The 141,975-nt window shown below is 49.2% G+C and overlaps 1 protein-coding gene and 7 long non-coding RNA genes across 10 annotated transcripts in view; 6 read left to right on the top strand and 2 right to left on the bottom strand.

Annotated features, from left to right (window-relative positions):
• The window catches only part of LOC123619044 (uncharacterized), a 12,260-nt gene extending 5,490 nt beyond the window's left edge, over positions 1 to 6,770 (bottom strand). The window contains exons 1-3 of the long non-coding RNA XR_006727568.2: positions 5,686 to 6,770; positions 3,337 to 3,839; positions 2,286 to 2,377 (exon numbers count right to left, since the gene is read on the bottom strand). This is a non-coding gene — a long non-coding RNA (uncharacterized LOC123619044). The remainder of the gene's footprint in view (positions 1 to 2,285; positions 2,378 to 3,336; positions 3,840 to 5,685) is intronic.
• LOC141579032 (uncharacterized) lies at positions 442 to 3,314 on the top strand. Its single transcript, XR_012509930.1, has 3 exons — positions 442 to 908; positions 1,584 to 2,149; positions 2,323 to 3,314. It is a non-coding gene; the product is annotated as an uncharacterized LOC141579032 (long non-coding RNA).
• A 27,918-nt stretch (positions 6,771 to 34,688) lies between the features above and the next one.
• Positions 34,689 to 60,812, top strand: LOC123619040 (uncharacterized). The gene is made up of 3 exons (XR_006727560.2): positions 34,689 to 35,811; positions 39,711 to 39,910; positions 59,065 to 60,812. It is a non-coding gene; the product is annotated as an uncharacterized LOC123619040 (long non-coding RNA).
• Positions 48,023 to 54,855, top strand: LOC141579031 (uncharacterized). Its single transcript, XR_012509928.1, has 3 exons — positions 48,023 to 48,257; positions 48,523 to 48,600; positions 51,589 to 54,855. It is a non-coding gene; the product is annotated as an uncharacterized LOC141579031 (long non-coding RNA).
• A 26,047-nt stretch (positions 60,813 to 86,859) lies between the features above and the next one.
• On the top strand, positions 86,860 to 91,023 carry LOC141579245 (uncharacterized). Its single transcript, XR_012510398.1, has 4 exons — positions 86,860 to 87,110; positions 87,720 to 87,869; positions 89,588 to 89,666; positions 90,687 to 91,023. It is a non-coding gene; the product is annotated as an uncharacterized LOC141579245 (long non-coding RNA).
• A 995-nt stretch (positions 91,024 to 92,018) lies between these two features.
• LOC105075100 (uncharacterized) lies at positions 92,019 to 100,216 on the top strand. Its single transcript, XR_835854.3, has 3 exons — positions 92,019 to 92,328; positions 92,762 to 92,836; positions 93,358 to 100,216. It is a non-coding gene; the product is annotated as an uncharacterized LOC105075100 (long non-coding RNA).
• Positions 100,217 to 101,654: 1,438 nt separating this feature from the next.
• On the bottom strand, positions 101,655 to 127,466 carry LOC141579030 (uncharacterized). 2 transcript variants are annotated; one of them, XR_012509927.1, is made up of 4 exons: positions 126,971 to 127,466; positions 122,728 to 122,784; positions 113,558 to 113,665; positions 101,655 to 113,095 (listed from the first exon to the last, which is right to left on the bottom strand). It is a non-coding gene; the product is annotated as an uncharacterized LOC141579030 (long non-coding RNA). The 2 variants fall into 2 exon arrangements; XR_012509926.1 differs by lacking the exons at positions 122,728 to 122,784; positions 126,971 to 127,466 and having other exon boundaries at positions 113,558 to 115,185.
• Positions 127,467 to 127,804: 338 nt separating this feature from the next.
• Positions 127,805 to 133,309, top strand: IRF2BP2 (interferon regulatory factor 2 binding protein 2). Of its 2 annotated transcripts, none has more exons than XM_074373224.1 (2): positions 127,805 to 129,089; positions 129,717 to 133,309. In XM_074373224.1, exons 1-2 carry the CDS (start codon positions 128,084 to 128,086, stop codon positions 130,430 to 130,432), a joined length of 1,722 nt encoding a protein of 573 aa, XP_074229325.1. In that variant the 5' UTR covers positions 127,805 to 128,083; the 3' UTR covers positions 130,433 to 133,309. The 2 variants fall into 2 exon arrangements, with proteins under 2 accessions (XP_074229325.1, XP_010961148.2); XM_010962846.3 differs by having other exon boundaries at positions 127,806 to 129,137.
• Positions 133,310 to 141,975: the final 8,666 nt, after the last annotated feature.

Below are 141,975 nucleotides of genomic sequence, written 5' to 3'. Positions count from 1 at the left end.
GATGAGCCACTCTGGCCTGTCGCAGCCTAACCCTCTGGGGGATGGGCGTGATCATCCTCTGTTTTCCAAAGAGGATGGCCCTCTCCTGGTCTTACGGCCTGCAGGTTGCAGGCCTGGGGACCACATTCAGACTTCTCAACAACAAGGTCCTACTACAGAGCACAAGGAACTCTATTCAGTATCTTGTAATAACCTATAATTAAAAAAAATCTGGAAAAAAATATATACGTATACCTGAGTCACTGTGCTGCACACCAGAAACCAACACAACACACAGCACTGTAAATTGACTGTACTTCAATTAAAATAAAAGACCAAATAAAACCCCAAAACCCTAAGACTTCTGCTTTCTGCACCTCCAGGATGCCCCCCACCCCAGGTATCAGCTCAAAGTATTGCCGGGTCCACAAGGAGCCAGCTCCTTCCCGGTGCACTTGTCTGTGCCCGATGTGTCCAGGGCCTCAGATGAACACACAGCCAATCAGAGCAGCTGGTGAAGCAGCCCCGGGAAATGCTGAGACTCGCAGGGATGTGGCTCCTGGGGTGTTGTGTGTGGTGCAGGCTGGCTTGCCTCGTCAGGGCTGGGACAGCCGCCTGTGGAAGAGGTGACTGGCTGCGACACTGGCCACGGGCTGGAGGAGGCCCGCAGAGAGGGAAGGGCCCGCTCTTCAGTGTGGCTTCAGGTTCTGGAGCCACGTGGCTCCTGGGCAGCACCCCCACGTCCTCTCAGAGCCAGCTCAGCCTCTGCGGAGGGAGTCCCTCCCACCCCGGCCTTCCAGTCCTCCCGAGACTCCGTCTGCATCGATCGGGGTGCCTTTCACACTTGAACGTGGGGTTGGGAAAGTGTGGTTTCCTCTTCTGTTTGCAGTTGGAAACTACGACCACAAAATTGATGGCCACAGCCCACGGTAAGAGAGACTTGCACAACGGGGTTGGGGACAGTGTGTGGGAGTGGCTGTGTTTTTCCAACACTTTTTGAGATTCATTTTGCTGGAGGAAGAAAGTCTTACCAGGTCCCCTCTGACTTGGAGAGAAGCGACCTTCTGGGAGGGAAGCCGGCTCCAAAACCCGCGTCCTCAGTCCCCTGTGCTGCCGCTGGCCTCTCTGCCCTCTGCCCAGGGGAGGCTTCTGACAGCTTTAGACTCCTCTTTCTCTGTGAGCTGTCTTGCATTCACTCAACTTGGTGTCCAGGTCAAGCACACGGTCCCCAGACTCAGAAGGGTTCCTACCACGTTCAGACTAAGCACTCAAAGCCCAGTGGCATCACCTAGTGCTCTGCGACCTTGGGCTGTTCCTACCCTGCCTCGGTTTCCCCGCTGTAAGCCGGGGGCAAGCACAGCCCTCACCTCGCAGGGTTGTTATGAGGATTAAGTGAGATAATGCACAGGAAGCTCTTAAACTGGCGCCCGGCACCACGCTGGCCCCTGCCGCCGTCCGCCTGGCTTCCACTGGGCATGACCGGCTGACATTTGAGGTCGTCAGATTCTCAGTAGCCCGTCAGGCTGATTTACTGGCAGGGTCTGCGTATAGTTGGTGCTGTTTCCTCTGTCTGGAACTGATGTCCCCCAGTGTGTCCACTCCAGGGTGAACATAGCATCTTAACCACCGCGCCCCACCATCTTCACCCCGGGAGAGAGGCGTCGGGCAAACGGAAACAGATCACTGAGATCCTCGCAGCCACACGTGGTTTGCAGGTGCTCACAGGGGTGGGTGTTGTCACTTGCTATTTGTCGCATTGTCATATTCACTCAACTTGGTGTCATTTGTCACACTGTTGTATTCATTCAACGTTGAATCAGGGGCCCCAAACAGGGGGTCCCACAGCCATCCTGCCTGCTGCCTGGCTCAAAGGTTGGCGTGACCAGTGCCCTGGCATGGGAGGTGACTTGGGTTCCCACAGAGACCCGGGGCCCCCTGGCTTCCCCACCCTTTAGGTGCCACGTGTGGCCACTGCTGTAGAGTCATCCCGGGGCCCGCTGCCCCCAGCCACCCCTGCAGGCCAGGTGGACTGTCCTTCTGGAAACAACCAAACCTGCCTGTGTGCTGGGCCGGCGCACGGAAACCCAGGTGATGTGAGCGACATCAGGGAGCAGGACAACTGAAAAGTGGCAAAAGCGACCCTGTCAGCACAGCCAGCCGGCACTCAGCGGTAAGCCGTGGGGTCGGGTTATGTGCTGTTGGCGTTGCATTCAAGACAGTTGGGTGGACAGGAGGGTCTCTGACTCATGCCCCGCCCTGGGCACCCGTGCAGCAGTGGCGGCTTCTCCCGGGGCACCAGCACTGACCTTCTGAGCAGGCGCCTCCCCTCTCACCACCTCCCAGGTACTGAAAGAAGCCTCTCTTGGTGAAGAAGACCATCTTGATGATGATACGGATGCTGGCAGTAATGACACAAAAGGTGACATCAACAGTAGCAAGCACTACCGATGCCCTACAGAGCGTCAGCTGCATCTCAGCCCAGCATCCCCGTGATGCCAGGTCCCAGCTGCTCACTGTGCCTTTGCACTCGGGGGAACTGAGGCTCAGCTAAGCTAAGCACCTTGTCAGAGCTGCAAAGCAAGTGAGCGACTGACTCTGATTCAAACCCAGTCCTGTCTGAGGCAGGAGCTCGCCCCTTTCTCCGCCACGACAGGGCGCCTCCTCTTCTCCCGTGGTGCTCAAGGTTCTGCTGCCAGTCAGATTTCCAGGTGCGTCACAAGAAGGTGGCTATTTAATGGGGGCACTGGCACCATCACCTGGGCATCCCGGGGCTCAGGAATCAGAACTGTCTCCTTCTCTTTGACCCCAGGGTGCTCCCCACTCCTGCCTGTTCCCCTGCTTGCCTCAGAACCATTTTTCATCCCCCATGGCTGCTAGTTTTCAAACATCACTTTTAATTTGGGGCATCCTCTCTCTAGGTGATTGCAAAAATTAAGTCGTTTTTAAGCAACCAAACGACGCTTATGGGGTTTGTAATAAACTTGTGAAATTTGCGGAACCTGGCATTGGCAGGTTCTCTCGGGCCGACTTCCCCGGGGCCCTGAAGACCTTCATGTTGGCTCTTAATTCTCACCAGTTTAGGGTCGATCTTGCCAACAGGGGCCTAGAAGTTGCATCTTGGACCGAGCTCTGAAAAGATGGAGGGGATGGGGGGCAGTCCCCAGGCATGGTGTCTGGCCTCTGTCATTGTGGGCAAGTCAGGCAGACATTGGTGTGTGGGGGGAGCATCCTTTTTCATTTCTGCAGGGTCAGGCTGCGGAGGGGGACATCGTGAGTAGGTATCGCCCTGTGTGTGCTGTCCCCCCTCCACTCAGATGGCTGCAGGGTCCCGAGGGGTGGGGCCACACTCCTACTTACGACAGTTTCCTCTCCTCTGCGTGAGGTCCTCTCCACTCTTGGAAAACGGCAGCACAAGTATTTCCAGGCATCAGCTCTCGCCGGCTCGCGTGGTCACGGCCTAAGCCGAGCATGCAGGCTTGTATGTGTTTCTGGCTCTTCCAAATTCTTAGCTCAAAACTTGACTTCACGTGGTCAGGACTCAGATGGTGCGAGGCCAGCAGGATGAACAGAACTTTCTAATTCACCTTCCCCTGCTGTGCACCACCGCTGACACTGCAAGGACCCCCTGCCCCGGGAGGACTGCCGGCACGGGCGGCCTGTCCTGGGGATCTGGAAGGCACCGCCCCGTACTTAGAAGCCGAGCACCTGGAGTCTGGGCGAAAGGCTGGGTGCTCAGCCCGTCTCCGCGCTTTGCCGGCTGCGCATCTTCTGCGCAGTCTCCTCCGGGCGCAGCGGAGTGAGCGACTGCATCTGCTCCCGGAATGGCCGTGGGGATTAAGTACACATGCTTAGAGCCATGCCTGGTGGAGAGTAAACGTGGGTTATATCAGTTACATGATTATGGATGAGGAAATCCCGCATGCTCGGCGAGACTCGAAGACGAAGGATTTCAGAGACCCTCACAGAGCAACAGCCCCCAAAGACCCCCACCCTCACCCCCAGAACCCAGGAGTGTGCTAGGCCACAAAGGAGAATGAAGTTCGCAGAGGGAATTAGGCCTGCTGATCGGCTGACTGGAAGACAGGGAGCTTATCCCGGACTCTCCAAGTGGACCCGGTGTGATCACAGGGGTCCTCAAAAGTGGGAGATGGCACAGACGAGGAGGGTCAGAGGGGACGTGAAAGATCAGGAGGAGGTACCGAGAGAGACAACCCGGGTGGGGTACGGAGGCCGCGAGGCAGGAACGTAGGTGGCCTCTAAAGGCTGGAAAGGCGGGGACACAGACTCCCCTCTAGAGTTTCCGGAACGACCCCAGTCGCTCAATTTTAGCCCAATGAGACCCGTGTCGGGCTTCCATCTTCCAGAACTGGAAGGTGATAGATGCGTGTTGTTGAACCACCAAGTTTGTGGTCATTTGTTATAGCAGTGGTAGGAGACGTGCACACACCGTTGTCCCTTGTGTGTCCCCTGCGCTGCTCAGTGGCTGACCCCAGAGGCTTAGAACTACCAGAATGCGCACGATGCCGCTCCGGGGAGTGTGCATCTCAGGATAAACCCCTCCAGGAGCACCTGATGCTCCCAGCCATCTGATCTCCTTGGGAGCTGCTTGTTCAAACCTGGGGTTTTCTTCTCTCAACAAAATCCTCGGGTCCCATTAGGATCGGGAGGCGGCTGGCCTTAGTGAGGACAGGAGTGCCATGCAGTAGCCAGGGTGCTCCTGTGGCGGCCACAAGCCCCCGGGCAGCTCAGGGCGTGGCCGCGCCGTGTTATTGGACTAATAGTGCAGAGAGCTGGGCTTTGTTTCCCCAACAACCCCACGTCCGTAGGAAAACGGTCAATAACATCAGAAACGCTAGAGCAAAACGGCTTCTTGCATGAATCCACTGCTTACTCACATCTCCTGCTGGGCAAATCAGAGGCCAATGTTCTGGAAAGACGACCCTCCCCGTGGAGAAGGCTGAGGTCTCCCACTGGCGCTGGGTAACGAGGCCAGCATGGGCACCTTTTTCCCCTTCCCCCACCGAGGGATCCCGTTTTCAGAAGCTCCAAGCACCCCTCCCTGGGCCTCCTTTACCAAACAAGGTTAGGGTTTCTAACTTCTTTCATGGCAACATCTGGCTGGTTTCCACCAAGTCCTTCTTTTTAAACAAATGTTTCCTCTAATGTCATTTCAGTTCAAGTCTGTGTCTTTTCCTTTCCCCTCCTTGTTCTTCTGGTCTTCGGAGACAGCGGAGTAGAGGAGTCAGGACTCACTCCCCACCGCTAACGACTCGGGGTGGAGGTCGGGCTGGCTCGGACGGACCTGGCTTCCTTCTTCCCTTTTGGCCGCAGGGCCGGGCCGCAGCTGCCGCCCCGGGACATCTTGCTGCGCCATCTGCCCGCCCCCGCCCAGCCCCCGTCACCCCTACCAACCGCCGGTTCCCATTGCTGTTGCTGATTTTTGTTTTAAGTTTTTGTTTGTTTTGTAAATTTGCTAGCTCTGTGCTTTTAAGACTCTCGGCTTGCTAGCATAAAAGCAAAACCAGGGCAAAGAGGGGCTGGCAGAAAGCTGGGCCGCACTTAGCAAGGTCACTGTGAGCTCCTCGCCGGGAGGGGTGCCCGCCAAGCGCTGTAAGAAGCATCTGAAAACTTCTCCTGGCCTCAGGGTTTAAAATACCCACACTTCCTGCTCCTCGGGGAGAGCATGCACAGAATGCGGTGACTCACCGGCGGTGGTTTTCAGATGTGTCTGTCAGAAGGAGGGATCATCAAAAGCCCATCCTGTTTCACATGTTATTTTTTCCACTCTCAGCTCTGCAAGTGTTCGAAAAGCTGAATGCCTGAAACCAGTGTTTGTTTTGAGTGCAGAAAGTGAAGGAGGAATTCATTGTGCTGCAGCAAGTGAAAACCCGAACCCTTGAGGAGGGGAAAAAAAAAAAAACCCAACCAACGTGTAAACAGTGTGGAGATTGAGTTTCAAAGCCCTTGTTTTCGTAAAGTTTAATTATATTTCAACTAGAGCCAAACTGTCAAAACGGGTGGTGGTGGTGGGGGGGTCTGCCTGCTTTGAAAACGCATCAGCTGTCTTCTGTAAAAGCCCATAATTGATACCTGAGGTGAAGCTGGAGCTGGGTGGGGGGACGGCCCCTCAGATCGTGCCAAAGGCACTTCCCCACGGACCACGTGCGAGGCTTCTGAACTGGCTTCCTAAGTGGGAACCTGGAGGGGAGAACAAAGAGGAAGCACAAAACCCTCTGTAAACGGCGGTGAGGGTTTACGATATCAGCCTGGCTTACGAAACGTGTGGGCCCAGGACATCGTTAACGACCCTTGACGGGAGGGTGAGTGGAGATGCTTGCAGTGTCCAGCGCAGGTTATAAAGAACAGAGGCCCCACGTTCTTCCTCCTGAGAGACGCGGACATGTCTATGCTGCCTTCGGGGCTGAGGGTGGGCGGGGGCCTCTCCGTACAGACCACGCCTGTCTGCCCGGTTATCAGGTCACTGCTCTCCTTGCAGACTCTGCTCAGCCGCGTCCTCTGTAAGCCGACCCTGCGCGTCAAGACGTTGCCCCATGCCTTCCGCTTCTCCTTCGCTGACCTTCTGAACTTTCTAGAAACAGTTCCAGTGCAAAGATTCTTAATCTTCTTTTGACATCTGAGGGTCCTCTCCAATCATAAACCATCCTCAAATACAATTAAACTTGAGCTAAAGAAGATGAAGGCTGAAAGCCATCTCATGCATATTTTGGGGTAGGGCCAGAGAAGGCATCAAAGCAGACCAGGGCAGGAACAGAGGCCTCAACAGGGCTGGGAATTACTGGCCTGAGACTTGGGGTCCCAGCGTTGGCCCCCATCCTTCCTCCTCCTTTGGTCAAGCTGCTGGTCTCGCTAACCCTAACCCTGAGGGCTGGGACCCTCTCTGCCATTCCTCCCTCAGATCCTGCTATGTTGAAGCAAGCCTAGGTACTTACAGGGTAGATGTCTGCAGGGTTTAGAGTGCTCCTTTCTTCTCTCCTGGCGACACAGCACACCACCCCCTCTCTTTCTCCTGGTTTTGCTGGTCTCTCCACATGGGATACATTCCACACAGCCCACTGCTGGGGAGAGTGGACTGTGGGGGTTTGTGGTCTGGGACTCTCTGTTGACCTCAGAAAAGAGCTGCCAGATAAAATACCGGACATTGAGTTGAATGTGAATTTCAGATCAACACAGAATCATTTTTTCATGCAAATATGTCTGCAAGTTCTATTTTTTTAAGTCTGTCCCGTGCAATATTTAGGACCTACTTACACTAAAAAGTTATGCGCTGTTTATTTGAAGTTCACATGGAACAGAGTGGCCTGTATTCTTGTTTGCTAAACCTGGTGGCCCTCCCAAAGCCCCTTGTGTTCTAAGCAGACATGGGCCCCACAACCAGGTTCTAAGCAGGGTCAGAGCCTGGCGGGGCTGGGTTCTCCCTGCAAAGCCCTGGTGAGGGCAAAGCCGAGGCCAGATCGTCCCTGGCTGCTTTCTCCTGAGTCCTGCTCTTTGTCCACTCTTCTGCCAAGGTACTCATGTTATCAGTCATGGTTCGAGACCACAGAGCTGTGTTTGCTCTTCTGTGGGCCTGGCGCACAGCAGGGGCCCACTACACACCAGCGGAGCTGATGGCGTGGGGAGGAGACTCACACCAGGCCTGGAGGCCACGCCTGGGCAGCGGAGTCACCCCTTTGACAACCATCAAATGACTGAGAAGCCAGCGGAAGCCACCAGGCAGCTCACATAATGATAGCTCTCTCCTTTTCTTATTCCAGACGGTTCGGATTCTTTAAAAAAATTGCTGTTGGGAAGCAGCAGAGGGTGCGGGAAACTCAGAAAGGGGCCGCAGATGGAAAACAGGAAAGGAGCGCCTCTAATTAAAAGCAGCCAGCTCCCAGATCCATCTGCAGTGCTGGGAATCCAGCTGAGAGGGGAGGCTGTTCCCTCGCCGGCTGGTGCTGCGGGCAGGCGGCCTGGACAGACCTACTCGGGGGCACGCGGGGCCGGCAAGAGGAGGGTCAGGGTTTTGTCAAGACCTCTGCACCCTCAGACCCCTACCAGTTCCCTCCTCCGGGCTCCAGGCTGGGTGTCAGACCACAGAGTACACACGAGCTTAGAGCCGCTCAGAGCCGTCTTCCGTTTCTTTCATCACAGACAAGAAAAGTCCCCTTTCAAGTTCTCCAAGAAATGCTCTCTGCTCCGGGAGTCTCCTGCAGACATCATCGCTGGAGTCTGCACTGCCAAGATCTTCATGCAATTTTATGTACACTAGAGCACAGCCGTGCTGTGCACCGGTCGGCAGCACGGTCTTTAAATCCCAGAGAAGGTTCAGCGAAGGTGGACAGTTGGCCCATGTTCACACAGCAAGCCCCACAGTCATGTCTTATGAGAGTGAAGTGCAATCGAGGCATTAGGGGAACAAAGGTGAAAAAGATCTCTTCCCTGGTAAAATCCGAAGGAAGGCAGAGACATCTGGATCCAACAGGAGTCCAGTGGGGAGGAACTGGAGAGCAGCGTGGGAGACTGGGAGAGGAGTAAGTCACACCAGGAGACAGGAGAGGGTCACTTTGCTGGGCGGGGGGGGGGGGGGGGCACGAAGTGTGGTGAGACATCACACTAGGGTTCCGGGCGAAAATGGGATTTCTGGAGCTGAGGTTGCGGGTCCAGGTCATGGTTCTGAGATGTCGGGCAAATCGTGGTGGTCAGAGGACCAGCTGGCCTGTGGCACGCGGTATAGACGGAGAAACATGGGGTGCTTTAGCAGTCAGGAGAGCCCAGCCTAGTGTGGCCCCTGACTTTAACAACTTTTAGGCAGGTTATTTCTTATCTGAAACTGGGGGTGGGGGTGGGGCAGCTGGATTTGATGATTCCTAAGGTCTCTTTTAGCACTAACGTTCCAGGACTCGCTGCGAAGCCCTCGTCCCTGGCCCGCTGCTCCGGCTCCAGCTCTGCAGGCTCAGCGCCGTCCACGGAGACGATCATTCCGTGACTCAGCTGATGTCTACTGAGCACCTACTGTGTGCTGGGCTGCAGGGGTGTCCAAGCACTGTTGACAGAGCTGTCGAGCTGCAGAGAGCTGCTGGTCTCGGCGCCCTCGCCCCCCGCCCTGCTCCTGTCGCTTCTGCGCACCGGGCGAGCACAAAGGGAAGTCTAGGTCGTTTGCAGATGCGGAGCCTCGGCGAACTCTCGCTTTGATGTCAGCAAAGTTGCGTTCTGCAGCTCTGGTGCGCTCTGCCTCTCCTCTGGGCGTGGGAACGGACTTCTAACTCCACCAGCAGGACCCTACTGAAAAGATGCTTCCAGAGCATGTGGTCAGGGACCCAGGGCAACACCAGGAGGGCCCGGCTCCCCCATCAGACACTCACTGCTGGTGGGCGAGTGGAAGGACCTGGAGCCACTTCAAGGGGAGGGCTCGGGAAAACCTGTGGGCGTCAGGAGAGAGTAGGTGACACCAGCACCCCGATGCTGAAATTGCATGCAAGAGCCTCAAAGGGAAACGCAGAGCTTTAGGGAAAGGCATCAGTTAGACTGAGGGCACAGGACGGAGGAGGGGGAGGCAGGGACACCCGTGGCAAAGAGAGGCTGTGCCCTCCAGGGGGCCTGAATCTCACCTCCTTATCTGGTGCATTGAAATGCTAGATCATAACTCAGCTCCTCATGGTTAGAAGAGACAGCTAGGGGACTGTGTCCCGCCAGCCTGGGCAGTTCGTCCCCACTGCTGTCCTAGCGTACCTGAGACTCACACCGCCTTTTATTCTCAGAAGCACACTTATTTGAACAATATATTGTCTGGTCATTCCTGAAGAGCTGAACTGAATGACGGTTTTGAAAGCTCAAGTGACTAGAACAGGGGAGACGAGGTTCTGAAAGAATCATGCCCCTTTTCTGGCCGCACTCAGTGCTGCAGTTTCTTTCCAAGAAGTGCAAAGTGCTTCTCTGTGAGGACAGTTTGTCGCCAGGATTTACCACTTCCCGATGCCAGGTTTACACTAAAGTTCTGGACCTGAGAGCAAAGATTTTTCAGACCCAAAGTAACCAAGGAGCACTTTTGGAAGTTTTTTAAATGTTCCTTCTCCAGCCATGGCCCCCTCCGCCCCTCCTTAAGCACCTATCCACTCCACTCCATATCTGGTGGTCTTAGTGCTCTGCAGACCACAGTGTATTAGGGAGCGGCTGCACAGAGCTATCCCAGAATAACTGCATTCAAAGGGAGGTCAGGGGGCCCTCGGGAGGTGGCCTGATCTGGTGGAGAGGACATGGACCCTAGAGCTCCAGTCCTGCTATGTTGGCTGGATGACTGAAAGCCTAGGTTTCTCATCAGTCAAACGAGCATAAGGTTGGTGAGAGGACTAAACAAAGAAAAGAATGACTAATGGTAAAACTTAAGATATGGCGATAGGTTAGTTAGTGGTTGGAGCTCTCGGTGCGCCTGAGGCCTTCCTATGGCGCTGAAAGTCGCCTCTCTGTGCACGTCCCACCCTGCTGACAGGGCTGCCTCTGACTCTGTAAGTTAAGGGTGACTGAGCACAGACCCCGGGAACCCTGAAGTGCTGAGTCTGCCCATGTGCCATGGGAGTGGATTTCGGTCCTTTCTGCTTTCCCGTGTCCACAGAACGGAACCGGCCTGCAGACAGACATGCTGACATGCCTCTTGAGTGGAAGCACTTTGGGGGGTGCCCTCCCATGCCCTAGGGACACAGCAAGCGTCAAAACCTCCCCCTGCTCACCTGGAACTTACACTCTAGGAGAGACGGACAGTCAGGTCATGCAAGGTCAGCTTGTGACCCAGCAGGACCCTGGGGGGCCTTCCAGGGTCAGACCCCTCCCCCATGGCCTCTGCCGCAGCCCCTCTCTGAAGGGCCCAGATAATAGTATCTCGTGTATTTCCTAAGTTTTTCAGATGCTGAAAACCACTGCCAAAAGGAAGAAATTAACTACTTGATGATGGAGAGAATGTGGCCTCAGACCTTTGGGCACCCAGGGGGTGATAGGGTTGACCGTCCTGTTACCTCCACGTCAACCAATCAGGACTGTGCACGAGCTGATCACGCACCCCTAGACCCCCTCCCTCACCTGCCTTTAAATATCCTTTGCTGACACACTTTGGGGAGTTCGGGGTTTTCTCGGGTATGAGCCACCCGTCCTCCTTGCTCAGCCCTACAGCAAACCTTTCTCTGCTCCAAACTCCAATGTTTCAGTTTGTTTGGCCTCACAGTGCGGTGGGCACACGAACTCGCCTTTGGTAACCAGGTGGCGCTGAGTGTGCGCAGAGGAGTGAAGCTGGGTTACAAGACTGGGAGACAGGGCTGCTATCTTAAATGGGATCTCTGGGGGAACCCCTCATAGCCGGTGACGTTCGGAACAGGCCGCGTGACCAGTTGTGGGAAGTACCTTCTCAGATGAAGGCTCCGAGGCACAAGCTTAGCAACGTGTGAGGAGTTGAGGTCAGATGTGCAGTGGGCGTGAGTGGTGGGGCCGGAGGCCAGGCAGCGGGGTGTCTCCTATGCTAGGGTGACGACTCTGGGGGATTTGGGGGGGTTTCTAGTTATGATGAGTAGCTTTCGGAAGTTTTGATCAGAGGAGTGATGTAATCCGACTGACATTTGCAATGGACCTCTCTACTGGTCAGAATGGCCACCATCAAAAAGTCCATGAACGATAACCGCTGGAGAGGGTGTGCAGGAAAGGGAACCCTCTTACGCTGCTGGTGGGAATGCAGTTTGGTGCAGCCACTGTGGAGAACAGTACAGAGATTCCTTAGAAACTGAAATCAGACTCACCCTAAGATCCTGCAGTTCCACTCCTGGGCATGTATCTGGAGAAATCTCTAATTCGAAAAGACACATGCACCCCAATGTTCACAGCAGCACTACTGACAATAGCCAAGACACAGAAGCGACCTAAATGTCCATCGACAGATGACTGGATAAAGAAGCTGTGATGTGTACATGCTAAGTTGGCTGTCTCTCCACTTGGTCCCCTCCACGCTGGTCCCAAGAAGCTCTCTACTTCCTCCTGGAACGGAGCCCTCATGTCCTCCTGCCTCCTGGCCGCAGGGGACTGGCAGAAAGGGCGCTGGCCTGCAGAGGTGAGGCCAGTCAGGACCGTGCTTCTGAGAGTCGGTACCCGGGAGGACCGTGTGGGCTGCGGAGCACAGCTCCGGAGATCTCAACCCTGCGTCGAGGCCAGACCAGAGCAGAGCAAAGGGCTCGTGTCCCCTCCGAGGGTTTCCAGGGTCAGGACAAGAGGTGGCATCCGCACAGCCCAGGCCCAGTGAGTCAGGGAGTGTGTGTTTCTGTCAAATGTCTGTCCCAAAGAATTCTAAATGCAGGATGCGGCAGCTGATGCCTCTGAGCTGGTCTCCCTGACCCGTCCATCCTTCCCAAATCCGTTTCTTGGCTTTAAGCCTTGGGCGTGCAAAGCTTCCAGGCGTCTTGCTGCACGGGTGACATCGGGATGTCTTACCCCAACCCTCTGGGGTTTGCACTCGACCTGCCTTTCAGATCTGCACTCTCTCTGCTTCTGGTCCACAACTTTCTCCCTCAGAAGGACTTCTGCTTGCCGCCCGGTCCTGAGCGCTCCACATCTTTCCCGACGCTTTACCTCTCAGCCAGGATACTTGATTTCCTTTATCCCTGTTATCGACAGTTGCCAAATCCTATTCTCAGAGGTGGATTTAGTGTGAGGCTAATAAAGTTTAACCTCAGGGCTCCTCATTGCACTGTCCGTCCCACGGACCATAAGGAGCATTTCACGTGGGCACACGTTTTGTAAAATTTGCAGAAGCAAGAGGAATCAGTTAAGACTTTAGTCTCTTTCCAAGTCAGCTTTGCCTCCACATGTTTCATGAGTTTCTTGTGGTGTTGAAGTGGCTTTGAGCCTTTCGGGGGCTCTGGCTAGAGGAAAATGATGTTCGGGAGATCCTGAATTTGGCCCGAGTCGGGCATGATGCAGTCTGCGGCCTCTCCAGGGTATACTAGATGATGCCTGCGCATTCTGGTGTGGAAGTGGCTTCCAGGAATACCCCTTCCGGCCCCTGGGCTGGCTCACGCAGCGTCGTCACGGGAGGGTACAGTGCCTGGGGTCACACTGCACTGTGAAGAGATCCTGCGGCATCCGTGTCCAGCAGCAGGTCGGCTGGGAAGCAGGGGCAGAATTTGCCCTACGCGGAGCCGGAATCTGTCCTGTGGAGAGTTCTCTCAGTTATCAGATGTGCAGAAGCACAAGGTGAAAATTCTGGGGTTTTTGTTTGTTTGTGTCTTTGTTTCGGAGGATGGGGTAATATGTTTATTTACTTGTTTATTTACTTTAAAGATAAAGAAGGAAAGAGATGGGGGGAAAGTCATTAGGCTTATTTATGTAATAATGGAGGGACTGGGGATTGAACCCAGGCCCTCGTGCATGCTGAGCATGTGCTCTACCCCTGAGCTAGACCCTCCTCCCTCCCCAAGGTGAGAATTCTGTTTTTGTTGACACCTAAGCGCAATGGACTATACCAAGTAATGCAGCAAATATAATTATAAATTCACAGAGCTGAGTTAGGGAGGCCGGGAGGACCTCAGGGAGCCTGTGGCTGATTGAGACACTCGTGGCTGGGAAGCCCTGCAAGGACTGCGGTTGTGTGGTGGGTGTGGGTGTGCGGCCCTCTGGCTTGGAATGCACCATCTGTTTTTTATATACATGTGTGTGTGTGCACACTAGTCTATATATATGCATAGGTTCGCCGTGTGTATCAATTAGGATGTGAGTACTTAACGCGTAGACAGTGAATTATGTTCCACTGCAGTGAAGGGATGCATTGGAGGAACAGGGGAACCGAGGGAAGCCTGATGGCGTGGTTGTCACAGAAGAGGCAGCATCTGGGATCCTCGGCTCAGTCCATTGCTGGGCAGGGTTTCCCTTCAGGTGCCATTTTCTCTTCCCCAGGTGTCAGGCTGAGGCTTACAAATGAGGGCAAGGGGGAATCACTCTTGTCGTCGGCCGCACATGGCAGCCCTCCATCTGCCCCAGGAAGTTGTGGGGAGCAGCAGGGGTGGCATAACGGTGTGGGTTTGCTCTGTGAACGGGTCATGGCCCGGGGCACCCTGAAAGGAGCAAGGAGCACTCGATGGCAGGTCTGCTGACATGTTCTAGAGCAGCCCACCCACCTGGTGGGCTCACGTGGGTCAGGAAGCCACGGAAATGGGCGGGGCCATGGGGGCAGGGACACCGTCACCCCTGGGCTCCAGAATCCCCAGATCTCTCCTCGTAGGTAGGGGAAGACTGGAACAATTTTAGCTTTTGAAAACCGTAAATTTGCCCAAGTGGTGGTTTGGCCGACAGGCTGGAAAATTCTTAGGGTTAAATTCAAATAAGAATAATAGCACTGGAACCATGAGCATAGTTTTCAGTTAAATTATGCTCCAAGGTCTCTGTGAAGTCAATCCAAAGCATAATTAATAGTTTTTATTTTTTTTACCTTGGAGGATAAGTTTTCATTGTAAGGAAGGACACACACACACACACACGAGTGCACACACAACAGTGTGTATACACACATACATTTTCCATGAAGAGGGGAGGAGGATGATGAAAGACATCCCCAAGCTGGTGGTGAATGTTGAGTGACGGGAGCTAGTGTCTGAACTGCAGGTGTGGGGAGCCTCTGAGCCGCCCGCACTGCTGTGCCCTGAGCCGGAGAACAGGCAGAGACCCCCAGCCCCACATGCCCGCTGCCCTCACCTTATAAGCCCAGCACATCTCCCTCCCCCGCCCTTGGAGCTGGAACATCGAGTTCCAGCCCAATAATGCACCACCCCCTTCTCTCTCACTGGTCCTCCCAGGCCCGCACCCTGGCTTCCTGCTGGTTTTAAAAAATAAGTCCTCAGCATTTACATGTGCTTCTCATTTGGAAGGAAGGAAGGGAAATGGGAGAGAAGCTGAGCAAGATCTGGGATGCTCACAGAAAAGGAACAGAGCTTCAAAAGAATGACATGGAGGAGGCAGGAAGAGAGAGGGCATTTGGGGGCGCTGAGCGGCTGGGACGTTGTAATCTCTGGGTGTCCTGGAGAGCTGCAGGTCCTGGAGAGTTTGCTTTTGGGGGTGACTGCCTTTCACAGGCAGCGGCCTCTCTCTATATTTCTCCGTCCAGCCCTGGGCACAGAATTGGCCACGGTTGTGTTTCTTTTTTAATAACCATTTTTTAAACATTGAAGTATAGTTAATCTGTGATGTTGTGTTAGTTTCAGGTGTACAGCAAAGTGATTCAGTCATATGTATGTGCATATACATGTAATTTTTCAGATGCTTTTCCATTATAAGTTATTGCAAGATATTGAATATGTTCCCTGTGCTGTACAGTAGGTCCTTCGTGGCTGTGTTTCCGATGACACTAGTGCATGCAGCTCTGGACAGGACTCAGGGAGCAGGACACGGGGGCCGAGTGACCGGGAGCAGGCTCTCCCTGGGCCTGGGATCCCTAACCTGAGCCTGGACAGCCTTCTTCTCTTAGCTCTAGCTCTGTCCTTCCTGAGCTTCTGTTCCTCAGCCTCGGGAGGTGAGAACCCAGGTGTGTGGGTCACCCCTGCCCCCCCACCTGCCTGACTCCCCAGCCACACAAGCAGGAGCGGGAACCTGGTGATGGGGAGAGCCCCGCAGGGGAACGTGGAATCGCGTTTCCATGTGCTCTTGGGAACATGGTTTACAAAATGCTTATGTCCCTGCTGTTGGGGTGTTCCCAGATCAGCTGGAAAGGTCTGGAAGCTCCATCCTTGGTCAGAAAGAGCCATCTTATGAGTCCAGAGGATGATCCAAAGACACAAACAAAACCACCACCGTCCCTCCTTCCAGAGTTCTTCCCCTCAAGTCACCTGGGGTCTGCCCGGACCCTCCCCAGCTGGGCGCCTGGAGCCCCTCACCTGTCTACCTCCCAGGGTCTCAGCCTCTTTCTGCTCCTTCTCCTGGGTCATCCCAGTCTCCAGAGACTGGCCAAGCCCCAGGGTGGTCGTCTTTGTGACACGGAACTCCTGCCACCAATGATGAGGCTGACAAGTTGTGGGGACAGGGGCTGAGGGTCCGCCTGTCTCCCCAGGATGCAGCCAGGATGAGCGAGAGTTTTACCATCCAGCCCAGAAGGACTCTTTTCAGGGATGCCGACGGCGACTTCAGCGGCAGCTCCCTGCGGGGTTAAACTGCCTCATCGCCCTGCCCAGCAGCACTGGAGGAAGATGGAGCCTCGGGGGTGACCCTCCAATTCAAAATCTAAAATTATTTTAGAAGCTAGGTCAAATGTGCTACCTGTTTACTGCATGTGTGTTCCGTCAGCAGCCACACCACGTTTAGCGCCCAGATTCGTTAGTTACAAAAGGAAGGTGGTTACGGTTAATCTCCCCATCGGTGGTCACACACTGCAGAGGTGACTGGAAGACTCTGGGGAGCAAAACATTGCCATTATGGTCCACCGCCAAGAGAAGGGAAGGAAAATGTAAAGGGAGGAGAGAAGGACAAAGTCACCCACATTTTCTGGTCACCTGCTGTGTGCTAGTGGGTCTCACCTTCGTACCCTATTTAATTCATGCAGCCACTCTGGGGCTTGGTGGGGGGCACTCTGCTCATTTCACAAACCAAACGAGGAAATAGTTGCAGAAGGGCACGTGTCTCAAGGTGACCCGGTAGAGCCATGTCCTTCAGGACTAACAAAGGAGAGGAGGGAAGGAGACGCGCAGGAAAGATGGGAGGGGGCGGAAGCGCTGGCTGGAAGCCTTTCAGGGCGGCAGTCCCGCTCCAACCTGAGGGCCGCCAGGCGTCAGCCCCACCGGGAGGGTGCGGGCGGCCGGGGATGCGGGGTGCTCTGAGGTTCCGAGCCCGCACCACGGCAGCAGCTTCCGCTTGCGGCGCGCTCCCGGCGCTCTCTGTGCTCCCGATGCTTCCGGCGCCCTCAGAGCTCTCGGTGCTCCCGGCACTCTCTGTGCTCCCGGTGGTCGCTGCGCCGTCCGGGCGCCCTCCGCCACGGCAGCGCTGCTCGGCCACTTGGGTCTAGGACTGAACGCAGGAAAGACTTAGAACCTTCCAGAAAACGATACTTTCGTGACAAAATACAAAGGAGAGCGTAAGAAGAAAAGCTCTGGAATCAGACCCACTCGGGCCTGGCCCCGCTGCTGACCGCGCGACCCCGCGCGGGCGGCTCGGCCCCCCCCCCACCCCCCAAGCTCCCGTCTCCTAGGTGGTCCGACCGTATCCCCGGGGGGGGGGGGGCTGCGTGAGGGGCGGGGCGGCGGTGCCGCCGAACGCCCGGCCGCCAGCCTGCCGGCTGGGAAGGGCTCCATGTCCGTGGGGTTTTCTTATTTTTAGTATGTCCCAGTTAAACGGCCTTCATGTAAGAAGCGTCACATCGATAAAAATTGCTAGAGATGCAGCCCTGGTGGGGGATTATTTGGTCAAACGTGCCAAGATCTGCGGAGGTGGGTGTGAGGCCGGTCTCCATATAAAACATGCGGGGGGTGGGGGGTGGGTAAGAGCCAGTTTGGGGGAACCAGCGGGTCTGGCCCCAAAACGAAGCCGTACTTAAGTGGCACCGTCGGCGAATGCGGGGGCACGAATAGACGTGAGGCCGCCGCGCTTGGAGCCTGCTCTGCCTGCAAACGAGCGCTTTGCTCCCTGCCCAGGAGGAGCATTTGCTTTGGCTCTCAAAGTCTTCAGGGGCTTCACAAAGGTCTAGAAAGAGTAATGCCTTACACAGACACTCATGGAGATCTCCGTACTAAATGAGGTTAGCCAGGAAGAGAAAGATAAATGCCACACGGTATCACTCATATGTGGAATCTAAAAAAGAAAAGAAAAGAAGGACAAAAATGAACTTATTTACAAAACAGAGAGAGACTCACAGACCTAGAAAACAAACTGAAGGTTATCACGGGGTGGGGGGTAAGGGGAGGAGGGAGAGATAAATTGGGAGTTCAGGATTTGTAGAAACTGACTACTATATATAAAATAGATGAACACAAGATCCTACTGTACAGCACAGGGAACTATATTCAATACCTTGTAATGACCTATAATAGAAAAGAATATGAAAAGGAATGTAGGGACGTGTACGTATAACTGAATGTATACATGTATGCTGTACACCAGAAATTAACACAACATTGTAAATCAATTATACTTCAACAAAAAGAAAAAAAAAGAAAAAGGGGGGCAGCATAACTCAGTGGTAGAGCGTGTGCTTAGCACGCAGTACTTCTGTTGAAAAAACAAAAATCTAACTATCTCCCTTCCAAAACAAACAAACAAAAGAAAAAAAGAAAAAAAAAAGAGTAATGCCTTAAGCCTTGTCCCCTCCATCAGAGAGCTGACATGTAGCTGTCCCCCCGCCCCCACACCGTCCTGCGCAGCACTTCACACAGCAGTTTGGGGGCAGCAAGGGCTGCAGAGAGGGTCAGCTCAATGTGAGCCAACAGGGTCATGGATCCTGCCCATCTGATATCTCTTCCCTGAGTTAGACCAGGCGTGAGGGTCTCTCCAGCCACCCGCACCCCCAGCCCTCACCGTGTTCCTGCTGTTGGTTCCTGTTCCGACACAGAGACATCATTTTCTGCTCAGTGGCTTTCAGGTGGAGAGAGCAAGGGTGTGTGGTGTGAAGGATGTGCAAACGGAGGGCCCGAAGTTGTGGGTCACGTTTTGTGGTTCATTCGTCCCACATATATAAACAGCGAGCCAATGTTTATAAACAGGAACTCATGGCCTCGGTGATGAAAGCCTCGGCCCCTCGCCCACTCTGATCGCCTGCACACACTCACACTGCTGTTCTGCTCTCTCACACGCAGCTGCACGGGGCGCAGGGCTGGGAAGGGCATTGAGCATCATGGATCAGGCTTGTCTTCCCATCCCCACCAGGCTTTCTCTTACTCAGACTCGTCTACCTGGATAACATGCTCGAGAACTAAGCCAATGGTGCAGCCCAACGTTTAGGCAGAAAATCCCGTGGGAAGCGTGGGAAAAGGATGGTGTCTGGAAGAAAGGGATGGATGGCCCCGGAGGTGGGGCCGGGGCAGTCCTTCCTGATTGCAGACGCCCTTCTGCACCCTGGGCATGAGTCCCCACAGGGGAGAGCGGTGGTGTCTGGGCTGTTCCCCATGGACCGTGTCAACATTGAGTTGCGGGAAGCCAAGTGGGTTTTATTTAGGACTTTTATTTCTGCTCTACAGAGAGAGACACTATGCTGTGTCTTTCCTGCCTTCTCCTCCTGGTGCCCTTAGCTTTCCTTCCTTTCCCTTGTCTTTCCCCCCCTTTCTTTGCAGAAAGACAATCTTCTGGGCCAAAAAATTCATGGTATTGACACCCCCGCTCCAGCAGGCTCCTTTCCAGAGCAGGACCCCTGACCTAGAGCCAGCGACTCTGAAGCTGTGTCCGCGTTCCTGAGTGGGCTGTGTGCATTTTGTGGGGGAAAGGTTCACTGCTTTCTTTTTTCTTCCATAGGGAAACGCTTTCTTTCACAAGGTAGCACATTTTTGTAAAATAGATAAAATATGATACCTTCCAAATTATTTTTTGGAAGTATATGTGAATTTTTGCATCTGTGTTCATCAGGGATATTGGCCTATAATTTTCTTTTTTGTAACGTCCTTGGTTTTAGAATGAGAGTAATTCTGGCCTCACAGAACGAGTCTGAAAGCATCAAGCCTCTTCTATATTTTGGAATAGTTTGAGAAGGACAGGTATTAACTCTTCGTTAAATGTTTGGTAGAACTCTCCTGTGAAGACTTCTGGTCCTGGACTTTTGTTTTTTGGGAGATTTTTTTAAGTTACTGATTTCATTTTATTGCTAGTAATGAGTCTTTCAGATTTTTTATTTTTTCCTGATTCAGTCTTAAAAGATTGTGTTTCTAGGCATAAATCCATTTTTCCCCTAGATTTCCCAATCTGTTGACACATAATTGTTCGTAGTAGACTTTTATGACTGTTTGTATTTCTGCGGTATTGGCTGTAACTTCTTTTTCATTTCTGATTGTATTATTTGGGCCCTCTCTCTTTTTTTCTCGATGAGACTAGGGAAAGGTTTATCAATTTTGTTTATATTTTCAAAGGAAAAGCACTTCATTTCATTGATCTCTTCTATTTCTCTAGTCTCTATTTTATTGGTTTCAGCTCTGATCTCTATTATCTCCCTGCATCTACTCCCTTTGGCCTTTGTTTCTTCTTTTTTCCTAGTTCCTTTAGGTGCAAACTTAGATTATTTGGTATTTTTCTTGTTTCTTGAGGTAGGCCTGGATCACTATGAATTTCCCTCATAGAACTGTTTTTGCTGTGTCCCATAAATTTTGGAAAATTAAGTTTCCATTTTCATTTGTCTCAGTGTACTTTTAAATGTCCACTTTGATTTCTTCATTGAACCATTGGTTGTTTAGTAGCATGTTGTTTCAATCTCCAAGTGTTTGTGTTTTTTTCCATTTTTTTTTCCTGTAGTTGATTTCTGGTTTCATACCATTTTGGTTGGAAAAGATGCTCAATATAATTTCCATCTTTTTAAACTCACTGAGATTGGTCTTATGGCTTATCATGTGGTCTGTCACTGAAAAATGTTACATCTGCATTTGAAAAGAATGCATATTCTACAGTTTGGGGATGGAGTGTTCTGTATATATTTATTAAGTGTACCCTGTCTGATGTGTCATTTAAGGCCGATGTTTCCTTATTGATTTTCTGTCTGGATGGTCTGTCCATGGATGTAAGTGGCATATTAAAGTCCCCTACTATAATTGCAGTCTCTCTCTCCCTGTATGGATGTTGAGATTGTCTTTATGTATTTAGGTGCTCCTATGTTGGATGCATAAGAATTTACAAATGTTGTATGTTCTTCTTGGATTGACCCCCTGACCACTATGTGATGCCTTTTTTTTTGCCTTTGTCGCGGTCTTTGCCTTGGAATCCATTTTGTCCGATATAAGTATTGCTCTGTTAGCTTTCACTTTGCTTTCATTAACATGGAATCTCTTCCTCCATTCCTTCACTTTCAGTCTGTGTGTGTCTTTAGATCTGAAGTGAGTCTCTTACAGGCAGCATGTAGGTGGGTCCTGTTTCTTTAATCCATTCATCCACCCTGTCTTTTTGACTGAGACGTTTTGTTCATTTACATCCAGAGGGATTATTGACAGTTATGTATAAGTTACTGCCATTTTGTTAATTGTGTTTTGGTTGTTTTTATAGTTTTCTGTTCCTTCCTTCTTTTTGTCTCTTTGCTTGTGGTTTGATGATTTTCTTTAGTGTTATGGTTGGGTTCCTTTCTCTTGATTTTTTTGTGTGTCTATTGAAAGTTTTTGGTCTGTGGTTACTGTGAGGTTTGTATCTATCTGTCTGTGTGTATGCTGATATATAGATCAGCATTTTGCTCTAAGCTGATTGTTGCTTAAGTTTGAACACATTGTAAAATGCCTTAATTTTTGCTCCCTCCACCCATGTTTTATGTTTTTGGTATATTTCACATCTTTTTACTTTGTGTACCCCTTAAATACTTATTGTAGTTATAGCTGACTTTATGACTTTGGTCTTCTAACCTTCATGCTAGCTTAAAAAGTGGCAGATCCACTGCTTTTACCATATATTTGCCTTTACCATTGAGATTTTAAATATATATATATATTTTTTTTCTTATTTCTATCTATGACTTTTCTTCCTACTTAAAAAAGATCCTTAATATTTCTAGTAAGGCTAGTTTAGTGGTGATGAACTATTTTAGCTTTTGCTTGCCTGGGAACCTTTCTATCCCTCTTTCAATTCTCAGTGATAATCTTGCTCAGTAGCGTATTCTTGGTTGTAAGGTTTTTCCTTTCAGTGTTTTAAATATATAATGTCACTCCTTTCTGGCCTTTCAGCAAAATTTCTGCTGAAAAATCAGCTGGCATGTGACTAGTTGTTTTTCTCTTTCTGTCTTTAAAATTCTCTAACTTTTGCCATTTTAATTACGATATGTCTTGCTGTGAATCTCTGTGTGTTCATGTTGTTTGGGATTCTTCATGCTTCCTGGAGCTGGGTAGACATTTCCTTCTTCCGGTTAGGGAAGTTTTCAGCCATTATTTCTTCAAATAAGTTTTCTGCTTCTTTTGCTCTCTCTCCCCCTTTGGGGACCCCGATAATGTGAATGTTAGTATGCTTCGTGTTGTTTCAGACAGCCCTTAAAAATTTCTTCATTAAACAAAAAAAAATCTCTCTTTTTAAAAAAAATTTTTTTGCTGCTCTGATTGGTTGATTTCCACTATTCTGTTTTCCAGATCGCTTATGCATTTTTCTGTATTATTGAATCTGCTGTTGACTCCCTCTAGTGTGTTTTTCATTTCAGTTGTCATATTCAGCTCTGGTTCTTTCTTATATTTTCTAACTCTTTGTGGAAGTTCTCACTGTGTTCCTCCATTCTTCTCCTGAGTTCAGTGAGCATTTTTATGACCATTATTTTGAAGTCTTTATTAGGTAAATTGTTTATCTCCATTTCATTAGGGTGCTTTTTTCCTGGGGTTTATCTTGTTTCTTTCATTTGAATGATTTTCCTCTGTCTCCCCATTTTGTGTGACTTTGTTTATTTCTATGAATTAGGTGAAACAGTTACCTCTCCTGGTCTTGAAAGCATGGCCTTTGTATAGGACTGTCCCCTGTGTAGACTGTGAGTACCAGTGGCTTTGGCAGGCCGGCTGGGGTTGGAGAAGGGACAGGTTGGGACCAGGGCTGCCTCGGCAGGAGCAGCTGGAGCTGGTGCGGGCATGGGCTGGGGGGCTCCGGGAGTTCACTGGGCCAGGCTGGCTGGGCTGGCATTGCTTTTATTTGAATGTCAAAGGGGTTCTGGACTCAACAGACATTAGGGGCCATTGCCCGGTGTCATCCTTGACACCCTCTCTCTTTTCCTCCCCCAGATAACCCATCCCAAAGTTCTTTCTCTGCAGGGCCCCTCAGCCCCGGCCTGCATCCTTCCTTGTCCAGGGGACGCTGCTTCCTCCTCTCTGACCTGGAGATGTCCTGCCATTTCCCCTTCCCTCCACCTCTCTTGCATCTGCAGTCCATTCTGCTCATTACTGCTGGGATGCTAGTCTTCAAATGCCCCAGGTTTGTGCCAGTTTCTCAGTCTCCATCTCCTGACCATGATCTTTCAAGGAACACCCTCTCTCACCAGTAATCCCAGCCTATTCTCTGCTCCTCTCCCAAACTTCTTATTGAAGAGGAAAGACCAAACTGCCCTGGATTTTAATCCTGGTTCTGCCGCTGAAGAGCTATGTGGCTTTTGAAAAATTATTTAACCTCTCTGAGCCTTGAGTTCATCATTGGAAAAAGGATAACATGTCTCCATCACTGGGTTTTTGTATGAAGATCAATTGAGTGGTCTGTGTAATTAACCCCACTGGTCACTACATGACTTCATCAGTGTTTTCCTCTTTCCCTCCCTTCCCCACCCTTGCTGCCCAGTGCTGTGCTTTGCAGAGTGGCCTCTCTGTAAATGATGATTTTCTCCAATCCAATCAGAGTCACCTCTGAGGTCTGAGGTCTGCAGCTCGTGGATTTTGGGTGAGTGTTGAGTGGTAAACTCAGAAGGCATAGGGAAATGAGGGGAGGGAAGTATTTAAGAAGCAGGGCGGGCCTGCAAGTCATTTAGGAGAGGTGCTCTGGGGACAGGTTCCCAGTTTCAGTGTCCTGAGCATCTGCTGAGGTGATCCAGCAGACTCCGTCTGGACCGCAGACAGAAGCCCCAAGGAAGGTCTAGAAAGCAGGAAGTTGTGCCTTCATGTGAACATCCAGGCCAGTGAGCAGCCTTTTGTCACCGGGTCGTGTAGGGGCAGAACCGTCCCAGACTGCGTCTAGACTGTGTGCAGGTAAATGACCAGAAGAGGCGCCCTCCTGATCTCCTCACTCACCCGATGTCTCCTTACTTTCCTCCCACGTGGCATTTTTATTCCTGGTTTGAGACCAGAAATAGATATTGTGTTTGCCAGTCAATTTGTGAAAATAACAGAACCGTTATCCCCCGCAGAGTAACTTCTTAAAACACAAGTCAATTTTTTTTCCCCCTGTAAATTGTCTGTTGACAACTTGTCTCGTGTCTGTAAAGGGCTTTGAGCTCCTCGGAAAAAAAGTGTTACCGAGACACAAGGGATTATCGTTTTTGTATCATTATTTCATAACACAGGACCCCTTTAAAAGGGCAGTTAAGTATAGAAAGCAGTTATTTTGTTTGGGTTACATCTGGGTCTTCTGATAGCAAGGTGTCACATCCAGAAGACCCAGTCACGGGGGGAAATGAAAAGGATTATGTATTTGTATGCCTCCTGTCAACTGCGGGCTTTACAGCCTTTGTGAACATTAATTCATCAATCCCCTGGGGTTATAAAGAGATGAACACTATGGTCCGCAGTGTTAAGGACAGGAAGACGTTGGCAGACCTCAAGTTACCAGGATAAAGGACCCGAACCTGTGAGACTCATTTGAAACGCCCTTTGGGATGTGCTGGAAGTTCCCTTTCTGGTCACACCACAGGACCAGTGGAAGCTGATGTATTTGCTGGCCAGTAGCTACTGAGGGGCAGGAGGGATGTTGTCCCTTCCGACCTCTTCTCTGAGAAGGGCTTCCTTCCACACCCTCCTCCAAACGCACTGACAGCCCTTGGTGCTGCTAGCCCCTGAGGAGGCACCAAATGGCCGGGTTAATTACATCACACGGCAACGTGCAGGAACTAAACGAGATAACAACTGGCCACCTAACCCAGCGGGTACCATCTTGCAGGTTGTGAGGAAGCTCATGTCTCTCAAGGTTGGGTCTGGAGTTATTGGGCAGTCTTGGGTTTTTGTCTGGACACAATCCTGCTCACGCAGTCCTGCTGGGATCTGTGACGAGTGGACCACCACGTTCATCCATTCATTTGCAGCAATATGGCGAGGAGATGTGGTGGCTGGGAAGGCTATGGGTTTGGGAGTGCTGTGGACCTTGGTTTAAACCCTAAGTCTCCTCTTACTAGCTCATGATTTGAGGCAAAGTGTTTTCCAAGCCTGTTTCCTCATCAGCAGGATGGGACCAGTAATATCTTCCCTGTAGGGTTGCTGTGAAAATTATCGCTAATACATGTATAGCACCGGCTGTAGCGGGGAAGCTGGCTGTCCAGTGATGTCATGTTGGGAGCTTGAAACTGGCTCTGGCGAGAGTGTTTCCTCCATGGAAATCAGCAAATGCGCCAAAGCAGGGCTTTTTTTCTTTCCTCCAGGAGCCTGTTTTTCAGCACACCGTCGCATATTAGGCATTCAATAAATGTAGCTATTATTAGAAAGCGGCGGTAAAACCCATGTGGATTTAAGATGCAGAAGGAGAATACATCCATTATAAGGAACACAGAACCACTGCTTGTTTTACAAGAAAAGTGATCTCGCATCTGCCCCTAATTGATCACGTGAAAGATGAATGTGTGGCCTCTTTGGGCACCTGGAGCTTGTCACTGAGATCTATTGCTTTTACTTACTGAACTTGGAAGCATATTTGGTGTGGCTTCTAGTACCTCTAGTAACTGTCTGGCTCATAAGGATGCACTAGCTAAAACCCAAACGGGCAGGAAAAAAGGAGTTTTGGAAAGAGTTTTCACTGTGTCCAAGCTGGAGAAACAGCTTGTCTATCTACAAACATCCAGCCTTGTGTTTGATTCTACAGTGGCCCCAAGAAACATGCAAAATGATTCTTGACTTCAGGAAGCCCCCCTTTTTTATACCTACTTCACCATATTTGAAGTAGCTATAAAAAAGGACTGAATTCTGCAGACACATTATGAACCGCAACATGCTTCCACACAGGAGAAATTCAGACAAAGAGAAATAAAGTCCTTTTTTTTTTCAGGTTATAGAAGGAGGTTTTAGGTTACTAGTAAGAAGCAAAGCTGGGATTCAAACTCACACTGTAGATCCCAGAGTCTTTCCAGAAATAATTAGGGAATAAGTGATGGCATTATATGCCGAGATAAAAATGGACCCAATTATATATAGATAATTAGAGAATGGACAGATTATAATAAGAAGCCAATTATGTGGTCACGGACAACAAACAAAAAAAGATCAGAACAAATTGAAAGGAGTCAGGGATCACAGGGGTTAACTGCTGATGGGAAAAGCCTATCGAAAAATGGGACTTTTATGAAAATGAATATATATATATATGTTTGTGCATGACTGGGACATTGTACTGTACACCAGAAATCGACACATTGTAGCTGACTATATGTCAATTAAAAAAAAGGAAAAGAAAAAATAAGGCTATTAATAAAGCTTTAAAAAATGGGATTTGAGGAAGTTGTCAGATGGTTACACATTTTTGTGATATTTTGCTAAACAATGAACACAACCATGTCTACGTATGTTTGCCCCAAAGGCAGTAAACCCTCTGATAGGACTGCCATGACCAAGATGGAAGGGGTGAGCCAGGCAGAAGAGGGTGCAGACCAGTGATGGAGAAGTCCTCTCCTCTGCTTGGACAACCCGAAAACACTGGGGAGAAGTCAGTCAAACCAGCATTTTGGTGTTACGAGTCCAGCTGTTTTTCTTGTCATACAAGCCTTTCTTTGGGAAAGGAGAAGGCTTTTCTCCTTCCTCACCTTCCTTCTTGGTCTTTTTATTTTTTATTTTTTTACCATTGGGGGGCTTTTCTGATAGTAGCCAGCCCAAACACAGCTCAGTAATACATACTGGAGCAAGGATGGCAAAGCCATGGGCTGGCTGCAGGGAACCACACTTCATTTCATACATCCTTTACTGCTGGGCTTGGTAGCAATCCCACAAAGCTAGGAAAGATTTAGAAAGTTCAGCAGGGAGGGGAAAACTCCAACAGCATCACCAGCTCCATCTCCACTACCCTGTAGGGTTTACTGATGCACAGCAAGAGGCAATTAATGATGGTACCCGCAACTATTCTGATTGATGCAAGTAAGGACAAAAGGATGCTAAATGGTGTGGCAATAGCATTTTGTATTTGTCACGGACTTTCTTAGAAATGGAGTGATCTCTCGCTGTGAGCCAGATCTGGGTTTTCTAGAGCCCAGATTGGAATGGAAAGCCAGGATCATGCACATGGGCTGTGGATGCCCAAGGTGGCCTTTGAGATGACTTGGGGTCCCCATGGCAGGAAAGCCGTGGAAACTTACCAGCCAGCTTTCACAGTCACTCTCCATCCCTGAGCTACGATCAGGCCGGCAAGGAGGAGATGAGGGACCCTGTCTGCAGCCAGAGGAAGAGGACACGGGAGACGCAGAGGCGGGGAGGGCAGCACCTGCTTCTCACTGGTCAGCAGAGCTGGAGAGTCCCTGGGCATCTCTGCCGTCCATTCCTGCCCTCAGAACACACAGGTCCTCTGAAGGTCCTTCATTTCCCCCAGCTCCACTCCCTGCCCTGCCTTCAGTGTCATGAGTCCACGAGGTTGACCCAGAAGTCACATCCGTGTTGTCTGCATCCCAGAGTCTTCTCTGCAGGCCTCTAATCCTTGGTAGGATGGTTTCCTGGCAACCTGGCTGCCTCAGCCCTGCCCCGGCCAGCGCAGAGGTCTGAGGTCTGCAAATCAGAGGTGGGGGGGGGGCACATGGAGGAGTTCCTCTCCACCCACCCACCTTAACCTCCTCACTTCGAGGCTGGAGGCCTCAGGGACAGGCCAACGCCCTCCGAGTGTTACTGGGATGGAATATGGGTTTCTTGTCCCAAAGAGGACGTGGTCCCAGGGCGGGTGGTGAGGGCCATGTGCTGGACCAGATCATGCACTTCTTCCGGCCCACAGCACAGCCTCTCGGTTCGGGGGTTGCTTTGGGGCAGATTCCAGTGGTCTGCCCCCCTGGAATCCACCGTGGGTTCCTGCCCTTGCCCCACCTCTCAGAAAAGGCCTCCAAGCAGCCACCAGGCCCGCTGGGAGCCCCCAGGACCCTCATTTCAGGAAGGCCTCCTTTGCCTCTTTCTCCCGGGGGCCTCCAAGGCTGCCAGGAAGTCTCTGAGCAAAATCCTGTCGTTTGCATCTTGCAGACGCGTGGCAGTTCCAGCGAAATCCAAGGAAACCACTTCCCCTACTCGTCCTGAGAATTCCGCTGCAAACGGCCCTTTCTCTCCCCGCCCACCCCGACCCGGCCTCTTCCAGCCATTCCCCGAGGAACCGAATGCACACCGCGGGAGGTCTCAGCCAAAGGTTTCCCTTTGGAAGATGTGAATTTGGAACCTATGTGATCCTCTAACAAGTTACTTCAGACCTCAGTTTCTCTGCCGTAAACTGGGGATATTCTGCCGTCTGTCTGGTGATGTGCTGGTCAACACTGAACGGCTCGCTATCCCCAAACCAACCAACCAAACGCAAAGAAACTTCCGTGAGGTTATCGGATGCTTTAACTGGGTAACGCCGAGATGGTGTTTCGTGGTGTTTGGTACGGTGCCTGGCACACAGTAGGTGCACTTACACGGAGTTGCGGCTCACACCAGCCAGGACTCTCAGCTTCCGGCCCCTTGCCCTGCAGAAGGCAGCCAGTGGATCCCTTCCTCTGCAGGAAGCAAGCTGCAAGTGATCTTTCAATAAAATGAGGCTCTCTTTCCCGGCTTCTGATCAATTGCTCTGAGCATCTTCTTGGAAGTAACCCAGGGCCATTGAGGATGCCTCAGGGTGGTGCTGGAAAAGGGACCGTTCTCGGCATCTCCCTCCCCGCCAACGGGACGACCGAGGACTCTCTGCCTTGATCACCACGCTAAGTTGCCTTGGCTCTCGCACCAGTGTGTATAACACCAACCACCACCCCTCCTTTACTTTCAGCAAGTTCCTGATTCTTTTTTTTTCCCTGAACAACAGCTACGCGGCTGGCCACATCCAACAAAGGAACAAAGAAAATCACATTGTTCAAAGCAAACAACTCCAGTATCAGTCAGAACAAATATACCATCACACTTCCAGACCTCAATCTCCAAACCTAGCCGGACAAAGCAGAGTGAAAAAGGCTCAAGGCTGCGAGGCAGCAAAACACACCTTTATCTGCTTCCAAAAGGCCTTTATCAACTGCAGTTTTATGTGGGTTTTCTTCCCCTCTGACTGTTACTGATATCCTTTTAGAAACGTGAAAATAGCATGTCTTTCCTTACTGATGGGTTCTGTTCCAGGTGACTTTGATTGATTTATTTTTTTCCTTGCCACCCCCTGCCTTTAGAGGAGGACAGGAAGATTTTCTTCTGTTTCTCTGTTGGCTTTTTAAGGTCCCTATCATGAGACTATTATTTTACCTTTTAAAACTCAGTCTCCCCATCTGTTGGACCAGATGACCATTTGAGATTCTTTGACCCTTAGGTGTCCCACGAGTCTGTGAGCCATCTCCCCTTTCCTAGCCTCCTGCCCCCAGGCGGCAGGGCTGCTTGGCAGGAGGGTCGACCATGTGGATATCCACACGCGCAGTTTGCTACCCGCGGACAAGCGCACCAACAGACAGTTCACAGCTCTCTTGGTGCTGGGCACTCAGGGAAACTTCCAGAGAACTGCTCCTGCAGGTCACTGGGCTGTCTGTGGGGTGAGGAACACATGGGACGCAGCCACCCTACAAAGGTGGACAGTTGGAGGGGATGCGCGTCCCAAGTCGCAGAGGTTGGAATGGAAAGTAAACCAGACCGACCCTCCGCCAGCCCTGAATACATGATGCCACCTCTTGTGTGCGTTAAAAAAAGAGAACCCCCCTTTAGAAGAGTAACTGGTGATGTGGCAGGCGCCTAGTGAGGAGCTGTTTGCAGATGCCCTGGAGGCTGCTAACCAGGTACCACGGGGGAGTATCACGGACACCCAAGGAAGGAGTCACTGTGGGAACCTGACACAGAGAGAGAACCCTGCCTGGAGGGACGGAGGGGGCGGGTCCTTAAAGCCCCCGGTGCAGAGGAGCTGAGTCTTGGGACAGGAACAGGATTCCCCCGAGTGCAGGATGGCGGCGGGGGGGGGGGGGGGGAAGGATCAGGGACACCCAGTGTCCCCAAAGCCGTGTGGACGTGGCTGTGGGCTGGCGTCTGCCCCCACTCCCTGGACAGAGGCTGAAAGAACTCATTCTTCTGAACTCATCTCTTTATCAAAAAATTATTTAAGTCCATGATGAGGGCTGTGGTCAACACAAAAGGAGCATGAGATGCCCCCTCCTGGTGCACCCTTCCTCCAGTTTAGCATCCTCAAAGGTCTTCCTGCATTCCTGCTTTAAAGACCACCATGCGTGATGGAGAGCGCCCCCTGCCCTAGAACCCTCAACACAATTACTGTTTGTAAAATTCGGCTTTACTCTTAATCCTTACTTGGTATATCTCTTCCACGGTTGTCTTGGACTGTTTTTTACATTTCAGAGTCGTATTTAGTTCTCAGTTCATTTGTTTATCTACCTATCGACCTATCTATCTATTTATTTAATTGAAGTCTAGTCGGTTTACAGTGTTGTGTTAATTTCTAGTGTACAGCATAGCAATTCAGTTATACATGTATATATTCTTTTGCATATTATTTTTCATTATAGGCTATTACAAGATACTGACTAGAGTTCCCTGTGCTGTACAGTAGGACCTTGTTGTTTATCTATTTTATATACAGTAGTGTGTATCTGCAAATCTTGAAATCCCATTTTATCTCTCCACTTACCCCTTCCCTCCCTGGGAACCATAAGTTTGTTTTCTATGTCAGTGAGTCTGTTTCTGTTTTGCAAATAAGTTCACTTATGTCATTTTTTAAAAGATTCCACATGTAAGTGATATCATATGATACTTGTCTTTCTCTGTCTGACTTACTTCATTCTGTATGATAATCTCCAGGTCCATCCACGTTGCTGCAAATGTCATTATTTTATTCTTTTTTAAAGGCTGCATAGTATTCCATTGTATATATGTACCACATCTTCTTTAGCCAATCTTTTTAAGTTGACTTAATTGGAGTATATTTTACATACACTAAGATGCACAAAATTGAAGTGTATGCAGTTTATGACAAATGTGCACGTGTCACCATCACCCTAGCAGGATGAAAGATCCCACTGCTACAGAAGGTTCCTGTGTGCCCCTGTTCCTTCTCCACCGCCCACCGGCCACCCTGACAGCCCAGGCAATCACTGACCTGATGTCTAGTATCATAGCTTGGTTGTTCCTCTTCTAGAACATCCTATGAATGGAATCAAATGGTAGATAGTCTTGGGTGTCTGCCTCCTTTGGCGCAACATAATTTTTTGGAGATTCACCAATGCTGAGTGTATCAGCAGTTGGTTAATTTTTATGGCCGAGGAGTAGCCTACCACATGAGTCCGATCATTGTTCCTTTTTGGCCCTTCCCCAGCTGACGGGCATTCGGATTGTTTTCTCTTTGCGTTTTCTGATCTTGCCTTTCCAACTAGATTGTGTGCTTCAGGGCAGGGATGTGTTTCACCTCCTCTGGCCCCATCCTGAAAGCACCCTCATCTGGGGCCATGTTGGACCAGCTCCTCCAACATGCTGGTTAATTGAATTATATTTGTGGGTAGGAGGCGGTGCCTGCCTGTTCAGACCTTGTAATCTAATTGTGGAGGCAAACATAAATCGATTGTTCCAAGGCAACACATTTAGCCATTCATTCAGCAAGTGTTTATTTTAGAGGCGACAGAAGACGTGCCCGTGAATACGTAAAACACGGGGCAGAAAGTGAGAGATGACATCACAGAAAGTCAGAGGAGGAGCCACGGACACTCTGATGGTGGTGCCCTTTGCTGAGAAGCTCGGGGAGACCCTCCCGGAGGAGAAACAAAGGCTCAGACCTCAGAAGCCTGGACACCAGGAGGCCACCACGGACCATCAGCAGAGGGTCCAACAGAGGCAGAGGTACTGGAGATGCAGGGGGAGAAGTGGGGGCCTTCCCAGCAGCAGAAGGACAGGTGCCTGGGAGCTGGGGAGGTGGGGCAGACCTCGGCCCCAGCGAGCCCCGAATGCTGAGTTTGGAAGCCCATGAGTGTGCCCCAACACCCACCACGCCCGTCAGACACGGCTGTGTGGATAGGGGTGCAGTACAGCTGTTCAGCACCCGTCCTCTGCCAGGCAAGCCCCCGCCATCTCCGAAGGATCACATCGGCATCACAGGGCAACAACGGGAACAAAAAGGGGGACATAACTTGACGAGGTCACACCAAAGGTGACCTCCAAGGTCAGGATCCAACCCCACACAGCAGGTGGTCCATGCCCAAAGGGTAAAGGTCAGAGAGAGCCTTTTGTGATGAAAGTCATAGAAATAGAGTTTGGTTATTTGTTCTTAAGGGATGAGAATGCAGTGAAATTATTATTATCGATGGCACGACATGATACTTTGAGAATTTTATACTTTTCAAATGATTCCATGTGCATTATTCATTAGACCCTCAGGATAGTCCTGACCGTTCAGCAAGTCAGATATAGTTACTATTGCTACTAATTATTACTATTCTCACTGTGATTCTAGATTTTTCAGGGGCCGACTCAAAGGAATTAAGGATGTCTCCAAAGGAGCAATAGCTAATTAGCCAGGACTCAGACTAGCATCTCTTGAATGAATTTCAAGATTTTGGGGAAATGGGGAGGAAGGATTCTATTGGATAGAAGTGTCTAGAAGACCAGTGTTTTCAAACCAAATGAGCTAGTCTAAAGTTCCCTCCCACTGCATCCCGAACACGCCGCTGGCCTCTGGGCCGTCTGAGGGTGTGCTCATTCTGTGTCCTGAACTTAGAGCAAGTCAGGACACGGGTCTGATTCAGACTTCTACTGTGAACCTGCTTGAGTCAGATTTTTCTTCTGTAACAAGAGGCGGTTGAAGATGTAAGCTTTCTGCCAGCGCAGACATTTCTCTGAGCCTTAGGGCCAGAGTCAGGAAGCGAGTTGTCTTCACTAAGAACCGGGACAACCTTGAAGTCATTTCCGCAAGGCGGTGGGACCCACCTGCCCGCTTGCTCCCCCAGGCCCGAAGCTCCTCTCTGCTGGGGGAGTGAGTTCACCACCTGGGCTGGTCCTGCGCAGACAGGCCTGGGCAGGCTGGGTGTTGTGCCCCGGGCCAGGCTGTGAACAAAGAGGAATTCAAGAAGGGATGGCCCACAGGAATTCGTATCTGTCGTCATTGTGCCTCAGTGAAATCCAGGTAACCAGGAACCCTAGAGAAGAGTCAGTGACCACGCAGAAGAAGTCGTCGCTGTAGAAACAGGGCTTCTGGAGGGGCCGGGGCCCTCACACTGGGGATCGCTCCCCGGACGATTTTGGAATCCCCCAAGTTTGTTTGCGTGCGTGTACACACGATGTCTAAGACCGTTCGCTAAGCTGTGTGGATGAATCATCCACTGCTCCTGCCCTCAGCAGCACCTGCTTCCGCCCTTACCCACGGCAACCTGGCTTCCGTGAGCCCGGTCAACGCCCCCACCAGCACTTGGTGCTCCCCGTGGGGACAGCTGCCTCCTCCCTTTGCCACTTGCCCTCCTCCTGCAATGTACACACGCTGTGAAGGGACTCTAGAAATAGGTCTTTCCTCAATAAAATTCTCCGCACGTGCGTTAATTTCTGTCCTTCGAAACAGCAGCCAGAGAGCCAGCAAATAGTGACTGCCCTTGGTCATTGCTGGGAAGATAAAGGATTATTAAACGAGGGACCAGCTGCTGGCCAATTACACCTTCCAGGCCAGGCGTGCAAGCAGGCTGGTCTGGCATTGCCCTCTGCCTTGTGGGAAGATGCTAACAGCAATCTTCGGCTGTAATTACTGTCTGGTCCCTTTTCCCCGGACCACGTTTGCATAAGTTCTCAGCCTGAAAGTCGAAGAAAAATGGAATCAGACACGTAAACACGACCTTTCAATCACTTGAAAAAGGTACCCTCTCTCTTGCCAAGACACAGCAGCCTCACTTGGAGCAATCTTGAGCTCTGAGCTGTGAAGAATTGCTGTCAGTAGGAAGAAGCGTCAGCTCTGGAATTCAATTAACTGTCAGCACTGCTGTTTTGAGTCCGGATGAGTCACTTCTCTTCAGCAAACGGGCGTGGGGGCTGTGAGCCTCCAAGATGAATGGTGATTGATAAGTGCTGGAGAACCAGGACTCGAAGGCTCCAGGAGCCCTTCCCTCACCCACACGTGTTTTTACATGAAAATGTAATACAGAGACATTGGGAGAGAACGTGTGAGTACACGGGAGATGCTGCCGCGAATCTGCTTCCAGCCTCTTCCTTTCTATGTGTAAGTTTCACTGAGTTCTAAGCTGGCAAAGAGCAGGCACTGTGTTTTATTTCTTCTCTCTCATGCCCAAATGAATGCTTAAGGGGAGAAGAAAGGATGTTAACTGGTACCCCATGCACATCCAATGAATGAAGGGAAGTACCTTGCTAAGGAGAGAGCAAGCCAGGACTCAGCCCTGGAAAGGTGGCCGAGAACGCCTGCCCTAGCCACTGCCCTTGAAGGGTAGGGCGCACCATTCTCTACTTGACATGTAAAGTACAACGTGGGTCTGGAAAAGATGAAGGCGTTTTTCCTGTTCTATCAATGGTGCATATGCAATCTACATACAATATACAACTCATGCAATATACAGTAGTTCATCCAACATCCAACAGGCAAAACCTGCCTGGCCCTTTCTCTCGGTCACTTGAGTGGTTCAGGCCACAGCGGGTGGGTCTGGTTGGTGGTGTCACCTGTCAGTTTCCCCCAGCTCCACCCTGCGTCTTCCAGAATCCCCTGTCCCTTGTTGCAGTTTTGTATTTGCAGATGCAATCTGCGAAAGCATTCAAAGGGAATAGGAACACTTTGGTGAAGAAGAATAGAAAAATGAACCCCAAACTGGGATCACTTAAAATTCCTTCAAGACTTGAGGATGAATGAAAACACAAGAACAGAAGTCCAAGGTGAATTTGTCCCCCATGCTTAGAAGGACCAGGTTGGGGATGTCATGTGCTGGGAGAAATCCGTCAGGGTGGCTGTGCAGGCAGACAGCATGCCAGGGGCAGAAAAGATGAAGTAAGATGCTCTGAACACAAGAGAAATGGCGGCTGTGAAAGCACTGGCCCCTTTGCACGCACTTGGTAAACCTCAGGTCCAGAAGAGACCGTGGTGAGGAGAATGACCCCAACGTGGTCCCTGCATGCAAATTAGAACTTGGTATCGCTGCTCTTAGCTGCAGCAATTTTCGGTTGGGCCCATTTTATGTTAGAACTCCCCGACGCACCACAGTATCGCAGCTTTTTGCTTCCTTCGCCTTTGTCTTGGCTTTCCCTCCTCGTCTCCCTGCAAAAACCAACCCTCCTTGCTCTCCCAGCTTCACAAAGAGAAAACACGATTCCAAGAGGAAGTCACTTCACAGCAAGGGAGCCCTGGGAAGAATTCAAGACTGAGGAGCTCTTGTAATGAGATTAAGGGGAAAATGCTTTTGTGCGTCCAACTCAGACCCATCCTGTCCTCGCTGTGGCGGATGGAGCCAAAACACACACGGGCGTTGTTTGGGAAGGAAGAGGTTAACAAGCTATGACAACAAAATTAGAGATATTTTCAAAGCCTGACCCTCGGAGGCGGAGGCAGCAGCGGCGGGATGGGCAGAACGCAGCCTGCCGGGGCGGCGGCCTCTCCCCTCCTCTCTGACGCGGACCCCGCAGCCTGCGGGGTGCGGGGAGCAGCCCGGGCTGTGATGTTCCTAACAGACAACAGGGATGCTGCTGTCTCCATGGCCGGCGGGCTGCATCCATCAGGCAGAGGCAGGAAAGCCTGGATCAGGGGGAAAGACGCCCGTCTCCTTGGCCCCTTCTCAGAAATGAACTTAGAAAAAATTCTTTGTGGATCCTGCAGAGCTTGGAGCCTGTGCTTCATCCAGCCTCTGGCAAAAGCACCAGTCTGCAAATAGAAATACTGAGCTTGTGTCCGGACTCAGAGGTAAAGCCCCCACGTGCCTCAGTTTCCTCATTCAGTCAATTAAAATGTATCGGGCATCTGCTGTGGACCAGGCAGAGGGCTTCCCGCTGTGGGTAGAAAGCTGAAAGGCCCCCAGCCTGGTCTTTAGGGGACTTTCAGCCCAGTGAGGAAACAGATACCCAAGTTGATAGTTATCATTGCAGATACGAAGCATCTTTAACTAACGTTTATCAAATGGAATGAGTATGATGGGTTTCCAAATACAGTTGCAATGGGGGTAATACCAGTGGACATTTGATACTCAAGTAGAATGTTGCGTGCGCGCGCGCACGTGTAGGCACGCATGTGTGTGCGTGCGTGTGTGCGTGCGTGTATGCGTGCGTGTGTGTGTGCGTGTGTAACGGGGGGGCTGGTGCCCATCACCCTCTGTAGGAGTGGAGCCTGCGAACTCACTTCCGTAGTCTAAGCCAGAATACGGTGATGGAGGCTGTCACCCCAAAGTACGGAGGCGCTGCTGTGATGTGCGTGGAGGGGCCAAAATGAAGTAATAGGGATGCGTCCTAACCCCTCTTCATCCCAGAAAGGTCGCCAGTCCCAACAGGGCCCAGACGGTCTTCGTTGAACTCAATACGCACAGACCCCAGCATGCATCATAAATGCTGTTGGTGATGCTGCCGAGAGGCTTTATAAACAGAACCGAGAGCCCAAGACAGACAAAGTGATAAAAGCATCCAGGTGTCGTCGGCAGTGGGTTCCATGGCAGAACGCAAGCTCCCCCTCCTCACATTAAAGCCGCAGCTCTGCCTCGCCGAGGACTGATCGTGCCGTTTCACAGGAGCGTTCAGACCTTTGCTCAGACTGAGAGGGTGTGGCTTATCCTCAACGTCTCCATGATTATTTTACACCCGAAACTTCCCCGCCCCGGCTGGTGATTTCCCCAGATCAGAATGGATGGGATTCCTCTTCATGCATTGGAAAGGGGAGATGTCACAGGGCACGCGGAGCAGCGGCCCTGCGGGCGAGGACTGGTCTACAGTGGGGCTCCCGTCATCGCCTGACGGCCCGTCCTTTTTCTCAGACGTGCAGTAACTGGCCAAGAAATTCGGTACCTCTTGAGAGTAAATTTGGTGTGGAGGCAAGAACAATTAGGCCCTCCTTCCTTCTGGCTGCAGGGGAAGGCTTACTGGTAATTCAGCTTTGGGCCCTCTGGTTAACTTCCGGTTAAGAATTAGTTCCCAAGACTTTTGTCAACAGAACGTGAAGTTTATCCGGCTTTTTATTTCCAGATCTGTACACAAGGTTTGAATTCTCCCTTCAGATAAAGTGCTTGTTTCAAACTTGCCGTATTCCTCCGACACACGGTCTGTCGGCCCGCGTCGGTCCTTCCGTGCTTCTGGGTTGCCTCCCTCCTCCGCCCCAGCCAGCCCGCTCGGGAGCGTCTGCAGCGGCGGCTGCTACGGCATTTACTCCACCAGGCGTCTTAACGGGAAGGAGGAACCTTGCTCTTTCCTTTCGTTCCCCTGATGTTTGAGGCTTACACCTGAAACCTTAACAGTCACACTTGTTTATACATGTCCTAAAACCTGTCCCACATTCAGAAGACATCCAGAGGCCCTCTTGGTGTCTCTGTGAGGCAAACGAAAGACCCCAACTCAGCATGTCTGAAACCCAGCCCCTCACCCTCCCAGGCCCCACCCACAGCCTCCCCATCTCAGGCGGGGTTGGGGGCGGGGGGACTCCTTTCTTCCAGCTGTCCAGGCCCCAAATCTTGGAGCCATCCTTGCTTTCTCTCTTCCCCTTAGACCCTGCCTTCCGACTGTCAGGAGTTCCCACTTGCTTCCTTGAAATACATCCAGGGCCTGGCTAGGCCTCATCTCCTCCACTGCTGTCACCCTACGTCACCACCATGTCACCAGGCTTACAGCAGGGGCCTCCAACAGGCGTCCGTGTGCCTCTCTTTGACCCTACACACTCCCCTCGCGCCAGCCAGAGGGACTCCCAGCCTGGAACATGTAAGGCAAGTGCTGGGACACCTGCTCGGAGCCCTGTAAGAAGCTCCCGGCTCCCGCAGGGCGCAGCCGAAACCATCACACCCGCCTTTATTCTCTCTCCAACTGCCTCTGGTCCCACTCCGCACGGCCTCCTCGCTGTCGCTCTGATAAGCCGGACACACTTCTGCCGTAGGGCCTTGTCTCACCTGCTCATACTGTAGGGGACTTTCTCCCCCCGTACGCTCTTGCTGAGTCCTTCACTGAGTGCCGGCTCTGTCCTCCTGGGGTCCACTCTGACCTCGGCTGAACTTGCCGGCATCACTGCCCCCCAACCCTTCCGCTTGCCCCAGCACCCTGCTCTCTCGTCTCCCACCCTGCCTTTTATTTTTGTTCCATAGCACTCCCCCTTGCCTCCCACGAGGTCTGGGATCTTGGTTTTATTTACTGATGTTCCCCTAGCTCGGGAGCTGTACCTGCCATAGTAGGTACTCAGTAAATATTTGTCAAATGAGTCAATGACTCAGGGACTTGGTGCACGATGTTGGAAAGAACAAGGGTTTGAAACCAGGTGGACAGGTTGAAGTCCGGCCACTTACTAGCTATGGGACCTTGGGCCAATCACTTTAACCTTTTGAGCCAGTTATATAAAATCATGACTATAAAGCACCGAAGATAAAGCCTGATGTATATAAACACTCCATACATGGCAGTTAGGGTGTTGTTATGATGGTTCTATCTGCTGACACCTGCTGTGACACGGCAGTAGCCTCCGAGAATAACCTGTTTCAGCCCCGGCTTCTCAACTAGGACCATAAACCAAGGACTGGGTGGCTGGTCTTTGGCACCTGCCCTGCTTCCTCCATGCTGATCCCTGTGGTCTTTCTGTTTAGTAAGAGGGAGGTGGTGAGAAGGAATGAGATTGCCGCAGCAATAAGTTGCTTGGTGACATTGAGCTCCAACCCAGGCCAGTGAAACTGCAGCTGTAAGTGCAGGTCAGTGGCAGGGAATTGCTAAGTAATGCAGAGGTCTTGTCCGGAAGTGGTGAGGTAACCATCCCTAGAGGTATTCAAGACAAAACTGGACCACCACTTATCGATTGGAGGACCAGGCTCTCATTAGGCCCCTTCTTAAGATCTGTGATGGCAGTGAGCTGCCCTCTTCAACCACCATCCCCATCATGAACTTGACCAGGTTCTTGGCTTGCAGAGACAGAGCCCTACCTTCTCACGGTTTCCAGCACTCGAGTAGTCACTGAAGGATAAAGACACAAAACAAAGACAAGTACCAAAGTATAAATCCAATGTAACCAGGAAATTTAGGAAAGCCAGATTATAGATGCAAGGCAAAACACGGCAATACTGATGATTCAAGGAAAATAAAGCATGCTTTGGGGGGGGGGGGGAATATCCAACCCTTTCTTGCTTTTGCTCAGGGAAGACCAGCCTAGACAGGCACTCTGAATGATGGGAAGGTGTGAGCAGGGAAAAAGAAGGCAGGGAAAATGCCTTCCATTTTGGAAAGTGTGGGAGTTTTGGACACGGTCTATGATTGCTGAATATGCAAGGATAAAAAAAAATGCGTCTGTACTAAGAAGGCTTCCAGAAATACAGAAAGCCCAGGCTCAAAATCACACTGCTGTTTCTGTGATGCTTCCCGGCAGTTCTTCGCACTGCCCCACCCCCCCAAAGTGGTCCATAACCAGAGTGTGTTGCCGTAGCAACAGGCTCAGCAGGGGAGCCGCTCAGTGGTACCCAGTAATTCACATCTGTGCTTGTGTCTCTCCCTCCCTCGCCTCCCTTTTTATCTGGAAATGGAAAGCAGCTCGTGAGTGATGCTACCTTGCAGCTGACAGTTCCTAGAAAAAGGGCAGAGGAGGCTTTCTTTGGGGGGATATTTCCCCTCCACAGAGTTCTTTTTCCCTCTCCACAGGCCACACGATCTCACCCAGGGTGGAAGGAGATGGCTCAGAGAGGCCCGCAGCTGGGGGTGTGTGGAGCCCCCCAGGAAGCCTGGGAACCGGCCCCAGCATCTAACACTTGCTGCAGGAGAGGCTCTTCTCCCGAGGCTGAGGAGTCGGCCTGCAGGTTGTTACAAGCTCCCTTTGACGTCAGGGGGTCCGACAGGTGGAGGTGAGAGCCCACACTCCCACCCTCACTGCTGTATCCACACCCTTCACTTGATGCCCTTGACTGCTTGCTCTTGCGTCGCATCTTGATCTTTTCCTTTCCTTCCTTGTTTTTAAATTCTCCGTATCACAGTCCAAAGCAATGGACCACCAAGCCGGCCGGGTCAAGGATGTGGCCATTCAAGTTTGACTCTGTGAGGTCCCAAGCAACGATTCAGGGGCATCCCACTCACCTCTTGCCCACTTGTCTTCCTGTGAGATTAACCATCCATTCATTCTGGATGACGATAAAAGTGCCCAGCCTCTGCTAAACAGTTGATCCCCACAGAAAAAGGTCTTTGAACCTTTGAACCACCCAAATCTGAGTGTGATGGGGTCATCACGGTGTGGCCTGTTTTTAGGATATCATTTGTTGCTGTGGTCTAGAGCTTGCATGATTTCTTGCCTCTATTATTCTTTGCTTTTTAAAAAATATTATATCTCTTCACTTATTAAATAAGCTATCTAGTCATGTTAGTAGGATTTAAAATACTCCAAAGACTGTTGTGAAATGTTTCCCTCCCATTCCTGTCCCTCAGACACTGGTTCCCCTTCCAAGAGCCCACCCGTATTACCAGTTGGTATCAGAGGTGCTTGACGTGCTCACAGGCAAACGCGTTTGTGCTTTTTCTTTTCTTTTTCCTTTTAATATTGATTCCTAAAAAGTGGGGTTTTGGGATCTGAAAGGTCCTACTCGGTGAACACACCTTGACCTGTACCGTGTCCGATTTGCTTTACCGATGAACTCTCTACTTTGTGCAAGTATCTGCATGCGGACTAAGTAAGTAAATTCTTGGGTAATCACAGACCTCCTCTTTTTTTTTTTTTTTTTAATTTTAAGAATCACCTCCCTCCCTATCATTTCCCAGGATGACAGAGAAGGGGCACAGAGAGACAGGTTGGGTTTGTTCCGTTCTGCCAGCAAGGTGCAGGTGTGCAGGACTCCTGGTCAGGTGGAGATGGTGGCGTGGTGGGGAAATGGCTGTCACAAGCCTGAAGCCGGCTCCCTTTGGAGAATCATGACCCATCCCACAAATTCCAAAGGCAGGGGAATGCTGGCTGCCTTTCTTGGAGGAGCTGGGTTTTTGTAGCCTTGTCCTCCTTCATGAAGGAGAGGACTGGTATGGGGAGCAGCATCTCCTGGCTGCACTTGGAATTGACCAGATTGCTGAGTCAACTACAACAGACTCCGTATTTGTGTCTAAGGTGCTCAGAATGGCTCGTGTGGGCAGACGGGGCCTGAGTCAGCCAGTCAGTAGCATCTACCACGTGCTCCCTGGGTACAGAGCACAGAGCCGTGAGCTGTGGGACCAGAGATGAGAAATCTGTGGGTCAGTCCCACCCCCGAGGAGCTGAGAATCTGAGGGAACCAGAAAAGACAGCTATGCCCGAGAAAAAGACTCAGAAGCCCATAAGTGAGCGCATCGGGGTTGATGCTGCCTGCGGTCCAGCCTGGGCCTGAGACAAGGTCCCTACCGTGGATCCTCTCTTTTGAGAAAAGGTGGCAAAGACCCTCTGACACACCCAAGCAGGAACACAGGCAGTTGTCAGTCGAGCTGTTACGAGGAAGAGGACCCAGGCTTTGCAGAAACAGGCCTGGGAGGGACCCTGCTACTTTGACAGGCTTCTAATGCGCTCTGAGGTTAGTCTCCTCATTTGTAATTCCGGGACAACTGCACACCCTACAGTTGTGGTAAGACTGCCGAGTGTCTGCCCAGTCCTAGCAGAGATGGGCACTCCGTGAGTGGCAGTGTTAGTCATTATTCCAGAGATCCTTCTGAAGTCACACCCTCTGGGTATATACAGGGAAAAAGCATCTCATTGCTTTTTAAGAAAGATGAGAAGCCAGGAGATGAAGCCACAGTTCAGAAGCCAGCAAGCAGCCAGGGTCTGCTGGATGGGCCTCCGGCGGGTGGGACTGGGGAGCGGGGAGGACTGAGGACCAGGAAGCCCAGAAATGGCCCTGTAGCACATTCTGAGTTAAGTGAGGGAAGCTTCTGTTTCTTTTCTGTGAGGCCATTTGAAGACTGTGGACTTCTCAATGACTGGGTGTATCTGTGAAGATGTGTTTGATAATTAGGATGAAGCTGTTTTGCAAATGTTGCTACCGCTGCCATGACTGTCACCTGGGCGTCACTATGGCTGCTCCCCTGAATTACTGAGCAGCCTCCCCACCAGCCTTTCACCCTCGCCCCTGCAGCCTGGTCTCAGCTCTGAGGCTGGAGGGACCCGCTTAGATATGAGTGGGACCTTGTCCCTCTTTATGGCCTCCCAGTGGTTCCCATCTCGCTCGGCGGGGAAGCCTGGGTCCTTACAGTGGCCTATGAGGCCCTTGTCCTTGACAAGCTAGACCTGGTCACTGCCCCCCGCACCGTCTGGGCTGGGGGGCTTCACATGCAGGTCAGGGGCCCTTCCTGTCCCACACCCTCAACACACATGTGCCCCCTGCTGTGCTCACAGGCACAGAGAGAATGCTTTTCCATTGAAAATTTGAAATTACTGCCTGCCGTGATGGTCTCCTAACTGTGTGTTTGCCGAGTCCAATCACCAGCTGTGTGATTCAGTGCTTGCGTGAGTTCTAGCGAAGCCCGCAGCTGCGAACATGTGCAAACAGGTCCGTGCTTGCGTCTGTTCGCAAGTGAGGATGCCCGAGGGGTTGGATTTTCACTCTTTGTCACCAGCTCAGGCCACGGGCCTGGGCCACAGTAAAAGCATAGCTCAGCACCAGGGAAACTGGGCCTGTCTTTCCGAGATGCTCTTTTTCTTTTTTTCCTTTCCCCCCCCCTCCTCCTGCTGGTTTTACCTCATTCCCCTTTGATGGTGAAAGAACCAGATCAATGCCGGGGTCGGAGGGTTTGTCTGGCGGGGCCTTTGTCGTGGCCGGTGTCAGAGCTGATGTGGGTCTGATGTGAAGAGCTGGAGGCTGGGCCTCCTTTGTTTCTGGTGGTTCCTTTGGTTTTCATCTTCACGTTTCTGGAGGATTGGTCTTGCCCGTCAGGAATGGCGTGCGGCGGGAAGGTGTCCTTCCTTCCACTGAGCTCGTAGCTCAGAGAGCGTTTTCTGGGGACACGGCGACGCGCGTGCATTGTAAGGCATCTTTGGTGGTGGTTCCTCCCTCCAGGCGGTTGCTTGGCCCTGCTCTGTCCATTCCTTCTCCGTGCTGTAAAGATCCCAGGCTTGGCTGACTGTCTGCTCCGGGGCCTGCATGTCTCCAGGAGAAGCGAATCTGGGGCTTGCTGTGAGGCCTCCGTGCGCCCGAGGCCGTGCACCGGGCTCCACGGGGCCTGTGGTTCGGTGAGCCTGCCCCGAAGGAAGCAGACACACCGAGTGACCAGTCTTTGGCTCAGAAGCCCACTCACTCTCTGGCCTGCAGAAGGCCGCCGTGCCCAGTGCTGGAAGGGCTTCCCTCCCTGCAAGGTGCACCCAGCTGGCCCACAGATGCCCCTAAGCAGCCTGCAGTGCATGCGGCCTGAACGTAGCCGTAGCATCTTCCCTGAGAGCTGGGCTGACTCTCTCTGGCTCTGGGTGCCATGGAGATACCCTTCTCCCCACCCACCGCGGCCTCGGGGGAGCGGTCTGCCCTGGGGCCAGGCTGGGCAGGGTTGCCGTGGACTGTTGTGCAGGGCGTGCCATCAACCGCTGGCCGGTCTGGGCAGGAGTCACCACCCGGAGACCTGGCATCCTTCTCCTCAATCACGGGTTGTACCAACGAATCAGAACTCTCCCCAAGAACCAGGACGTGCTGCCTCCAACGCTTTTCTTGACCCCCTTATTCCACGTGACTTCCCTCATATCTCACTCCCTTCCGTGTGACTTTGCACCCAGGTGACACGTAATAGATGCACACAAATTGGCAAAATCCAGGCAGCCGAAGCCAGCCCTCAACCTTTGCGGGAGCTGCTTCACTTGCCTGACATAAACAGCAGCAGATAAACACTTGCCAAGGTGATCTGTGGCTCGGGAAACAAGAGCCCGGCCCAGCATGACCGGGGCGGGGCCGGGTGCGCGTTTCCCAGCCTGCCTGCCTGCCCTTATCTGCTGAAGGGTGTTCCTGGACCAGGCAGGGGAGGGCAGGCCAGCGGTTGAATAGACTGCTTTTATTCTTTCTGCTTGATACTTCCTGCAGTTTTATGTTATCTCATACAGTTATAAGGGGATGTAGATAATATACATGTTTGCCTTTCCCTGATTATATACAGTATCGCTTGGCTAAAAATCTACATGGCTGCAAGGATACATTCTGGCTCAAACGTTAAGAGACTTTTCTCATTATCTTTAGAAACAAAAAATTAAAAAAAAAATCCCAGCCTCCCCCTGCAATTGCACATAAAGTGAGGTAAACATGCTCGCCACTGCAGTAAAAGCCACCGTTAGCAAAATTAGATGCTTCAGCTTTGGGCCAAGAAGAAACAGTATCCCAGAATGGGTCACTTTATGCGGTGCTCGCAGGCCTTTGCTTCACCGGGGTGGTGGATGGCTGCGTGAGCCGCTGGATCACAGCTGTTTGGTGGGTCCACGTGGCCCTGAGACCACTTGCGTTTTCAGCCATGTGTAAAGCTAAGCTTGATTTTTCTGAGGAGCTGGGATTTGGAGCCCGTTTCAGGGACTTCCTGAGTCGACTGTGCGGCTAAGCCCATGTGCCTCTCGGGGGGCTCATCCCTTCCCTCCAGGTTCAGTCCACCGAGAAGAGATTTCTGGTCCTTGTAGCCAGATCATGTGTCCTGCCAGGTTCTACGGAGGACCCAGGGGAAACGTGGGAGGCAGCTTCGACCCTCAAGAAGCTCACACATGGGGGTGGAAGGCAAGGTGCACGGTGGCCGCACACACACGAGGGAACTGGCGCTGATACAACTGATGGCATGTAACGATGCCCTGTGTAGACAGATCGTGCATCTGCATGTGTGCAGAGCGGATGGACACGGAGCCCTGGGTCCAGACCGCAGACTCAGAGCCCAGCCCTGCCATCCACAGAGTTAGTAAGTGCTTCCCTCCTTAGGATGCTGACGTAATCTGTTGTCCCCAGTATTTGTTCGGCTCTGCCATGCGTTGCCAGGGGCAATGAGTTATTTTTCAAATTTATCTGCCATGGCTCTCACTTGATGGCAGACTCATCAGATGCTTTGGAGATGTCATCTCCCAAAATGGGGAAATTAAGGCAGTTGGAGGAGTCTGTGACTCACCCAAGGCCACCAGGTTCCCTGTTCATCCAGGGGCTCAAAAGCCAGCCCTGGGCTTGAGGGAAGAGCAGTCAGCCCCTGGCGCCAAACCAGGGGCCCCGACACCATGGGAAGGGGACTGAGTAGCCCCTACATCTGGGCTTCTGGAGTCCCACGGCCTGTCTCGGCAGACAAGTGAGGGAAACACTCCCCTCTGCCTTCAGGTCCGGTCCCAGGTTTCTGACAAAGAGGCCAATGCAAGCGCTGAGGGTGACATCAGCACAGACTGATGTCCTGGGCTCACTCTGTGGAAAGCAAGAAGGTTCCTGGTTTGAGCAGACGCCTTCTTGTGTAACCAGTAAGGACAAGGAAGCAGCCTAAACTCAGTGCTGGGCTTGCTGTCACAAGGGCACGCCACCGGCCTTCCGGGCTGGCCTTCGGGTGGGGAAGGAGGCCTGGAAGGGTTTCGAGGGTTCCCTGGAGTGTCACGCAGGGCCACCTCAGAGGTGGCCCAGGGCCGGCAGAGGACACCAGAGACTTGGGCGGTAAGCCCACCAGTGCCATGCACTCGCTCTGTGGCCCTGGTGGTCAACCTGAATGGCCAGTCATCATCTGGGCGGTGGGGATGGCAGCAGCCGTCCCCGCGGCCCCCTGGAATGTAGCAAGCATCACACACAGATGAAGGTGACCTCACACAGGGCGGTGGGGCTCGTCCTCTCTGCGTCTTGCAGGGGGAGGCCTGGTTGCACACGCGGAGCAAGCTAGAGAGGGAAAAATGACCAGCCCGTTGCCGAATCCCAGAGGCGTTTAGGGGGCGCGGATTTAAACCAACGGCAGGTGTAGTCACCTGATCCACCTCGTGACGGCTGGTACCAGGAACACGCACGTCTCACAAACATCCACCTGTGAGGGCAACCTCTGAGTCTCTTTATAAATCCTCAGCACTGCTTTCCCAAATAGCAGGGTCTAGTTCCAGTCAGTCCTGCCAGAACGCCCAGAGAGGGCTTCTCGGGGCCCAGCTGGTCCTGTAAGTTCCGCAGATTTGGGGACTGATCATTGCACATGCCTCTTACCTCCTGGATCAGGCTTCAGATTCTCCGAAACCAGCCAGATGGAGCTAAAAAGACATTTATGAAAATGGCCCCCATCTTTGCCTCCCCCTGTGAACAGCCCATCCGAACGCCCCACGGAGAGCTCTGTGCAGGAGATGGCAGGGAGGAGGTGTGGGGGCGGGGGTGCAGGGTGCGGGGGCTGGCAGTGCCTCCCCAGGGCTGTCTTATACCCATCTCTGGTTCAGGCTTGAGCTCCAGGTAATGAAGATAAATCTTGTCCCCATTAAAGCCGCCACAGTACTTTGGAGCCGGCATCTCAAGTTGGAGCGTTTTATTTGGTGATCATTCCAGCATCCTTCACTTAGTAAGCGAGCAGGCCCTGGACTCCATGTCAGAGCCTGATCTGAATTTCTGATTCTTGACTCTCCCTGACATACAAAGGCTTCTCTGCAGCTTATGAAGCTGGGGATGAGTTTCCCTTGTCTGTCTCCAAAGAGAAGTATTTGAAATGCTTTCTATTTATGGCCGTGAAGTCTTGTGATGACCAGAAGCGAAGGCGGCATCTCTCTGCACATTGATTTTTTTTAGTGCAGGCTTACTGTCTGTGTGTAATTATTTTTACCATGCAGGTGAAGCAGGAAATTAAATAGGGCTTCTTTAATGAGGGGGAAAAACTAGCACCTGAAATGAAAGATCACAGGGGAGGGTGAGCAGGTAACCTGTTTGCAAATACTGTTCTTGTTTTAGGCCTCCGTGGCTGCTAAAAATGCATGTGCCTCTGCCCCCACCCCCACACATATTCCCACGCAGGTCTGGTTTTGCTTTCTCCTGGTTTCTCAGGAAAGAAAAATCCCCTAGGATCCTCTTTTTCTGTCTGCCTGACAAACCCAATAGGAAACCTACATTTATCCATAAGTGAGGGTGATGGGTTTTCTGCTGTTTCGTACGTGTTGTGTCTAATTCGTCGATCCTGGGGAAAGCGGAGGCCCCGGGGGAGGTGAATTTGCCTCTGCAAGGCCGGCCACCTGCCGGCCACCCGGAGGTGCTGGATGGCGAGAACAGGAGCCCACTGCTTCCCCCGGAGGAGACGGCCTGCTCCTCCCGCCAGCCGCCCTTCTCCGCTTTCACACAGCAGGAGAGAAGCCTGGACCTCCAAAAACAAGGCCCAGGGAGTCAGATTCCCATCCTCTCCAGGGTGGGAAGGGCCGGTTTGGCCATTTCCGTGCAGCACCTTGGGGACCAGCTAAGTCCGCCGGGGGCCCCGGGGGTTTCACAGGCTCAGACACACGGTGATGCTAAGTCTCTCTTGTGCCCAAACAGACACGGAGCCGTGGGACTCAGGGTTCTTCTAGAAAGCCCCCAGTGAGCGTTTTCCTTCACTCGAGTCAGCCCAGTGCGCAGGGATGTGGCCTGGCCAGGCCCTGCCCTGGGTGTCAGCGGCCAAGTCCACGGCCCTCCCTCACATCGGGGCGGCTCCCCTGGTTTTGAGTTGCCGGGTAAGGGATAGGGGATAACAAAAAAGTCAAGGTTCAGCTCCCAAACCCAAGCCACCCTCTCCTTTCCTAATTCTTAAGAAGCTGGCACTTGTCTTTGGATCAGCTCTGCTCCCAACCAGGCCTCATTTGCTGTCTCCCGTCTGGAGGCAAGAGCGTGTCTCTTGCTGGCTTCCAGCTCCGGTCTGCCAGGCCTGTGCGTTCTGTTAGGACAGGAACCCCCTGCCTCACTCCAGCTCTCCACCGCCACGTCCTCATTGTGGGTGACAGCCAGGGCACGTGGGGGCATGGCGACTCTGGGGGCCGGGGGGTGGTGAAGGGCGGGACTCAGCTCACAGGGGTGGGTGAGGGTAACTGCTCTCTGAGGGGACTCGAGCCACTCTGCCTCGGGAACATACCCCGAAAGGCAATGACCCCACCCCCACCCCCGGCGAAGCCTTGCGCTTCCTGGGAGAGGCAGCTTGGGCCTGGGCAACAGGGCGGTGCCAGAGTCGGGGCTGCTGGGATCCTGCCGACGACTCCTCCCTGCATGGCTGACCTTGGTCTCTTTCCTTCCTGACACCTCCGTTTCTCCCCAGGACAGGGGAGGCGGTCACGCATACTCCTGAAAGGTGAAGACCCCTCCCAGAGGGCCCATGTGGCCCACCCAGAGGTACTGCTTGGACGGCCTGGTGGGCAGCGAGGCCAGTGCAGGCCTGTGAGAGCAGCCCCTGCCGCGGCCCTGCCTTCGTCCAGCACAGGGGGCCAGGCAATGGCCAAGCCAGTCCCCTGTGGCCAGAAGGAAGGGGCCCTTCCCAGCATCCTGCTACACCCTGGGGGTGGGGGTGGGGGTGGGGGTTGGGGGGCGCTGTCCACCAAGCCGCTGCTTTGCTACAGCCTGCCAGCTCTCTGCCTGGAGACTTGCCTGTGGTCACAATGTGTCACCTCCCAGGAGATGTTCCACTTTTCAAGCAGGTGAGAAATGAACCCAGTTAAAAATAGTAGACTGGACTGTTCACAGAGTCCCCTTGTAAAGTAAAACTACTGTGCTCCTCCAAGTGGCAAAAAGTTCCACCCAGGACTCAGGCGGTGGGGGGCATCAAAACCCCCCGCGGGCTCCTGCGTGGCGCCCCGGAGCCCAGAGCAGCCAGGGCTTGGGGTCACCGCTTGACTGAGCTCCAGCCACCAGCACAGCCCTTGCGCCATGGCCGCGGGCCAGCTCCCTGGGTTCACCTCGGTGACCGGGGGCCGCTGCGGCCGTCCACACCCTCTCCCTGCCGTCCTGCTCCCTCCAGGGCTTTCTGAAGCTTTCTCAGAACCGTGGACGCATTCCCAGTGGGAATCGTGACATTTTCCGTTTCTCATCACGCACCCCACAATGCCTCGGGAAGAGAGAGGGGAAGGGAAGGGAAACAAGGCCAGGGCGCCAGCCCCTCTCGGTCCACCGCCGGGCCGGGGCCCCTGCTTATCCCGGAGTCACCTCCCCGGAGCTTGGTGCTGGCTCCTTCCGCCTTTCCTATCTGCTTCTGGGGCACATCTGGATCCAGGCGTGCCTCCCGACTTTGTTGTGTTTCTTTTAAAACTTTACTTTCGACTGCCATGGTAACCGCTGCATGTTTGGCAAAGGGAAAGAGGGGGAAAAAAAAGAGCTGGGAGAGAAGAAAAGGAGCCCTGAGCGCGGGGCTGGCGGCCGTCCAGGGTAATATGCCGCAGAGCCGAAATGAGGCCGCTGGCCGGCGGCCAAGTTACAAAGAACAAAGCTGTCAGTTCCTCCTGTTGGCGGCAAAGCCTGTTTGGCACCCTTATATGGTTTCCCAGAACTCCCTGCCTTGGCCGCCGTCCACTCCCTTCAGGGCAGCAAACAGGATTAGCTGAGCGCTGAGCTGTTTTCCTCTCCTCCAACTGTTCCAATGACATCATCCCTGCTGCATTCATTTGCCAGCAGGGTGGTTTTTCTCTCTCTCTCCCCACCTCCCTCCCTCCCTCTCTCCCTCCATCTCTCACACACTCACCTCCACTCCCACTTCCTTCCTGTGGCCACCCCCCCCCACTTGCTCAGAAACGCAATGTTTTAGGTCATCTTTCTTGTGCAGCTTCTCCGCCAAATTAAAAACGCCCTGTGCTTGTACATTTAGCTGAATCAAGCCAGACGTTGTATTTTATTTTTATAACTGAATTCCTGTGAGATAAAAATCTCATTTTCCTTCACAGGCTGTAATCAGCTCTCGCAGGGCTGTGGTTTCCAACTGCCCCGTCTCGTGCTTCCTTACGAAGCTGCTCCGCTGAGAAATGAACTTGGCTCCTGTTCTGGTTTAAAGGGCCCGCAGCTGGTCATACGTTGCTGGTTCACGCACACACACACACACACACACACAGTGTGCACACAAAGACCATAACACTCAGACATACCCACCGAGACAGATGGACACACAATTGGTACCCAGGGTCACTCCTTGCCTTTTGAGAAGGAGACTAGGTGAATAAGTGAAAGCCAAAAGCTGCTTCCGAAAAGGCTGATTTCAACCAGCGGGCAGGCAAGCATTATGTAACTCCTAGCTGGGTTCACCAAAGCGATGGAGAATCATCGAGGTTCGCTGGCTGCACAAACGTGACCCCGCCCCCACCGCACCCCTCCCCACCTCACTCTGATTCATGAACTAGTTTTCAGATTCATGAATCACTCGGGAGCCAGCGAGAGAAAAATGAGTCGTATTGATCTTGTTTCAGCTGAAATGGGCTCATTATGGCCATGCTGGGTGCGGACGGCTTTCCAGGACCAGACGCCGGCTTGTCAGCACCCGAGGGCTGCGGGGGAGCGGCCCTCACCTCCCCACTTGCGGGAGGGGTGGGGATCCCTGGGCACAGACTTCTGCAGAGGGTTCCCCTTCTTCTTACGATTAAATGTGCATGATAAGGTCTGCTCAGACCAGGGACCGTGGCTGGATTTCACAGTCTTCCTTGGGCAGGTCTCTGGCCTTGCTTTGGTGTCCTCCATCTTTTTGTTTGTTTGTTTGTTTGTTTGTTTCACTTTTAATGAAATCTTTTAAGAGACATCTCAGTGCAAATTCTTTTCTGGATTTCTGATGACTTCTCATGGACTCCCTAAAATAGAAATTAATCTTCTACTAGGTGAATTCAAGTTCCAATCTGATTAGAATGTCTTGGGTTTCCTTTCTTTGTTGGTTTTAAGGCAAACATGTAGCTTTTACCCTTTTTAGCCCCTTTGCATGTTCTTCAGCAAAGAAGGTCTGGGGAATGTGGAATCCTCTAGATTTGGGGCAATCAGATTTATGTAAAGAAAGACTGTCCTCCCACCGGCCTCACTGGATGACTGCCATCACATGGGGTTTCTAAGTGATGGTTCTCTCACTGTTGAGGAGGTGGGCACTGAGCCGTGGTCCAGTGGCATCACAGATGGGGGCCTTTGGTCCCCGGGCAGGTTGATTGAGGTCTGGCCGCTCCTCTCCAACTGCTTTTCCTCCATCCCCTTGAGTTCCAACTCAACCTCCATCCATTTTGACATACACCCCCCGCCCCCCGCAAGCCCAGCCCAGGCAACATGTCAGACTTGTCCTCATGGCTGGGGATTCTTTCTGTTCCTCTCTAGAACGCTGCAGTTTGGGCTGTCATGTGTAAGTAGATCATGCTCGGTGACTGGCTTTGATTTGGCTGCTTTGAAATGGGATTTTGTGGGGTTTCTGCTCCCAGGTCTCCTTCACCACCCCTTCCCTCCCGGCCCTGGGAGATTTAAAACAACCGACTGGACATATGCTTTTCAGAAAGCTCACGAAAGCTGGCAACCAGCACCAGAAAAGGATCCGATCCTAATCTGCATAATTTTGGATCCAAGGGTTTGGAAGTGAGACGGTCATCCGTTGACTTCAGACGCACAGTCGTGCCGTGAGAGGCATTGAACTTGGCAGGGATTCCACAATGTGACCTTGCTCCCTTTTATTTCTGCAGTGCCCAGAGGAACTGGAAGCAGCCCAAAGAAGGGGAAAGGAGATGTGTTTGTGTGAATTTCAATCAGCAGTTGGTTCAGAGGCAAAAAGAAGCTGCCTTGCGTTCCGAGAGGTCCGTGCGAAGGTGCCTTTCAGCTCTGAGCTGCCGGAGCATTCTGCAGCCAGCTGGAGTCCTGAGCCTGCCCGTGGCGCCACGGGTTAAAACCACTCCCGTGAATGTGCTGGCTGGCCTCAGAGCAAATGGGGATAGTGGGCTGGCTCATGTTCTGCACTAACGCGTTGGCTTTTTTTCCACTGCAGCCTCCCATTCTCTGATAAACCTGAGTTGCTAAGAAAGCTTTATGTAACACCCGTCGCCGGCCTCAGCTTCTCTGAGCAGCAAGTGCTCTGTTTCCAGAGTTCCCCATAAACCTGGCAGAACATCAAAACCTCTGTTTCATAACAGACCAGAAATAGGATTTTCTAATAACATTCTGAGGACTGGACTTATCATGCAGGGGTCTGGACTTTTATGAATTGTTAATGGTTAACTAAACAGAGACCCCCACGACGCTCAACCTGCTATCTCTGGGGTTGAGGAGGGGAGGGGAGTCGGAAGAATGTGGTGTCTCCTGCCACGATCTATTGGTTCGTGACCCGTGGCCCCTTTCAGAGAATTTGCTAAATAATCTCAAACATATTGAGGCTCTCACTCATGTTTTAAAAAAAGAACAGGAGGAAAAAAAGCTACCTTCTTCCTGCTCCTTTCTTCATTCATGGAGAATGTGGTTTCCTCTTGTTTTGTTGCCAGGTACACTGACAGTGACAGACGTCACCCCCAGCTTTCCTATGGGACGGGCAGCGCTCGTCACTGGACACACCTAGTGTGGGCGATCCAAGTTGCCCTGTGCAACACACAGCTGCACAGCTAACCCTCAGACCCGCGAACTGTGGGCTGTGGAGGGACTGCCGCAGGAAAGAAGGCAGCGTGAGGCGACCTCGCCCTCCTCCCTCACACCCAGGGCTCACCTCCCCGGCCGGGCACCCCGCCTGGTCTGGCCCTGGTTCAGATTGTGGCAGGGATAGGAGTTCCCTCCAAAAGGCCATTTGCAGTCTATTTAGCTTCTCTCGGGAGACTTCTTCCGGGGTTCCAGCTACATATCCCTTTGTTCAATGTCGTCAGGTCTGCCTTCCTTCGGGTTCTGCCTGGACCGTCTTTCTTCTGCCCTCCGTGTGCCGTCAACACACGAGCATCACTTCAAAACAAAGGAGCCCCAGGAAAGCGCGACTGCTGAGGGCAGGCCTGGGGTCGGGCAGACTCACCTCTGGGGAGGATTCGGTGTCACTGGAGGCGCAGCTGCCTCCAGCAATAAGGGGGATCCGTGAGAAGATGCGGCCTCGCGGCCCCCCCCCCCACTCCCCCCGCATCCCTGCCGTCTCCCTGCCGTCTCCCCCGTCAGCTCTCTGGACTCCTCTGAACACCCCAGGGGAGGCTGCGCTGTGCTGCGCCCCCCCCCCCCGAAGCCCTCGCTCCGCGCTTCTGTGTGCCTTCCCTGTTTTGAGCTTCATTGCCGCCTTTCCCTCCCCGACCTCCTCAGACAGCTCCCGCATTCCTCTCCCTTCTCATTTTCGGAACTTTGGTCCCCAGAGGTACCAGCTCAGGGCTCCGCAGGACGTCCTCACTGGCTATTTCCTCCGCTGTCACAGACGTAATTTCTCCGGCGTCTCTGGTGTTTGTGACTCATTCCCTACTTGGTTTCATCAGAGTGTAATTTACCTGCTATTTACCCTTTCTTCTGGATCCTGAGCAAAAATGATAACGAATAGCCTCCTGTCCCGTCACGGCTGTCCCTGTGCCAAGCAGGGCCCTCGAGAAGCCCACCCACCCACATGGCTCCATGGAGACCAGTCAAGAGGGGCTTCGCTCCCAGGGTGACATTTAATATCTCTGAGATCCATTTAGTGTCTGGACACCTGGTTGCTATGGAGATGGTTGCCATAAAAACACACCGATCGGTGGAGAGATATAAAACGGAGCCCGTGGTACCCGATCAGATGCGGTAGCTCAGAGGAAGGGCTGCTTACCGCCTCCCTTTGTTGACACAGGGCCTCTGCCTTTCAAACTCATCCTGGGAGACCTTCTCAGAACCAGGCCAACACAAATCCACTTCAGTTAATATTTTGTAAGGGACAGTCAAGGGCTTCACTAAACGCCAGATGCCCTATCCTCCTGTCCCGAGCTGAGTCAGCCCAGGAGAAGACGATGTTCCTCTCTGGCACAGTCTGTTCTCTGCTGTCATCGATCCATCAGCCCAGCCGAGCAGGCAGAGTGAAAACTGTGACCCTGATGGCGCTTCAGGCCAGGTGGCTGGGAGTGAGTAACAGGTGTGAGCAGGGAGGCCTTGGACGGGCTGCCCTGTTCGCAGGGGCCCCCAGAGAGCAACCCGGGAGGTACTGTAGACCTGTGTCTCGTCTGCCAGCTGAGGATGGGTGATTTCATCAAGAGACACCAGTAAGGTGTGTAGTGTGTAGGCGTCCACCAACCACCTTCGCCTCCTCGCCATCTGAAGGCTCAAAGCCTGCGTTCCGTGATCACCAGCTAAAGGTTAATCGCCCCCTTGGTCTGGTCTATGCGCAGAAACCAGGAAAGCGTTTCTGTCCTCTCTCTTGACCGTGCGGCTCTGCGTGTAAAGGAGCAGGCACAAGGCGCCCCGCGCAGCTGGGGTCCTTCTGACATTCATGCGGGGTAGGGGGTGAAAGGAGCATTTGGGTTCCTACTTTTAGCTCTGCCCTCCTGGAGCAGGAAATGACTGGGGGAGAAAAAAAGCAGCTCTGGTGGCGGCTGCACTGTGACTGCAGGGAAGGTTTGCTCTCGAGCTGGCTCCCGTCAGCAAGCCTGCATCAATGCACCTGAGATCTGGCCACCGTCGGTGCCCTGTCTTCTCCGGGAAGATGTCTGAATTCTGGAAATGGGTCACAACTTAGTCGTCGGCCTGGTCTTCGATCTTCAACAACTCCCTTGATTACCCAGGGCCTCAGTTGCCTTCTAGTTTATCGGGGGCTGTATTTCTGTTTCTGTTTAATACCAAACAGCATTTTAAACTCCTTTTGCTTTGTCCATCTTCTCATACTGCCACTGAGAGAGGAGGTAAACATGAGATCCGGACTAATGTGTACAGCTCTGAGGACAGTGAACGCATTTATTATGCACAACATTAGTATGAAATGCAATGTCACGTTCCTAGTACGCTGGATATACTGGATGGCATTAAAAATAATTGCCTCTAGAGGACAGTCTTATGGTTACCAAAGGGGAAGGGAGGGAGGGATAAATTAGGAGTTTGGGATTAGCAGATACACACTACTGTATATAAAAGAGATAAACAACAAGGACCTACTGTACAGCACCAGAAACTACATTTGGTATCTTGTAATAACCTATAATGGAAAAGAACCTGACAAAGAATATATAAATATGTGTATAACAGAATCACTCTGCTGTACGCTAGACACTAACATGATTGTGAATCAACTATACCTCAATTTACAAATACCGCTACTAACAATTGCCTCTTCGGTGTTGCAAATTCTTGCTCTAGTTCCACTAAACACTCTGAGATGCGGGTCGTTTCAGCCTCGCATTTGCACGGCTTTCGTTCCTCTCCACACTCCCCTAACGCTGCCTTAGGAGTAGTTTACTGGCCACATCTCCATTACGTCCCAATTCTCCTTACCCCATGTCTTTATTTTCCTTGTTTAAGATACTTTTAAAGAAGCCATTTAAAAGCTCAGCTAACGTGGAGCCATCCAGCTTTCAACTCTCTCCTCATTCACTAAATGAGCCTACTTTTCCTTTTTCCGTGCTCCTCCTGCAAACAACAACAAAAAGCAAACATGTTTTAAAAAGCACGCCCTATTCCCCTCAGTTCCTTGGCCGTCATTAAATCGCTCGGCTTTCCTCTTTTGTTCTTTCTCCCTCCCTCATGTTTTTCCTGAAAACTTTAACTTAAGCCTGGTGTTCATTCTCACTCCCCCCCACCCCCGTGTCTCCATTTCTTGAACAAAGTCAAGAGGGAGTTGCTCTTTTGATCTCTCCCTCCACTACCACCCGGACCCCTGGCCCAGCTGAAAGCACATGGAGGGTTTCTTTTCTTTTCTCTCTCTCTCTTTCTTTTTCTTTCTTTCTTTTTTTTTTTTTTTTTTTTGCTATTTTTTTGTCCTGTTTTCGCAGGACCTGCAGTCTTGGCCCCGCAATTATGGCGTCTTTCATGTTATCTTTCTCCCAAGGCAACAGCTCACATCCTGGCAAAGCGGACAATGGTGGTGTGTGTCTTTACTTAGCTTTTATACCTTTTGTTTCAAAACGCAGGATTTCCTTATGGTTTGTTTGGGCTTTTCAAAAAGCTTATTTACTGATCCAGAGAGGTGCCAGACTCACGCCCTGAAGAATGCAGGCCAAGTTTATATGTCCCAGAAAACACGCCGTCATGTCCGGGCCCATTTGATGTTTCAGGGCCAACTTCGAGGCTGATTTGATTGCTGTGTGTTCCGTCCTGTAGTTTGCCAAAAAAGTGGCTGTTAAAGCAGGCCAAAACCTCAGCTCCCTGAGCCTCTGGTAGAGAGAAAACAGGGCTAGAAATTCAGACCAGGATAATGGCTGAACGGAGAAGAATGATGATTACATTTTAAATTATGACCTTGTTTATGTGTCGGTGGGTAATTCTAATCATTTGTTTGTTTAAATGAAGCTCCCTTGTCTTAATTAAAACTTGGGATTTAGAAAACTTATTCAACTAGACTTGAACTTCACTTTCCTATATTTTGTACCAAGGCCCTAGCTTTACGCAATATTTTCCACACAATACAATCTTTTCGAAGATGAACACTTCATTGGAGACGTGAGGTCATTTTAGGAGAGAGAGGATGTGATCTTCACGACAGACCCCGGACAGGACCCGGCAGTGTGAGTGTATTGCAGGTTTACTTAATTATCTCTAATCAGTATGGCTCTCCACATTTGTTTTCCTTGAGGCCAATGTGATAGTGTTGCCCAAGGAGCCCTGGGGGAGATTCGTCGAGAACACACATACACACACGCACACTCACAGAAACAAAGGGCAGGCTTGTTCCACTGCCTTCATCACAGAGCCACGGGATGTGCCCTTGGGAAGATGAAATGTTGGTGGGGTCTCCATGGTGCAGAGCCAGGCTTTGGGCCAAGAGCAATTTTGGGAACTTGGATCTTGGTGATGTAAGAAGATATAAAAGGCTAGATCCAAGGAACTTTTCCAAGAAGCCTGACTCTGCTCTGGATTCATACTTGATTCTTATTCCTGTCTATGAAAGCAGTGTATCCAGTGGTTCCTCCTAAAACTTCTCCTTAAAACATCACATCCTCTGCCTGAAATGACCATCTCTGACATCCCACTAGCCTTTCCACCCATTACTTAAGGTTTAATCAAATGCTACCTTCTCAGGGAGACCTTCCTCAATCTTTACTTAAAATGAGTTGGATTTTGTTCTGGGCACCCAGAGTACCACCCCCTTCTTCTCAAGCGTTATACCTCCTGTTATTTCCTGACTGTGAACAAACTAAATGGCGGTCAGCAACTTGAGAGCAAGGATTGTGTCTTTTTCCTCCCAATCCTAACTTGTGTGCTACATTCTGCTCTGTCCAGAATTTATGATTTTGCATTTTGACGTGTCTGTCCATCTGTCTCTCTGAAGCCACAGATGGAAAGCTCTTTGGGCATGTGGGCTCTGTCTTGTTTATCTTTGTATCCCCAGGGCGAAACAGATTGTCTGTCACGTTGAAGGTGCTCCAATGCCCGTGGCTTGATTGAAGTTGTCTGACCTGCAGACAGAGTGCAGAATGTCCACACAGCCTTCTCAACCCTTTCCCTTATGCACACCTTCCTTGTTGTCTCCACTCAGTCCCTTCTGACTTTTTTTTTTTTTTTTTGGTCCACTGAAATCTGGCTTCCCCTGACCTGTCACTGCTTCCTTGTAACTGTTCTTGCTCAGATCACACGGACCTCCTCCATTCCTGTATTCCAAAAGGCATTTCTCAGGACACACCTTATTCAGTCCTCCTGAGATATTTGACACTGGTGATGGCCCCTCACACTGAGACTCCCTCCTCCCCTCGGCACTCATGGTGTGAACCTCTTCTGCTTTCCTTCCTTTCACGGAACCCTTGTGTGTCCAGGTAATTGGTGCCCCAGCCTCCCAGGTCCCTGTCTATTTCAGCTGCATGTGCTCCCTCAACAACCCAGACCCAACCCCAACTTCCACAACCATCTCTCTTTGAATGACTCGTGGAGTTTCATCTCCAACAGGGCCCTCTTCATGGGGCTTGGGATTCTCATTCCCCAAAGCAGACAAGACATCGCCTTGTGGATGGCCTACAGCCCCTTTAAACTCAGTATGTCATCATCTTCCCACCAAAATCTGTCCCCACCCTCAATTCCTTTTCATCTTTTGATATCCTGGGAGTGTCTAGAATGGTTTTGCCCATCGCTCTGCCCCTCCGTTTGCCCCCATGTTGCCACTGGGAGTATCTCTCCAAAATGTATGATCTAAGAAATGTAATTGTATCTGTAGAGCATTCCATCCCAAAGCAGCAGAGCACATGTCCTTCTCGGGTGCACATGGAGTGTTCTCCAGAATCGACCACATGCTAGCCCACAAAGCAAGCCTTGGTAAATTTAAGAAAACTGACATTGTACCAAGCATCTTCTCTAACCACAAGGCTATAAGGTTAGAAATCAACTACAAGGAAAAAAAACTGCAAAAATTGCAAACACATGGAGGCTAAACAATATGCTACTAGTCACCGACGGATCACAGATGAAATGAAAGCGGAAATCAAGACCGAATGCAACAGTTAGCCCTGTTCCTTGTTTTGTTTGCTATAACTAACTTACTAATGAAAGGGTATTATTTTTAACATTTAGAAGAAAACCTTTTTATCTGCTGACAGTTATAATCTTCCTTTAAGCAAACCTGTTGTATACAAATCTGATTGTCCTAAAATAGAAATTAAGTGATGAAGATTCTTCTCAATAGAATTCAATAGTTTTTGTTAGGAAGTGAAGAGTGTGGTCAAATGTGATTTAAAAATTGCCATTTACCTGTAGATGGGTGTCATGTGAAGTTAAGTAGGCCTGGGTTATATTAACAGAGGTATATGTCCAAGAGTCACTCTATGAGGTCTTTACAGTTGCAATGCTCTAATCTTTAAGGAGGCTCTAAAACAACTAGCAACAAAGAGAGAAGTGCTCTGGGCCAGAGGCTGACAAACTTTTTCTGTGAAGAACCAGGTGGTAAATGATTTGGCTTTACAGGCTATCTGGGGTCTGTTGCAACCGCTCCTCTCTGTCCTTTTATCAGGAAAACAGCTAGAGACAATCTGTGAATGAATGGTGTGGCCGTGTCCAATAAAATTGTATGTATCAAAAAAGACAAATGAAATGGCGATCGTGTCCCTCCCGTCCAGGTCCCCCGATGCACACAGATGCATGCCAGTCCGCCAGACAGTCTCTCCTGATTCTTCAGGACTCATCTCAGCTGCGTCTGCATCCATGAAGCAGTTCCCAACCTTCTCCAGCGGACCCGATACCTCCTTCCTCTCCACCTCCCATCACATCTGCTCTCCTACAGTGCTTCTCACACTTCTCAACTAGGCTATGAACCCCTCAAAGGCACAATCCCCAGTGGTTCCCATTTTAAGAGTCACCTCCTGTCACTCACCTCTCCTCAGTAATCAGGAGCATTCCGAGCACGTGGACGAAGGAGAGAGGAGTGTCTAGCACCCTGGGACCCTGTTTCTCTGGATGCTTTTTGCTGTGACCTGGTCCCTGTAAGAAACCTAATTCAGCTGAATGCACCATCGAGTCCCTTGCTGTTGGGTTTGGAGTCGCTTGAAAAGAAAAGTGGAATCTTCTATGTAATGTGCTTTTAAAAACTCTTCCCAGTTATTAGGCTGGAATCCCCTCTATCCTCCTTTCAGGCTGAATCAGTCAAGAGAGGAGAAACCCGGAGAAGAACCCCCCCCCCAGCGCCCTCAGGGAGCTCACTCACACCCGCAGAGCCCCAAGTCCAGCCCCCCCAAGCCCGCGCCCAAGCTCACCTCCCCAGGGCTTCCCCCCCTGCCTTGCCACCTTGCTCAGCTGTGAATTCACCCTCATTCCCTGTCTGAGCACTTCCGGAACTCTGTCCATCTTTCCCGTTTTACTCTGTGGCCATGTCGGAGCAATGCAGGTGACAGTCACCATTTTCCACCTGTGGAACCTGGAAATGATCAGCCTGAAGCAGGACAAAGGTGGTCCTCTGGGAAGACAAAGGGAGCAGAGAGCCAGCAGGCAGCATGTCATCTACCAATGCGAGTCTGCTGTCACTCCGTCGGGCTGTCCCGGGCGGTCACGCTGAGTATCGGCTGGACGCAGCGACGAAAGAGGTCTACAGCATGTGCTGGGGCTTCTCCCCGTTGCTGGGCGACAGCCCCACGTGGCTCAACTTTCCAGGGGCTTAGTGAAAACTCCTGCTCCATTTAATGATGAGCGTTTACACCCGACAAAGAATCCGGTGGTGGGGAGACACCACAGCAGCTATTTCCACTGTATTTTACTCCCGATTCATCGTTTGCAGATGTAGACCTGAGGGTTCCAGGGCCGATGGGAAAGAGGGCTGGGAGAGGGCGAGGAAGATTGCTCCAGGTGACTGGCCCTGCTGGAAATCTTGAAGTCAAATTGCTTTGTGAACAAAGTGGTATCTGAATTTTATTCAAGTGAAAAGCTGAGCACTGACTGTGATTTTATTTTTATTAAAGTCTAGTTATTCATTTTTTATTTTTTCAATTAAAAAACTGGGGGGGGGTGTAGTTAACTGGGTTTCTTTATTTTTATTTCTTTATTTTTAATGGCGGCACTGGGGGTTGAACCCAGGACCTTGTGCATGCTAAGCACGCGCTCTGTCACTGAGCTCTCCCCTCCCCCTTGACTGTGATTTTAAATGATCAGTGTTCTCTACTTCAAATGCACTGAAGCAGGGGTTTGTTTGTTTGTTTGCAATAACCTCAGGAACATATGCAAATTGATGTTACATTGTTTACTCTGAAGACGTGAAGGCTGATGGAGTAATTGGTCTACAAGTATACAGAGTGTTCTGTCGAGGTTACACACCACTGTTTACTGCTATAGTACACAAAGTTAAAATGAAGTTAAGGTGTGTAGGAAATAAGTAGCTTTGATAATAAAAGAGCAAAAAATCCTAAAATTAGCCAACACTGTAAAGACTTTTGGGGGGAGGTAGGAAAAAATAGGAGGGGGGAAATAGATTGAAAACTTCCTCGCGGTTGTTCACCCATCGTGCAGGGCTTACGCTCAGAGCAGAGGTGCTTGCGTGGTCCTCTTGGGAAATTTTGTGTTATGTGCTTCTTTGAGGATGCTGCATGCTCCGCCCCTGGCCATGGAGTCTGACGTGGCTTCTCCCCCTGCTTAGAAGGCCCACGATCTAATTTCCCGGTCTGCACCCTGCAGAAGCCAGCGGAAACTAATCAGTGATGGATTGTCCCAGCCACACGCCGCCTTTCCCGGGGACGATGAGCTGCAGAGGGCCTTGAGGTAGTGAAAACACACACTCCTCTCCTTTTGAGTCCTTACTTCAGAGGATCTGACTCATTCTCTGTAAAGGAATGAGTGTAGCCACAGGACGGCTGGGGTGGGGGTGGGGCCGGAGGGAAGCAGAGCTGTAGCAGGGGGTCATGGTCACCCCACACGGTCACCGTCTTCCTCCACTCTCCCCTCACGGAGGGGAGTCTGGAGTGGGGTTGCTCTGCTCTAAGATGGGGCAACACATCCTGGAAGGTTCTAGAAGTGCCCACTGAGCTGGCACACGTGGGGACAACCTCACTGGCACTGCTCCCAGCCAGACGGCCAAGGCAGACACACTCCCTCCTGCCGAGCCCCTGCCCCTGCCCCCCGGAATGGACCAGCCTCCCACCCCTAAAGCTTTGTCGCCACCGCCCTGCCTGGATCCCGGCTAACCTAGGCCCAGGCCAAAGACAGGCCCTGGAGTGATGCTCGGCAGTGAGCGGTGGTGATTGGTGGGCGTGTCTGTGAGGTTCCGTGTGGTCCTCATGTCCTCAATGTGTGCTTGAAGGTGGCAGCGGCCTTCTGAGGGACCCCATCTCTTGGCCTTTATCTTTGTGCCTCTATGCAAGTTGTTCTCGACTCTGAGTGCTGAGTGGAATTACTTAGGGAGTTTTCAGATAATACCTTTGCCTGGCCAGCCCCTCCCCGACCAATTACATCAGATTTCCTCTGAGGCAGAAAGCTGGCAATGGTGCTTCTTAAAAAACTCCCCAGATGATTTTAATGTGCAGCCTGGGTTGAGAACCACTGGATCAATGGTCATAATTCTGGGAGAAGCTAGCCACATGCCAATGTCTCGGCAACTTTTCCTGACACTGAGGAGGCTCGCTCTGCACAGGCGCCACGCCTGCAGTGCCTGCAGCTCGGGCACCTTTGCACTTTCATGAGGGACTCAGGCAGATAAAGGATGTTTCCAGACCAGCTGGCTGCGCTCTGAGGCCTGGGACTCTGCGATCTGGAAGAGCAGTGCAAAGTTTCTTGCAAAGTTTGAAGCCTGAGTGCTTTGTGTTATGAGCGGGACCTTGGCAGACAGAGAGCAGGAGACAGGACGTTTCAGCAGGAAGGACAGGATGCAGTTGTGAAGCAGCACCATTTGTCGGGGGGCTGGAAAGCCGGCTCAGGAGAGCTGGGTCCCTGCGTCTTCTCTGCCCCTCGCTGAGGGCCCTTCCCTGAGCTGGACACCATCAGATGCACAAGAAATACTAGTGGAATGAATGGATGAATGCATGAACATGTAAGAACTGCTTTCTCAAGGGCATGGGCCATGTCCTCAAAAGGCACGGAAGACCGCAGGAGCTGGAAGACGCCAGCAGCCCTGCCATGGATGAAATCTTGCACCATGTTTATTAGACTTTACCCATAATTCATCCTTTCCATGATTCAAGAATGAGGACCCACATTTAATGAGGACAGAAAATCCTCCCCGACCCTCCCAGTCGTAGTAGTACTTTAGTGCTGCTGATTAAGAAAATGCATATAGACTCCAAAAATCACTACAAAATCCATGAGTTTTCAAATGGACTTTATTCGTGATCACAACATTAACATGCACGGAATATACTTCTCAACACTCAAGGTTCAGGACTGTTTCCTTTCCTTTATTTTTCTGAAGTGAATCATGACCATTTGAGTTCTTTCCAGCAAAGGCCGATGAGAAAGTCTTTCCCAGGGAATCATCTGGCTTAGAAACTGTGAGGACCTCTAGGTCTAGATTCTTCCATCCTGTGCTGGTCCCATCTCCTGGTGGGGTGGGGGGTCCACAGGAATGTCTGTCCCTCAGGGTCATCTTTTACCCTTTCTGCAAATCTTGCCACAGAACCCCAAGATGAGGGTTTTGAGGATCCAGTCTCCCCCGGAATTCACACAGCAACCCCCATCCTAGGTTCTGAAAGTTCTAAGACGTGTCTCTGTTACCTGTGGGGCTGCAAATCTCCAGCCCTTATCCCAGTCTACATCGACACCGCCCAGTCCCCTGGCGCTGATTTTTCTGTTTATCTCTTCATTTGTAGTGTCTGTCACACACTTCAGACTTCAGCACAAGCAGCTTGTCATATTTGGGGCTATTTTCATATGGGTTATTTCTGTCTTTCCAGCTAGATTTTAAATTCGTAATCCACTATGTCCTCGCACTGGGCTAAAATATTGGCTAACTTCCAGGAATGACTCTCTACTGGGCATAAAATCAGTAACGGAAACAAACCTATAAAATACTTGGAAGTTTGAGTGGGGAGGGCCTTACAGAATCTAGTTCAGCCTCCTCATCCTATAGCTGGGAACACTGAGTTCAGAGAAGCATGAACGTGTGAGACAGTGAGCCGTTTATTCATTCAAGATCAAATACACATTCAATGTCTAATCCAGTGGCTATGATAGGAATATAAAGGTGAATCAGTCATGGACCTTGTTCTCCAGGAATTTAGGGTTTGATGTGCGAAGGAGATAAGATATGAATGAATATTGATGACTGTTCTACGTGATAGGAAGCTGCAAACACCACAACGGTGCTAGATGGACTACAATCGGGTGCTAAAAATAAAAAGCGTGCACTTTAAACACTGTGAGTGGCCAGGAGGGGAAGAGCTGAGGCCAGGTGGTGATGCAGAGGAAATTCCCAAGCAGATCTGTGTCAAACATCTAGCCAAAGCTACAAGATGAGGCCAAATAATGCCCTGCCCTTCACTCGGTTGAAGTTTGGTGAAGGCTCCCAGACTTGATGGAACACTATGTTTGAGGAGTGTACTGTGTGCCCTGTCATGACTAATAAAGAGACCTGCAGGGAAGCTCACAGAATGAATGGACCAAACTGCCACCTTGGGACCATCCAGCTCAGCCTGCCTCTAAACAAGACAGCAGTTTAAAAGAGAGGAAAAGAAACTGTCCTTGCCTCTTTTTTAAGATCTTTTTTTCTTTTCTTTCTTTTTCCCTTTTTCCTTTTTTCCCCTTTTCCTTCTTTGTTTTTTCTCTTTTTTTCTCTGCAGGATGTCTTTGCTTCTTTTAATGCCCTCTTTTCCCACCAAGTAATTACTATTTTTCAACTGTAAGTTGAGTTTTTCTCTTCATTTTATGCCTATGAAATTCATACTTGCAAAGTGTGCCAGGTCAACATAAATAACCTTTCAAGGCACAGCCCAGCTCTCAAGAGATGAAGAGTGCCTGGTATTTGGTGCTTCATAAAGACATGCCTGGATAATCTGAGAGAAGAAAGCCATGGAAGATGAGCAGGGTCAGGTTCATTCACGACTCACACAGTTCTTGTCCTGGGTGCTGTTGGGATGGCAAAAGTAGTCAAAGCCACAGTCCTTGCCTTCAAAGAGATGACTGTCTAAAAGAGAGAGAGTGTCCATGCTTGAAACACACAGAGAAAACTGACTCCTACATGCAAGACAATGTGGCTTGCATCTCTCTCTCTCTCTCTCTCTCTCTCTCTGTGTGTGTCTCTGTCTCTCTGTGCCTCTGTCTCTGTCTCTGTCTCTCTCTCTCACACACACGCACACACACACAGTCCTGGGAGCAGGGAGTTTTGTTGCCTGACAGATCCACCACCTCACCCAACTTCTCATCCATCCTAAAATCATTTCCCCTGCTTCAGAAGGTGAAGGGTTGTGGCTCTTTAAAAGCCGCCCTGCCCCGGGACCCCTCCCCTGCCCCTCCCCTGAGATCTCCAGTTCTCTGCCATCACTTCTCCATTTTGAACCTTCAATCTTGTCTCCTCATTGGCTCCTTCTCCATGTCCTTCAAACACGCCAGTGATGCCCTGCTCTAAAAACCATTCTCGAATGATGGCTCCATGTCATGCCTTCCCTTCACCATCCATCTCATTTCTGAAGGTGGCTACACTGCCCCCACTGTCCCATCTTCCACGTGTTCCTCCACCTCTGCTGTTTGGCTTCTGCTGCGACCACCTTACCAGATGGCTGTCTCATAGTCATGTCTGCTCTTGGGATGTAGATGGTCCCCAACTTTTGGTCTTGGGACCTGCTATTCACCTTCTGTGGAGAATCCTCCAGTCCTGATCCAAATCCTGGGGTACAACTAATGACTAAGCAACCAGTCTACCTGGCCATCCCTTGAAAACCTTGAAACTCAATGCACCCTAAATGAACGCATCCCCTTCCTCCCTGAGCCTACTTCTCCCCTAATCTGTGTGATGGCTTATGTCAGCATCAGGCACCTGCCAGGCAGGCTCCAAGCTAGAACCTCAGGATTATTTTAGATGCCTCCTTCTCCTTCATGTCTCATATTCAATTATTCCTAATCAAGCCTTCAGTCTATTCCCTCTTGTCATTCTATCCCTGATCCTTTAAGTAAGTCCAACTGCCTCCCAAAGCTGTGAACAATAGCTCTGTTACAAGAGCCCCTGCCCCCTCTTCACCGTTCTCAGTGCTTGGCTTCCTGGTGTCTGCTTTGTGCCTCGCTCTTGACTTGCCATTTCTGGCCACTCTGGTTTCGTTGGTTTTAGGTTTCCAGGTGATTTTCCACAGTGATTCTCCACCTGGCTTGTACTTCTGGTCCTTGGTATAAAATTACACCCATGTCTCTTGGAGAAACGTCCTAATCCATTCCTACTCCTGAGAGCCCCGATGGCCAGGCCTGCCTTGAGGCTCCTACCTCTGCTTCCACACCAGTGCTCTTCTTCATGTGCTGTCCCTTTCACTGGACTCTAAGTTCCTTGAGGACAAGAACTGGCCATTATTTACTTGCCTTTGAATTTCATTATAGGCACAGTATAGGCTTATTAAAATGGAAAGAGTGTGGCATATACAGGAAGCATTTAAGAATGATTCAAGGCAGTACACGTCCTGTAGAAATACAGAGGGAGGGAGGGGCTGTTGTGGACTGAGTCAGTGCAGGAAGCTGGATCCCAGGCTGAATGCAGACATTGTAATTATATGACCTAAAAACAGGAGAGTGCTGGTTACTCTGATGAAGTCTATCTTTCAACCCCTCCCGGTGCCCTGAATTCTCCACTTACTCTGTTACCTTTTCTTCGCCCAGCTGGGATGACTGCTGCCTGTAACACCAGAAAGAGCCATCCAGGGCATCATGAGAGGCTTGGTCCAGCCGACAAGAAGTCATGGGCCAGCAGCCTCCCTGCACATCAGAGCCAGGAGTTTGGGAGGCCCTCTTCTCTGTTTACTTGGACCAAAGGGACCTTGGAGCTTTGCTTGGCCGCAGAGTAGCTCAAAATCAGAAGTACTCATCATTCCGATGAAGACATATCCAGGGAGTGTTTGATCATGAGCTCTCCCCAGAGCCGGCTCTCCAGCCAAATGTGAACAGCCCTCGGGTAATCCTGGCTGGTGCTCAAAGCCTTCTTGGGTTTTTCCAAAGAAGCATCCTGGGCCTTCTCATTGGTTTCTCCACTTACGGCTCCCTGTCATGCTATCCTGATACTGAAGTTCTGCTGTCCTTAAGACTGTGTCCCTTTGGTACCGTGAGCTCAAGTTCTGCTCCGTCTCCTCCTGGCCTCACTCCAGTCCAACCCCCTTGGCGGAGAGATCACTGGACCGCACTATAGCATCAGCCTGGACTGTGGTTTTCTCTAAGATCCTCCTCTAAATCATTCGTCACAGTTCTGTGAAGGGCCCTGTTTGTATCTGACTCACACTGAAGGCAAAACCAGTCCACAGGGAAGAGTTGGATCATGGTGACCATCTTCTCAGTTGAGTGTTGGCAGCCTGGCCCTTCTTTTTCTCCACTCCCCAGTCCCTTCTTCCTTTCGGCCCCTCACTCTTACATCATGGCCCGCCCAGCTGCTGCAGGCCCCACATGTTCCAGAGGAGCCACGAGAGGTGACCTGCTATTCATTGTGAGATTGTGTGTGTGTGGAGAGACGCTGGGCCAACCACATCATTAACGGTCTAACAAAATGGTGCCCGAAGGAAAGCATGTCTTGACCCCGGCCCTCCTCAGCATGGGGTTTGTCCCTTCGAAGATTCCTGTGTCCTCTGGGTTTCACCGACTTCCTAAGCTTGCCACAGAGGTATTTGTAGCCCGAGCAACCCCGCAGTTGCTCAGTGGTCTTATTCATGGTCCGCTTGTAAGCCATCACAAAAACCCTCTTCTGGTTTCCTGGGTTCCTGGGAAGTCTGGGTGAACTCCGTGCAAAAGTAATTCGGGCTTGGAATAGCATATTAATATGCATACTCAGACGTAGGGAACCGAACATCCAAGTCATAAGATGGTCACTCACCCTTTTGTGTTTTCAAACCTAAAAGAAGGTCCCAGGGCTCAGAAAGAAAGACAAGGGAAAAGCAACGAGCAAACACATAAATAGAGGAGGGCGTTCTAAGAGCCTCCAGAGCTGCTGTGTCCGCCTGCTGACGCCCATCTAGGTATGTCAGGGCCTTCTCTTCTTGTCTGATCCAACCTGCTCTCCAGCAAAGTAGTTCATCACAGCGCGAAGAAGAGCCTAGCTTTTCCACACATATTCCACTTGCTAGGCAACGGCCTGGAATGGGTACCGTCTTCGGTGGTTCAGTCGCCAATCACTGGGCGTCAACAACCCCTTGGCAAACCCCTTGGGGAGTTTAATGCATTAGGCGGCCTGGGGCTAGCCAATATTTTTAAACCAATCCAGGCTGGGTCACTTGGAAGAAAACTTGTTCTTTTTAGCAGTCGGACAGCAGGGCCCGTCCCCACCCATCCTCTCCAGGCCCCCGGGCTTTGGGCCACCAGCGTCTGGTGGGTGCCACTGCCATTCTGGTTCTGTGACGCCTGGCCCACTCTTCACTCCTTCTTGCTGGAATTGCTGCCTCCTCGCAGCGTCAGAGAGGGGCTCCCCTGAGAATCAGCCTTTTGTCACTTGTGCGTGGCCGGGCCTGAGAATCTTGACAGAGCACTTTCTATAAACGCCACAAGGGAGGGCAAAACTAACAATAATAAATAACACCTCTGAGCCATCCATGAGCCTCTGCAGACGCCGCCTCCGTGTCAGCTGTCACGTGTGCACAGTGTCACCTAGCACCCCGGATGGGGCCCTGCGAGCCTCCCCGTGTCCCCTCCCGCACAGCTGCACTGGTGAACACTCCCCTCTTACAGCTCATCTGTCCTGGCCGCGTGGCTGGGCCTGGGTCTCTCAGAACTGCTCTGAGCAGAGCTGACTTCATTCTCATCACCCTGGCCGTGAAAGTTTCCAAATTCTATGCTTCCCTTTGGTCTTTGCTGCAAACCATGCTTGCCATTGGGTGATGTGCGCTCGGTTCGCTCGCCGCCAGGTCGGAGTTCAGTGTCCTGCATTTCCAGTCTCTGGGTTGGGCTTGTCTTGGGAAACCTCCACCCACCAGAGCCACAGGGCTCAGCCCACCAGGGGAGTGATTGCAAAGCCAGGCCATCTCTCAGGCCCGCGCCGCCCTCCTCCATCCTGCGCCTGTTCCTGCTTAGCCGGACTCTCAAGGCTGTTGTGACATTCTTCTCTCCCGACGGCCTTGCCCTGAACCGCCATGCAAGCCAGCATCTCACCTACAAGTGGTGGCAACGTCTTGCTCTCCGTGAGGCTCAGCATTTTAGTGCGTTGAGCACCAGCTGAGCCAAACCGAGACCTCACGTTCAGCCTGCGGTCAAAACCACCAGTCCGTCCTTGAGTGTAAGGTCATTATGTCACTTCTGGATTTGCTCTCGTCTCAAGTCCGTCTTGAAGCATGAATGTGGAAGGGGGTGGGGCTGGAATGCCACTCACCTCTCACGTGGGTCCTCAGCCTCTGGGTTCAGAGGTCCCCAAAGTGTTTCTTCTCTCATTTCATTAATTGTGTATCGACTTGCATTGGGTTACCTGGCGTGAGTGTGGCCCATGGCAGGTGCTGAGGCTCCCACCATGGTTAAGATCACCGCCACTGCAGGCCTACTGCACTGAGGCAACCAGTAGTTCCCCACGTGCATGCTAAGGAAGTCAGATGTCCAAGAGGTGCCAGAGAGCCACTGGAGGTGTGTGAGCAGAGTTGGGTGTGGAGTGTGAGTAGCGAGGCCAGGACTGGGTCGGGGGGTGCGTCGTGACAGTCCTGGCTGGAGGCGCCAGGGAGGCTGCCTTTGAGACGGTGGATACGCAGGGGAAGGTGACAATTCTGTGACAGAACCAAGCAAATCTAGTCTCCTGTTGAGCAGAGGAAGAGAAAATGAGGGGAGCACCGAGAACCACACTGAGACTTTGAACTTGAGACACTGGAACCCGGAGGAAAGCAGGCTGAGAATGGAGTGGGGGTCGGAACCAGACTACCCCACACCAACAGAGAACGGACATCTCGGCAGATGCAGAAAAGCATTTGATAAAATTCAACACCCACTTAAGATAAAAACGCTTACCAAAGTTCATATACAGGGAGCTTATCTCAGCGCCATAAAAGCTGTTTATGACAAACCCACAGCCAGCATCAAACTTAACGGTGAAAAGTTGCAAGTCTCCCCACTAAAGTCTGGAACAACACACTCCTATTCAACATACTTTTGGAAGTCCTAGCCACAGCAATCAGGCAAGAAAGAGAAATAAAAGGGATCCAAATTGGAAGAGAAGAGGTAAAACTGTCACTATATGTGGATGACACGATACTATATATAGAAAACCCTAAACGCTCCACGCAAAAACTACTGGAGCTGATAAGGGAATTTGGCAAGGTAGCAGGACACAAGATTAACACACAGAAATCAGTGACATTCCTTTACGCTAACAACGAAATATCAGAAAAAGAAAATAAAGAAACAATCCCTTTTAGACTCACATCCAAAAAAAAACTTAGGAATAAATCTGACCAAGGGGGCGAAAGACTTACACGTGGAAACAGTATAAGGTCTCCGGGAGCATGGTGACTGATGGCGAGGAGGTGGTGGGGGCCGACGAGTCCTTTGTGGGGGCTGTTGATGGGGAGAAAGGCGGGGGATGCTGGTGGTGCAAGGGGACTTTCCTAGAGGGGGAGGAAGAGCGTATGTGGGAGCAGAGGGGGAGACACCCCGTCCCTGGGTGGGTGCTGGGGGTGGATCTGCCCCCACACTGAACGCACGCGTCACAGCTCCCTGTCACACCAGCCTCGTGAGGTAGGAGTAACTCTGCCCATGTTTCAGATGAAGAAACTGAGACCAGCTGATGGATTGGCCAGGGATGGGGACTTGCTGAGCCATTGAAGCAGAAGGATGGAGTGGTTGGGGAGGGAATAAATTGAGGGGAGCTGAGAGAATGGGGTTGGTGGAGGTATTTGAGGGGCTGAGGAATGTCTAAATGTCAGACTTGGGATCTGGGGCGGTTCTGGCTGGAGGCAAAGACCAGACGCAGGACTGGGGGCTCGATGGTTCATTCACGGGGAGTGTCGGCGACCCGGGACGAGTCAGCTGCCAAAGCCCCCCCAGAGTGGTGGCCCAGGCGCGGTGGTGCAGACGCCTGCTTCTCCTCTCGCTGGCTTTCCTCTTTTCCCCGAGGCTCTCTGAATGGCGTGCTCAGAGGTGTGTGTTTTCCACAGCACGGGGTGTGTCCCCATCGCACTGTGGTGGGAGTCAGCCTGGCTTTCCGCCCGTCGGTCTTCGTGAAGCACATATAAACCACAAACAGATACAGCCCACATCTTGCCTCAGAGACTGAGCCTTTGTTTGCTTCCAGTCACCAGGCTGAACTCTAAGTTGATGTCTAGTGAGGGATGGGACAGCCTTGCATAGTTGGAATCTGAAGATAAGCCAAAATCCCTACCTCCTTTCCCACCAAGCCTTTACGCCCATGTTGCCAACAAATAGCAAACTGACGAATCTGAGTCTGACTAGTTCTTTTTGCAGAGTGTCTGACCCGGCACAATTGGTTGTGACTGAGCGTTCCAGTCGGTCAAATGCACCAGAGCCCCCTTGTCGGGTCCTTCAAGATGTGAACATTTTGTGCTCGGGTGGCCATCATAACAGATCACAGTAAACCGAAGTTCTTGCATCTCCTGCTCACATATCTCTCTGCTGTCACTGGAAAGCATACCCTCAGTCTACAACAAACTTCTGAACGAATAAACACATTAACAAATGAGTGAATTTCTAAGTCATCAATACATGAAATTCCTGACCACTCATCCAATGTGAGACACAACTATTACGCAGATTTCTGTGAAAATGTATGAACTTACTGCTCTCAAGTTTTCTTTTATTTACTATTTGATAATTAAAGACCCAAATATATTCCAATAGATGAGGTTTTTGTGTGTGTGTGTGTGTGGGAAAAAAATCTTTATTGATCAATAGGTTACAGAGAGATAAATAGAGTGATGGTTTTTAGGGGAATTAAAAAAAAAAACCCAAAACCAAGATGAAATTTACCAGGGATTATATATAAAGTTATATGCCTAGGGTTTTATTTTTAACATCCTCCTGAGGACAGATGTGTAAAATAGGAATGACCAGACATAGAATCACAGAGTGAAAACAGACCACTGTACAGTCAATGCGACTTATCCATCAGGAAAATTAAGCCCAGTGAGGTTCAAAGACTTGCCTAAAGTCTTGACAAAGACTGTTCTGAACCAAATCCATTTGAAAAATCTTAAATTTAATAGAATTTAACATTAAAAATAGAGAAACCTCGGAGGGAGGGTATAGCTCAGTGGTAAAATGCATGCTTAGCATGCACAAGATCCTAGGTTCAGTACTCCGTACCTCCATTAAATAAATAAATACATAAATAAACCAAATTACCCTCCCCTCAGTTTTTTTTTAAAAACCAGGACAGAAGCCTTTAGAAATATGTTTCTTAAAAAACAAAACCAAACCAAACAACAAATAGAAAAACCTCATGGAAACTAGTCAAAAGAGGTTTAGCAGGAATGTGTAGAAACTGGCAAGTCATTGGTTCATTTCTCTGACTCTATTTCCCTGGGGCCCTTATGGAATCTCCCCTCTGTTTCCAGAAGCTTCCTGCATGTCCTCTGCAGCCTGGCTTCCCTGCTCGCTCATAGCCGTCCCAAAAGGCCAAGTCACTTCCATGTCTCCATGACCTTCCAAGGGCTCCTCATGCCTGACTGACCTGGGCCGGGTCTCCTCGGCCCAGCTTGGACCGGAGGCCCACTTGTGGCCCCTGACTATGGTAGGGTGTGGGGATACCCCTTGTGGGGGCTGACAGAGGCTGATCTCTAAGAGGACGGTCAGGTTGGGAGGGCAAGACCAGCCTCTCTAGAGTTCCCTGGATGGGGCAGGCAGCTCAGAGCCTGGCTGTCTGACCCCAGGCCAGGATTCTGTCCGTGACTGGAAGGGTTGGGTGGACTCAACACACACCTGCAGTTAAAAGGCGGAGCACTCCGAGGGTGACCACCATCATAAGCAAGATAGGAGGTGATGGCCTTGCTCCAGTCTTCCCCAGTCAGGTCCCATCGAAAGGTGCATGGCGGATACATTTTAAGAAGAATCCAGAGACAATTTAGAGCACAATCAGGAAAAAAATGACATTGATGGAGAAGAGATTCATGTTACAGAAGACGTGATTGGAGGCCTTGGCATATTTAGCCCAGAGAAAGAGATTGAAAAGAGATGTGATGCTTTTGTTCAAATATTTCAAGGGCCACCTTCTTTCTTTAAAGAACTGTATGTTTGCATATATCTGCAGAGGTTCACAACTACTGCCAATGGCGAAAAACCAAAGGGAAGTAGACTTTGGCTTAACATTAGGGTCAACATTCTTTCCAACAGAGTTATCTAGAAATTGACTTCCCCGTCACGTTCTAGAGGAGGTGGGATGATCACTTGTAAGGCAAGCTGTAGAGCCAACAGAAGAAGTAAGAGATTTCTGAAGTCGACTCCGTTTCTGGAATTCTCTGAGCCTGTGGCAGGTACATCTGCTTGGCTGCTTGTCACGGAAATGCAGATTCAAGCAACCATGAGCTACCACTCCACACCTATCAGAATGGCCAGAACCAGAACACTGACGGCACCAAATGCTGCAAGTATGTTGTGTACCAGGAACTCGCCATGTCGCCATTGAGAATGCAAAATGGTGCAGTCACTTTGGAAGGCAGTTTGGTGGCTTCTTATAAAATGACAAGTACTCTTACTATACAGTCCAGCAATTGCGTTCCTTGGTATTTACCCACAGGAGTTGAGGACTTATGTCCACACAAAAACCTGCATGCAGATGTTTATAGCAGCTTTATGCATAATTGCCAAAACTTGGAAGCAACCAAGATGCCCTTCAGTAGGTGGATAAATAAATAAAATGTAGTATATCCAGACAATGGAATATTATTCAGTGCTAAAAATTAAAAAAAAAAAAAGAGCTCTCCAGCCATGAAATGACATGGAAGAACCTTAAACGCATATTATTAAGTGGAAGACTCAGTGTGAAAAGTTGCATGCATCTAACTATACAACATTCTAGAAAAGGCAAAACAAAGGAGGCGAGCTGGGGGAGATGACTAGGCAGGGCACAGAGGTTTTTAGGCAATAAAAATATCCTGTATGAAATTAGAGTGATGGACATTTGTCATTATCCTTTGGCCCCAACCCACTGAACGTACTACACCAAGAGTGAGCTCTGAAGTGCACTATGGACTGTGGGTGATAAAAACAAGTCCTTCAGAGGCTTCTGATTGATGACCAGTTGATAAACTGTCTGGCTGAATCTCCTGTCTGTCACCAGACTAATCCACTTTCATCTGCAGGGCCTGAGTATCCAAGGGCTATACGAGAGGAAGTTATTTGGGTTTGGGAAAAGTGAACCAAATTATCCCATGCAGAGATGACCAAGGGTCCTGAGTAACCCAACACAATGTGCACTCAATCAGCCTACACTAATTTGTGTTCATTAATACTTTTATAGTTGTTTTTTTTTTAAATGGAGGCCCTGGGGATTGAACCCAGGACTTCGTGCTTGCTAAACACACACTCTACCACTGAGCTACATTCCCCACACTTTTACAGCTTTAACTCCTTTTTTCTTCCAATGCTGTGCCTTTCTTGGCATAACTGCACACTTACATTGCTCCCCGCTGAGTTAACAATCCCGCAAGTATTACAGCAGTAGGCCTGGTAGACCAGGTGCCTGTATTCAATTCGAAACAGTTTAGACTGGGAGACTGAATATCCAGCTTTGAATACTCATTCTAATAAACTCACTCATTAGTACATATAACAAATAATTGTTGAGTGCTTAATTATGACCATAGCTGTCTACCAGAAACAAAGAGGTATATATAACCTATGGTTTATAGCCTCAGGCAGCTTGCAGTCTGTCTGGGAAGCCAGGAGGTATACCCTTAAGCAAACAAATACAATTTAAGGTAATTCCCATTATTTCAGTGCTGTGTGGGTTTTAAGCAGTGTTGTGCTCAAGGGAGCCATGTCCAACTCATCCAGCGTCATGCTGAACAAAATCCAGGGTCTCTACTCAACACTAAGAATCACTCTCTCTCTGCAGCACTTAAATACAGAAACTTTGATGTCTTCTGCAACTCACTAAGCTGAGTGCAATGAACCGACAAGCAGGATGAGATGGAGCTGCAGAAGAGTCAGCGTGCAGTCTGGGTGCCGGGCGCTGAGCAAGGGCCACCTCTGCCCGTGCGCTCCCTGCTGCCCGCTGCTTCCAGGGAATGACAGGCTCACCCTCGTCATCCAGAGCAGGACTTCAGGTAAGACCGCCTAACGCGGGCACCGGCCACGGGACGTGGAAGCCTCGGGCTGCACTTGGCACACGCCCTCAGAACGATGGGGAAAGGGAGCTCTTAGGTGGAATAGTTCTAACTGAGAAAGGTACAGATGTGTTTTGTCATTGTTTTCTTTATATCTATTTTTTGAAATGGGATTACCAAGGGCGCTTGTCCTGGTCCCTCAGGACAGAACACTCACGGTCCCTCTCTCTCTCCACTAGCCCTGGCCGGCCAGCTCCACCACCATGCCTGGCCACTGCCTTTTACAGGGTGGCCAGCTTGCTAAGCGGCACCCTCCTCCCCCTGCTCTTGGCTCACACAGAGTCAATCAACAAACACTGGCTGGGACCTTCTCTGAGCAGGGTTCTGGACAGCGGGATGGATATAGGAGATTGAGAAGAGATGCAGCCTCGCCCTCCAGGGGCTTACCTTCTGAGAGGGAGAAATACAATGTTTAAGACTTCTCTAACACCAAACTCAGACTGGGGTTCAGACTGGAACTGTGTGAATATATTAACTTGTGGGAGAACTGATACGCTTCAAAGAAGAAAAAAGTAGGAGAGCAAAGACGAAAACGGGCAGCAGGTATGCAGATACAATTCACACCAGGGAAAACCCACATCCATCCATCGGATTGGGGGAAAAATACTAAACTGAATGATTTCCAATTGCTGTTGAGGGCTGGGGAAATAGGAACTTCCATGAAATGCTTGTGGGAGAACAAATGTGGGGATACAGGCACTCTAGAGAGAGCAAATGTGTGGTTTTCAGTGATTCTCAGCCCTGGGCATATCAACCAGATAAACTGATTACAATAGGATAAGACAAGGATATTTACCCTAATATTATTTGTGGTCGTGATGAACTGGAGACCATGTAAGTCCCCCCACAAATAGGACTGATATGGGCACTGGATGAAATACTGCACAGCAACCAGGGTAGCAAGACATGCGCTCAGCATGAGTACATCTTAATAAGACAGTGCTGATGAACGACAGTTAGAAACAGATTGACGCGTATATCACGGTGTCACTGATATAAATTCAGGACACGTGTGCTAAGTGACCAGGTCCCTCAGCAGCTACAGAAATACCCGAAAGAAGGCAGACCCTGGAAAAATTGTTTTTGTGGTTGTTATTAAATATATCTACTAAATAGCACTGTACATTTTTTCAGTGATACCAAGAACTGAGATTGACAGCATAGCATTTCTGTAAATGGCAAATACATAGGCATAAACACAGAAAAGCCATATACAGCTGACCCTCGAACAACCCAGGATCAGGAATGGACGCAGTGGAAAGTCTGCCTGTGATTTAAAATGGACCCTCTGTGTGTGGTTCCTCTGTATATGTGATTCCACATTTCCGGATTCAACCGACAAAACAAAAAACAAACAAAAAAAGGAAAGATAAATGTGAATTTGCAAAATCTTGATTGAATCTGTTGAATATGGACTCTCTTTCACACGAGTGTCTGTGAACTTTGGAGCAAGAGAGAGAAAATCCCCGCCTAGTAGGACCGACAGCCCCTCGTCCTCCGGCGCCCTTTCTCACCCAGACCGGGCACCAGGAGCCGCACTTACCGTTTGGATGCGCACATTCATCTTCATTTTTCACCCCAGGAACGTCTCTTACTTTCTTGGAATTCAAATGATGAATTTAACAGGTTTTTGGCATTTCTAGGTGTTTCACGGTAAGAGATTTCTGATAATCTAATCTAGCCTATTTTTGCAAATGGAGGTTTGCAATTAAGCTTTTAAAATAGTTTTAATTGATTTTTAATACACAAAGAGGCAGTCTATAAAGGGACTCCCTCCTTATCAAATGTCATCTTACAAACACATGTTGTTGGTGCCTAAACAGTGTAAACGAATGATACTAACCCAGACCCTTAGGCTTAGAAAAAAATAATAATTCAGAGTAGATGTCCTAGTTTAATCATCTTTGTCTAAACAGGCTAACAGGGATTTTTTTTGGTGTTACGAAATATTTTGTTCCAATTTTACATCGAGAGCAGTGAGCGCATAGCACTTGGCGAAGGAAGACAATGTTGTCTTAAACTGTCTCAAGGTGCTGTCACCCTGCATTTGCAGATGGAGAGACTGAAGCCCAGGAAGCGAAGGGACATAGCAAGCCTTACACACTGAGTGCCCGGGCCCGGGTTTGAGCCCTTAGGGTTGCTCCGTCCCATGGCATCTGTCCTTCAGAAAGCGAGGCTGTCTTCTCATAATGATCATTAGTGTGTTCATTTTCAAAGTCGAAAGCGGCTAAGCCTTAAAAGAAAAAGCTGTCAATAGCTTCAAAATCCCAAGAGGAGAGTGGACCCTCTGATTTAGACCAAAAAAAAAAAAAAAAAAGTGGTAGTAGTAGGTGGAAAGATTAAATTCAAAAGAAAAAAGTCACCTTCTCCAGGTTTGGGGAGATGGTGAGATATTTGCATCTCCTCTGGCGCTTTTAGGAAAACACACCGCACACATATTCTTCAGACAAACGTGAGCGCTGTTGCTGGGCGCTGCTCCGAGGCTGGCCAGCCGGCCTTTCTCTCCTCTGTCATGTTCATCCAAACATTTAAATCTGGGGCCGGGTAGATATTAGTGGCTGGGTCAAAAAGACAGTTTTGGTATGAACTATTTATATTTAATTGGTCTCTGTCTGTGTAGTTTTGCCAAGCATTTTAATAGTTTTCATTGAGTATTCTTTATTCTTTTTTTGGGAAAAAAAAGCAATTCATGATGGGAACGGGAGGAGGACAGGGCATGGAATGCTGTCTCCCTTGAAGACTTCAGGCTCCCTTCCCAAAGGAGAGGCAGAAGGAACACTGACCTCTGACTTGCAAATAATCTGAGATATTTTTCCTGTAGTTCTCCACTGTTATTCTTTGCTTTTTAGACTCTGCTTTAAATCCCAGTGTAGTCCTGATTTAGTAGAATAATCAAGTGTAATTTTTATTTGAACATTTAAGTAATTTTATAGTGCATTTATTTGAGTAATTCTTTCTTATCTAATACTTCAAAAAGTCTTTACTTTTATCATTAGAAAGTAAAATATAGGCTATCATCAAACAAAATAGAAAGTATACAAGGATCTAAAGAGACAAAAACCACTTACATTCTACCACATCCAAAAAAAGTTCACTAATTTTAAGTGTATTCCCTTCCAGTTTTTCTATGCATTTTTATTTCTCTTCAAAATGTGGATTTTATAATATATATAGATTTAAATTTAAATTATATTAATATAAATATATTTATGTAAATATAAAATTATATAATATAAATTATAAATATTTATAAAATAAATATAAAATTATATATATGATTTTTAGACCTTGCTTTTTATTAGTATGATAAAGCAAACATTTCCCTATTATTGCCATCATGGCAAATCATAATTTTAAAAAATCTCCATGTTATTCCAAAGTATAGATGTGTCATCATTTGCCAGACAAGCCCTTATTGTTTAATTTTTTACATGTATTTTGGTATATTAATAAAGTCATGATGTGCATTCTATACCTGTATCTTTGCCAACTTTGAGTATATCTTTCCCAAAATTTCCCAGAAGTTACTGAAACAAGACAGGTGTAATTTTAAGGTTCTCAGTAGGTACTTAGAATTTTTTCTGAAAAACAAGTTCTCAAGTTCCCCTTCACAGGTTGTGGATGAGAGCGCGCTGTCCCCGGGACCCTCCTCAGCACTGCTCCCGCTCCTTGGTTTCATCCTTGTCTCTGTCCTGAGAGAAGAGGGGCCAGCAGCTCTGTGGGCTCCAGGGAGTGTTACCTCTTACCTGCGGTCCACCCGTCGCCCGGCAGGGTTGACGTGGGTCAGCCCTCCGTGTGTGTCTTCCATGCCTCCATCCACAGCAGCACGCAGGACCTGCAGGGCTCCAAGTGCTCTGGGAAGATCCTCTCCAATCCCTTCCCGCCCCAGTCAACACTCCTTGCTGACCGACAGTACCACCCGCACCAGTCCTCATCCTAGACTCCCAGGTCCTCTCTCGTCAGCCAGCCTCATCCCCACGCAGCTCATCCAGCTTGGCCCTCCCCAGCTCCACAGACTTTCCTCCGCAGCCTCTAGAATCCATGGTCGGTCATCAGCTGAATCCCATGTCCTCGGCCTCTTGCTTGGTGATTCCTGTCCAATTCTTGCTCCAACTAGAAACTGGTCCTCCCCCAGGACACTTCTTTCCCTGCAGCCCCTGGACATCAGAGCCCATTTTTCTCCCACTGGAAGCATTCATGGGCCACAGAAGGGAATATTTTATTGATGTAGGACATCATCTTCTGGAATGAAATAGGGAACAAGCATGGATTTGAAGTCCCAAGGAACACAGCCATGACGTATGTAAAACAAAACTTGTTCAAAGTATTAGTATTAATTGATAGGAAAAAAGTGATAGGAGACTTTAAAACATTGAGCTCATTTCTTAACAGATCAAGTGGCAACATACAAATGAAGATAAGGAGGTTGAAGGTGAAGGGGAGACTGGCGGAGCTGTCTTGTCTCTGAGCCTAGATCCAGGGGTCCAGCAAGCATTTGCCTGACACAGCTCGGATGTGTGCACGTGGGCCCCTCTGCCTGCTCCTCTAACTTGCTGACCCCGTGGAGTAGGTGAGAACCACATCCCCCAGCCCTGCTGTCAGGGGGCTTCCTCCCGGGGCCCCACCCAGAGTCCTTCCTCACCGTCAGTCTCCCCTCCCCTCCAAGCAATTTCTAGCCATCTGTCTGGGAACGGAAATCTCTCAACATTAGGGAGAGCACTAAGAAGATGATGGGTTGGAAGGACAGTGTGTGGACTTCCTCCAAGATGCGAGACTCAGAGGCCAGAGGCCCAGTCTCCTGACTGGTCCAGTTTTGGGGTCATTGAACCAGAACTTGAAGAGGGAGCAGGAGACAGAGTCAACCCTCCTCCTCCTTCTCTGGAAGTCCCTTGACTCAGTGCCAGGAAATGAGGGAGGGTAGGCTCTTCTTCTTTTTAAATCAACTCTAACTTCTTTTTTTAAAAAATTGAAGTACAGTCAGTTACAATGTGTCAATTTCTGGTGCACAGCACAGTGTCCCAGTCATGCGTATACATACATATATTCCTTTTCATATTCTTTTTCATTAAAGGTTATAACAAGGTATTGAATATAGTTCCCTGTGATATATAGGAGAAATTTGTTTATCCATTTTTATATACAGTGGTTAACATTTGCAAATCTCAAACTCCCAAATTTATCCCTTCCCACCCCCTTTCCACTGGTAACCATAAGATAGTCTACTACGTCTGTGAGTCTGTTTCTGTTTTGTAGATGAGTTCATTAGTGTCCTCTTCTTCCTTTTTCTTTCTTTCCTTTTTTTTTTTTTTTTTTAGAGTCCACTTATGACTGACATCATATGGCATTTCTTTCTCTGTCTGGCTTACTTCACTTAGAATGACCATCTCCGGGTCCATTCATGTTGCTGCAAATGGCATTATTTCATTCTTTTTTGTGGCTGAGTAGTACTCCATTGTATAAGTATATTTTTTATGGAAGTTCCTCCTCATTTCCCTGATTGTGTTATGTGCCTGATGAAGACAGTGACTGAAACCTACAAGATAACTTCCCCTCTGGCAAAGCTAGCGGGGGCTTGGGAAGAGCAGGAGAAGGACAAGAAGGGCTTTGAAGACCTCCTCCCTCACTGCTGTCAGGCCCCTTACCAGGTCCTCGAAAGCTTTGGCAGCAGCCAGCTCTGCTGCTACTGGGACAGCCTGGCCTTCTGCTAAGGAGGACTATGCTGGGAAAATCTTTATTCCTTTCCAAGATGAAGAGTTCAAGGAGGAGTAAGACAGAGAACAGAAGGGGAGAGAGTATGTAAGTTCAATAATTAATGCGGAAAAAATGTTTCTTCTGTACAGCACAGGGAACTATGCTCAATATCTTGTAATAACCTTTAATGGAAAAAGTATGGAAACGAATCTATGTATGTATATGCATGCCTGGGACATTGTGTGCTGTGCGCCAGAGATTGACACATTGTAATTGACTGTACTTCAATTAAAAATAAGAATAAAAGCGAGAAGATAAATAACACGGTCCTACTGTAGAGCACAGGGAGCTATATTCAATATCTTGTAACAACCTATAATGAAAAACAATATGAAAAAGGAATATGTATATATAACTGAGTCACTGTGCTGTACACCTGAAACTAACCACACCACTGTAAAACAACTATACTTAAAATTAAAAAAAAAAATTCAGCACGGGAGTGGTGTCATCCTTCCAGACAACTCTTTCAAGTCAGTTGTTCAGACTGCAGGAAAAAAAAATGGAAAGGGAGCAATTTCAATCCAGTAGAAGATCGTTCTCCAGTTCCCTGGTTCCCGGCAGGTAGGGGTGGTACACGAGGGCCTGGCTCAGTGCCAGCCCCCTTCAGGAGTCGGCTTTCTGGGATGCTTTAATTAAAGTACTGACATTAAGAAGGAAGACTTATCGGATATGTGGACTGTGCCCAGCACTGCTGGTGGTCGGCCCAGAACTAGCAAAGTCACAGGAGGGTCCTGTCCCAGCCCGCAGGGGAGGTCTGGCCCTAACGCCTGGCTGGGAATTAGGGGGATGGCACTGGGGAGCTGGACGGCCTGGGTGGGAGTTCCAGGCTGAGTTCCACACCCCTGACGTGTTTCTGTATTTGGGTGCCTGGGACACTACCTGAGATGCCCAACAACACAGGGGCCCTCCCGGGGTCAGTGATGCAGTGCACCTGCCAGGGTGGCTGTGCTGCTCCCCCAGCCCACCTGTCCTCAGCCTCAGGGGCTGGCTTTCCCAGGACCCCCGCTGCTCCCAGGACTTACTCTGTGCGCTTTTATCTCTCTGAGTCCGAGAGATACAGGTGTCCATCCTCAGAGCTCCCGTTCCGTGGATCATATCCATGACTCTAGAACTAACAGCCCTAACTTACTTTTAAAGAAGAGTGCACATCTATATTCTATCATTTTATACCGTGTGCTTATATCCCCAAGTACAAATGTGAACCTACCTCCTTTCCAAAGGCTGCCTGGAGGTGGAGGGCCGATGACCGCACCTGTATTCACAGACCACCTGCTCACACGGAAGTCGTTCTTATAAAGCACAGGCTCTGATGGTCTGTGGATACTCATGAGTCACCTTAACAGTAACGACCCAGATTTCACAGGCTCTGATCCTCCCCAACACAACAAACAGAGGATTTCAGCCCCCTGCCCCAGCCTCCAGGAATCTCTGTGGGCCCTGGGGGTGTCTCATAGATGTCCTGCTGGGTCCCCTGCCTCCATCGATGGCCAGGGCCCGCGCGCCCCAACAAAGAGCATCCAGGTCTTCTCCATGTGCTCAGACCCCCCTGGAAGTGGAGGTAACATCCTGTCCTCCACCCTGTGTGACTCTCATGCCCCCAGAGCAGAGCGCCCCTGCCCCCTTCTCCCCGAGCTCCCACAGCTCTGCCTGCAGACCTTCTGGCCTGGGACTGAAGGCACACTTACAAAGCGAGGCTAGAGACAGCTTCTGAGACAGATACCACGGTGGCCTCCCCACAGGACACACAGACCAAGATCGATGGCTGCCCAGGCCCACTGGAAGGGTGGACCACTGTCCTGGCTGCCAGTGGCGTGGACCCTGGGTGACCAGTGGTGCGGGGATGAGTGCCGTGGGTAGACAGGAGGGAGTACTCTGGGAAAAGGACAGGACAGGACAGACAGGAAGGGCTGGTGGCTTGGACCACCTCTCACCTTCACCTCTTCCTTGGGAGAGCTGCCAAAGAAAGCAGGAAGAGAAATATGGTTCTTCTGGCTGCTCTAAAGCATGCGTTCCTCAGAAAAGAGCATCGATGAGGCTGGTTAGAGTGGATTAACCATCTGATGTCCACTCAGAGAGGTGTCTGTTACTGGATATAAAATGGAAAAGTGTGTAGAATAGATAAACAAGATTACACTGTATAGCACAGGGAAATATATACAAAATGTTATGATAACTCACAGAGAGAAAAATGTGATAATGAGTGTGTATATGTCCATGAATGACTGAAAAATTGTGCTGAACACTGGAATTTGACACAACATTGTAAAATGATTATAAATCAATAAAAAATGTTCAAAAAAACAAAACAAAAAACAAAACAAAAAAAATGGAAAAATGACTCAGTGGGACCGATTAATATCTACAAACAGTTGAACTAGGCAGAGCGAAAAAGGCTTGTATATTGGACAAGCTGGGGGAAGCGCTGTATACCACAGAATGGGTTTGTTTGGATAAGGTTTCTGTTTTGAGCACTGGGTAATCCTATAGAACATGAACGTGTGGTAGAGAAATAAAGTCTACATCTAGAAGTTATTAACTTTACCGACAAAAGTGCTACTGGTGCCTATTTTTCTGGAACATTTCGTCTTAAAAATAAGTTCGATTTTGTACGACCAGTTGTGGTGGAAAGGGAACTCCACCGTTTCCCTGGCAGTCCATTCTACACGCCAGCACCGGATTAAGCTTAATAGGTGAGCCTCCAAGTTGACACACTTTGACCAGTCCCCCTTCTCTGGTAAGGGTAAGCAAGTTTCCTACCCCCAAATCCAAGCTATTAAAACTACAGTCAAGAAACGTAAATATTTGGCTCCTTTAAATGAAAGGAAATGTACAAAATTACAAGGAGAGAAATGACAGGGGAAGTTCTAAGAGGAGAACTCTAATTTCATCAGGGCAGGAAGAGTCTGCCTCGAGCAATTTCTGGAAGGTTAAGTAGGAAAGCTGAGGGTCGGAATCATACTGTGATGGGAACAAACAGGGAAAATGGGTTTGCAAGGAGCTTTGCCGGGTAATCAAGAAGGAAAGGAAAGGGACAAGAGGAAATGTGAAGACCCAGCAAACGACACGCTGAGCCTGGAGAAGACACTGAATGTAGCGCACAGATATTCAGGAGGGGCGGAGAGCTAAGTCAGAGTGACAGCCGAGCTACCTCTATCACACTAAGGAACAGCAGACCCCCAGCAAAAACGCACGGCTCGGCGTGTGACGAGCACTGCTTTTCTGAGGCAGCTTGGTCTACGGAGAGAAGGCTGATGGCCACCCCCAGCAAGGGGTTTAAGGGAGCCCCAGAAGTAGGAGACGCGGCCATGACTACTGGCCATTATCTTTTTTTTCTTTATTTTAGTTTTTAAGTTTTTGCAAGTGGGGGAGGTAATTAGGTTATTTATTTATTTATTTTGATGGAGGGACTGGGAATTGAGCCCAGGACCTCGTGCATGCTAAGGACAGGCTCTACCACTGAGCTGTAACCACCCACCCCCCATCATTGCTATCTTTCAAGAAGTAGAAGCAAACTGGTGTTACACATTAGTGTTCCTCACCCCTCCCCAACGCGGCTCACAAAGCCCTGGGAGGAATGCTCCTGAGGACATGAAGCAATGTTTGCAAATGTGTGCAGGGAAGTGTTGACTGTCTGATCACTCTGGACTGGGAAGTGCTTCTCAGAAGATCGTGGCATGATTTCTTTTCTAAAGTTGAACACATGAATATGGCTGTAACCAGCTCAGAGCAGGGAGACGGGGGAGACTCACAGATACTGTGAAGAACTAGAAATCAGTCTAGCAACAAAGGTTTATTGAGCATCGGTGTGTGCTCGGCACCAGGAGCGATGGCGCCTCCGTGGCTGTCTTCCGTTAATTCACACGTTTCCAGGAGGTGGGTGTGCTGAGCCCTCTATGCTTGTGGGACAAGATGAGATTCAGAGAGGTTAATTGAACTGGAGAGCTCCTGATTTCTAGTTTTATATCCTCCCTGTGTACTATCTGGGTTTAAATTCTGGCCCCATCACTTCTTAGCCGAGTTGGTTGAAGAAGATATTTAGCCTCAGAATTGTCAGCTGTTCGTGGAAATACTAAATCCTACTGCATGAGGTTGTCATAGGGATTCAAGGAGAGAACTTGCATGAAAATGCCAGACAGGGTGCCTGGCACACAGTAGATTTTTAGCAAATGTTGGTGTCTGTCCCTTCCCTTTACCGATGCCCAGAGGTAGATAGAACGGGCTGGCCAGCCTGGATGGTACAATAGAGCAGGAACAGCACAGAGTGATGCCCCAAGGAGGTGCCAGATGGCCCACCTTCTGTGCTCTGGGGTCCAGCACGAGTCCCGGGCTGGGGGCCGGGGGCGCTGTGCAGACCTGGGAGGCACAGAGACCGGGGCAGAGCCTCCAAGGAGGAAAGGGATTTGCGTGGGTGGGGAGACTGGCAAGGGTGGAGCAGGGAGCGAAAAAAGGTATCGAGGCAGGAAGACAGGTGACGGGTGTGACGGACCTGGAGCTGCCGACCAGCTGGCTGGACAGAGAGCTAACACTGTGAAGGAGTTAGGGAGAGAGGTCGGGAAGAGGCCGGGACTGCGGGCAACTTCCACGCTCACGGCTCTCAGTGCTATCCTACGAGAGAGAGGGAACTGGTGGAAGTGTGTCACCTTGGAGTCTCACCCATCAAGGTTAATCCGGTGCCAGTGTGTAGGATGGACTGTCAGGGAAGAGGTGGAAAAACAAGGAATTTTTCTATTTTATGTGCTCACAGCCCTTTTTATTACAAAATATATGTAATCTATCTACTCAATCCCATTTTAAATGGCTTGGGCATTCACTCTACTCTTGTAATCGATGACAGGGGTTTAAAACAGCTGTGTTTTTGCTTTTGTGACATATTGTGGTCATATCTAAAATTCATTTGATGTTAAATCAAGAAGAAAACGTTCACTTATGTCGCAGTTCTGATGGTAAAATATAATCTATTTAAGGCAATTCACTTTGTCGTAAATTTTCCAGGAATAAAACTTGATAAAAAGCAGAGACTCGCTGCATATGACAATAATTAAATCTATTCTCAACAAGCATAAAAGAATGACTGTAGGGATGGTGATTTAGAAGAAAAAAATGGACTTGGGTCAGGAAATCATACTGAATTTTGATACCCATGATCTAGTGAAATATGGGTTATGTTATATATTTGAGAAAAAACACAATCCAGTAAGAACCCAAGTGATGAAATGACTTGTATTTTCAGCGTACAGGCTGGACGCCCGGGGCCGAGGTGGCAGCAGGTTTGACTTCTCCCAGGGCCTCTGGTCCCGGCTTGCAGACGGGCCGCCTCGCTGTGTCTTCACGTGGCCTTTCCCCCAGCGCCTGGACCTCCCTGGTGTCTCTCTCTCCCTCTTCTGTTGGATGAGGGCCCCACCCTTATGACCTCACTTAACCTTAATTTCCTCCTTAAAGGCCCCATCTCTGAACATAGTCCCATTCTGAGGCTCTGGGGGTTAGGACGTCAGCACATGAATGGGAGGGGGTGGGATGGGCACACAGCTCAGGCCACACTAGACAGCCTCTCAGAGTCGGGGCTGCAGGGTCGTCCACTCGGATGGAGACACAGTGGTGGAGAAAGAGGGATGTGTTAGTGATCCTCTCACGCTGAGCCTCGGCCACAGCCGAGCTCCGGGTGAAGCCACTCAGAAGCCGGAATCCCTGCCACTGCCCCTGCAAGGATAAATCCGTATTTCTCTGGGCCCTGGCTGCTAACTTGGAGGTGTTTTTTTAAAACGTTTTTATTTTGCCTTTATTCATTAGGTATCTTTTCAATCGATAGAGGTTTCTAGGTTAACAACATGTTTTGTTTTGTCTTACCAGCACTTTTTTTTAAATGGAGGGACTGGGGATCGAACCCAGGACCTCTTGCATGCTTGCACGCTAAACACTGAGCTATCTCCCTCCCCCACCAAACCACCTACTGGGAGGCATTTTTAAGTGTCCTCAGCTTTTGGAAAGAGAGCTGAGCATTCACTCCATCCCAGCTCCCTGTTGCCGAAAAGGCATGTGATGGAAAAGCCCGCCCGGGCTGGGGACGGCGCGAGGGCAAGTGAGCCCCAGGCTTCCAGCTGACTTCTGTGGTGGTCGGTCCCCGTGGTGACTGAGCGTCTCCTGGGCGCTCTGTGTGATCTGGAGGTCGGCGTTGTTAAGGAGATGTTTGCGTGATAACTTCAGAGAATAGAAAATGACTGTAGATAAGACAGTACTTAGCTGTTTTTCATTTTAGACAGCTCGCTGTATCATGGTCAGATGAAACCTTTGACACTGGGGGCAGGATGCACATGGCAGGTGGGGGAGGGTGGGCCTCAGCCAGGGCTGTGACTCCAAGTGAGAGTCCTGCCAGGGCCTTGCAGGAGGGAGGGGCACAGACGGGATCTCTAGGAATCAGCACTGGTGACTTCCTCTTCCTGGCAAAGCTCCACGGAGGCAGATTTGAAGGAGATGGCCATTTCCGACTCTGGAAACGGAGGCTTGAAATGAAGGTAGGTGGTCAGGAGGGAGCTAGAAAGTGTAAGAAAAAGAAAGGAAGGAAGGAAAAGGAAGGAAGGGAAAAAAACAGGGAGGTGAGCCTTTCCCTGGAATATGTGTAAAAATACCAACATATGTAAAAACGAGGATAAATGTAATACACAGAAAAATCGGCACTCTTGAACGGTTGGTGCAGCGGGGCAGCAAATTGCGCACGTGGTGTGATTACAGCGATGTTCAAGTCCAATAAAAACCGAGGCGGGAATATATATGTATTTCGGAATCTTTTCCATCATAGGCCATTACAAGATATTGAATGTAGCTCCCTGTGCTGTGCAGTCGGACCTTGTTGTTTGTCTATTTTATAGATGGTCGAGTGTATAAATTAATCCCAATGCCTAATCTCCCTCCCCATCCCTTTCCCATAGTTTGTTTTCCACGTCCATGAGTCTGTTTCCAGTTTGTAAATAAGTTCATTTGTATCAAACTTTTTTTAGATTCCACATACAAGTGATGTCATGTGGCATTTGTCTTTCTCTGACTGACTTCGCTTGGTACGATCATCTCTAGGTCCATCCCTGTTGCTGCAAGGAATTAACCAATTTATTTCAAAACGATAACAGGCTGCCCTGAAGGCCCCGCCCCTGGAAGACCTGTGCCCCACGTACAGCGTGGCTCCTTCACCCCAAGAGCTGGGAGGTGCCGTGTCCGTCTTGCTCCTTCCCAGCTCTGGCTTCCAGCACCTCTCAGCAGCCAAGTTCAGGAGCTCCCAGGTGAATGTCCTGACCCCGAGTAAGCTCTTGCCCTGTCCTTCCTGAGCACTGCCGGGCTCACCTGCCCAGCGAATGACCTCTTCCCATTGTGCGGCCTCACCTGTTCACCAGCCTCCTCCATTTCTCTCATCCTGCCGGCCCCTCCTTGTCCGGGTCCATCCTCCAGTCCCCCGTCTCGTCTCTCCCCTGCCTCCCTCCACAGCCCTGGGGACAGAGGAGCAGCCCTCGCCCCCTTGCCTTTCAGCCTCGTCCCTGAGCTCTAACAGCAACCCAGCTCTGTTTCTAGCCCTGCACTGATCACATTTTACCCGGGGCGTCTGTTTCTTACCTGTCACGTCCCCCAAACCAGAAAGTCTCTGTGGGCAGAGACCACATCCTGCTCATGGCTGCGCCCTGGCGCCTCCATGGCCCCAGGAACTGGGTCTGTCCCAGATGGACACCACCTGATGAATCTGACCCTCCTTGGAAACCTTTGCCATGGCTTCCCTCTGAGACAGTCCAACCTCCTAGCCTGACTTTGGAGAACATGCAAAGGCCGATTGGACCCTGCCCTTGCTGCTGCATTTCCCGCTGCCCCCCGCCCAGGCCCCCAGCGCTGCCACCCTGAGTCTGCACTTTCTCCCAAGCGCGGTTTGCACGCGGTTTATCCACGCCTTTCCTCACCGTGCCCGGACCACCCGCCCATCTTCAGGTGTCCTAACGTCATTCTGTTTCTCTTTCAAGTCCCACCTCCAGCCCCAGCTCCCCTCAAAGCCCACCCACCACCACACGCAGTCAGTGACATCCACAGTCCTTCAGTGTTTCTGGAAATTCTCCTGTGCACGTGTCTGATTCAACTTCTCCCAGTCCCGAGCCGTGGTTCACCGGCCCCCCCCCCCCCCCGGTGTCTTGTACACAGAACCAGCGAGGGCTGTTGGCAGAAGGATGTAGGCAACTGGCTGGGGTGGAGGTGATGGTACTGGCTGTGCCTGCTCGGGGTCCTGAGCTGTGGACCCATTTCTCGTACAGGCTGCCTTGAGGGAAGCCCCTGAACTTAAAAGGGAGAGATTAGGTCATCCCAGCCCTTCCCTAGCTGCCCTGCCCCGTGTCCACATTTCCTGCCACAGGACAGACAGGGTGCAGGGTCGGAGGCCCCGACACACCTCAACGAGGACCAGGATGGCACCAGTAAACAAAGGACCCCACAAGCTTCAGCCAGCATCCCTGGTCCTCAGAATCACTCTCTACCCAAGCTGGAAACTCCAGTGTTTGCTGGATCGGTCAGCCAGCTCTTAACATCCACTGGAAAGCACTGGGAACAAGAAAATTGTGTTTGATTTCCTTTTCATTACGAACTTCCAACGACTCGCCTCTGAATACCATCCGAGGCAGTTGCCTGGCATTTGAGACCTTACTATGTTTTTAAGCAAATCTGTCTTTCCTTAATCAGATACCATCCAAAGCCAGCCTGGACCTTTTACTCATTGGGAAAGAAGTGGAAAATTCCTTACTAAATGCCTAAATGAATGATTTTATCCACTTGTGATGGTTGGACGTTGTATCTTATGAGGTCGTAGGCATCCCAGAGTGGCTTTACCCCATCCTGGTGGGTGTCCCAGGGGCTGAGCCAGCACCCAAGAATGCAGGGCACCTGGCAAGAGAACAAATCTCCTCCGGCCTCAGGAGCACCTGGCGACACCACTGAGTCACCTCTTTTAGTGCCTCTTCTCTCTCCGCAGATGTGATGATGTCCACGGTGGCACCTCCCAGGCTGGGAGACGGGCCTTGCCAAGGGGGGGGGCAGCTGGCTGAGGACAGGTAAATGAGACTTTCTAGAATGAATTGAGGCGAGCTGGGCCTGCACGGCTCAGAGGACCAGGGAGCGGGGTGGGAGCTCAGGGATGGGACCTCCGGGCCTCTGGGCTACTGGGGAGACAGTGGGTTCTCTGAAGTCACTTCTAGAACCTAGCCTGCAATTGTCCCCATTGTATGCAGATCAGGGCGGGCCTCCTCACCCTCCACCCGCGAGTGTTACAAAACTGGGGCACACAGCCTCTGCTTCACTAGAAGAGGCCTGGGCTGTGATTCATTCTCACTCATCTGGGGAGCTGTAGCTTCTCCATCTCTGGCCCAGACTGCCTGTCTCCCAGATGCTGAGTCTTCCCTGTGTCCATCGGGACAGCCTCAAAGCTGGGGGACCTCAGAGACTAAGCTTGAGTTTGTCAAACTGGACGGTGGGGAGATTGGGTCCTTCCTCCTCACTGAACTCTCTCACCCCCAGCCACCAACTTTTACCTCCTTGAAATGTCCAAGCTGTTTGTCACACCCCCACCCCCCACCCCAGGAACCGCTTGTCTGCCGAGCTCCAGCACCTGGGGCTGAGTGACAGGGACTCAGGGGGACTAAGAGGACCAGCTACCTAACCGGAGCAGAGACAGGGTGTCCACGTGTGTGTGTATGAGTAGGAAGCACATGCTCAGTTATTTACCATTTAATTTGCTGTGGAGTGGGGAGGGGACAGCTCAGTGGCAGAGCGCATGTTTAGCATGCACAAAGTCCTGGGTTCAATCCCCAGTCCCTCTGTTAAGAAAAGAGAAAACAAATTTAAATATCTTGCTCCCCCCTCCGCACACACACAAATTGTATGAGCAGAGTAGCTGCTGGAGGAAATGCACCCCCCGGGGGTGTCTTTGGCAGAGACACCCGGCCTGGGCCAGCCCTCTCCGCCCTGACCCTCAGCCCATCTCTTCTTCGTATTCCCCAAGATCTAGGGTGTTGCATTTGGTTCCTGGAGAAAGAAGACATGTTTTCACCTTAATCTGCCTGGTGTCCTTCCAGAGTTCTGCAGCTGTCCGCTTGCGATGAGGACGCCCTGCTGCTGCCGTGACGCCCTCCCGTGCCACCCGGAAGGATGCTGCTGTAGAGGCGGCCACCAGGAAGGAGGCGTTGCCACCCATTTGTCAAGTGCCAACAGTGTGCAGGACAAAACAGAGATTATGTACTGCCCACCCAATGGACTGCCATCAAAATGCTTTAGGTATCAGTTTACATATTAAAGGAAAGTAAATATTCCCAGACCACCCTCCCTTTTTTCCTTCTCCCTCCTGTCTCTTTGATAACAGAAGAAAACCCTTTAAGATGTTGGTGAGGCTGCCTGGGGGCAAAGGCCGCTGATCCCAACTCCACACCACAGGCCGGCTTGTCCTTGAAACTGTGTCGGCTGGAGGCGCTGTGGTAGCCGGGTCTCTCTGCGGGATCAGACCCAGGTAGTGTGAGTCTTTCACGCCGCAGCCTTGGGGAAACCTGCACTTTTCCACTGGGAGATGGGAGTTGCAGAAACCTGTCTGCCACCATCCTGCCCAGTGCCCAGCATCCTGCAGGTTTGCGCGGGCCCCTCGCAGCCCATCTAACCCTGAGCGAGCTGGCATTGGCTGCCCACCGGGCCCCACCCAGGATCCCCGCTGGCTTGGCCTCGGTCTAGGAGGCAGGGAGCCTGAGGAGTTAGGTTAAGCAAGGACTTCCCAGGGGCGAATTCCTGTCCAGCGCCTGGTATCTGGTTTCTGAGCCAAGCACGGGCTGCTCTGCTGCTGCTGATTCCTGGCTGTGGCTGCGCGCTGCGTGCTGGTCTCTCTGCTTATTTCCTCCCAGAAGAAGGATGTCCGTCTAGGCGCCTGAGAGCTGCAGGCGCAGATGTAGGTCTTACAGGCAAATACTCCTACGGACGGCATTCTCAGAAGATACCAAACCAGAGCTGTTAGCCCTTCCTCCAGGCCCCGCTCAGCCGCCTTGGCGGGGTTCTGTCTTAGGTACCCCAAATACCCGACTGCTGTGCCTGGTTGTTTTTGCGTGTGGGTTCAAAATGTCCGAAAGACAGTCTGACGTTCTCGCCCCTCCTCTGAGCAAAGCTAATTGCAGAGGCCGCAGCGAGGAGCTAGGTGGCGAGAAGCTAAGGAAAGCCTGCACCTGTCCCGGTTTTTACCTGGGATTCTAGAACCTGCCAGGGACAAACCCAGCAAAATGATGAATACCCTTTGTGCTCTCCGAGTACCAGCTGGACAGTGCATTGTACCGTCAGCCCACATATTGAGGGCATCGTGTTCTGTCAGCCAAGAGATCTGGGGATGTACAGACAGCCAGGGGAGGTTGGAGGCTGGGGGCGAGGAAGGGAAGTGGCTTGTCTGCGCTCCTGCGGTGAGTCAGTAGCAGGACAATTTAAGAAAGTCCAGGAGCTTTGACTAACAAGCTAGTCACCCCTGACCCACCCTGCCGAAGGGAGGAGAGAGGACGGCCGGGAACTGGTCGATCAACAGCACTTGGGCCAAGATGTGAACCAACCAACCGTGGGGAGGAGACTGGCGACAGAAAGGAGCTGGTGCGCAGAAGCCTCCCGGGCCACCTCCAGCCCGGCCTCGGGGTGACTTAGCGAGGTGGTGCTGAGCTGGCTCCTGGAAGAGGAAGTCTGACCAGGGGACAAAGGCTGGTGAGGCCTGGCTGGGGCCCAGCGGGAATGAGGGTGTGTGGGCAGACGGGCCTGCCTGGGGCAGAGGGGCTGGCGGTGGGGGAGTGACAGACATGGCAGAAAAGAAACAAAGCATGTCTGCCCAGCATCCTCATTTTTTTGGTTTTCTGGGGAAAAAATGGTGAAATTCTTTCTTGCAAGTGGCGATTATACAGGGTGAGGGGAGGAGAGAAACCACAGTGATTTTTTTTTTCAGGACTGAAAAAATGTTCTCCCCAAACTAAACAAAGTTAGACTGAGAAATGCAACGTGGTACCTTAGGGACCAGCGGCTCGGTGCTGCCCTGAGGCCCGCCTTCTTGCAGGCGCCGGCCTCAGACTCTAATGGTCGCCTGGGGAGGAGAAGGGACACTTAACTGTTCAAGATCCAAACAGTGACAGTTCTCTTTTTGCAGAATGAGTTTTTGTCACCTCCTGTAATGACACTTGAGTCCTTTGTGGTGGCACCTTTCGTGGCCTCAGCAACACAGGTGAGTGGGTGCCCCTTCCCTCCGTTACCTGCCTGGTGATGAGAATCCTGAGTGTGGCCCCCCCTCCATGTGATGCCCTCGGGATGGGGGCTGCTGTGTGACCTAAAAGGTGACCTCCCTGGCATGAGAGAGCTGTAGAATCATTAGAGAAACAAAGAGATCCCCTAATTACAAGACTAAACTGTGCCTCCAAAGCTGGACAGAGGAAAAAAGGGGGTGGGGTGGGGTGGGGTGGAGGGGGTAGCTCAGAGGCAGAGCGCACCCTCGGCAGGCACGAGGTCCTGGGTTCAATCCCCAGCCCCTCCATTAAAAAATTAATAAATAAATAAACCTAATTACCTCCCCCCCAAAACAAAACAAAAACATAATGAAGTAAAAAAAATTTTTAAATAGAATAAATAAAAATTTAAAAACAAAGAAGAAACGGGTGTTGAGTGGTCTTGCTGGGCTGAGTTCTCAGTGATTTGATTCCATGAAGTTATTCATTTCAAAGCTGCTTTTTTTTTTTTTTTAACAAAAAGGTAAGAGTCATTCAACCTTCTTCAGCAAACTGCAGTGATTTTTAAGTGGATAAAAAAATTCACAATCCAATCTAAAAATGGGCAGAAGAACTGAACAAGCAATTCTCCAATGAAGACAAACAAATGGCCAATAGGCACATGAAAAAATGCTCAATATCGCTAATTATCAGAGAAATGCAGATCAAACCTACAATGAGGTATCACCTCACACCTCACATGGCCATCATTCAAAAGTCCGAAAACAGTAAATGCTTGAGAGAGTGTGGAGAAAAGGGAACCCTCCTACACTGCTGGTGGGAATGTAGTTTGGTGCAGCCATTGTGGAAAACAGTATGGAGATTCCTCAAAAGACTAAAAATACTTACCATATGATCCACCAATCGCACTCCTGGGCATATATCCAGAAGGAACCTTATTTCAAAAAGACACCTGCATCCCAATGTTCATAGCAGCACTATTTACAATAGCCAAGACATGGAAACAGCCTAAATGTCCACCGACAGATGACTGGATAAAGAAGATGTGGTATATTTAACAATAGAATACTACTCAGCCATAAAAAAGAATAAAATAATGCCATTTGCAGCAACATGGATGTCCCTGGAGAATGTCATTCTAAGTGAAGTAAGCCAGAAAGAGAAAGAAAAATACCATATGAGATCACTCATATGTGGAATCTAAAAAAAAAAAAAAAAAAAAAAAAGACTAACTTATTTACAAAACAGAAACAGACTGACAGACATAGAAAACAAATGTATGTTTACCGGGGGGAAGGGGTGAGAAGGGATAAATTGGGAGTTTGAGATTTGTAGATACTGACTCACATATATAAAATAGATAAACAAGTTTATACTGTACAGCACAGGGAACTATATTCGATATCTTGTAGTAGCTTAAGGTGAAAAAGAATATGAAAATGAATATATGTATGTTCCTGTATGACTGAAGTATTGGGCTGTACACCAGAAACTGACACAACATTGTGAACTGACTGTACTTCAATAAAAAAACCCCAAAAAACTCAGCAGCCCCCATCCTCAGCTCCTGTGTCAGAAATGATGCACCTATGCCCGGAAGTATCTCCAGCCTGGAGAACAATTCACTGCCAAGGCTTAATTGCACTTCGTGGAGTCTTATTTTTATTTACATGAAACTCCTGTTCTGGACCATCTGACTTTTGTTAACTACTGGATGGAAGTCTGGTCAGGTCTCCTGCCTGCAACCCCCTTAATGAGCATAAGATCTTACATTGTTTTTAAATGGAGGTGGCCTCGCTTCTGTTTCTTATCTGTGAGATTTTATCTGGGGCTGTTCCCGGTCCAGGACCCAGCAGGGGCTGAGCCATGAAGTCCCGGGGGAAATCTGGGTCCCTGAGCAGCCCGGGGTGCTGCGCCTCAGCACATGAGAGGGGTGGGCATGGAGCCGCTGGACAGGGAGGCCGTGGGGGCTCCCGTAGCCCCTCTGGGACTTCTGAGTTGCCCCGGGTGTGGGAGAGCCCAGAGCCCTCTTCTGCTGGCTGCGCGTGGCAGGGGGGCTCCCATGCTCACTGGGAGGTGCGCCACCTCACCCTCCGGGTGTTAGGCTGACCTACAGTGCTCGCGCCTTTCAAGAGTGGGAGGGAGGCGTCCAGGCAAGTAGCTTGGACCCCGGCTTTGGCAGTCCTGTGCAGACGCCCACACTAGTGACCCTAGGATCTGTCCCTGCTGGGCAAGGGCTCAACCCCAGCACCAGCATCCCTTTTCCCAGGCAGCCCAGGTGAGGCCACTGACAGAAGCGGTGAGGCGAGGACACCTTCAGCTCCGTCCCAGCTCTGGTCATCTCAACAGAGGGCAGGAGTGACCATCTCACCAGGGGGTCTCCCCGCTCCACCCCGCCCTACCAAGCCAGATGGATTCACCACACTGCGGCAAGTGCCTGGCTTGTTAAGGACCAGCGCCAAGGCGATGTAAAGCCCTGCAGCTGTTCACCCTCACTGAGACCAGTGATTTATTTCAGGTTCCGTTTTGGGTTTTGGTCAGCTTTTCCCAATAGTCTCCAAAAGCCAAAGCAACTTACAGAGGGGCTACACCTATGCTCTGAGCGCAGGAAGGGCCGTGTGGGTGAGAACTGCCCAGGAAATAGAAGAGGAAATGTTCTGAGAGAGGCAGGGTGTGGGGGCAGCGGGCTTGGGGACCAGCGGGATGGGGGTGCGTATCCACTTGTACTGAGAAGCCTCTCAACTGTCTCTATTTTCCCAAAGCCAAATGGTAGCGTCTACTTTAATTCTAGGTCACCAGCACCACGACCAGACTGGCCCTCACTAGACATTCAACGAGGGTGGGTCAGTTTATGGGAGTTAAGAGTTGCTTGAAAGTGGTGAAGACAGGAATTATTTACCAGGTGGTGCTGGACCCACTGGCCAGCCATTTGGAAAAATAAATTCAGCTTAAGCGGATTCTTACCTTGTGCTTTTCTCCCAATAAATCCCATGTGGATAAAAACCTTAGAGATAAAATTTGAGACCGGAAGATTTAAAAAGCATGGGTGAGTTCATTGATCATCTCTGTATGGGGAAGTTCTTTTTAACAAGGAAGCCATAGATTAAAAATCATAAATTTCAGGCCAGAAAAGAATACATCATTTCATGTGACAGAAGTACCTTTAAAAAAATAACAAAATGGGAAATATTTGCAACATATATGAGAAACATAATTTAGTTTCTTCAAATTACAAAGAGCTAGTACAAATCAATAGAGAAAAAGCAGGATAATGCAGTAAAAAATTAGGCAAAGAATATGAAAGGATAGTTTATAGGAAAAGTAATACAAACATCCGATAAGCACTTTCACTGGAAATTAAAGACATAGATCTGAGAGATAAGAGGACACCATTTTTCACCTAATTGTCCAAGATTGTAAAGTGTTATAACAAACTAGTGCCTTGCGGAAGACATGCAGAGAAACAGTCATTTGCAAATGTTGACATGGGGACTGTCGATACGTGGTTATTATGCCAATGTTGAGATTCTTTTGAGAGCAATTTAGCAATATCAGTCATAATTTAAATGGACATAACCTTTGATCTAGAAATTTCACTACCTGAATTTAGCCTACAGCTATATTGGCAAAAGTATGCCCTGACATACATCCAGGTCAAGGATGTACATTACAGCATTGTTGTGAACGGCAGAAAAGCTGGAATCCACCTAAATGTCTAGCAGTTGGTTAGAAAATAGAATTCTAAGAAGCAGTTTTTTTTTAAGTTTTCGTCTGGAAAATACCACTTTTTTTCCCCTTGACAATGGTATTTATTTATTTATTTACTTACTTATTTACTTAAAATTTGATTTTTTATTGAAGTGCCATTGATTTACAATATTAGTTTCAGGTGTACAGCAAAGCGATTCAGTCATACAAATACATACATGTATTTTCAGATAAGAAGCAGTTTTTTAAAAGGTTAAAAGTCGATGGTAGACCTCGCCTTGCATTCTATCTTAGCACTGTAATTGGCTGTAACTCTCCCTTACCAACTCATCCTTGTACCCCCAACTCTGCAAAAAGTGCCTACTGTATAGTATTTGTTCATTATTTGTCAAATAAATAAATTAAATGAGAAAAAAATTTAAATAAAAATACCTAGTGACCGAAAAAAAGTTGATTGGTAGATCCTGATATAAAGAATCTTTGATTTTTTAGTAAGTAAGGATAAAAGCAGGGCTCTGGACAAGCTGTTTGGGAATATCTGACAAGTTTTAAAATTGTGCACCTCACTGGCCTAAGCTTTTAAGCACCTTTCCCAACATATTTGTCAATTTATTTATACGTATATGAACAGATATGAAGTAGCATAAAAAGAGTGAATGAAGAAAAGAAATGTAAGTTCTAACATTTTTTCTGCCCCGCCCAGAATTGTTTCAGGGCCCCCTTAGGTGCGTACACTTACGCCACATCAGAGTGGAATGAGTATATAACGTAGCAATTTAAAAATACATCTGCAAATTCCCTGGCATTCCTTCCACTGGGAGGTGTGGCTTATGCCTTCGTCCCTTCAAACCGGGCAGGCCCTTGTGACGGCTTTAACCAGCAGGGACGGCAGGAATGGCAGTGCGTGACTCCGAGCCCAGGTCGTGAGCGGTGAAGCTGCTTCTGTCCTGTCTCTAGAGCACTTGTTCTTGAAGACTTCAGCCACTAGGAGAGCAGTCCGGCTGCCCTGAGATCTCCATGCTGTGAGGAAGCCAAAACCAGCACACGTGGGAAGATCAGACAGGACAGAGGGGTGCCTGCTTACGCCCCGGTGGCCCCAGCCTGTGTCTGCCTGTGGCTGCATTGGCAATACCCAGCCAGCACCTGCCACCTCGCTGACCCACAGATGCCGCAGGAGATAAGAAAACGCTTAACCCTCTACATTTTGGAGTGATTTGTTACACAGCAATAGCTATCAGGAACAATCACGATCCCAAATTTTCACATATGGATGTGCATGTACTCACTCTGTATAATACTTCTATAGACTCAATTGTACACGTGTGTGCACTGTATTCTGCACAATTTGAGGGCGTGGAGAACAGCAGAAACTGCTGAGAGTGATTCTTTTCAGAGTGCTGGGCTGGAAGGTAGGGAGGTCATCTCTGTTAGAGGCAGGACAGTCAACTTCTTGCCACCCTCGTGGGACTGGGTTCACAAGGCAGGTGACACCTGGTTCCCTAGGTGTCTTGGTCTGGGTCGGGGGACAGAGCCAGGACTCACGTGGGTCTGGACATCCTCCCAGGGTGTTCAGCTAGCTTCTCTGTAAAAGCATCTATACGGTTTCAAAGGTAAACATTCATGCATTTAACAACTCTTTTATGACAAATAAGCAACTGATACTCTTGGGTGCTCACTGCATTGCAGACAAAGCAAAGTAGCAGAAAGTGTGAACCCTGCCCTCGAGCAGTTTATTATTTCTTCCTAGAGACCACGGACACCCACAGTGGAGAGCCCTGGGCCGGGCCTTCTGCTGAGATCCAGACGAGTCTGGGCATAACAATCAAACAGCGAAAGGGTGGAAGGTCAAAGTGTCATTGTGGATGGCTCTAGCTTTAATTACAGAAAACCTGGCAAAGTGGCCCAAACAAAAAGATGTCTGTTATCTTACATAGCAAGAAGTCTGGAGGCAGTGGCTCGAGGCTTAGTTAACTTAGAGGTTCAGTGCTGATACTGAGGAGCTAGGCTCCTGCTATCTTTCTGCTTCTCCATCCTTGGCATCATTGGCTTTTGTCTCCAGTCTTCTCTCCTCGTGCTCACAAGATGGCTGCACCTGTCTGATCTTCCTACGTGTGCTGGTTTTGGCTTCCTCACAGCCCGTGACATCACGGGCCTTCCCCAGCTGTGTTGAGGGGCAAACGAATTGGCCACTAGCCTCCAGCAGCAGCTGTGTGGGTGGCTCTTGGGAGCCGCAGGACAGGTCACATTTGAGAAGCCCGATCTTGGGAGAAGAGAAAATCTGTAGGGGAAAGGATGTGAACGCAGCAGCGAAGTCTCTTTTCTACCGTATATTGTAGGAATTAAGTTCCATGCTTCCTTTAAGTGAACACTGACCCTTGTCCTCCAACAAACGTCCTTCCAGGAACACACATCGAGGTCTTCCTCTCGTAGGCAGGCCCTGTGCAGCGAAGGGTGCAGTGCAGGAAGGGAGACCATCAGAGTGGGTTTGAGTAAATCACAGGGACTACAGCAATGAACCGGAAACACCCAACGGGCAGAGAGAAAGGGCAACGGGGAGATAATTACAGAGCGCGAAAGTTCTGAAGACATTTTCAACATTTTCTTCTTACTCATGATTGCCACGTGCTGTGTGGGCAAACGGGCAAAGAAAGAGAAAATTACTTATAGAGGCATGTCCTCTAGGGTGAGCTGACCCGGAGGCTCTGAGATGAGACGGGGGCTCATTTGCCAACTGCATATACAGCAAATAAACCTTGGTACAAAAGGAACCTCTTACCTTACCTAAACTCTGTGGTATTAATTTTTTTCAGTCAATTGGTAAGTATTGTTTAGCATCTGCTTTATGACAAGCATTGTTCTAGGCTCAGGTTTCATGGTGGGGCCCTCAGTTTCTCCTTCTAATATTTATACTCAGTGAATACTTATTAAAAAACCTACTGGATTGCAGAACTGTAACTTTTAATCAGCTCTTCATTCCTGAAATACATTGACAAAACCTCCGTTGGCAAGAACAAGAACTCACAGAAAATGCGGGGTTAGAGTAAAAAAACAAAAATAAAAGGGGGGGGCGGGTAGGGCATAGCTCAGTACCCCCCATTAAAGATAAATAAACCTAATTACTCCCCAAATTTTAAAAAAATAAATAAAATAAAAAATCATCTAGGCAAAAACAAAAATATATTTAAAAAATAAAATAAAAATGGTGTTATGTGTAAGTATCCACACACGTACACAGAAATATATGTATATAAAACAATTCTAGAAGACATCAGTTCTGTCCACGTGAAAGGCCTGCTCTGCTAGAAATGTTTTCGTCTTAATCTCCATGAGGTGTTCGGTACGTATTTGTGACATCATGATTTTCTAAGGCATGTTCTTCAAAAAAATGTGATGCTATGAAAGGTGTGTGTTCTTTTATGTTCATACTGTTTATAAACTGGCTTGAAATGTTCTATCTTCTTGTGCTCACATTCTTCCTTTCTTTAAAAAAAATTTTTAATGCTTTATGTTTAATGGAGGTACCAGAGATTGAACCCAGGACCGAGTGCATGCTAAGCACGCGCTCTACCCCTGAGCTATCCCCACGCCCCCCCCGCCATTCTTCCTTTTTTATTTATGCAAATCTCAGCAAAATCTTGTGTAACTGCATTAGCCAGCCAAACAACCCTCAAGTCTCACTTAAACTTCTAGCCTGCAGACCTGTGAGTAGGGACATTTCTGTTGTTCAAGCTGCTCAGTCTGTGGCACTTGGTTACAGCAGCCCTAACAAGCTAATGCAGTGGATGTATTTAAAAAGTCAGCTTTGGTTAGTCTGTCTGAAAACCGAGCACAGCGCCAGCAACACTCACACCCTGGGGCAGGCAGCCTGGTGAGGCGCTTCCACGCCTGCCAGCCCCGGGCCTGGGTTCAGGGCTCCATCGCCTACTAGCCGCGTGGCCTCGGACAAATGACCTCATCGCTTCGTGCCCCTGTTTACATAGACGTGAGCCGGGGGAACAGTGCTCGCCTCACAGAGCTGTTATGAGGACTAAATGAATCAGTGTCTTAAGGCACTTAGAATAGCGCTTAACCCATTCTGGCTGATACAGAAATACAAACTAGAGGTTGGGAAGTGTGATGACATCCGGTTTATAAAATCCTTTTAAATTCTAACACATTTTCAAAAATCCTCACTCCTGAGGCTTCTGGTTACTGGGAGGAAGTACCTGTCAACTGCATTCAGAGTTTTCAGCTGTGTCGAGTCTGGGTTTACATTAGAACTTAACGTCTACAATCAGTGGACGCGCTCTGACCACGACAGTGGTCACTCCCAGGCGCAGCGACAGCAGTGACTGGGAGTCATTTCTGGTATTTGATTTTTTTTTTAATTTTTGTTTGTTTGTTTGTTGGTGGGGGGAGGTAATTAGGTTTATTTATTTATTTTTAGAGGAGATACTGGGGATTGAACCCAGGACCTCATGCATGCTGAGCACGCGCTCTACCACTGAGCTCTACCCTATCCTTGGTGAGTATTTTAACACTTGCCAGAGATCTGAAAATTTCCAGCTTTCCCACCAACATTCATTGCAATGAAAAATGAAAGAAGGTTCCACGTGTGGACGGAAAACACTCACAGGTGCTATCTGCACATGACTGGCCGCGAAACTGGGGTAAACACCACTTCATTTCTACTGGTGAAACTTTAACACAAGATAAACTTGCTGACTGCAGAGTGTACCGTATGATTGTTCTGTGCATGATTAATATAAGCAGTCCGGTTAGCAGAGGCCTCCCAGGGCCCACGGACCATTGTGTGGATCTTCCTGGAAAGCCAGCCAGCCACAGTCTGCTCTGGGCCCTGAGCTGCCCTTGGGGAAACAGGACAAAGTGGCGAATCAGGGGCGTCAGACGGTTGAAGGTGACGGTGTTTGGTGACTAGATCACTCCCAACCCACTGACTTTTAAGACTCATTACAATTTCTGCCAGGAAATCCTGAAGGCCTGGCAATTGTCTAGATTACAATTTCTTTCTTTTTTTATTTAATTAAAGTATAGTCAGTTACAATGTGTCAGTTTCTGGTGTACAGCATAATGTCCCAGTCATGCATATACATACAAACACACACACATATATTTGTTTTCATATTCTTTTTCATTAAATGTTATTATAAGATATTGAATTTAGTTCCCTGTCCTGTACAGAAAAAATGTATTATCTATTTTTATATATAGTGGTTAACATTTGCAAATCTCAAACTCTCAAATTTATCCTTTCCCACTCCCTTTCCCCCAGTAACCATAAAATTGTTTACTATGTCTGTGAGTCTGTTTCTGTTTTCTATTTTGTAGATGAGTTCATTAGTGTCCTCTTTTTCCTTTTTCTTGTTTTCTTGTTTTTGTTTTTTTTAGATTTCACATATGAATGATATTATATGGTATTTTTCTTTCTCTTTCTGGCTTACTTCACTTAGAATGATGATCTCCAGGTCCATCCATGTTGCTGCAAATGGCATTATTTTATTCTTTTTTATGGCTGAGTAGTATTCCATTGTGTAAATACACCACAACTTCTTTATCCAGCCATCTGTCAATGGACATGTAGGTTGCTTCCATGTCTTGGCTATTGTCAATAGTGCTGCTGTGAACATTGTGGTGCATGTGTCTTTTCAAATTAGACTTCCCTCCAGATATATGCCCAGCAGTAGGATTGCTGGATCATATGGTGAGTCCATTTTTAGTTTTTTAAGGAATCTCCACACTGTTTTCCACAGTGGCTGCACCAAACTACATTCCCACCAGCAGTGTAGGAGGGTTCCCTTTTCTCCACAGCCTCTCCATCATTTATCGTTTGTGGTCTTTTTAATGATGGCCATTCTGACTGATGTGAGGTGATAACTCACTGTACTTTTGATTTGCATTTCTCGGATAATTAGTGATGTTGAGCATTTTTTCACGTGCCTATTGGCCATTTGTATGTCTTCACTGGAGAATTGCTTGTTTAGGTCTTCTGCCCATTTTCAGATTGGGTTGTTTGTTTTTTTGTTACTAAGTTGTATGAGCTGTTTATACATTCTGGAAATTAAATCTTTGTCAGTAGCATCATTTGCAAAACTTTTCTCCCATTCTGTAGGTTGTTGTTTTGTTTTACTTATGGTCTCCTTTGCTGTACAAAGTAGATTACGTTTTTAGCCAACAGACTCTTCAACAGAAATAGCCGGTCATGGAAACGCATCTTATAAACCAACTGGGAAAAGAAGAAAGTTATCTCCAGCAGGGAGATAATGCCTGAGACAGATTTCTGAGGACATTATTTCTCTGTCTTTGATACATTGAGAACAGTTTTATGAGCATAAAAATCACTGAAGGAGGCTTGAAATATTTTTCTCTCATGTCAGTTCAATCCACAGAGCTGTGACAATTTTCAAAACCTCAGGGCACTGAAGAAATATATTATCTGAACGTTAGCATTTGAATAACTGATAACCAATCTCATACAACTGACAGGGGTGGGAGTGGGTGGGTCGATGACAATTTATATGTTTTTTATTTACATAGAACTGCATCAGTGCATCACCTCACTTATCCAGAAAATAGTTTAGAAACAAGGAATTTAAAAAAAAAATCAAAACAAAACTTGAGAAATACTTTTCTTATATATACACTTCTCCCATAGGCACAATAGCTCTTAGGCCCGGACTCAGAAAGCAGCTGTGTTTATTGCACACACAGCCCTAATCACTGGGATTTTCTCACTCTCATGCACAGAGCACTTTAGAAACAGAAAAGTAGAAGTGGGGAGAAGGCTTCCTATAGACACACATGCTGGTGAGAAACAACTGCTGACACCCGAAAGAAAGGCGGAGACAGGAAAGTGGGAAAAGCAGACCGAAGAATTCTAAACGCCCAGGAGCGCGGGGCCTCTCAGCGTGCCCGCACACGCGCCTCCCTGTCTCCGCTGCTGGAGCACCTGACTGTCTTACTCAACAACATTAGAATCGGTTCTCATTAGGACGACTTCGAGGCCAGGAAAAGAAAAAAAGATGTTACATCAAGGCTCCCAGACTCTTCCAGAAAGCAGAAGAGGTTGAGTTACACTTTAGAAATTTTTCTACCCAAAATGTCTTTTCTTCTCTCCTTCCTGCCTTCCTTTACTCTTTTTCTTTTTGCCTTCTTTCTTTTTTGCCTTCTTTCTTTTCTTTTCTTTTTTCTTTCTTTTTTGCCTTCTTTTCTTTCTTTCTTTCTTTCTTTCTTTCTTTCTTTCTTTCTTTCCTTCTTTCTTGCTTCCTTCCTTCCTTTCTTTCTCCCTCCCTACCTCCCTCTCTCTCTCTCTCTTTCTTTCTTTCTTTCTTTCTTTGGTGCCTTGAAGGACAAGCTCTCAGAGGCCTAGAACTCCGCTCTCCAGAATGGCTACTTTCCCAAAGAGAACAGGGATTTCATGGTGGTCGTGCGTGAGCAGATGTGCAGTTATGACATGTGATGTGATTAGTATTACTTCACATCTTGTAAGAGTCATCTCCTAGTTTTTCCATTTCTGGACAGTTGAACCACTATTAAAGATACTGTTACTCAAAGGGAGAAGAAACAAAACAAAACGAATGGAGGGGAAACATCAGAATAAACTCGCCATCAGGAAACATCAGAATGAACACGCCATCACCAGAGCAGTGGGAGGAGAAACAAGAGTTTACTTAAGGAACAAACAAAGTCTCACTGTCCCATTTACTTTTACTTTTAGCCAGCTCACAGACAGAACCTCTGAAACTGCTCATGGCCGCCAGATTTCTCCTTTCAGCTGATGAAAAACTGAAAGAAAAATCTCAGTCTCTTCCCCAGATGATATAGAAGAAATGTTGCCACATTCACATTTTCCTAAGGAAAAAAAAGATCAGCTACAGCAACCCTGAAAGCACACCTGCCCTCAGCAGCCTCCTCTCTGCCCAGACACGATGCGGAGCTGTGCACGCGCACACGCACGCACACACGCACACACACACCTTCTAGCGGGAACACTGTCCTGCAGGGAATGTATAATGATCATAAGAGCTGCCCTTTACGGAGAGCTCCCTATCAGTCAGGTGAGGGGTCAAAGGGCAACACCCTCTTAAGGAAACTGAGGCTCGGGGCATTTAATTACATCTCCTAAAACACACGCAGCTTGCAAACAAAAGGTGGGATTTGAAACGAGGTCACTTATCAACCACGGGGCTATGCTCCCTCCCAGTGAGGTTTAAATGTTTGTCCCCATCAACGACTCTCACCTTCCATGGAGCAGGGAAGGGTGAGCAGAAGCAGACACTGTGAACGTAAAGACCAGGGATGAGCAGGGAAACGCCAGCGCTGTTGGATGACCGGCATGTGGCCTCCCCGAGTGACCCGGAAACCCCGCGTCAGGGTCTGGGAAAGGCCACGTGGCGCGGGAAGAAGGCACATCCCTGGCGACTCCTGCATCAGGAAACCACCTGCTTAGATGGCTCTCTGCTCGCCGAGCGGGTCCCTGCCACAGTGGGTCAGATGTTTACAGACAGGCCCACCCTCTCCAGTGGGGGCTCCCCGAAGCATACTATCCGGGACCTTGGCAGCGTGCCCTGAACACAGGCCGCTGGCCATCCCACTGCAGCCTCCCTGGGCTCCATCCTCCCCGACTTAAGGACTCGACAAGCCCTGAGGGTCCAATTGCGCAGGGATTGGACCGAGTGATCCCAGAGCCCCTGCCTTCTCCACTTTTGAGGTATCTAGAGAATGCAGATAAAGCCTCTGGAAAATAGAAACATGTGAACTGGGGAGAGAAAGGGGGAGAGAGAGAGACAGAGAAAGGAGAAGAGACTGACTTTGCAAATTATCAGCCTGTCAGCCTAACATATGGAGCCGTGCAGCAACCACCGATGAAAACACCAAGGCGTCAGTACCGAACAGGGACGCTAGCAAAGTCCTGAGCGGCACAGCTACACGGCGAAGCAAGCCTCCTGCACGGACGGAGCTTCCTTCTGAGACACAGCAGCAGAAGCTGAAGCAGCAGGGCGTCAGGACGGGAACCTGGGGACCTGGCGGAGCAGCTGGGCCCGGGGCTCTGAAGCCCGGGCAGGGCCGAGCCTCCCTGGCAGTCCCCTTGTGCAGATGCGCCCGCCTTTAGGAAGCGTCCCTCCTCAGCACTGTGGGACAGTCACAGGCACCCAGACAGGAGCATCTTGCCTTCTTCGCCCAGACATGATGCGCGTGCATTCAGGCCAGCACAGAGCGAGCGCTCGGTGAGCATCCGTCCACTGGGTGACACCTGCTCTGTCGATGTCCGTTCCTTGACTGAGTCACGAATGCATGAAAATACAGTGTTTACCCATAACTCCCCACCTCATGACACTAAAGCCAAAACACAGTGCCCATGTTTCTGACTTGGGGGTAAAGATTTGTCATTTTAAAGGACGTGCATGAACACCAGAACCTTAAAATCAGTATTTCTTACATGAAAAGCAATACAGGCTCGTTGTAGAAAAATCTTAAAATATTGTATAATATAAATAACTGGAAACACTCTCATAATCCTGCCACTTAGAGATAATGGGTTAACATTTTGGTGCAGTTCTTTCCAATTTTTTTCCTGTATATATACACAGACATATGTACACATTTAAAATTATAACTATATGGACTATTTGGGTGTGAACCTGGCTTTTTCATTCAATGCTACAGAATGGACATTTCCCTTTATCAAAAACTGTCTCTGAAGAAGGAGGGTGTAGCTCAGTGGCAGAGTGTGTGCTTAGCATGCACAGGGTCCTGGGTTCCGTCCCCAGTCCCTCCACTGAAACAACAAATAAATAAATAAACCTAATTACCTCCCTCCACCAAAAGAAAAGACTCTGAAAATACGACTTTTAAATATCTACCCGGCATTCCATCACATGAACTGACTATGATTTATTTAACCATTTTCCTATTTTTGTACCTTGAGCCTGTTTCCAACTTTCCCACTATTATAAATAATGCTTCAGTAAACGCATTTATGCATAAATCACTTCTGCTTACACACTTCTGATTATTTTCTTAAGATAAATATCTAGAAGCACAATTCCCAGGGCAAGGGCCAGGTGTATAAGCACCTTTACAGCTCTTGTGACATGTTTCTTAAAATACTGCTTTGAATTCTTTTTTTTGAAACATGGAAGGATTGAGATCTGAAGGAAGTTACGGAGAGGAATGATAGGTTTTGTGTGTTTCTTAGTTAGTTTGTTTTTGCCCTTTATCACCTGGTTCCTGTCAGCCCAGGCCGGTCCAAGTGTCTGTCATCCTTAGAGGTTACCCTTCATCCCTCTGCCAGGCCGCCCCGTGTCCCCGGCGCTTCGTCCTCTGTCATCTGCAGTCTGTGTCACCTCGCCCAAGTTTGGGGGCCTGTGACCTGTGGTCCAAGGACACTCCAACAGACCCTCTGTAGAACCAGGAATTTCTCTGTAAGGAGTTGATTTCAAGGCTAGACACACACTCAGATCAAAGGTCTACTGTCTTCAAAAAGCAAATAAAAATACACAGGAAATGCTTATTCCAATGAATTAAAAATCATTTAATGACTTCCTGACTCTTTGTATTTTGACCAGCAATTCCCAGCATTCAAACAGGTTTCAGAAATTTCAAGGGGCATTATAGTCACAGAAAAAGTTGTTGATTCCAAAAAAAGCACAGTAATTGTCATTTTTGAATATGGTGTTTGCTTTATGCTATTGTAATGTGAAGTTAGGGTTAATTTCAACTTTTTCCTTCACACAGTAAAAGATTAAGTTTGCCGTTTCCATTGAAAAGGCACCTAGGATTTCTAACTGCATCTAAAGGAGGCCTCTGTTTCTCTTTTTTCTAAAAATTTATGTTGCAGTGAGCATGAAATATACTCACGCTAGTCATAAATATACTTCCTCTCCTTTTCAGGTAAGATGAATTTTAGTTATTATTATGGATATGTTTTCTTAAGGGCTTCTTATATGTCCCCTCCTTATTTTACTAAAAAAAAAAAAACTTTGTCTTCTATACGATACAAAATCCATTCTGAAAAACTTTTGCAAAATAATTTAATATTATATACCAACAGAGTCAACAAATATATTCCCACATTTCAGGAACTTGGAGATACACACACCCTTGCTGACAAATTAGAGTCAAAGGAAGAAAAAATGGATTTATCTTGGACCTTGGGATGCTAACCATAACTCCCTCATTTGGATAAGGAAATTGCAGTCCAGAGAAGTAAAAAAAGTCGGTTACCAAGTCTGCCATTTCATCACAGATATGGACTAGGAAAAATAACAAACTTAATAACTAAATTCTTTCCAGCCCTTTACAGTTTATAAAGGTACCTCGGTTCCACATTCAGCACTAAAAGGTACTTCAGCTTTAGGTTTTGGGCAGATGAAACCCCCCAACATGCTGTTTCCCTCCAGGAGACCCACGTGGCTGATTTCACATCTTGTATTATTTGATTTATCATTTCATGTATTGGGAGACGACACCCTTCACCTAGTGCCTCCCAAGGCATTTAAGATCAACTCATGCACAAAACAACAGGCTATCATTTTGTGTGGGCTGATTTTAAATGCAGAGTTAACACACCTTGCCCTGAAAGTTAAGAAACTGGGGCCACATCTGAGTGGCACAATCACAATGTCAGCAGGCTTTTCAGATTAAAAAAAAAGAAAGAAAAGCTGTTACTGGTCACATCTACCACTTAGGGCTCCAGGGACAAACTAGATCTCAGAGAAACTCAAGGTTGTGTCTTTCAGTGTCTAGGAGGGGGCTTCTCCAACGAAGGCACTGGATCCAACGTCTTTGCCAGTTATGTATGAATGGAGGACGATGGTAATTACTTATGTGACATCATAAAGAACGCTAACCGCTCTGAAATACATCCTCCTGTTAATTCACTCATATCTGCAACACTTACGGAGGACTGCTGGGGTTCAGGCACAGAAGGAGGGATGTAGGGGGGACAGACATGGCTCCCGCCCTCAAAGTGCCCCCGGTCTGGGCTCCTCCTTTCTGGAAGGTGGCGTCATTCATTATGACTACTTGGGACAGCCCAAGGCAACCTTCTCATCTGTGCAGTGGGTTTTACAGCATCATGTGCTGACTCTCCAGGAGGCTGTATTAGTTTCCAGGGCTGCTGTTACCAAATTACCACCATCCTGGGTGGCCCGAAGCAACAGGGTTCTTCTGGATTCTAGAAGGTCTAAATCAAGCTGTCTGCGGGGCTCTGCTCTCTCTGAAGGCGTAGGGAAGAAACTGCCGCATGCTCTTCCCTCAGCTTCTGGTGTTGCTGACAACCCTTGGTGTCTTTGTTTCTCTTTTTTTCCTTCCCTTGGTGTTTTTGGCTCGTAGACACATCACGCCAATCCTGGTCTCCGACGTCACTTGGTGCTTTTCCCGCGTGCCCTCCCCTCTCCGCAAGGGCACCATCACACAGGACGAGGCCCACCCGAATTCTGTATCCCCTCACTTGCACTTGATGATGTCTACGGGGACCTTATTTCCAAATAAGGTCACAGTCACGGGTCCCAGGCTTAGAATTTCATGTATCTTTTTCAAGGACACAACTCAACCCCTGACACAGGGGTCCGATACACCCACACCGTTTTCTCAGCAGAGACAGTAAAACGCACATCATTCCCTGCGGAAGGCAGGCAGCGCGGACCAGCAAGCGGAAAGCCTGCGCACCCCGAGCCCCAGAGCAGACCACAGGCGGTGAAACACGGCGACGTATTCTCAGGGCTCAGAGGACGGGACGGCTCGGAGCACACCTTCCAACAGACGGCAGTTCCTGTGTCCGTCTCTTTCATCTTTCTGTGTCGAGAGCACATAATCCTTCATCTTGATGTCTTTTTCTCCCCGTGCCGGCTCCGCCGTGAGGCAGGCACCAGTCGGCAGCCCCACCCCGTGGACCGCTGGCTGCTCCTCCTCTGTGACAGGGGCTGTGGCACGGCCCTGGCCCACCCAGGGCAGCCGTCCTTCAGGCCGCAGAGTGCACATCTGGCTCCCATGTCATTATCTGCATCGGAAGCATCTTCCCCTCGTGAATACACCGCCGTAAAGAATCTCGTCTGGCCTGTAGCGCTGTTCCCACTGGCGCCCGTTGGAAGGTTGGCAAATAATAATCCCAGCTGGCAGAGCCCCACGTCATGAGCCCTGGCACCTCTCACCGCAGAGGCAGGACCCCCTTCAGACCATCACTGCTCCTCCTGCACAGAGGTGCTTCTCTGCCGATGCTACGTGATGCTCTGCTGGACCCAACACCAGGCATGGAAACTGTGGCGGACCCAGCCCCTCCAGGGAGGACGTGGGAAGAAAAGCACTACCTTCCCCAGGCAAAAGGCGCTGGTTCCAGTAGGAGCTAAAGTCTTCCCGGAAAAACAGGAGGCTTGCCTGTGGCTAGTGAACCCCAGCCGAGAGGCAGGAGGGTTTCTGCACAAAACTGTAGGCAGAATGACCGTTTTCTTGCTACTGGAAACCATTTCTGTGGTTCTTATGGAAGTGGAAGTGGCACTTTGTTGAGTGTTATAAAAACATTCCAGGCGGGGGTACAGCTAAGAGGTGGAATGCATGCTTAGCATTCACGAGGTCCAGTGTTCAATCCCCAGTACCTCCATTAAAAAAATAAAATAAAATGAACAAACCTAATCCCCCCCCCCAAAAAAAACCAAACAGAACAAACAAACAAAGAAAAAAACACATTCATCATTGTCCCTGCCACCTGATATGAGCTGCAAGGGCAGAACTCGTGTATAAGAACATTCAGGCAACCATACAAGTACATTTTAAAATCTCTAGATTGTGCACAGGCAAAAGGAAATGAATGTAACTCGTAAGAGAGCCTTTGCGGGGGGAACATGCATCCTTTTTCCAGTTAGAAAAGTTTCATGAAGGAATTTGTTTTATAATCTCTATACCCTAATTAATTTAATAACAAATTAAGTGTATGGTCAAGACTCTTGGTTGCAAGTGACAGAAATACAACTCAAATAAAGGGCAAAGTATTTGTTCATGAACACAGAAAAAAAGAGAAATTCAGGAGTAGACTTTCAGGTAAAACTGGTCCCAGACATTCAAACAGTGTCTTCGGGGATCTGTCTCGAGGCTTCAGCTTTGCCTTCCTCTCTCTTGACTTCATTCTCATTCCTGCTTTTTGACAAGATATTCACCAGAGGCTCTAGGCTAGAAGAGAGCTTCTCCGGCCCATCCCCGGGGACTGACTGTCTTGGCTCTGATAGGCTCAGCTGGTGACATACGCTCACTGCTGCAGCAGTCAGGCTGGTTCACATTCTCATTGGCCAGACTGAGAGCACACGCCCATCCTGGGGCTCAGGGCGGGTAAGTCCCACCAGGACGACAGGGACAGGGAGTCAGGGATGGGTGCTTCCCTAAACAAAAGCCAGGGTTCCAGTATCACAGGAAGAAATGCACGTTGAACAGGCAAAAGCAACAGATGCCCATGACACTGTATAAGAATAATGTAAACTGTTGTGAAATTCTGACCAAGTACTACAGAATCAAGCTCAGCTGTGAGAATAACTGCAAGTGAGGTCAACTTGCAGTTTCTTTCACGGACTGTCTGATGGCTTCACCACTAGTAACCAACTGGGCGATAAATCCTTTGTTTGGTTTGCAAATCAAAGTTGTCCAGTAACATTCATCCCTGTTTTAGAATATTATATAATTCCTGAATCCTTCTATCAGGAATAAAGGTGACAAACAGATGCAGATAAAAGATAAAATAAACAAAATAAAACAAAACCATTACAGTGAAATAGTTCTATTTTCACATCATAGTTTCAGCAGGAAAATCTATTTGGCTGAGTTATTTTTGAACAGAGAGCAGACTGAAAAGGAAGAAATAAAACTGTTCCTGTTTTGAGATGGCATGAATGTCTATGTAGAAAAATCCCAACGAACGTTCAAATGAGACTCCTAGAACAAATGAACCATTTCCACGAGCTTGCAGGACACAAAGCCAACACACCAATAAAAAGCAATCACATGTCTACGTAGTAACAATAAACACTTGGAAACCAAATTCAAAATATAATACCACTCCAAAAAAAAAGAAATACTTAGATATAATTTGAACAAAATACATGCAGAAAATGTAAAAGCTGCAGATTGCAAATAACTGATGAAGAAATCAAAGAAGATCTAAGTAAATTAATAGACATATTGTGCTCATGGATTGGAAGACTCAACATAGTAATGATGTCAGTTCTCCCTAAATTGACCTATAGGGTTAATGCAGTTTCCATCAAAATCACAGTAAGGTTTTTTTTGTAGACATACACAAGCTTATTCCTTTATTTATATGGAAAGGCATAGGACCTAGAATAGCTAAAACAAGCTTGCAAAAGAGTAAATGGCGAAGCATCACTTTGCCTGAAACTAACGTCTACTACACAGTTACATCAATGAAGATAGGGCGATACTGGAGAGAGAGACACGGGGGTCAGTAAGACGGGGTAGAGGACCACACAGATATGCCCAACTGATTTTTGACAAAGGTACAAAAGCAATTAAGAGAAAGGATGGCAGATTTTTCAACCAATGGTGCTGGAGCAACTGGACATTCACAGGCGAAAAAATGAACCTCCACCTTAACCTCACGCCTTATGCAAAAACTGACTCAAAATGGATCATGAATTTAAATGTAAAACATAGCTTTAAAACATTTACAAAAACATAGAAAAATCTTTTTGAGGGCTAAGTGTAGGCAAAGAATTCTTAGATTTGACACCAAAAGCGTGATTCATAAAAAGAAAACTTGATACATCAGGCCTCAAATAAAAGAGGAGATTCCTCTAACGTAAAAGTGCTATGAGAGGGGTCAGACGCTCGTGATTGGTCCAGCAGCTACGCGCCCATCAGGAACCTAGTCTCTCCCATCCCTCCTCCCTTGTCTTGGCAAATGACTTCCATCTGCAAGGCGGCGGGCTGGCCATTGCAATTCCTGCTGCTGTGTCTGAGTTCTAGACAGCACCAAAGGGGAAACAAAGGAAGACAAAGTGCTTCCCATCCCATCCAAGTCAGCTTCCTGTAAGCAGCCTCCTGCAAAGTCACACAAAATACTTCTGTTTACATCTCAGCGGTCAGAATTTAGTTACCTGGCTACACTTAGCACGTGAAGCTGGGAAACTCAGTCTTCTGCTTCTGCCGTCTCTGTCAGTCAGTACCTGTATTGTTGGAGCCCCTGAATGATTCAGGGCTCAAACATGACAGAAGTTTACCTCATTCACAGAAAGCCCACAGCGATGTTCTTGACTGGCAGGAGGTTCTCCAGGCAGTGATTGAGGGACCCAAGTTTCTTCTATCTCGTGCCTCTGCCATCTTGGACACTTGACTTCCAAGATCTTCCCACTTGTCAGCATCCAGCAGTGGAGGGGGAACGAGCGTGGAGAACTGGCCAGGGAGGTTCCTGAGGGCCAGCACCAGAAGTGACACACACCACTGCCACCCACTGAAGGCCAGAACTCAAGCACATGGCTGGGTATAAGCAACTGCAAGGAATGAGGCCCAAGAAGGCACGGGTCGGTGATCAGTGACTAGGGCAATGAGCCCAGCTGAAAATGAGGAAAGAAAAGAGGGTGGACATTGGGAGATGGAACGGTTTTGGTCACAGGAGGCCAGAGTGGGCACCAGGAGACCCATTGCATTGGAGGGCTCCAGACAAGGGGGTGAAGGAGGAGCCGAGCCCAAGGCTGGCTCCTCAGTGACCACAACTTGGTCGTATGTCTTACAGACAGGAGAACAGAGCGGCAGGGCTGGAGGGTGGGGGGGAGGAGCTCAGGGGAAGATGTGCTGGTTGGCCTTGAGATGCATGAGTGGAAATGGCCAGAAGGCAGCTGGAAGGTCCAAGTTAGAGTTGGGCAGGGGGGTCAAAATCATATACGACAGTGAACAAAAGCAATGAAATGGATGAGGCCTCTGAGGGGTCGGTATAAATAGAAAAAACTAGAAAACCAAGGACTAAGTCTTGGGCAATGGATATATTGAAAATATCAAAATATTCCAGGAATACTTACTACGAACACACGAGCCTAAACAAAATGAGGTGTCAGTAGCAGGGCTGTGTGAAGACTTCTGTGGTTCTTGGAAATGCTGCAGGCGTTTTTGCCTTTGTGGGCCCCTTCCTCCATTAAAAAAGAAAAAACACATTAAAAAATTATTCCCTACAGCTGCAGTGGCACAGAGACAACTACAACCTAGACCAAATTAATTATTCTACATCCACTATCATGATATGATTTTCTCCCTCTGATTTTAAAAGAAATGAAGATTAAAATATCAATCAGTATATTTCACGGGGCCCTGGAAGTGTCAGAAAGCCAACTGTGTCTAATGGTGTCAACAATCCAAAACAATGGGTAGTTTTTAAAAAAATTAGTTGACTTCAGAAAATGTGCCTGTGTCTTTAAGGGGAGGTCTGATTTTTTTTTAACAGTTATAAGTGAATATTTTAATTAACCCTGATTCTCATAGGTGCACAGCCTTTGTCCCGCTGAAGTGGGCCTGAGCTGAGATGTGTGACAGTGGGGATTTAGGGCGGGACGGAGCCAACAGTTGTCCTGCTTGACTGTGTGAGAAAGCAACTTTATTTTTTAAATGCATTTTCTGCGTTTCTACCTCTCAGGGCATCCGATTCCCTTGTTAAAAGGCATCTGGTACATTCCAGGAGGAGTTGTTTTCAGAACTATGTGTGTGTTTGATGTTTGGGGGGGCTTGATTCTTAAGCCTGTTTTCCAAATAAAGTGAAGTTTAGACGGTAACGATAAGGAATTTCAGGTCTCAGATGAAGCGAAGGATGGATGACAAGTCAGGCAATCTTAAAGAGATTCCAGGAAGAGCAGCAGGGCTCGGGTGTCAGGAAGGTCATGCGAAGGGACAGAGGTGAGGAAGTGCCCGGACGTCACAGCTCCAGGCAGGGCTGCAGCCATCCACTGAGCGTCCACGGTGCGCTGTGTGCTGAGCCCTCCAGCCTGGAGGACACGGCGGGGCGAGGGGGAGGAGAACAGATAAAACACAGTCATGGGGACTTCTCAAGTTCTTAACATCTATAAATTCAACAGGTCCAGGATATTACTTCAAGAGCTAAAGTGAGAAAAAAACTCAAGGAGTAACAGTGGCGGATGACTCAGAAAGGATCAGAGATAAGAGTGTCTTCGAGATGGTCACAATGAGGTCACTGGCGCTCTGGTGAGAACTGCTTCCTGGAGTGGTGGGTGTGGAAGGATGCTGAGTAGCAGAGGCTGTTCCTAAAGTCAGATCTTGAAGTCTGGCCCCGGAGCCAGAAGAACTGGTTGGTTTTAGATCAAGCGCCTGCTTCAGCCTCGTCTGGAAGTAGCTACACAGTAACAGCCAGTGTTTACAGAGTCTTGGGTCAATTACTCCGCCCGTCAGCTTCTGCCGTCAGTATGGGTTTTATGCCCATTTTACAGGTAAGGAAAATGAGGCACAGAAAGGGTAAGTGACTTACCTAGGATCACACAGCTGGTACAAGTGGGAGCACAGGAGTAAGAACTCGGGCTCTGCCTCCAGGTCCTGGGTGATATCGACCCAGACGGAGTGGTCTCTGCACACATTAGTAAATCTCACCTTTATCTGTCACAGGGTTTTATGGTTGTTATTACGTCAGTTTACAGAAGCAAGCAAGGTACAGGGAAGCCACCTGCCTGTGTTCACACAGTGAGGTGGCAGCAGATGCAGAACTGCCACCCATCACACAACATGACTTAAAGCCTCAGAGAGGCTGCGGACAGGGATCCGGAGCTCAGCACTGCGTGGACTAGAGCCATCAGCCCAGGGGAAGCTGGGACCCTGCATCTGGTAAAAAGAACAAACATTTAGCCCGTCTCCAACCCATATCTGTCTCTGCCTCCTCACGCCCCCAAAGAGGAGAGCTTTCCTTGAGAAGAAATGACTTCGTTCTCTCTGGATATTTAGAAAATGCTGGGGTTTCAAAGCCTTTCCCTGTCAGACCCAGATGGTCTCCCCTCTTTGGCCAGATGGATGGAAAGTGCATTCTGAACCAATAACATGGCTACCTAACATTATTTTAAAATATATTTTAATCGTATCTAATAATTATATAGGACACATTGGTCATACTGGTTTTTGTTTTGAGTTCCTAAGAGGAAAAACACAACCTAAGCATAAAGGGCTGTGATTTGCTTCTTTTTTTATCATAAGTTAATGACATTAACTTATCAGCATGGCGTGTGTGTATCTGACCTATTGGCCTTCCTCCATCCAGTAAGGAGAATGCCTGCTTTGGAGGCGTGTGCACATGGACAAAGGGAACTGGAAGTGTCCCTGCCCTGATGCCTGGGTGATAAACCTAGGCCCTGGCTTTGTGACGGCAGTAAATGCTGCTTTTACAGTTGCCACAGCTTAAGGAAAATGGTGGTGACACATTCATCAGAGAAGCTGAAAGGCAGACAGTGTTATCAGCTGAAGAAAAATCGTGGTGTCAGCTTTGGTTACGTTATGGATGCCATGGTTGGGGATAAAAAGAGGTACCCGTGTCTACCTTTCCAATACAATCTGTGCGTCTTTAAAAAGCATGTGTTGGTGACATTTTTAAAGACCTAAAACCATGTAAGTATGCTCGAGAAACTTACTATTTTTTAATGATCTGGTAAATTACAGACTTTATATAAAGTGGTTGTATTTTTTTAAATAATTCTGAATAATGGCCTCCTCATTTATCTTTTTTCTAAGGGATTCAGCAGCTTTCCATATAGAATGTTTGTAGAGCTCTGTAACAGACACAAATGGCTATTAGCAGTAAGAGATGATGATTATGGGGAATTAACGTGGAAATGACACTGGGCAGGGAGGCCCCGACGTCAAACCTGTGCATTTATCTCTCAAAGTCCTCTCCTTTGGCGTCCTGGTATGAAACTCAGGCTGCCTGGTTTTGCTCCTTGACCTCATTCTATGTCTTGAAAATGTACTGTGTTCCTGTGTGGTTAAGACAAGAATTTACCAGTCATTTTCCCTCCTGACCTACCTGTTGTAAAACAATCTACAGTGATTTGCAACCTTTGCTTTCCTTCAGGACGACACAATAAGCTGCCACCTCCTGTGCTCCACTGGGGGTAGGGGTGCAGGGTGGGAGTTGGGGGGGGGACGCAGGCATGGAACCCTGGCCTTGGAGGTAGTTGTGGGGGTGCTGTTCCTCCCAGGCACCGTCCCAGGGGCGCCTGAGGATGCGGTGCTGGCTGCCGGCCAGGTAAATTGGAGGCAGTCCTAGAAGTAAAAACATCCATCATGCTTAGTGAGATCTTCGGTTGTAACGGCTGCCTTGAGCCTCCAGACTTTTTTTTTTTTTTTTTTTAATAAAGCTCCTCCCGGTCCTGAAGCACTCTTTCCGCCTCTGCTGCCATATGTTTTTCCAGCTGGACCTCCACCAGTCTTCCGCTCTCCAGAAAGTTCTCATTCATTCAACCCAAGGGTATCTCAATGGCTTTTCTGAGGACTGCTGGAAGTTTCAGCAGGAGTCCTGGCCACATGGAAAAATACAGCTACTTGAGCTTACAGATGAAGGTCTCAAATTGGGAGTCTGCCCTCAGGGGCTGTGCTTTCATTATTCAACTTAAATTTGGAGAAATGTAAATAAACATATTTAAATGTGTGAAACTGTATAAGAAAAACGTCCTTATTAGCCTACACTTTCAGTGATTCAGACGTCCTCACCAAATCCAACAGCAGGGAAATTTAAGAATGGTTTTTGTTCTTTAAGAACAGGGTTTTTTTGTTTGTTTGTTTTGTTTTTTTTTGTCTGAGGACTGGAATCCACCCACGTGTTTACTCTGACTAGCCAGTGACCTCCGGACCTTGTTTTTCATTGTTCATCTTCTATTCACCTGGGGCACCGCGGGTGTTTTCGCTTTTCCAGATGCTGTTTTTCAGACTGGTTGATAGAACGGCTGGAGTGACCACTCTCGGATACACTTTGGAGTTCCGGCCTCCGGGCCAAGGTTCACTGTCCCCAGTCCTAACCCAGCTGCGGGTTCTTTGTGAGTCAGACTTGGGTGATGCCCTGTCGGTCGTCTTGCCTTTGAGTGAGTCTAGAATTCAGTTCCTCATCCTCAAAAGCCCTAACTCAGATGGAAACCGGTCACACATTCTCTGTGGCAAACTCTCCTTGGAAGACACTCACCAGGAATTGGGCTGTAGGCATAAAGCTCTTACTTTATTGATGTATTCATATTTGATTTACAGGCAAAACTGAGCCCACTTTCATATTTTAATAGTGTCCATGACTTACTGGCAAGTCTTCGACTACACTTCCCGCGGGCCCCCACCCCCAGCTCACGGCCCCTTCTCCCACTACTGTTTCCCCAGCTCTCCCCCAGATCTTTCCTCATCACCTTCACGCTACAAAATCTGCAGGGGCAAAAATGATGCCTCCGATAAGATAAAGCGGTCTCCAAACAACCCACACTGGCGGTATAAAACCCAAAATTTTGACAGTGTTAGTTTGGGGAGGCCAGTGGTATTCAGGGATAGCTATGAAATTGTGCGATCTGATTTAGTCAAGTATTTTTCAAAGCGGGCAACAGACAGCAATATCGTGAGGAAATCACACTGAATTTCACTTTCTTTCTGGTTTGCTGGCTTCACCGAAGGCTGAAACAAGAATATAATTACAATATTTCTAAACCGATTGTGTAACCTTCCTGAAGTTTGACAACTTGACTCCCCACATTCATAATACAAGTGGTGAATATCTGGTAGGTTACCCATTAAACGGCTGTGACAGATCGTATTTCTGGTTAATTGTTAGTTCCTTATGACCTTAGACTTTGCCTGTGTATTTAAGAACACCATCTGTTGTCTAGGTTAGCAATACTACGTTTTCACATGAGGATTACTGTTCTTACTTCGTAAACAACAGTGCTCAGTTGGAGGCGTTGAAACTCTACCATAGGATTATTTAAATTATACTACCTATGGAAAGCTTAAAAAAAAGAAACTGACCTTCTTGTCCATGCTAGCTTTATTGGCTTCACCTAAAATGTCATAATTTATATACCATAATAAAACCATAAAGAAGATTTACACATTGCTTTCTTGGTCTGCAAAACGAAGTATTTGAAAAGAACTCTGGCTCTGTTACACCTGTCCTGTTTGTCTTCTTCCAGACTAGTTTCTCATCGAATGTTTCTGAGAAATTTCCCAATAAAACATAATTAAAAAATAATTCCCACAAAGTGAAATGAGATGACACTTTTTCTTTTCTTTTTTTAAACAGTCACCCAAGATTAAGCCTCTCTTGTTTGGGGGGCATGTTGAGAACCCTGCTGGTGTTCAAGAAATATTAAAACATCTACTAACATATGGGCTAAGATAAGGCAGATGTTGACGGGGTTTTAAGCAGGCTACCTTTGTCTGGGACTCGCAGACAGTGGCACCTGGGAAATGCACTCTTGGGGGACGGGGTGAAGGGTGGGGAGGGGCAGAGCCTTTACTTGAATTTAGCCAGGCCTGGGCTGTACCCGGGTACTAATTTACTGCAATTCTCCAATCCATGAATCAGAACTTCCAAAACACAGAGGCTCTGCGGAGTGGGAGAACAGGCTTGCGTCTAATATCTCCTGCACCCTTTCTGCATCAAGAGAAGGAAACTGCACGCACTTGTTCATTCATTTATTTGCTTCTTAATCCATCCCCTGCCCTTGTCCCAAAAGGAGCCGAGGTGAATGGAAATGACTGTTTAATGTGACTCGGGAAATGACAGCTCCTTAGAGGTGAAAACTTTTTCACAGTAACTGTAATTTTTCATTCCTTAACAATGGTGACACTTTAAAGAAGCAGGACTGAGCTTTGGAGAATAAAGCATTCTAAGCAGTGTGCGTCTGATTTCTGAACTGACTTTTGTTACGAAAACTGGGACAAGGCTCATAGGATTGATCATTATAAGCCCAGCACCCACAACTCTGGACGCTTCACCGAGTATGGTTTTTTTGGTGTTTGTTTGTTTTTTAATTACTTGGAATGGGAGAGGTTGGCATGAACACCCACCATGTGAAAATAATCAAGAGGCCGTCTGCCAACAGAAAATAACTTTGAAAGTAAGGAATGTGGAATTGTGGGCCTAAACCATTTGACAGCTTCCCCAAAAGGCACGTCCTGACATGTTCTCAGTGTAAGAGGGCTTCGGCATTCCAGCTTTTAGAAGAACGTCTCCTGTTACAGCTGAAATTTGCCGCTTATCCTTTTCCACGCTCTGAATTCATGGAATCTGGAAGTCCGATTCCAGAACTCTCATTTTAAAACCTATTGAGTCATCTTTATATGAAAAGTAAAGAACATGGCTCTTTTTTGATTTTTGAAGAACAGCTGAAATGAAATGTCCACACACAAATGCTTCCCAACACCACCATTTTTGAAATGCACAGAATTTAAGAAATTTCATTTAATTTTTTAATAATCAGACCCAAACAGACAAAAGTCTTATAGAAAGTCATGGATGTAACACTTCACTACAGTTAAGAAAATCACAACAAATTTGAAAACATCAGAAACATCAGAATTCCTGGAACCTATTCCTTTACAAATTCAGTACACAGCCAGTGAAGAAGCCACACAGCTAGTAAGCAGTGGAATCCTGGGTGACAATACAAAAAAAAAAAAACAAGAAGCCTCAAAACAAGTTTCTACATACTGCTGACCTGTTCAGCCAATGCCTGTCAGTATGTGGAACTTTTCTTCCCTTTTCTTCAACTGAGGCTGTCTTGAGTAACCTGAAAGGCCTGTGGGTAGTGTATTGAGTCTTTGCCCACCATATATACATATATATATATATAATTTTATGTATATATAAAATAAGGCAGTCTTTTGTGGAAAGAATTATGTTCACAAGCCTGGGACACTTTAGTTGGGCATGTGAATACTGATCCACACGCTTCTGCCCTGCCTAACTTCAACTAAGTAGAGACCGTGGTTAGACACTTCTCGCCTGGGATCTGAGCCCAAACCCAGCAGACGTAACAGACGTAATGTTCTCAGACGACCTGATGATGTGGTGGCCATTGAAGCTCACAACTTTATTTGGTAACACAGTGCCCCCCAAATAGCGGGCAGGCACTTACGGTCGTCCCTCTGCTTTGGTTTGTGATTCCGTATGTGTCAGAAGAATGCTGGGCTTGGGTCTGCCAAATTCTCTTACTCCGGTCACCCCCCGCCCCAGCCCACCACATGAAGGGTCAGAGTGGAAATGGTGCCATGTTCAACATCCCCTCTTCCACGCAAGTGGAATCCGGGCCCTGAGAGTCCCCGCGCCCTGCCTGCGGTCACACGGCAGCCGCATGGAGAGCAGCCATGGCCCCGCAGCCCCCTCCCGGGCAGACGTGTACATGTATGTAAAAAAGAACCTGCCGAGGAAACAGAAATAGGAGGCAGCCCACCAGTGGGCTAAAGAAAGAACTACAGTCCGGGGGACGCGAACTCTAGCTGTTTCCCTGCACATTCTCTCCGTCTCAGGGCAAGTTCCTCACGGGCTGGTGCCTGTTCACCAAGTCAGCAAAGTGAACAGACACCAAGGCCTCAGCCAGCGTTCAGAACAATCAACTGGTCTGCTAACGCAAATGTAGGCAGTCAGGCAGGTGGCCAGACTGGGAGCCGTCCGAAAAGTATCCACGATCTAGTGACATCTTAAATCCTGAGAGATGACACCCCGAGGAGGTTCACACGTGCTGGGCCCCAGGCATGTTTCAGAGCCAACTGTACCTCTCAAGAATTTGCTTGAAGGGCTGAGGAGGCCTGTTAACAAGTCCATCAAGGTTCAGACCTGGATTTCAGGACTGGCACAGCATCTTAGCTGTGACTGGCGTTTCAGTAAACGCACTGTATTCGGGCAGTCCCTTTAGGAAATCTCTTTCTCTATTTCTGTCCACCAGAGGTCCTTTGCTAGGGCTCAAATCCAGGCTCTCTGCTCCCCTGTTTATAGTTTTCTTCTTCCCTGTATGAACTTCAGTTCTGAGTGTGAATCTTAATTCTCTCAATGGGTTTGTACGCCCCTTGGCAAAGAGGTATTACCACGTGGGCACAGGAACGGATGTACCAACGCACAGACACTCACGCGAATTAATAAATTACAGCCCACAGTTAGTCTTTTAAACTTTCCTTCCCTTTTTCCTTCTGCAGGGAGTTCTCTGTATCTCCTTTATACATAAAACTGACCAAAAAAAAAAAAGTTTGGAGAAAAGTTTATTGTTAATGTTTAGATTGCTGGCTACCTTTGGACTATCACCTATGCATATAAAATAATTGTCTTAAATAACAACATTACTTTGTGTGTGTGTGCTAAACACCTTAGACCACAGCAAGTCAGGTCACAGCAAGTCAGTCACCAGAACAGACTACTGAAACCCCACTGGTAAAGGCCAAATTTTCCTGCTGACTGGCATTTTTTTGCAGAATATATTTGCATCTTGTCAAGAGAAAGACAATCTAGTTCATACTGGCTAACTTCTGTCTCATAAGAAATGCAAACAATAAGTTATGAATCATTTTGCCTCTTATAACCCCTTTCTAATGATGAAATCCTATGAAGTATCTGTCTTCATGCTTTTTCCTTTTCAGTGCCCTGCAGGCCACCATATTTACTTGTCTGACTGCAAAGTAGCCAGGACTGGGGTCCTACAACAGGAATTAAATGATTTCACGAGATTTTTCTCTTTGTTTTTCAGGAAAATAGGTCATAAAGAGATGAAGATGCAATGTTCCGATATGGTGAGTGACCAAACCATTTCCTTGCTCAACTAAATCCCAGAATTAAATTTTTTATCCAAACACCAACATCAATTTTTATCTATGGTTCATAAATTTTATCTAAGGTTCACCAGCCCAAAATGGTTTGCCATTTAAGGAGTCCCACACAAGGCAGGGCGTGGCGGCAACTGTCCCTCACCCCTGCCATATCCTCTGTCTGTTGTGACGGTTTGTTTTTCTTTGGATTGCCTGTCCTATGCACTACACTAGAATTTTCCTTTTTCCTATAAATACAGATTTAGATGAAGCAAATTTTAACACTCCTTTTGTTAACACTCACGAATGTGAACACTCTTCTTCTAGGTCTCTAAACTGTGCTTACACAACTTTTTAAAATGCAAAATGTAAACAGAATGTTCTAGACTATAGCCTTAGAGAGAAATACTCATACCTGGGTATCAGTACTGGTGCTCACCTTTAATGTTACTGTCAGCAAACCACTTAATCTTTCAATATCTTAGGTTTTCAGCTTCTGAAAAAGGATGACAAGAATAGAATTTGTGCTCAAAATAACTTTTCAGAATGTCCATATGAAAGACATAATAAATACAAAGCTATCACATTATTCTTAACCTTTTAGAATTGTAACAGCTTCTACTTTTTTCCTTACTCCTGAATATGTATGTAAGAAAGTTACCAAGTAGTCAAGCTAATGAGAGAAAATTTACCATTTTATTATTTTCAAACATTATCCATGAGGTTAGTTCACTATTTTGTCAGTGTCTGCCTCCTGATACCTTCTAAAAGATTTTAGCGAGTGTCTTAAGTATAAGTTAAGCTCGCATCCAGATATTATTTCAGAAAAGTGCATTTCATCATGCTCTTTCCAAAAAGTCAATAGGAGGGTTCTGGCATCAAATTGCTGTTGAATTCCTTCCAGTTCTTTTACAAATTTCCTTGCAGACTGAGCGGGTGTGTGACCTCAATCTCTCCTCTGTCTGTATTTTTCACTTAGCTCTTTAAATTCTGACACAGTAAGTAGTTAACCTACATGAAGACCCCAAATTTTACTCTAAATGGGGACCTGTACGTATGTTTACACATTGGCTGGTGACGAATAGCTTCTGTGTGTAATACGTGGATGATTAAGAGCTCCTGTGATTTTATTTGGCCTGATTCTTAGACCCTCCACGGAGAGTTTATCTCGTCCACATGCAAAAGTCTCTTTAATATCCTAATGCTTTCTGTGTACAGGGGAGGTAGGCTACAGGGAGAGGTCAAATGGAGGAAAAGTATTTCTAAAAAAGTTTATTTGCAATTTCAAAACTAGTAGAACAGTCTCATAAAATGTTATTATTTAGAAGAAAGGCTCTAATATCTATTACAGAAGATTCATTTATGTCATGACTCTCCACAGTGCGTGCAGATGCCGTCATATAAGTAAGTATGTTCAGATACATATTTGTAACTTTTTCGAAGTGGAAAGCCCTGAATATCACACATGCACTTCCAGGCTTCTGGTACTTCTCCTGCCCAAGCAGCCTAGGATGGTATCCACAGAAATTCAGATGACATGTGGTTGCATTTTTTTTCTCCTTCAAATATGCCAGGGTCAGAGTTTAAGACACTTTGGTACGGTTGCCACATCATGTTATTAATAGAAACTGCACTCTAAGGAATGAAGGCTGTGATTCCACGTGTGTGGATACAGGGTGAAACGCATGAACTCAGCAGTCCCTGGGAATACCACGTCCTGGATAGCACCCACGCACTGCCGGGGCACAGGGTGGCAGTCCTCCCGCCACTACGCTGTCCTCGGGGCAGAGTTTCATCAAGGTCCTCTGGTAAGAACCACGGCTTTATACTGCCCTGTCGACTGTCAGGACAGGGCTGCGGTGTTTTAACAAGACCGTCTCAACCAGAGTATGTTCTGAGGACCAGATTCTCATTTTAGGTGTTCTAACACTCACACAGTGGAAGCCCACGTCAGTCTCAGTGTGGGGGTCAGATCTGTTCCACCCACAGAGCTCCTGCTCAGAACTGCTCCCTTTGGTTTACCTTCTAATCACTTCCCTTACTCCAGCTTTTGATCGTATTGTACTGAATGGCTTTCCTTTTGCTCCTAAACTATGATTTTCTTTTTCTTTTTTAATCTTAGAAATTAGAGCTGGAAAAGACTGTTGCTTCATCTCATCTCAGCAGGAGTGTTCCCCTTAGACTATTTCCTTTAGCTCTTAAGACTAACTGCAGCATTTCAGTGTGCTGGTTGAAAGCCAGCTTCAACCCACTGCCCCGCCAACACTTCACTGAGCATCTGCCTGCCCCTCCACATATGAACCTTGTGGGAGCACACTGCAGCCAACCCGGTAACCTTGACTCGGGGTGGCAAAGATTCTCATGATTCTCTTTTGAAAGGACCTGCAGCCTTTTAAGCAAGAGGGCAGAGTCTACGTGACTAAAACATACCAACTTCCTCTTTCATAAGTCATCACATGATGAACTACAATTACAATTCCTGCCTTGTCTCTGCGAATTGCAGACGCATTGCCTCACCCTAGAAACCCTGCTCCCGTGTGTGGAGGAGGAGGCGGCTCTAACTGCTGCAGCAGCCGCTTTGGAAGGGATCCAACTCCAGTCTGTGCCGGGAGGGAGGGCAGTGGGTGGAAGACGAAAACAAAGCTATGTTTACTTAGCATACATCGATAAAGCTGCTTGGGAGCTCCATGAAAGGCCAGGCAGCATGAAAGCCTTTTGATACAATATAAGGAATTGCTGCTCTGGATCCAGGGCCAGCCTTAACCCCTGGGATCCCGGACCCTTTTATGGCAAGAGACCGGAACTAAAGTAGCCTGTCCATTCTCCAGCAGGCATTTCGTTAGGGAAGTTACAACAACTCAGTTTCGACATGAAACTGGTAGTGTGAAATAAAAAGGAAATGCTCTTCGTTTGGAGAACAAAAGCTCTGTTCTACAAAAATCCTTTCCTTAGTACCTCTCAGGGCAGAATTGGTATCTTGGTATTTCTATTCTGGGATGGAGCCGACAGGCTTTCCCTCGAGGGTATTACAGTGCCCGCTGGCAGGTAAATGAATATAATCAGGCCGCAGCTCTAACTCCGAGTTGTTTTCTTTTAATATTTCAACCGCTGCCTGCTGGGGCCATTTCTTGGGGGTGTTTAGCTGGCTCATCCCTGCAGCACAGAGCCTGGGCCTCACCCCCTTTGGAAAGTGGCCTCGAAGGTGAAGTCACGTGCCAGGATGAGTGGCAGAGGGTCTCCAAGGAGAGCCATAGGTCCTGAAAAGGAGCTTGACAGCAGGGACCAGGAGGGACCAAATTCACTGGCACCAACTGCCTGGCAGAACAGGATCGGGGTCCTCCTCTCCCGTCTAGGAGGGGGTGAGGCAGGACTGTAAGTGCAGGGCGAGATCAGGGAACAGATGGGGACACCTTTATGGCAGGCGCACCTTCTCTGGAAATCCCCAAGAGAAGACATTCACGGTTCGCCTGTAAAAACATTTAAGTCTGGCATTGCGATTTCTGTGCCATTTTTGAACAGGTTTTTTTTTTTTTTTTCATGTGCTTTAAGCAGCTCCCTCCACTGTTTCTCTAAGGGTGTTTTTCCTCTTCCTTGTGGTTAATCCTTTGAAGCAACCTGGCATTTTCAATAGCAACAACTAGAGAGAAACGTCAGCAGGATTTTTTTTTTTCTTTTCTCCACCTACCAATCCAGTCGTAGGAAAGATAATATAATTAGTACCCTGTTCTTCCCACACTTAACCAGCTCATTCCAGTCTCGGGGAGAGATGTGGGCCTGTTTTCCAACAAAGGAAGCTCCAGAGGCCGCCCTTCCAGAGTCGAAGTGTAAAAGTCCCAACTGAGAGTGACTAAGCCCGCGTCTCTTAGGAAGACTAACGACCAGCCATAAGTGGTTTGCCATACCACACGCCAGCTCCTCCTCCCGATAAAAGTATGCAACTCAAGTGCTCAGTTCAGTCTGGGCAGAGTGCGTGGCTGCCAACAGTGGCAGAGCGCGGGGACGCGGCCGGCAGCGCGGCCGCACCTCGCCTTCGCGCAAGGCGGGCCTGAGCTCCCACCCGCCGGGGCTGAGCCCAGCCCGGGCCCGCGGTGGGCGCGAGTCCGCCCTTGCTCCGCGACGGCGCCAAGGACGCCCGCGGACGGCCCGGCCCGGCGCCACGGGGGCCCACGAGGCCCGCCACTCACCCCACCGCGGGCGCTGACCCCGCGGCGGCTCGTGCCCGCGCGTCGCGCCACCGTGAGTCCAAGTTTGGCCTCGGGGGCGGGGCCTGGCGGCCCGGAGTCGCGGCGGGGGTGGGGCCTGCGCGGTGACGCGGGCGCGCTGGCCGCAGACCCCGGATCCCTGGAATGTGCATTCGTTCAATGGGGCCGCCGGTGCCAGCGGCGCCGAGTCACGTCCGCGCCGAGCGTGCGCACTGGGAGGCGGCGGCGGCGCACGCGGCCCGCGACCCCGCGACCCCGCGCCCGCCGCGCCGACCTGCGGAAGGCGGCCCGGACCCTGGGCCGGGAAGAAGGGAGAACGGGCCCCCTCATACTGCGACCAGCGCCCTCCCGGCAGGGCCCCGGGAAACGCGGTGGACGCTGTCCTCGGCCTGGGAGTAGCGCTCCCGTTAGCTAAACTTCGGGGCCAGCCGCGCGTGCGTCTTTCCCAATACTAACCACGGCGAGCGTGGAAGCACTTACCAAAGAGTTCAAATAAAACTCCTTTGAAAAAATGTGAACCACGCTAGACTCAAAGTCCCCATCCTCAAAAGATGATTGACTGAACAAGTTACAAAGTGGCCCGCTTTTCAGAACATGAGTTGGAGCACGATGTGGCCCAACGGCCCGAGAAGGGAGGGAACGAGGTCTCAGTAGTCGAGGCAGCCGAGCGGGTGGAGGAAAGCCCGCCATGCTCGCGGCGAGCTCACGTCGGGGACACGGGGACACGGGAACACGGCCGCGGCGAGGGCGGGCGGGCGCCGCGGAGCCGGCTCTCCCGGCAGCGCTCGTTCCCCGGCGGGGGGAGGGGGAGGGCGCCGGCGCGGGGGAGGGCGGGCGCGCGCGCGAGGGGAGGGGGCCCGCGCAGGCGCCTTGCGAGGCTGTCGAAGAATCAAGTCTGTAGAAGTGGAGCGGCCGCGGCAGCAGCAGCAGCGACGGCGGCGGCTGAGCTGAGGCGGGCTGGGCGCTGACGCGGGCGCTGGAGAGCGGCGACGCCAGGAGCTGTGAGAGAGCAGCGGAGCGACCCGGGGCCCGCGCCGCGCCCGAGCTCCACGCCACCCGGCCGCCGCCGCCGCCCCGGCGCGGCATGCCCCGCCGCTCGGGCTGAGCCTGCCCCGGCGGCCGCCCCCCGCCCCCCGCCCCCCCGGCCTCCCCGCCCCCCGCCCCGCACTCCGCGCCGGCCGCCGCCGCCGCCGCGACCTGCTGCGCTCCCCCGCGCCCGCGCGGCCCGTCTTCGCCCCGGTCTGGAGGCCCGCCGCGGCCCCGGCCGAGCCCCCGCCGCCGCGCCCGCCGCGCCGCGCCGCCCCGCCGTCCGCCCGCGCCCAAGCCCGCGCCGGCCGGGGGGACGTGCTGCCGCGGCTGCAGCCCCTCGCCCCGCGCCCGCCGCCCCTCGTGCACCGGGGGCGCTGCGCGGGCGCCGAGCCTTCGCGGGCTTTGCCGCCGCCGCCGCCGCCTTTGCGGCCGCCGCCGCCGCTGGTGGGGGAGCCGCGGGGTTGGGGGGGGAGGAGGGCGCGCGTGGTGCCGGCGGGGAGCGGCGGCGCCCCCTCCTCCGCCTCCTCCGCCTCCTCCTCCTCCGGCGCCGCGGGCTCCTCGGACATGGCCGCGGCGGTGGCGGTGGCGGCCGCGTCCCGGCGGCAATCGTGCTACCTGTGTGACCTGCCCCGCATGCCCTGGGCCATGATCTGGGACTTCACCGAGCCCGTGTGCCGCGGCTGCGTCAACTACGAGGGCGCCGACCGCGTCGAGTTCGTCATCGAGACGGCGCGGCAGCTCAAGCGGGCGCACGGCTGCTTCCCGGAGGGCCGCTCTCCGCCAGGCGCCGCGGCCCCGGCCGCCGCCAAGCCGCCGCCGCTCTCGGCCAAGGACCTCCTCCTGCAGCAGCAGCAGCAGCAGCTCGGCCACGGCGGCCCCGAGGCGGCCCCGCGCGGCCCGCAGGCCCTGGAGCGCTACCCCCTGGCGGCCGCCGCCGCGGAGCGGCCCCCGCGCCTCGGTTCCGACTTCGGCGGCAGCCGCCCAGCCGCCGGCCTGGCCCAGCCGCCGACGCCGCAGCCGCCGCCCGTGAACGGCATCCTGGTGCCCAACGGCTTCTCTAAGCTGGAGGAGCCGCCCGAGCTGAACCGCCAGAGCCCGAACCCGCGGCGCGGCCACGCCGTGCCGCCCACCCTGGTGCCGCTCATGAACGGCTCGGCCGCGCCGCTGCCCGCCGCGCTCGGCCTCGGCGGCCGCGCCGCCGCCTCGCTGGCCGCCGTGTCCGGGGCTGCGGCCGCCGGCCTGGGCTCGGCGCCGCCCGCCGACCTGGGCGCCCACAAGCGGCCGGCGTCCGTGTCCAGCAGCGCGGCCGGGGAGCACGAGCCCCGCGAGGCGGCGGCCAAGGAGAAGCCGCCGCCGCCGCCCTCGCACCGCGGCCCGGCCGACAGCCTGTCCACCGCAGCTGGGGCGGCCGAGCTGGGCCCCGAGGGCGCGGGCAAAGGCCGCGGGCCCGGCGAGCAGGACTGGGTCAACAGGCCCAAGACCGTGCGAGACACGCTGCTGGCGCTGCACCAGCACGGCCACTCGGGGCCCTTCGAGAGCAAGTTTAAGAAGGAGCCGGCCCTGACTGCAGGCAGGTTGTTGGGTTTCGAGGCCAACGGGGCCAACGGGTCTAAAGCAGGTAGGGGCGGCTGTGGAGCCAGGGGGTCTAGGGGAGAAGAGGGGCGGAGAGCAGAGGAGGGGGTGCGCTTTCCATTCACCATTCTCCCCCAGCCCCGAAACAACAAACACCCAACTTCCTGCTCTGCCTCAGGCGGAACCAGCGCTTAGTGGCAACGTGTTCATGTGCTGAAGCAGCATAACAGAGATGAGTCAGACCAGGCTGATAGGCACTGACACAGGGTTTTCCTTTCCCAGCACATTCTTGGATGGGAGCATGAGGCACCAGTCACCTTTTAACCTGGGGGGGGGGGGGCGTTCACAATCATATGCACAGTTGACCAGGGTACCTGCATGCGTGTGTAAGAATAGACAGGGACAGGCCGTTTTCTGTGTGTCTTTTCCTTTTAACTGGTATAGTGCCTCAGAGCCCTGTAAGTCTGTTTTAAGTGGCACGTGTTCTTGAAACTCATGTGAGTTATACACCAGCTTTTGGGGAATAGGCATTCTTTGGCGAGTTTTGTTTCATGTTAGTAAAAGATCTTTTAGTGCCAGGTCATTTATCCCCACTCTTTCCGTTTTATTTTCTTTGTTTTTCCAGTTGCAAGAACAGCAAGGAAGAGGAAGCCTTCTCCAGAGCCGGAAGGTGAAGTCGGGCCCCCTAAGATCAATGGAGAGGCCCAGCCGTGGCTGTCCACGTCCACAGAAGGGCTCAAGATCCCCATTACGCCTACGTCCTCTTTTGTGTCGCCACCACCACCCACTGCCTCACCTCATTCCAACCGGACCACACCGCCTGAAGCGGCCCAGAACGGCCAGTCCCCCATGGCAGCCCTGATCTTAGTAGCAGACAATGCGGGGGGCAGCCACGCCTCGAAAGATGCCAACCAGGTGCACTCCACTACTAGGAGGAATAGCAGCAGCCCCCCCTCTCCGTCCGCCATGAACCAAAGAAGGCTAGGCCCCAGAGAGGTGGGGGGCCAGGGGGCAGTCAGCACAGGAGGACTGGAGCCAGCGCACCCTGCCAGCCTCCCGGACTCCTCTCTGGCAGCCAGCGCCCCGCTGTGCTGCACCCTCTGCCACGAGCGGCTGGAGGACACCCACTTTGTGCAGTGCCCGTCCGTCCCTTCGCACAAGTTCTGCTTCCCTTGCTCCAGACAAAGCATCAAACAGCAGGGCGCTAGTGGAGAGGTCTATTGTCCCAGTGGGGAAAAATGCCCTCTTGTGGGCTCCAATGTCCCCTGGGCCTTTATGCAAGGGGAAATTGCAACCATCCTTGCTGGAGATGTGAAAGTGAAAAAAGAGAGAGACTCGTGACTTTCCGGTTTCAGAAAAACCCAATGGTTACCCTTAACTAGAACTGCTTGAATTGTATATATATCTCCATATATATATATATATCCAAGACAAGGGAAATGTAGACTTCATAAACATGGCTGTATAATTTTGATTTTTTTGAATACATTGTGTTTCTATTTTTTTTTTTTTTTGACGACAAAAGGTATGTACTTAAAAAGGCATTTTTCTCTTTTGTTAACGTTATTAGCATATCTCCGTGCTTTATTACCCCGGTGACAGTTACCGTTCGATGTAGGCTGTGACTTGCGCTGCTTTTTTAGAGCACTTGGCATATCAGAAATGCTTCTAGCTGTATTTGTATGCACTTATTTTAAAAAGAAAAAAAAAAGCCAAATACATTTTCTGACATTGTAAGATTGCCTTACTGTCTGTTATTCCTTATCGCTGGCCCCTTTCTCAGGCTGGAGGCCAACTGGTGGAGAAGGAAAGGAAGTGAGCGAAAGGGGCACTGCTGTGAAGCGGGCTTGCCACTGGGCAGTGTCACCACGTTCCCCCCCCATACATTGTCCTTTTAGAGCAATAGGAAGTAGATTTTGAGTCTTTCTCGATTTTGTTCTTAAAGTTCGGTTGTTGGGATATTGATGACTGAGAGTTGCTGCTGAGAGATTTTCAGGACTGTGGTTTGGGGGAGGGGGGATTTTTTTTTTTTAAGGCAAAGTTGACCACTGTTCACTGCCCACGTGATCAGTTGTAAGATTACAATGCTGCATGCAAGTTGGTTACATAATACACAATTCAGTGACTCAAGGCAGTGATAACGGATGGTGGTGTGTACAAGATGGCACTGCCATCTTTGAACAGAGCCTGGCTCTGCAGCGCCACTCGGTCTTTCGGAACATCCTGGAGCTCTGTCTGTTGTTTGTCGTTTCCTTTGAAAAGAGTCGAAAGACAAGTTACAGTCCAGGTGAACTTGGAGATTGTGGGATTGGTTTCGTTTCTGTTTTGTGTTTTGTTGTGTTTTTTTTTAATCATTTCCCTGTAGTGCTCTGGCTGTTGATACTATCACCTACACCCTGTTTCTAGTGCGTGCTGAATACAGTATGGTACAATGACAGTAAGAGCGCATGGGGCTGCCAGGACGGCCCGTGGGCATATCAGTGACAGCCCAGACGGGGGTGGAGGAAACCTGCAATTTCCTTCGTACATGTGTTTGAAATACCAAGTGAATAATGCTGTTCTTCTGGAAAAAAAAATGATAAACTAGTGAAAATTCAAGAAAGGGTTTGACATCATAAGCCCCACCTCTGAAATTATTTTTAGAAGCCTTTTGTAAACTAATTTCTTTTGATCACTCTTTTGCATCAGCAAAATGATTTTTTTAAACCAATAAATCATCAGTTACTAGAATCACAGTGATACTGGTTTTTCTTTTGTGCTGTTATGATTTTTAACATTGACAGGAACACTAAAGCCTTCTATGTTCAGGTGTTTGTAACTTGGCCCTCTAATTAGGCTGAATCGTGGCTTCAAGGTCTACTACCACTTACGTGTATCCTTCACAACTGAGCTTCTGTTTTAATCTGAAAATATAGATTGTTACCCACTTTGGATTCTTTTTCAGTTATGTTTTTGTCTTTCTTTTTTAAATTGCTTGAATACTTTTTAATGGTCGAGTTATTGACACTTGAAAACCAGATACTGCACCAGATACAGTATTTTTTGTGGTGTTTTTAATGAGTGCACCTATTATTAATGCTGTGCAAATTCATGTTACCGGTCATTGTTATATTGCAAACAGGCTTGCATGATTAACCAGTTTGTTACACTTTTTTTTTTAATTGGAGTATCTATGACTCAGATCAGACTGGTTTCTCTTATGTAAATGCACACATGCAGAAACACAGAATCAATTTTACATGCCCATAAAGACATTTGTGAAGTCAACTCTTATATGGTCTGTTGTATAAATGTGTACCTAGGCACTTTATGATAAACTGGAATTTGACCTCATAGATGTTACAAGTTGATCAGTCATTTGACCTAATTTGTGATAGCTGTCTGTATGTTTTGCAATCTTAATACAGATAAGCTTTCCAAAAAGATTAATAAAGAACCATCCTGCTGTGTTGAAATAAGTCTATCCAGCTGTGGAAAAGGCAACCTATGGTTTCTCTGTGCTGGTGTTTAAGAGGGAGAAAATGAACAGCTTGAAAGGGCTGTGTGTCGAGGTTACTCCAATCAAAAAATAAGAGTCCGACCGGCCCTTGGGTGGCCATGCAGAAGGCTCGCAGCTGGAAAGTGTTGATGTGGGTTATTTTTCTGGCGTTCTCTTAAGTTAAAAAGTTAACCGTGGGACGTGGGTTTGAGCTTTCGTTGCACCTGATGACAGTGCAGAGACTCTCCACAGCTGGATAAAGATGTCCGAAAGCTACTTGCTGTACATGGGCAGTATCAGATTTCAGATCCTAATATTTCAGCTGTGCTTTGAATACTCAAAATATTAGGGGGTGGGGTGTTGGAGCTTTCCCCTTTTTTGCTTTAACAGTTTATAGAATTTAACAGATGTACTGTCTTTCATGTGGCCTCACATTAAAAGTTATGAGAACGTACACATGGTTTACAACTTTTACTATATACCTTTCCTTGGCCACCAAGTATTTTAAAAGTGTGCCACCTTTTAACCTTTACTTTTTTTAAGTTGAAGGTGATACTTTTTCTATATATGATGAAAACTCATGTCAACTGAAGTGAGTGTAATCTCAGATATCAACATTATTATATTTTAAAATCACGCTATGGAAATATCACCTGCATTCTGTCATATGTCAGATTTACAGTACCTTTTTTTTTCTTTAACTTTTAGCATTAAATAAAAATAAAATTGGGAGCACTGAACATTTTCCGAGGCCTTTTTTAATTGTTCAAAGTAAGCTCAGAACGGCTGTTGTTTTAATCACCAGTGGCAATGTGACCGAAGGGTGTGTGGTGGGGTCGGGGTTTGCCTGGAACTGCAGGAGAGAATAACGAGATAAAAGACACGGAACAAAAAGGCAACTGATGGAAGGGAGAAAAGTGCTAGGGACTGGGGAGCGGGCAGCTGGGGAGGGGAAACAGATAAGGAGCTGAGCTGAACAAAGTGCAGCCAGAAAGCACTTGTTTATTTTTCAACTTGCAGCCGAGCCAGCCATTCTGCAGTAGTCGATTGGAGGGAGAAGACAGTGACGACACCGAAAAGACTGTCAGGAAGAGCTGCTGCTCTCTGGAAAGCTTTGGAGTAAAACAGCCATGTTGGGCCATAGGAAATGCACTGAAGACAAAAGAGGGGAGGGGAAAAAAAACGGAAAAAATGCCTACCTTTTGGAAAGCTTGGGAATAAAGTCAGAGCCAAAGCCATGTGTGAGCTTTATGGATACCCTGACACCTAAATTTATAAATAGAGATAAAAAAAGGTGGAAAGTCCTGAGATACTCTTACGAACTGCTGTCTGCTCTCACATAGTAAGACATTTCCTAGATGTTTGCAGCTTTTACTCTTTTTATTGATCAGTGGCTTGGCAGACGTCTCTATGAAAGGAACTTGTGAAACTTAACAGTTGTCAGATAAGGTACACATAGACTTACTATATGTTTTAAATTAAACAGCAAAAGTTAAATGTGTAGTTGAATACATTTTCATCGGAGGTGGTCCGTTAACTTGGGGAGCCCATCAATATATGTATTTTAATGTTTTTTTTTAATTAATAGCCTCTTTAAGGCAGTTTTCAAGAAACCGTATTCTTAACAAGTTACCTAGAGATTATAATACACAGGATGTCTTGTTTAATAACAAGGTTAAAAGGAATGTTAAACTATTAGTTTTTGTTTAACTTAAAGATGCTAAATTTTATCTTTAGTGAAATTTAAAATAGTGCAGCCTGCAGAAGTGATTTTTATAATCTCAAAAATGCCTCCCAAAGTAAACTTTAATGATTGCATTTAGTTTTCAGTTAAACCAAACAAACCAGACCCTTGATGTGGTAGATGTCTTTGTTTATTCCCCAAAGTGGGAGAAAAAGCTAAAGGGAAAAACATGGAGCTCCTTTTAATTCCTAGACTTTTAAGTCCTTCGTTACTCAAAGTTGTTTTGCATATGATTTATAGATGGTTTTATTTGGTTAGTGAAGAGTAAAATGTTTCTCTTCCTGATTCCAAAGTGTATACGTGGAATCATTCAGAAAAATGTTTAGTCGTGTGTAGGCCACTGGAAGCCCTGAGTCACCCTCATTTGCTTGCCTTTTCTTCGACGGGAACAGTGAAAAGACACGCCTTTCCTCTGTCACAGACCAAGGGCAGAGGCACCAGTGAACAGAATACAGATTTACCTTTTTCATCTACTTCATCGGCTGGGGTTCTAGAAATAGGGGTGGGGACACTGTTTAACTCCTTCAGTGCCACTGGGTAGGCCTGACAGCAACAGTGTGGATTACAATACAGTTGGTTACAATTAAATAAAAATTACGGGTGTGACTTCCCAGACCCTCAGCTCTCTAGATTGCTTGTTGCTGTTTCTGTTGACAGCCTGCGTTTTCCTCAAAAGTTAGGAACCCCTCACAGTAATTTAAAAGGCACAAAAATATACAAAAAGTCAATTTGTAAATTGCTCAAGAGAAAATGACTGGATTTATGGATTATCTGTGGATTTCTCTATTAATCCCCAGACAAATCCATAATTAGTAAGTGATATTCACCCTATCCCAACTTAGCCTTAACAAAATAATTTATACCCAATTCAACAGTGGACTTTGTTTTAACTCATCAGTCTGTTACTTGCTCCTTCCCCATGTCAACACAACTTTACTTAAAATGCTTGATTTAAAATAACTTTGTTGAGAGGGAGGCTCAGGAGTAGAGTGCCTGCTTAGCGTGCACAAGGTCCTGGGTTCAATCCCCAGTACCTCCATCAAAGTAATAATAATAAGTAAACCTAATTTCCTCCACCACTTAAAAATCTGAGGTATAACTTATTGGGTTTTTTAAATTATAGAATATGAAATCTACATCTGCACTGGTCTTTATCACAGAACGTTGTGCGCTTCTCTATGGTGCTGAATTACATTAAAAATCCATGCAATCCACAAGAAAGGTATCTTAGGGCAAGAAGCATACCTTAGGCAAATCATTTAGACACTGGTCTTAAAGCTGTTTTTAATCTGAAAAACAATGGAGTCAAATCTCCTTAGTAGACAATCCTATTAGAATGGTATAAACAGTTCCTACTAGAATAGAATCTTAAATATTGCTTTGAAAAAAAAAACGTAGGCTAGCCCTTTAAGATTCAAAATTATAGCATAACAAGTCTTCAGTGCATGAAGAATTTATCACAAAGCCAGCCTTGAGAATGCTCTAAGAGACGACTTTTCTCCTAGGTCAGACAAGGTCTGGAGACTAGACTGCAGGATTCCTAGTTTCAATTGCAAGCATCAGTGCACTGGCTGATCTCATCCTTTGAATGGGCTTTAGAAGTTTGATTGCATAATCTGAAGAGCCTCCTCCAGCAATTCAGAAGACACCCTTGATGCTGAGATAAGACATCCTGTATAGAGTAATATGTCACACTGCAATGCTTCTAAATATAGTTCACACTTTGGGGAAAATGAACTGTGTTATATAATCTGTAGGCCCCATCACTTACCACTTTTACTTAGCAATTCAATTGCTATTTCATTCTTTGTATTTTATTTCTTCAGTTAACACCCAGATGCCCATGAGGGGCCGGGCATCTTGCACAGTCACAAGTGAGTCAGGTTTTGTTATGTGGATACTCAGGTAGCCACTTTGGCAGATAAATACTTAGGTCGCTGTTTACTTCTCTGCCATTTAGAAAACAGCTTTCCTATGACAGTGCAAATAGAATGTTTTACATTGCAAATATGGCTATATTGCCAGGAGAAACAAAAATCCTCAAACATTTCCCTGAAGCTAAGGACCTCAATTTATTTTAATATATGGAAAGATTTTTTTTAAAACTCAAATTACTTTTATTATTTGTAACTCAAATTATTTTTGGGCCTAAAATAGCTGAGTTTTATTTTCTTTTATCCTCTGATTTTAAAATATTAACCATACCAGTAAAAGTTGTGCAGAGAAGTGAACCGTAGGAGTAGGGTTTGTCTAGGACTGAATAAATCAGCATTTCCTTACACACAGCCTTGGCCTTCGGCCTGCCACGTTCTCCACAGCGCGAGGGAGCTGCAAAGCATAAGGCTGCTTCATGCCTTAACCCGGGCTCAAGCTTCCTACCCCTTGTTATTTCTGCCTCCAAACAGCAATTCGATTAGCTTTTTTTTTTTTTTTTTTTTGGTGATAAAAGATAAAGATTTATTGGACCCCATATACAACTGAAATCAGAATTTCACAGGAGGGTCACAGTCATTAGGGAAGTTTGGAATACTGTTCTCTTAGTAAGCACCATATGCGCTGTTGCTATAATTTAACACCTACTAAGTAGTCATAGCATTCTAGACTTTGAACAGCTGAGAGGCCACAGGGCCCAGCTTTCTCGGCGCTTAGAGTCAGCGCCGCGGTAGGGTTGGGCGTGTCAGCTTGCTCGCTTAACGGCACCTCCTGAAAAGAATTAAACTCCAGGACTTTGGAAAGAGAGCTACATTCTTACACAGAGCACTGAGGCTCTTCCTAGAGTTTACATCCGGAACTTTGGTAGGATTCTGACACAGGGATACAATCCTACATCCAAAGTGCTCACAATAAATTCACTCTGCCCATCATGCAAAGGTCAGGCAGGAAAGGGACCGCCGGACCCAATTAGCTGCATACAAACCAAGAGGTCGGATGAAAACATCGGGGCTAGATCAGAATTGTCAAATACGTAGCTTTTTATTCTTTTACTTTTTATTGTTGCTCCGAATGGCGGGTTGCTTTTTTTTTTTTTTTTTTTTTTTTTTAAGGAAGAAAACAACCGCCAGCTCTGCCAAACCCTGTTTACTCCAGGGGAAGGAAAGGGGAGGAGGCTCCCTGATTCCCCCGCCGCCTGCGCAAAGGCCTGCGCCCACGAGGAGACCTAGCTGTGCTTTCCAGCGCCGCACCCTGACTCACGCCGCGCCCGGATTGATCCATTCGACAACTTTTCCCCGGGCCGCACAGGCCCGCGCCGCGCCCGCTCCCAGCGCCGCGACCTGCGCACGTGGAGCCGCGCGACCCCGCGGCGGGACCCGGCGGAGGGGCGGGGCGGGGCCAGGGCTGGGGGCGGGGCCGGGCCCGGAAACGGCGGCGGCGCGCGCCCCGCCCGCCCCCCACCCCCGCTACCCCGCGCCCGGCCCCGCGACCGGCCCATCCCGGCCCGTCCCGGCCCCGCGCGCCAGGCCCGCCAGCGCGCCAGCTGCCGCGGCTATAATTAGAGGGGAGCCGCGGCCCGGCCGAGCCTAATCCCCCGCTCCCCCCGCCGGCGTCCCTGGGAGGAATGTGCGGGCGCGAGGGCTCCGCGCGTCGCCGCCACCGCGCTCCCTGGACGGCCACCGCGCGGTGGACCAAATAAAGTCAAAGGTCTGGCTCCTGCTGGGCGAGGCCGGGCGAGCGAGCTGCGAGCCAGCTCGGGGGTGTGGCGAGCCCTCGGCGGCCCAGGAGAGATCAAACGCGCGTCAGCAACAGCCCTGGCTGCCGCCTGCAAGGGTCCCTGACGCGGGCCAGGCTGTGCTGGGTGGACTGTCCAAGTTGGAGATGGCGCATGACAGGCGCTGCCCCAGATGTCACTCCCTTTTTGGAAATCCTGATGCTGCCTTTTTTTTTTTTTTTAAAGACTGTGGCTAAAATAAGGCAAATGTTCCATGCTGGTGGAGTAAACACTCATGTTTAAGGGGCATCTGTCTTAGCGGAAAGCACTCTGATGCACAGTGCGTGTTTTTATTAACACGTTTATTGAAATGTATTTATGAAGCCAACCTCAGGACCTGCTCATGTGGGTGCTACCAAGCCAAATAAACCACTGTAACGACTAACTGCCTGAAAGGGAGTTGCTTTTTTTATAGACAAACTTTTAATTTAGAAAATGAAAGTTTTTCTGTCATCATAGTACTTACTATTGGGCACTTGAAGTGCCATCCAATTAATTAATTTATAATTTTTGTTAATTATTGAATTTAATACTCTTCTGTAATATCTCCAAAATAATAACAGGCATGACCTCTGTCCTTTTAACAAAATGACGTTCATTACCAGCCTTGGAGGGGGAGGGGGCCTAGGAACTTCACTGTGGTCTAAGTGTTGTATAATAGTTTTAGTCACTGTTTAAAAAGTGATTGCGGTGGATGGACGGGAAGCTAAAAAAATAAACCCTGGCTCCTGGCTTAAGAATACCTAGACACAATCCTAGCAAAAGACTTCCTTCAGCAGCGTGTTTTTCCTTTCCAGATAACAGGCACAAAAGCCATTTTAGAAGCTTGAGATGGAAATCATACAAAACGGACCGCTCCTTGTATACTTTATCAACGCACCTGGAAGCGTTTTCGGGTTGAAATTCTATTCCGAAGAAGTCCTTTGTGCTCAAGACGGTTTGTCCTGACACAGAAGCACTGCGGTCACCGCCGCCCTGCTCCTTCACAAAGGTCTTTGAGAGGGAACTGTCCTAAGAGATGCAAATTCAAGTGTTTATGAAAACATGGCTCAAGAATTGTTCAGTTCTGTTTCAGATACACAAAAACACTGGAAGAAAGGTCAGGAAATCTCAAGATATTCTTGGGCTTTGTGTGGTCAATTAACTTTATGTCTCTAGTTTGCAATTATTCAAAAAAAATTACCATGTACTTACCTCGGAAGAGGCTAAGGAATCAAACTGGACAGTATCTGTGACAGCGTTTTGGTTTTTCCACTTCCACCCAGGCATGTGAAAGCACTGGGTGTGTGTGATGTGCGTTAGGCGCTGGGCCGCAGTAAGTGTGTACCACTAAAAGTGTAGACTCCCCGGTGTGACATTAAAGGACGTGAAAGCAAATGGCTTTGAAACACTGGCGAGAAGGGGCTCCCCCTGCTGTCATCATAGAAGCTACATCGTCTCTCAGGCCAGAGGCCTGTACCTGGGACACCCACTGGGTATAACGCACAGTCTGAGATGATTTGTGAAGTTATCACCACCTTCAGGGATATATCGTTCTAATGGCAATAAAACAAAATAAGATTATAGACCACAGATAAAGGAAATGAATATTTTCCTTAAAAGGTTCTGTGCTCAGATTCATTTCCTGATGGGTTAAGCCTACCTAAAAACCACCAAAATGGTTTTTCTCAGTCCATTCTGGCTTTAAAAGCAAGGATGGTATTTGTGTGGCTGGGGGCAGCCAGGCAGGTGGCGGGAGGGCTGGAGGAGTGATGATATATTGAGCCTGTTGTGTTGTTTTGAAACAACCAATAAAAAGGATGTATGGTGAAAAAATAAAAGAACGCCTGCATTGAATTTTGACTTCACTAAAAATGTTGGATTGGTTAAAAAAAAGTCATTTCATTTCCTTGTAAATCACAGTTTTCTGCACATGGGCCTTTAGATCCATGAGTAAGGCTTTCAGTGATGGTGATCTTTGTAGCCCTGGAAGGAACGCATTCAAGGTCTCTGCTACAAACTTTGCTGGAGTGGAGTGTCCCGTGGCCAGACTGAACTGAGGATTGTTGGGGTGCGTGTTGGTTGAGGGGTTGAGGACTTCAGGGGAAGTAGGTCCAAACTCTTCCCCAGCAGTTAAGGAGAAGAGACGGCGTGTGCAAGACTTGAGAGCTTGTGGAGGGAGAATTATGCAAGAAGGATTAACATCGGTCAGTCATTCATTCATTCACTTCTCAGTCCACTTACTCTTTCCCTAAATCTATTTCACGGTCAAGAACGTGGGCTCTGGGCTCAGACTGCTTAAGCTGACATTCCAGCTCCAACTCTCTAACCTTAGCATTTAACCCTCTAATCGCAATTTAATTATCTGTGAAATGGGTTAAAGATATTACTTCCCTCAAGGAGTTGTTGAGGGGATTAACTGACAGGGGTATATAAAGCATGCATACCATGGCATCTGGCACCTAATAAGTACTTGTTAAATGTTGGTGCATCATCCTGCCGTCCTGGGCTGAAGGCTGGAGGTAGACAGATGGGGAAAAAAACGGTGTCCTCACCTGGCTTCCAGAAACCGCTTTCCTCATTCTGCCCTTCTCAGTCTCCTCGGAGACTTCCTCACCTCACTTGTCGGAGTGCTCCAGGCTCAGTCCTCAGACGGTTCCTTTTCTTTTTACTCCCTAGTAATCTCATCCAGAAGTGTGGTTTTAAAATCATATGTCTATGTTGACTCCAAGTATCTCTAGCCTAGACCTCCTTCCCCGAGAGCCAGACTTGTGTACCCAGCACCCCCCACCCCCAATCTCTCAGCCTTTCTCATCTTACCGAATGGCATCTTCTGCTGCTCGGGCCAGAGACCCTGGAGTGCTCTTTGACTTCAGGTTTTCTCACACACCTTCCATCCAACCTGTCAGCAAATCCTCCTGGCTCTACCTTCAAAAATATGTTCAGAATCTGATCACCTCTTGGTACCTGATTGAAGCCACCATCATCTCTTGTCTGAAGGATTGCAGAAGCTTCCTGTTGTCCAAGCTTCTGCCTTTCCTCTGCAGTTTATTCTCAACTCAGCAGCCAGAATAAACCTTTAAAGTATTGGTCTGATCAGTCTGATTTCATTTCTCCTTCATTCAGACCCCTTCAGTTCCTTTCTAGCTCATTTAGAGTCAAATGCGAAGTCCTGGCAGTGGCTTGCAAGGTGGTACTTCCTCTCTCAGACCAGGCTCCCCTGCTGTTTCTTGACCTTCCTAAGTATGCTCTGGCCACAGGGCCTTTGAATTTGCTCTTCTCTGCTTAGAATGCTCTTCCAAGATGTATGCATAGCTCACAACCTCATTTCCTTTTGGCCTCTGCTCCAATGTCCTCTTATCAGTGAGGTCGTCCCTCACCACAGTATTATTTCCTATTGTGGCTGTAACTAATCACCACAAAATACAAAATTATTAGCTTACAGTTCTGGATGTCAGAAATCTCCAACTAAGATGTTGACATGGCTGGGTCCCTCTGGAGACATCAGGGGAGAATCCATTTCCTTACCTTTTCCAGCATCTGGAAGCCACGCACATTCCTTGGCTGGTGGCCCCTTCCTCACATCACTCCAGCCTCTTGCTTCCGTCATCACATCCAGTCCTACCTCCCTCATATATGGACTCTGGTAGTTCCAGCTTAGCAGCTCAGGATCATCCATAAATGCTTAACTCAATCAAATCTGCAAAGTCCCCTTGCCAGGTAATAGGACATACACACAGGTGCAGGCTATTAAGATGTAACCATTTTTCAACCTGCCACATACCATCTGTAAAATAACCTACCCCCACATCCTATAGTTCCCGCTCCTGTTTTATTTTTCTTCCTAGCACGTTTACCCATCAGACATCGTTTCATATACTGTTTTATAACTTTTCTCTACCTCCCACCCCAACGCCCGCATGAGTGTAAACTATGAAGCAGGACAGAGCATGCCCTATGTTATAACGATGTGCGGT

Source organism: Camelus bactrianus, chromosome 11, assembly GCF_048773025.1.
Source record: "Camelus bactrianus isolate YW-2024 breed Bactrian camel chromosome 11, ASM4877302v1, whole genome shotgun sequence".
NCBI classification, from domain to species: Eukaryota; Metazoa; Chordata; class Mammalia; order Artiodactyla; family Camelidae; genus Camelus; species Camelus bactrianus.
The sequence above is the reverse complement of the archived record's forward strand: the minus strand, read 5'-3'. Positions and strand labels throughout refer to the sequence as shown.

Excerpts from the sequence above, each read along its gene's own strand:
- IRF2BP2 (XM_010962846.3), top strand. The coding sequence starts at position 128,084 with ATGGCCGCGGCGGTGGCGGTGGCGGCCGCGTCCCGGCGGCAATCGTGC. Across the intron at positions 129,138-129,716 it reads GGCCAACGGGTCTAAAGCAG|TTGCAAGAACAGCAAGGAAG; the intron begins GTAGGGGCGGCT and ends TTGTTTTTCCAG.